The 144,179-nt window shown below is 37.1% G+C and overlaps 1 protein-coding gene across 2 annotated transcripts; it reads right to left on the reverse strand.

The window, feature by feature from the left end:
* Positions 1–14,100: 14,100 nt before the first annotated feature.
* On the reverse strand, positions 14,101–112,470 carry LOC131074037 (sec1 family domain-containing protein MIP3). 2 transcript variants are annotated; one of them, XM_058010585.2, is made up of 7 exons: positions 112,158–112,470; positions 99,590–99,733; positions 54,364–54,516; positions 36,319–36,858; positions 34,610–36,157; positions 34,446–34,514; positions 14,101–14,871 (listed from the first exon to the last, which is right to left on the reverse strand). In XM_058010585.2, exons 1-7 carry the CDS (start codon positions 112,203–112,205, stop codon positions 14,743–14,745), a joined length of 2,631 nt encoding a protein of 876 aa, XP_057866568.1. In that variant the 5' UTR covers positions 112,206–112,470; the 3' UTR covers positions 14,101–14,742. The 2 variants fall into 2 exon arrangements, with proteins under 2 accessions (XP_057866568.1, XP_057866569.1); XM_058010586.2 differs by lacking the exon at positions 112,158–112,470 and having other exon boundaries at positions 99,583–99,713.
* Between the last annotated feature and the right edge of the window lie 31,709 nt (positions 112,471–144,179).

The raw sequence follows: 144,179 nt of genomic DNA on the forward strand, positions 1-144,179 counted from the left end.
CATTCACTATCAAGCATAAGAAAGGACTGACAAATAAAGTTGCAAATGCTCTTAGTAGGAGATATTTAATCATTCAAGAAGTTCAATTGGATAGCATGGGGATTCACTCCATGAAGGACATGTACATGATGGTGATGAAGATTTCAATGAGGCATATGAAGTTTGCAAGGAAATGGGAAACATTTATCATACTGAGTTTTCTAAATTTATTTTGCAAGAAGGTCTATTATTTAAGGGGAGCCAACTTTGTGTTCCAAAGGGATCTATAAGGGAAAACATCATAAAAGAAAATCATTGTGGAAGTTTGGTTGGGTACTTTGGGGTAGATAAGACCCTTGAACTTGTTAGAAGATTCTACTTTTGGCCAAGGATGCCAACAAATGTCAGGAGGTATGTAGAGGGTTGTTTGATCTGTCAAAAGGCTAAAGGCAAAACACCTAATACAGGATTGTATAAACCTCTCCCAATCCCTACTAAACCATGGGATTCGGTGAGTATGGATTTTGTAATGGGACTCCCAAGGACTAAAGCAGAATATGACAGTATATATGTTGTTGTAGACAGATTTTCCAAAATGGCACATTTCTTGCCTTGTAAGACCGCAAATGACTCCTCTCACATTGCAGGTATATTATTTAAGGATATTTTCATACTCCATTGGCTGCCATTGTCCATTATCTCAGACAAGGACTCTAAATTCATAGGGCATTTTTAGAGAACTCTATGGAAAAGGCTAGGTGCAAACCTGTCATTCTCATTCACCTACCATCCTCAATCAGATGGTCAAAAAGAGGTAGTTAATATGTCTCTTGGTAATATGTTGAGGTGTTTGACAAAAAGAGTATGGAGCCACTTGGGATGTCATCTTGCCTCAAGAAGAGTTTTCATATATTCATTCAGTCAACAAGAGTACTAGTCTAACTCCTTTTCAGATTGTCTATGGAACACACCCAAGGGGTGTCTTGGAATTAAGAGATGTTAGAGATCTGGACAAGAGGAGTGCACAAGCAAAGGACTTTGGAGAGGGCATGAAAGATATCCATGAGCAAGTGAGAGCCAAACTGCAACATACCTCTAAGATATACAAACTAAATGCAGACAGGAAAAGAAGAGAGTTGCAATATCAAGTGGGGGATATGGTCATGATTCATCTTAAGAAAGAGTGATTTCCTCAAGAGAAGTATACTAAACTAATGATGAAGAAAATTTGGTCCTTTCAAGATCCTCAAGAAATGTGGCAACAATTCCTATCACATCGACTTACCCTCTAATATAGGTTTATCTCCTATCTTTAATGTTGCTGACATATATGCCTAAAAGAATGTTGTGCATGATGTTGGTGATGTAGGTCCTATTGATCCACCTACTCTTGATATGATGTCAGATGTCCTTTCTTGACCTACACCTGAGATTGAATACATTGCAGATAAAAGAGTTGACAAACATACAAGGAGACGGACATATTATGAATTCCTTCTCAAGTGGAAGGGCAAACCTCTAGAAGATGCCACATGGATGACCAAGGAGGCCATTAAGCTGACTGGAGCTACACTTTCTGACATACCAACTCAAGGGATGAGTTTTTTTGACATGGGGAGTATGGTGTAGGGAACCCAAGACATATCTCAAACTCTAGAAGATCACTAGGTTGTAGTAAGAGGTTAATAGGGTGTAATCTTGGTGTTGATCCTTTGGATCCACCTAATAATGTTTTTGGTCCAATTTGTAAGGCTAAGAGTCCCAAAGGTACCTTAAGACAACCTTGGGTCTCATTAGACCAATAGGACCTTAGAATAGGATGTCATAATTTTTTTCCATATTTTTAATAAAATAAATGACTTTAGAATAGATCCTAAACATGTTTGAAGATTGGGGGATGCAAATTGCCAAAAGTTGCAAAATTGTCAAAAATGTTGTCAACAACTTTTTGCAATACTGCTTCAAGAAGTTGCATTTTGCTTCTAACGGTCATAACCATTCAAAAGGTGGTTAGAGCCATTGGAAAGGGTCTATTTAATCATTTGAAACCTTCATGTTTAAGGGGGGAGAAGTGATTGGATGTTATTTTGGTAGAGAATTGAATGAGATGTACTAAATTTCCTAAGCAATTTTGTTTTTTTGAGATAGTACAGTACAATACAAATTGCCAGATCAAAACTCTAGGCATGGAATGATGGTAAATTGAATCATCTCTTATTTTCCTAGTTTTTGAATTCACTTGGTGACCTGAGTATTGGTTATGTCTTCTTTCTATTCTGACTAGTCTAGAACCCCTTAATTTCAGGGTTAGTGCAGAGATGGAACCCTAACTTATCTTTTCTGCAGTGGAATCTCATGGCCACTTGGAAAATGCAAGTTAGGGGAGTTTATAGTAAGACCCTTAAAGTCTCAAGACTAGAGGATTTTGTTTGTTGCTTCAACCACCAAGTCCTAGGCTAAATATCTCTATGTATTTAGCCAAGCGATGAGACCATTGTGTGAACAGTCAACCAAATAAGTAAGGTGACCGGTTTAATAGTGGATCCTTTTTATTTGGAGGTAGGATAGCCTAACCAAAGTTTTGCATTGGTTATATGCACCCATTCCTTGACACTTGCTTTGTTAACCAAGCCTAATTAGGCCTATTAGGTTTGTGAACATAGTAAGGGTTGGGGTATGCTGGAGTAGACTCAATTCCTACAACTTTGGGATCTTTTTAAAGTCTGAAAAGGGTATCCAAAACGGTGATTTGTTTGTCTAGTCCTTTGGAATTTTTGCAGGTTGTTGCCCATAAACTGGCTAAAGAGACCTACTAGGATCATCTAGCCTTATAAGGGTTCTTAGCCTTGTAGAAGTCACATAACCCAATTTGTGGTTGATTGTCCTTATATTAGTCATAAGTAAACTATCCCAATCATCAGATTGAGAATTTGTAGACCGGAGACTAGATTTCCATATTTTGATCAAAATTAAGTGTCCCTAAAGCCCAATCTTGGTTGGAGTTGTGTAAGGTCCCTATAATCTATGGAAGAAGTGTGGGGTGTGAAACACACTTAGGAAATCATTCCTTCCATCTAGGAAGCCATTGGACCACTTAAGAGTGATAAATCAATCTTCGGGTGTATAAACCAGGAAGTAGGCCCATTAGTACATTTCTTGTTGAGTACTCTACTTCAATCTTGCATACATTTAGCTTAATCTTGTGTTCATATAGATTAAATCCTTCATCTTGGTGTAGTCTAGTTACTGGTATTGCTTAGACAAATCTGAGAGCAATTCTTTACTCACATCTTTTAGAAGGCAATAGGTCGATTTGTTCTAGTTTTTATATTCATGATTATATTTGTCTAACCATGCATGCAATGACTTAATTGAAGTGTTGTGTCTTACAGCTTGCAGATACTTTATCCACTTTTCACACACACAGATAGAGCCAAATAGGTCCAAAGAAGTCTCTTCATTGGGATCATGGGCTATAAAGAGAACAGATCCCATGGTGCAGATGTTGGTTAATGAGTCGGTTGCCCTCAAAAGGCAAATAGGTCAAGGTGTATTCTCTTCACCTTGCAAAGAAGACATTCCAATGAGGTCATATCCAAATAATGCTCATAGTTATGAAGCTGAAAATCAAGACAAGCTTCCTTCAACACCAGAAGGGATTGCACTTGAGGCACCACCAACAAATGCAGCAGTGGAGGATTTTGAATTTGAACAAAGCAATTTTGCTGGTCTCTTCCAAGAAGAGGAGGAAGCGGACATAGTTGGCGATTCTCAAATCTAGTTTATGCAGTTCCAGAAAGATGATGAACAAAAAGAAAAGTCCATGTTGGATGCCATGAGGAATACACAAAAGAGGTTGAAGGCCACCTTTTCAAGGTGTTGATGGATGACAATCATGTCATGGGATGTGAAAAGATGGTTTATGAAGATAAAAATGAGGTTTATGTAATTTGGTTTGATAAATTGCCCTCTTTTATGGAGAAAGATGAAGAAATCCTACTCAAAGCAGCAACAACAGTTTTAGAACATAAAGACAATTCTATTTTGAAGTTTGGAAAGTTTGATGAGAGTTGTCATGAAGCAAATTTTAGCTCCTATTCAAAAGAGAAAAGAAGATATTGAAGAGGATACATTTTGGGATGAGATGGAACTATTTTGTTCAAGCTTTGATGTCAAACCAGTATCCCATAAGTTAGAATATCATGAGCCGCTTGAGAAAGATGAAAATCAAGAGTCTATTTTCCAAGATGAAGGTTTTGATATTTGTTCAAGTCATCAAGAAACTTCTATAGAAGAGTTTTTTTCAAGTCTTGTTGATGGTTCTCTCAAATCTGAAATTTGTGAACAACATACTGAGGAATGCAATGCAGTCATGTTTTCATTTGAGTCACATGAAGATCTTTTCATCCAGCATAAGGTTATGGTTGAAGAAGCAACTAATAAAGATGTAATCAGCAAGAAGAATTATGTTTTTGTCCCATCAAGAGGATGTCCAATCAGACATCTTGTTTGGTTGGAGGCTAATGGAAAGCTAGAGGTTTCACTTGTTCTTGTACATGAGCTTGAAGATGCACTTGAGGAAGAAGCCAAACATGCATTTTCAGCTAAGCAAGAGCAGTCTGGTTTCAAAAATATGATTTGCAGCAACATTATGTGTGATTCATTTCAAGAGGAAGGTGAATATATTCATCTTTTCCAAGGAGTTTTGCATCAAGTTCTGGTACATGTGTTCGTGCTTCAATTGGTTGTGGCTAATAATGATCATGCAAGGTACCATGAGTTGTTGAAGAAAGGCAATTATTTTGTTGAGACTGTGAATGGTTTCATTTGAAAGGTTTTCCTTATGGCTAGTTTAGGATAGGTAGGTTTCTATTTTCAAAAAGTGTAGTTGGACAAGTTAGTGTCTTGTTTACAGTTAGTTTTCTTTGTGTCAGTCATATCATTTGTCTTGTCGTTTGTGTCTTTGTTGCTTGAGTATGTATCCCAATCGATACCAAGGCACTTAGAATTTTGGATTCTACTTCCTTCAATCATTCCAACAATCAAAGAAAGTTCCCCAGCCAGATCCAATTGTTATCCTCATTTTTGGATTTTCAAAAATATGACAACCCCTACAATTTTTTGTCAAAAAATAAAAATTTTACTCTATGGCACACTTCTCGAGGTATAATTTTTCCCTGCCCCTGGACAAGACTAATCCTTAGTCCATCCTCAAACCACGTTTCAAATTTCATCACATTTCAAGTTCGTTTGCTATGTTTTTTCTTTAATTTTGGGTTTTTTCTGCTTGAGTGCAAGTGGGAGATTTTCCTTTGATTACAAGTTTTATTTTTAAGTTAAGTTATTTTTGTGACTTGTTAAAGGAATTTTATTTTCCCTTTACTAGTATTTTGTTGAGTTGTTTAAAACTTGTAAAGGGAGTTTTATTTCCCTTTTACATGTATTTTAAACTTTTAGTTTTCTCTCACAAACCCAATTTTGCCTTAATGCATGAAAAGTGAACATATTAAAACTTGCAAATGGGTTTTAGCAACCTGAATTCATATGTTCTTTGCAAATTTTAAACTTGTTCCCCTTCTCCAAGAACCTGACCAACTATTGAAGTTGAATTTGTTGAAGGATTCAATCATTTTTTGTGGAGAGATTTTAAGAGGAGGAAGGCGTTTTGAATCCTAAGCTATTTTCATGCATTTTGAAACTATTTTTGTGCCATATGGTAGTCATTTTTTCTTGTTCAAAGGCATTAAAATAGAAAACACGTATTTTTCAAATACCACAATTTACCTCTTGGAAGTGCCATGAATCCTCCTTCTCCTAAGTCATTTTGGCTTCTCTTACCTAGGTGTGGGGATTGGAAGCTTCATTTGATCGATTCTTCATGCATTTGTTGGGCGTTTTTGCTACATATGGAATTTTTGAAAAACGTGGCTAGGGTTTGAATCATCTTCTTTTGTCTATTTAAGAGATCCATTCTCTTCTTTCAAGGATTGCTTCTTGTTCTTGGGAGGTCATTTTTGTTGATCAAGGTATGTTTTCTTCTCTTGTTCTTGCTTTCATTTCTTGTTCTAGTTTGTTTCAGTTTCCTTGATCAAGTTGTATATATGTTAGTTTTCTTTTTCTCTTGCCTAAAATTGGTTTTGTGAGAGATTTTCCCCTTTGTTCCGAGTTTGCAAAGCAATTTGCAAATTACATTGTCTTACACAATTTTCCCTCTTTGCTTGCATTCAGGATTTAAAAACTTGTTTGCAAGTGATGAAAATAGTTGATCTACCCCTTTGGTTAAAAAATCTTAACCATCTTTTGTTGAGAATTCCAAGTTTCAAAGTTGGAAAAAAAGCTCATCCGTTCAAAATCGGGTTTCTAAAACTTGATTACAGGTTGAAAGTTCTTCCCATTTTCATAAAGATGATCTTCCTAAAATATTTTCATTTTCACTCATATTCATTGCCATCATCTGTACATACCATTCCCACCATTTCCTACGTGTCAAAATCTCATTTTTCACTCACTACTTCATTTTACTTCTTACAAGTATACTTGCATTTGGGTTTCAAAAGACCGATTGCACATTTATTCTTCCCCACTTGTATACTTGTAAAACGTTCCCCAAGATCCAAAATTGGTCCAAAAAGCACTCAAAAAACACTTGAAAATGAGTCTTAAAGGTCCAATTACAAGTGCAAACTTGTGTTTACCCATTACACATATGAAGTTGCATGTTCATCTCTCCACAATTGCAAGTTAATGCTCTTGTTTTTCCCACACATGTAATGCAGCTTCCAGAACCCGAAATTCACTTGTGAGCCCATTTTTGCATCAGTTTATTTCTTCCCTTGTCAGTTCGGTTTGCACACACAATCTACCAAATCAATGGATTAAGGCATGGGCTCTTATTTTGCAAGCATATTTCAAGATTGGAGGATGATACAAAGAAGAGATGCAACAACAATTCATGGTTGAGAGCATAAAATGCTTTCAAGATAGAGATGGTCATGACATGAAAAGTGGAAGGCAGCCCTTTCTCTCCTGAAAAGCCAGTACTACCCCAAGAAAGAAGATAAGGTTGAATTTCATTGGCCAAGGACACAAAGATCATTAAGGATGCAAATTCTCGTTCTGGTTCAAGATGTCTTCACTGATCCAAAATACTTCAAGTTCTAGCATCCTGAAGCAGCATGAAGATCATCACAAACAAAGGATGAAGTAGTTAGAATCGTGTCTTTAGACACATAGAATAGTTTTAATTATACATTTTTTATTTTGTTTTGACAAGTTACATGTAAAAAATAACTTTGTAATTGCAAGTTAACTCATCACTTGCACTTTTGTAATTACATGTAAAGCAACTACAAGTTGAGTTCAATTAGGACTGTAGTTGGAATAAGTCATGGTGGTTGAGAGAATTTCTCAAGTTAGTTGGGATCCTCCCACCTTTTTCTCAAGGCTCCTCTCCTATAAATACTTGAGGGGGTCTATTGTAATATATATTTTTTTGAAAGCAAGCAAAAACTCTGTCAAATTTGTAGCAAAGAAGAATTAGAGCTTTTATGTGTAAATTGAAGAATTGAAAGAAATAGAAGAAGATTGCTCAAGTTTTGAGTCTTTGTGCTACATTCTTAAGTTTGTGTACCATATTATCTTTCTTGCAAGTGTTTCTTAGAGAGCTTAATCGAATTTGATTTGCAGTCTTTTTGCTGCAAGTGTTTCTTAGAGAGCTTAATTGAATTTGATTTGCAGTCTTTGTGCTGCAAGTATTGGAGGTTAATATCAATTAGATTAAACATTCTTTTAGGAAGAGTTGTAAGACTTTGTGCTTACACTTGTTCTTGAAAGAGATTAGAAATAGATTTTGTGATAAGAAATAGTTGTGAGTCTTTGAGCTCATACTAGTTCTTATTTTTTTGTGTAAAAGAGAGTAAGATATTTCAGAGTTTGTGTTGCTATAATTTGTTCTTGATAATATTAGCATAGAAAAGGGTAGATAGGACTTCGTATATTCAAGTCTTTGAACTTGATATTGTTGTCTCGTTCCGAAGGAAGTGTTGGAAGTCTTTGAGCTTTCAGGAAACTCCATTTCCTTTCTCTCATCTTATTTCAAAAAGTTGTCATTTTTGTTCTAAGTTAACTTGCTATCACTTTTTATGTGAAGAGAAAAGGATATTGGCTTTCTTGAAGAAAGAAGAAAGACTGTTTTCTCGTCTTGTTTAGTTTTACATTAGATATAGATAGGGGGAGCCTTCCCTTAATTAGGAGAGTTTTACTCACACACTGTGGTTGAAGCCACAATTTTGTATATTTCCCCAAGCGTACAAAATTTTCAACCAACACACAGAAAATTGTGAAGTGAAATAGTAAATAAGTGGGTGCAAACTATGAGAAAATATGTGGAGGACTTATGCAAAAGAAAGAAATTTTAATTATGAAGTAAGCATAAGTTTTATTTTACACAAAAAAGTGAAATTGTTTCACTTAAAGGAGGAGTATTTTTTTACTGAAAGGTGAAAGCATTTCTTGAGAGGGCAACTAATGAGTATGATTTTTATAATCATAAGAGGAATTTATTTCAGAAGAATGTGAAGAGCTAGAAAAGAAGTAGATAAAAAACACATGTGAATATCAAAAGAGGCATAAAGAAAAGGGAATATAGGGGACACTTCACCAAGATAATCATTTTCATTTTAGAATGAAAAGTGCATTCACGAGCAGCAGGAAAGTGTAGATCAGTGGGCAATGCTTTTTCTGTTGCAGAGAGAGAAAGAGGGAAGGACAGATGTCCTCAGAAAATCAAACTTGGGAGGAAGACATGTGGCAGAAATTAGTTAAATCTGGAGTTTTCTCCTCTTCTATATATCCTTCTTCTTTCTCTTTTGTACAGGTTCTGAAATTTTGTATTGTCTCAAGGATGTAACTAGGAAAGTGTTTTATTCTAAGTCAGAATCAGTTTGCAGGTAGTAATTTTCTGAATATTAGCAAATGCCAATTAGTTTGGGCAGTCATGAGATGTTGTTTTGAGATTGTCTCCATATTGTATTTTCAAGTTTCATATGAATCTTAATATCAAGGATATGCAGATTTGTCATTACAGATTTACTGTAACTGTGTAAAATGTGTATGGGTTTCTTTCAAGGAAAGAACTAAGTTATGTATGCATGCTATTGTGAACTAAACAGTGCAGTAAAGGATTTGTGAGTAGAATTCCAGGATAATATGAGTAAATTCGTCAATGTAAGGCATTAACATATATTGAATCTACTAATGCGAGTCATTTTGCCAGTAAGAGGTTTATTGCAGTTATATTTTTTGGTTTCTTGGCCCATGGATAAGCACTAGTCTATTTAGAAGTAATTCAATGTCAGATACCATTTAAAATCAAATTCATCTTTCTTTTCCCCTTCCCTTTCTTGTTTTATAAGTTTCTTTTTCTCAATTGTTTACAAAGCATGAGGGATGTTGTATCTTAGAACAATCCATCTTCATTAAGCCTATAGGTAGTTTGTTGTCAAGAAGCTATTGTCAAATGCAGGCCCAGAAATAGGAACACCCTCCTGAGTACGATGGAGTTCGAAGTGAAGAAGGTTGTTAGAACCTTGTGCTATTGGAATTCCTTGTCCTTAGTATGTTGATAGTTTAGAGACCGCATTAAGAGGTTTTATCCCCTTCTTGGAATGCAGTGAAATCCTTAGGATTGAGGGTAGCAGGAAAAAACACCAACTTCTACTTCATCTTCGAGGATATAAAAGGAGGGAGAATTCATTTGAAGAAATCATCATGGAATGGGAAATACTTATCTTGTCCGAATTATTTATCATGTATTCAATTTAATAATATTTTGGAATGATAATTAATTAATATAATGTCGCTAATGTATATTATCACTCTTGTTATTATTCTTAATATGTGAATAATTATATTAAATTAGATCTCTTTAATACCTTGATCCAGCCAACCATCCCATTATGGGGTGAAGGAAGAAATACATGATAAGGAGGCAGCAATATTGACACCCCCCATCAAGTACGCCAACCCCTGGGTGGGGCCAAGAGGTTGAATGAATGGGTGTTCATTTTGTGCTCTTAGGTTTGATTCGAAAGGACATGATCTTGGCACCTTATACTCCGAGGGACTCCATAGTGTGGATTGGTTAGTAGGGAAAACCTATGAGTGAAACCCATCATGCTCTCAAAAGGATGAATAAGGAAACATGGATAGGGGTGTAGATACAAGCATCCCACTAGGTAGACCACCTCATGCTAGATGTCCAAGGTGCTTGCCACTTGGGGCCAAGAGGGTGAATTTCCACTCTTGGGCTTAGTGTGAAGATTGCTTCGGGTTGATCCTATTATGCTCCTTCATTCAAACTCTATTGTGATTAGACCTATCTAATGAATCATAATAATTATATGTATTTGTACTTATATGTTACTGACCCTAATGGGGAAATAATTGAGATTTATATAATGAATCAATATTGTTGTAGGACTTAAATTAAGATTTATCTTATTAAAAGTCATTTTTAATGGTAAAGTTATACCTCTAACGATCTTACATTCCTTATTTGAATGGAATGTATGATTTTAGGGCAAGATTTAGGGCAATCTTGAAAGGGGACATTACAATTGGTATTAGAGCCTTGATCCAGCTAGCTTGCAAGGTAAAGATAAACCAATGAATGCATTCTAGTCAATAAGAAGGACTAACAATACATGCATTTGTGTGTATGCTTTGTGTTTGCATATATCAATGTGTATGCTTCATGTTTTTTATGTGTATGTTTTGTGTTTGGTTCATACCTAATGTATTTCAAGTATGTCTACTCCATGTGTGCCTATGATTACTTATGCTAAACAATTATAAAAATGCTCAACATAAGATCTCTTGATGCTTATATTGTCAAACAAAAATAATAACAAGGCACTAGTCATAGGCTAATAGCCATGAAATCATGTAAAGAGCAGTCTCTAATAATACTACCATCCCCTAAGGCACACATTTCAATATAGGGGATCTATCACAACACCCAATAATCCCTACCCATGGGCATATATCATTGATTGATTGAGTACAAGATGATAAATTTTATGAATGACTAAACATCTCTCTCTCTCTCTCTCTCTCTCTCTCTCTCTCTCTCTCTCTCTCTCTCTCTCTCTCTCTCTCTCTCTCTCTCTCTCTCTCTCTCTCTCTCACACACACACACACACACACACACAATGAAAATCATACCATTTATCATAAATCTATCAGATGACCTCTCTCTCTCTCTCTCTCTCTCTCTCTCTCTCTCTCTCTCTCTCTCTCTCTCTATGAAAAACATACCATTTATCATAAATCTATCAAATGACTTGACTGTTGTAGTCTATTAAGTTTAATAATCCATCATGTACTTTAACCACCAAAACTTTTCTTGCTTGACACAAAACTATCATATGAACAACAATAATGACTATCATCTCTTTAATAGTATATCAAAACTAACAAATCAAAACATAGTCCTAAGAAGTTTACGATTTATGCTCAGTATTCGAACATGTCCTTAATAGATCAAAACTAGTATATCATATCTCCAAAGGTTGATTTCATTGTATCAAGGCCCATGGTGTATCAAATGACATCGATCTCAAATATAATATTTATATTTGAGATCTATCAAATGACTTGACTAATGTAGTCTATTAAGTTTAATAATCCATCATGTACTTTAACCACCAAAACTTTTCTTGCTTGACACAAAACTATCATATGAACAACAATAATGACTATCATCTCTTTAATAGTATATCAAAACTAACAAATCAAAACATAGTCCTAAGAAGTTTACGATTTATGCTCAGTATTCGAACATGTCCTTAATAGATCAAAACTAGTATATCATATCTCCAAAGGTTGATTTCATTGTATCAAGGCCCATGGTGTATCAAATGACATCGATCTCAAATATAATATTTATCTTCCGATGTGGTCTATGAACTTTTACATGGAAAACACCATAAACGTCTAAACTTATCACCTCAACAAGCACTTCATCTTGAATTATAGACAACTTTACATCAAGTATAGGGAAAGCAAGTATTATCCACTTATCAACTTATGTCTACAGTGAAAAAGTCATCCACATTGGAAGATTGTCCCTTAAAGCAATACAATCAAGAAAAACATCACATCTAAGGATATGTGCCATGTTTCTAATTCTCATCTTAATATGTGGAAAGACTAGCCCTCACTTCAACTCACAAAGACATCCAATGTGCAAACATATGGCCTTGATCCTTTTCTCTAGAAGACGAGAGAAAACTTGTCTTAATTTAAACCTTGTCAATTTCCAGCTATTGGTTATAACTCGCATTCAAACTAAAGGAGAAAACATATATGTCTTAATCTGAATCAAGAACTTATGATAATATCAAAGTAGTGCAACGAAAGTTGGATTACGAATTAGACTTCATAATCATTCAATCATTGCTTGAGGGCAAGCAATTTTGGGAAGGGCAAACAGTCATAAAAGACCACGATTCCTTATTAGTGAAGGTATATTAAAGAAGGTAGTGATTATCAAATAAAAGGTTGTGAGTATATTTTAAAGAGGCAACAATTAATCTAAAGTAGTGATTATGTTTAATACCAAAAGGCGGTGATTTACTAGAATAAGAGATAATTAAAATATAATTAGGTTTTGAATAGGAAGAGTTGTGACTCTTCAAAGAAGGTAAAAGGAGAGAATTCATTTGAAGCAATCATCATGGAATGGAAATACTTATCTTGTTGATTTAATTATCATGTATTCAATTTGATAATATTTGAGAATGATAAGTACTTAATATAATGCCTCTAATGTATATTATCAATCTTGCTATTATTCTTAACATATGCATGATTAATTATATTAATCTAGATCTCTTTATACCTTGATCCAGCCAACCATCCCATTATGGGGTGAAGAAAGAAATGCATGATAGGGAGGCTGCAGCACTAACACAGCCATCAAATATGTCAACCCCCGAGGTGGGGCCAAGAGGCCAAATGATTGGTTGTTCATTCTGTGCTCTTGGACTTGATTGGGAAGGACAAGGTCCTGACGCCTTATATGATTCTCCGAGAACTCCTTAGTGTGGGATGGTTGGTATGGAAAGCCTTTGACTGAAACCCATCATATTCTTAAGAGGATGAATAAGGAAACATTGATAGGGAGTGCATATACAAGCATCCCACTAGGTAGACCACCCCATGTTGGATTTCCAAGGTGCCTGCCACTTGGGACCGAGAAGGTGAATGTTTGCTCTTGGGTTTAGTGCGAAGATTGCTTCAAGATGATCCTATCACGCTCCTTCAATCAAAATCTATTGTGATTAGACCTATCTAACGAATTATGATAATTATATACATTTGTACTTATATTTGTGATAAAGGCATTTTAAATGGTAAAATTATACCTCTAACAATCTTACATTCCTTATTTGAATGAAATTTGTGATTTTAGGGCAAGATTTAGGGCAACCTCAAAAGAAGACATTACAGTGCAGGCTGGTCTCATATAATAGAGGTTATCTTCCTGTCTAAACACAGTTACATTCATAAGGTTCAATGTATCATTAACCTTGAATAGACATTTCCTTCTTTTCTCCAAAAATTACTGCCTTCAACTTTTTTATGACATGGAAATATTAATGTCCTTTGGAAGACCTTTACTTTTTTCAAGCATAACTATCTCCAACTTTTCTCTTTTATTAAAAAAGCAAAAACATTAGTGTTAGCGCTAAGTCCATGTCTTAGTTTGTAAACATGAGTTGTCTCCTTACAAGGATCTTTTACATGCTATGGTTGTCCTAAACCTGATAGAAGATATTGTGCATGGCCATAAATTCATAAAATTTGTCTTTACCTTCAACAGTTATGTTACGTGTTACTTATATGGTTCACTGTTTATGTTCAAATTCTTTCAGTCTCTTTGTTAGTGAGTTTTTGTATTGTTGGTAATTAAAAGACATTTAATGTTATCCGAATTGCAAACTGTTTTCTTAATGTCATAAGATGCCTGTTGGCAATGGCAAGATCTGATCAACCATTTTGATATCACAATGTTATCAGTGTAGTTCAAAATGTACAATATCCAAGATGGCAAAAAAATAAAGAGAAAATTGTGATTAACAGGCTGCTCTGGAATTGAATTTACAAATCCCTTTATAAAGGAACATTTTACAACATAAGGCCCATAACTATCAAATATCTGACATCTTTTCCAAAATCTTTGAACTGAAAAATGACAACAAAAAATGGTTTCATATTGTCAATACATCCCTTACATACAATTTGACATCATGGATTCCTGGTCCATCAGTTGTCTGATTTCATTTCAGTAATCAAGGTTACAGACCGAAACAAATGAGTAACCTCTCTTGTGCATGTGTGAATTTATGGAAACTAAGCCTTTCAAGGTGCTAGAAGGCAATAAATAATGATTGATCAAATTTATCAACCAACTTCCTCGAAAAAAAAACAATCTATGAATCTTTGCAAGAAATAATTAGGAAATTTTCTGAATTGTCATTGCTATATTTCACATCTTCAATGACTCTCATTGCCTCAGGTGAATTCAGACCAATGATGGTACAAGTATAACACCACATGATCTTTCTCAAAAACATTGATTGCGAATTGTACTGTCTTCTACATCCTGCCTGTCAACACATTACGAGCACCCTTTCCACTTTTTGAAGCAACATTTGTCAACAGACTGCAGTGGCATGTTAATTCAAAAATCCAGTCACCTCAAATGTGGCTATTTGATCCTAGTAGCAATTCGAACATGTCATTTGGGGTCAGAATTGTGGTACCACCAAAAAGCAATTCTAATCCATCTGCACCAGCTGATGATTGTGCTTCCCGTGCTTCACAAACCTGTTAGCAAACAAATACACGTTATAACAAAAATACATACAAGGAATGGCTACAAATCGCCGAACACAAGAGATAATACTACTTCAAATAATTTTGCAATGTCCCTTTTGCACCAAACTCTGACTTGCTCCTACGTTCACCATTTGGAAAAGCATTGATCTTGGGACTGTTCATTCTGCCATGTATTTTGTCCGTATGAATTGGTATTGGATTAATAAATTATAGTTCCCTTACAAGGCTTTTTGTACATTACACAATTCCACTTTCTAGATGAACATTAAATATCTGAGGCTCGATTCTTATGAAATTGTTTGGTTTAAGAAAGTGATTAGTTTTAGTTAAAATTATGATACTGATGACAGCAAAATCAATCATGACAATGGAATATTAGCTCCTGAACCAACTGAACCAAGCTTGGGGAACTCAAATATACATGTCCTGTTGTAATGAATTTTCACAGTTTGTCTCCTGGAATGCATGTCAATGCAGTTGAAAAATCATTTTAGATAGCATGGTAATGAAAATGCAAACTTGAATTGACAACGGACTAGGCAATAGTGTCAATTTCTTTGATAACAGAAACAAAGAATTGTATGATAACTAATCATAACCTCCATAACCAAGAGAGAAATCACTCTTGCTGAATAATTTATATCAAGCTGACTATTTAAGGGTTCTTATACTTTGGAATATCCAATCTCTTGATTCACATATTGGTAAGTCTATCACAATCCAATTACCATTATCTGAAAGCAATTTGGAATTGATGTCAAACTGCTGAGTCAAAAACCTGATACCCTCAAAAATTTTATACATATTTGGAAAACAATTGTTTGGTGTGAAATATATTTGCTTCCAATATTTCCAATTTTACCCTTTCTGGTGTATGCATTGATAAATAGATACTTAATTCACTGCCCTTGCCGGTGTTTTTTACAATTATGTCACTCCCTTCAAAACAATCCTCACTGTAGAGTAGGAATGAGTCATATAAGCCCCCAGTTCTCCGTTGTTTCAACCACTTGCCTCTTATACAGTCTGACTTATTACGTTTTTCACATCCATCTAACTTCATTGAGCATCAAGTGTCCAATAACCGCGACTTTGTTCATAAATTTCCAATTTTACCTTTCTGGTGCATCTACTCATAAATAGATACTTTGTTCACTACCCTTGCTGGTGTTTTTAACAATAATACCATTCCCTTGGAAATTCTCCTCACTGTAGAGTAGGGGTGAGCTATAAAAGCCCCCAGATCTCCATTTTTCAACCACTTGCCTCTTGTACATTCCAACCTCTTTGTTTGCATCTTTGCAACTTCACCGAGCATCGAGTGTCCACTGTTGAATAGTTGACTAATTGATTTCTTGTCAGTTTTGAGGAAACTTTTCATGCTTTAAGGTAAGAAAAGACAAAGAATTCTTGATGATTCCTTGCATCTAATTTTAAGTCCAACATTTTGTGTTTCCAATGGGTTTTATTCACAGTTGCATAAATTGTGCTAAAATAGCAAGAAATTGCTGCTCAGGTGTGTCAGTGATCTGATCTGAATTGGATCACCGTTGTTTCCTGATTTATGGCATGGCTTCCAAGGCAAAAAAGTTGCCAAATAAGTTAAGATTTTCTCAGAAATTTAGATTTATTTCCAATTTTTTTGGGATATCATTATTTAATCAGGCCAATATGTTTTCTATAAATCACTATTTTTTCACACTAGATCTCATTTTTTAGTTCAAAATTGGATTCTAACAAAGTACCATTGCTCAAGACTAGAACTGACATGCATTGGATCATATAATGCACACTCACAATTCAGCCACTCAACAAATATCCATTTCATTGAGTGATTTTCATTCATGGTCAGGGTTTCTTTTTTTCGTATTTTAATTAATTGTAACACTTAATGCTGAGTGTTTTTTATATTGGACTCCAATGCTCACAGTTTTTTACAAGGAACCCTGATGGTGAGGGTATTTAACATTAAACCATAAACCCTATAAAAAAATAATTAGTTAAGATAAGAGATTTTTTTAATTTTTGCCACATTCTACTACTAACCTTAATCCCAAACCCTTTCCATTTTGTTTGAAGTTAGGTTCAAAGATATTTTTATTTTTAATATGTACTAACCCTAACCCTAAAATCTATTTTCTTTTGGTTGAAATTTATGCTAGAGAATAGTTTAAAAATTTGAGTACTCTAAGCCAGCTATGGATTTCTAACCTAATTTTTTTGGCCCAAGGTTAGGGTTTATATTTTTTATGGCTTTACAAGTAACCTAATGGCATTTTTTCCTTTTTCACTGATTTCAAGCAATCATGTCATGTGAAAAGGATTCCTTACGGGCCTTTTGCAAACCTATCCCTTATTGAAACAAAGTCAAATGCAATATTTGTGGTGTTGAATGTCTTCAAATGGCATTTGGCAAAGGTGTAAATGATGTTAAGCCTTGCAAACACTACCCACAAATGTCACCCATCAAGCTTTGTTGGCTCTTCAAGCTTATATAGAAAACAAAACAAATAAGGCAAGGACAAGATTAGGGTTTATATTTTTTAAGGCTTTACAAGTAACCATAATGGCTTTTTTGCTTTTTCACTAATTTCAAGCAGTCTTGTCATGTGAAAAGGATTTTATATGGACCTATTGCAAACCCATCCCTAATTCAAACAAAGTTAAATGCAATTTTTGTGGTATTGAATGTCTTCAAATGTCATTTGGCAAAGGTGTCAATGCATGATGTTAAGCCTTGCAAACACTACCCACAAATGTCACCCATAAGCCTTTGTTGGTTCTTCAAGCTTATGCAGAAAACAAAACAAATAAGGCAAGGACAAGGTTAAGGTTTATATTTTTTAAGGCTTTAGTATTTACAGATAACCCTAATGGCTTTTATTGCTTTTTCACTGATTTCAAACAATCATGTCATGAGAAAGGGATTTTATATGGACATATTGCAAACCCATCCCTGATTCAAACAAAGTCAAATGCAATTTTTGTGGTGTTCAATTTCTTCAAATGGCATTTGGCAAAGGTGTCGATACATAATGCTCAGCCTTGCAAACACTACCCACAAATGTCACCCATCAGGCTTCACTGGCTTTTCAAGCTTATGCGAGAAACAAAACAAAAGCAAGGACAAGGTTATGCTTAATTGAGACATCAAAATGATGACTTTTCCCTAGCAAGGAAGAATGTCACATCCTGTTTTTATTTACTCATTATGGGCAAAAATTTTGATGTTTAAATAACTAGTTTAGTGTGCATATTTAATGTTTCGATATGATGTACTAAATGTGATTACACTATGCTTTAAATGTACTTATGATAGTATTTCATTGTTTTACAAAATATAGATAGTTTGAACTAATATTTTGTTGATCAAAATGTTTCATATAGGTTGTTAACTAATAATTGAAGAGCAATATGATGAAATCGATCATTTTCAGATATCATTTACAGTTGATATTTTAATTGTTATTGCTGGTTCATCATTATATATTTTGATATTGATACAAACTAACTAATGTTACTTGGCATGAGGTGGATACAAGTTAGACTTTTCTCATCTTGCGTGTCGAGGGAGGCAAATCATGACAATGGATAGTTATAACATATACTATGAGAATCCACTTGCACGAATATGCAGGTTGACTATATGTTGATGCATTGTATGACATGTAGGGATCTACTTGAGTGTCATCTCAAGCTTGTGTATGAAATCTTCGATTGCCTTCATATTGTTGCATGAAGTCTTTGTCTCACAAGGTTATTGTATCTAAATTTTGCATTGCTACAGCTAAAAATAATTAATATATGCTGACTTATGATATCATTATGGAGCCATAAACCTTTTGGAGGTATCACTTATTTATCTTCTCACAGGGTTAGTTAACGCTAAAGAGCTCATTAGATTATTTTACTAAACTATGACTTTGAAAATTGGGGATGTGAGTTCTGATTTGTGAATGTATTATATCTTAGAACATAAATCAAATTTATTTTATAGGGGATCATGGAATGTTATTCCACTATACACTAATAGTAAAGAAAAGCTAAAAAAAGGTATCAACATTTAGTTGAGCGTGGGAGTTTTCAAGAAGTTGTGGTTGTAGCTAGTAAGGCTGACCCCATTGCAGGAATTTCAGAGTTTTGACATCATTATATGCTTTGTCGGAATTGAGGGTATTAGTGTACATGTTCTAAAGTAAAAAACCGGGGTTTGGTATTCACCATAAAGCCCATGAGAGCATGACAGGTGCCAAAATGTGATCATTTTGCAATCTTTGGAAGGGGTTTGTATGGGTTTTGGGGAGAGTTTGAGGTCATTTTTTGGGGGAATTTTTTATTTGCAGCTATTGTAAAAAGAGGTGACTAGAACTAGGAAATATTTTGGCAGCTTCAATACAACTTTTTGGTGAGTTTTGTTCTAGGTATGTGATCAAAATCATTTTTATTATATTAAATTTCAATCGATATGGTTTATTTTAACATTAAGATGATGGCTGCATTCATCATTGGGACTTTTAGACTATTAAGAAAAAGGGGGAGTTCCTTTTAGGTGCATGCATTCATCAAATATCAAATAACCACTGAAATAAATAAAAAATTATGTTGTTGTAAAAATCTATATAAAGTGTAGTCAGAGTGTAAATGTTCACCAAAACTGTATGCCATCACCACATATCGTTGAGTTTATCAACTAGCAACTGATATTTGCTTATCTAACCTCAAATTGACCTCTATTGAGATTTAGAAACAGTTATAAAATTATTTTTGTGTTTCACAAAATGCCAACATTGCCAAGCATGTCCTACAACCTAAATTTGGAGTAAGTCAGGTTTATTTTCATATATGGGTCATTAGCATTCATATAAATGTGTGTGTATATACATACACACATATGCAGATATATATAGTATAACCATCTTGCATACGAGTGTTTGGAAGAGTTAACAAACATATGCAATAGTGTCTCACATGGTTTCAAAGAGTCATCAAGATATACACTCAAGATAATACAGGTCATAGCCAAATACCCAGATATAATAAGCTCATAGTTTAGTGATGTTCATATACAGTTTCCAGGTATACTTCAGTATTCAACCCTATAATTTTCCCACATATTTAACCATGTATGACAGTTTTAACATGCTACATGCTAGACTTCTACATACATATGACCTCACATCACTAAACTAAATGTACAAAAGAAAACCTTTATACATATCCCAATATGTACATACATTTAAAAAAATCCAACTGCTATTCACAGCATTGTTTATGAATAACCTAAAGAGTATAAAACCTTTTCATCATGCATATGTGTCTCTATGAATTATATATATAGTTCAAAGCTGAAATTAACATATCTAGGATTATGTTTGCACAGCCCCAAAATGGCAATCAACCTTATATATGACTATTTCTCTGAAACATGAAAGGAAACTCTATTGAATAGCCCTATTTAAAACTATAGTTTCACTATAAAGGCACATTGAATGTACTTACCCATCTGTGTTAACAAAAAGACTGTATTTAATACTATTAGTTTCTCATTCAAGGGTAGGATATGGTAGGAGTTTGGGAGATATTATGTTTATTGGAAAACTTGTCTTATAAATTGTACCTTACATTTTTACAATTATTTTATGATCATTTTGATGAGACAAGCAAAAAATACTAGTTTTGCGAATAGATGTCCCACATTTCTATATGATCAAAATACAACATACAGTTATTATTAAACACTTTGGCTAAAGTGATGCTATAGCTGTATGCATTATCAGATCATTGTATTCTCAAGATTGCATGGTGGTCAAAAGTCATCAATAGTTGAAGGGTATCTAGGGTCTGCATGACTGACTAGATGTGATAATGATTGTAATTACATACCCTTGTTTCTTGACTTTGGTGCTGATGTGTTTTTTATGACCTCATGCAACACATAATAAAATACTAAGTATTATATCCTCTCTTGAACAAAGACCTCTCAGATGCTAAACTATATGATCAAACGAGACGACTTTAAGGTTCTGACAGTCAGGTCTTGACTTTATATTGTGGATAGACTTGGTAAAATTGATGTGATTTTGCTGGAATCACAAGGGAACTTATGTTTACAAACCACAACTAGAACATATTTTCAGCTAAAGAGATACAAGATCTCAGATCTGATTTTTCACCCTTTAGGTCTGTTCCAGTAGTTTTCTTCTGCAACCTATGTTCGCTGATGGAAATCACCATAAAATCAGGTATGAATTGCTTCTAATTCGCACCTAGGGTTTTTTTAAATCATCCAAACTCTCCCTCTTCAGTTCAGTCAGGCCTGCACCTTCTTATTTTTTGCCTAGGTCTGCCTCCAATTCACTCTGCTCCTCAATTTTGTGTTGGAATAGATTTCACTTTTAAATGAAGGATTAAATCCACCTTTATGATGCAACCTTCAGACTTAAGTTTGCACTCTCAACACTAGGTCAGCTTAGGGCATTAAGTAGAGCGGGTTTGTCTTCATTTTAAAATTCCAAATTCAGATCACTTTAGACCCCTTTCCCAGGTCGGCCATGTTGCTTTGATATCTTCTATTTGAATTTTCGAATTTTCATAGTCTTTTATCAGGTCGGCCTTAATCACTTCCCATGTTTGCATTTGAAGGGCTCTTTATATAAGGTGAGGCGCTTCGCACTTCCAAGTAGACTTGTGCACTGATTATTCATTTATCTCTGCCCTGCAAATCCTGCCCCACTACCAAATTTTCATGGATTTTTCAATGTCATGGAGAAACTTTACCATCTCATCCAATTTTCATGGATTTCTTCATGTCATGGACAAATTTTGGGAGGTCAAGGAATTTGAGCACTCAACAAGGTTGTGGGTTCCTTGAGGTCAAGGAATTTGAGAAATGACATCAAGGATTCCTTGAGGTCAAGGAATTTGAGCACTCAAGGATGACTTTGCTCATTTTATTCAAGATCACTTCTTTCTTAAAATCATTGTTTTCACCAAGTAAAAGGTAGTTGTTGCAAGATTGATTGGAAGTAATTTCTCCTTGTTAAAATCATTTTAAGCATCTCCAAACTTATCCAATTCACCAAACTGGATTGATCATCACACCACTTCACTAAAGTCGTGGATTCCTTGAGGTCAAGGAATTTGAGCACTCAAGGACAAATCACACTCCTCCCTTCAAGTCTTGGGTTTTGGGGAGTGATGGATAAATCTTTACATTTGATCATGAAGTCTTGGATAGATTATTCATTTCAGCTCTCACCTAGCTTGATGGAAAAAATTGATAAGGTAGCTCCTACTCAACCTAGCTCTCAAGACTTCCAAGTTGTGGATTCCTTGGAGTCAAGGAATTTGAGCACTCAAGACACTCAAGTCGTGAATTCCTTGGGGTCAAGTTATTTGAGCACTCAAGGAACTTTCCTTTCATCCACACTTGAAAATTTCTTTGACATCCATTCTTCATCCACCTAGGTCTTGATCGATTCTTTCTTCCTCATCCAATCCTTGAAGTGCTCTACTTGCTTGAGAGTTGCTCATCATACATAAAACATATCTCATGACTTAGCCTATGGGTTACATTGTGAATGACCTGTCAATGAAGCTCTTTACTTTTATCCAACACTTAAGCACAAAAGATGAGCGAGCTCTAAGCTATCCTCAAGGAAGATCGAATTGATGCTAGACTGCTTGAGACTCCAAAGATTGCTCCACTTTGGACTAGCAAAACCAAACCCTTTCATAAGCAAAAAAGGCTAAACACTCAAATTATTGCCTAGCTGGACAACTAGGCTAAAACAACTACGCTACCACGCTACCAAGCAAAAAGTTGGGGGTCCCCATTTGCAATGGGGCGATATATGAAAATGTCACAACATTTGGTTATGATGCTACTCTAGATTTCATTATCTACGAAATCTCATTGAAAGGTCGGGCCACTTCTAGTAGGAAGGCAAACAAGGGACCGCTTGGCCCATGGTTAGAGGTAAAGTACTTGAATGATGCTCTCCCTCCTTATAGCTGTCAAAGAGACCATATTGCTTGCACTTGACAAGATGAATAAGATAGTGAATCTTACTATATTGTATAAAATTGAATGACTTGTATGGAGAAGTCTTGCTTGCATGTACATTATAGGGGAGCAATCCTGATATTGTATTTTATTGCATTCTTTTCATCCTCAAACCTGAAAAATATTGATCCATACAAAAAATTAAATGTACAGTAAGTTTTCTTTTTTATCTAAGTTAAAAACCTTCACAGTTTAGTTTCTGCATTTTTTTAATTACCCATACCTTTGGATGAAAATTTTTAAATAGTTATATTCTTTCAGTTAGATTCTTTATTTTCTAAAATATTAATTGTGTTTATTAGTTTTAATATAGAAGCTCTTTACATATTTTTTTGTTTCACTTTGTCTCTATGCAATTCATTTGACATGAAACAAAAGAAATGTGTTTTTTTTCCTATCTCTATGAATTTTTGGCATTTTATAATTTCCCAATTAACAGAATGACAATTATACTTTTAATTTGCCAAGCCAATCTTGAAGCCAATTAATGCTAATATGGTTATATTTTCTCATGCAACATGTTCTCATATGTGGATGACTACATCTCACCATCCTTCCAACTCAGCTTACTAGTATGCAATGAGTACATCTCAAAATAGATGGTATAATACTAAATAAATCCTTTGTGTATTCAGAAGACACTGTCGCCTAGTGATTGTATTGGATTAACCTCGACAAAATGTTTTGTGATATGATTCACACTAATAATGATGAAAAGCAAAGTTTTATGAATCAAAATCAACTCAGGACCCCAAAAGTTTGAGGGACAGCAATGATAAGTTGCACAAGCTAATTGATGTGAGAAAAACCCAACGATACAGGGGATAATTTTATTTTGGAATGAATGAAAAGATAAAGAAGAAATGAAAAAAAGGGGACGACTGGCCATTGTCGAACATTGTGTCTCGAGGATGGCCAGCCATCCCCTTGGCATTTCTGAAACATCCCCTCCAATCGAAGACGTCCCCTAAATAAAAAGGACATTTCGGGGATGCCTTGGAAACATCCTCAAGGCGTCCCCCATCCCCTGAATGTCCATGGGACGGGGAAAGGGGCCAAAATGTAGGGGATGCATTGTTGGGATGGGGACAAGGGCCAAAATGCAGGGGATGCCTCCCCATGTACCACTCCTAAAATATCTACTACTAGTAATTCCTCAATTTTTAATGGTACTTTTTGTAGTTTACAAATTGACCTCCCTTCTACTATCCTTCTTTTTTGGATAAAAGTTGAGTATTTTATATGAATATAGATGGAGGAAAATACATTCAGCTAGCTTATAAGCTAGCCAAACCAGAGGCTGGCAGTTATTTGAGTATATATAAGATGAGCATGTTGGCATGATTGGCATAACTGATGCTGATGAAGAATGATGACTGAACCGGTGAAGGACTGTTTGTGATGACATTGTGATGAAGAGATTGAGATTGCATGATTGGATGACTTTGATCAGTTATTTGTGTTGTCATTGATGGCAACTGATGTTTACTATGTTGTATTTTGTCATCTAAGTCTTTTTGGTCTACCGGAAAGTGCTTACCAGTAAAGAAACAGTGAACTGAGAATTGGGACCTTAACCGGTAAACGAGGAGACGTTTTGATTGATTCCGGAGATTGGTGATGATTGAAGTGTTGCGGTTTGGAATGTGAGTTTGTAGCACTGTAATATGTATCTCACCAGAACCACATCATGTTTTGATTACTGGAAGTCATGTTTATGATTTCTGATTTATTTTCGCTAGGGCTTAAGAAGGGTTTAAGGACCGGTAAAGAATTCTCTTAACCGGTAATGATTTTTGCTTTGGCGGTGATCTACATCAAGTTCATATGTTGGTGATAACGTGGCACAACCCGCGTGAAGTGTTTGAATTATGTTTTGGCGCAATCAAGATGGAATTTCTTGGGAATGTGCAAAGTGCTTAGCGGAAGGAGCTAAGGGTTTGACTTTGTATTAGATCAAGTTGTTATGATGAGTTACGATCACTCAACGGTTGATATTGATTTGTAATTGATTGTAATGATCCATATGATGATTTGTAATGAGTTGCAAAGATCTGTGATGATCTATGTTGTAAGTCTTAGGGTTTTGTAACCGACTAAGTCGAAAAGGTTATTTAGGTCGGTACAGTTGATGTTTGTTGTGTCGGTGGTTTTGAGAGGAGTGTGAAGCCGAACCAGAGTGTGAGAGATCTGCTAGAGTGTTGCAGATTTGGAGTAGAATTGGATCTGATCAAGCAAGCAGTTAAGTGCTATACCCAGATCATTCACTGTTGTTCCCTAACAGTTGCAGCAGCTAAAATCCCTTAACCGGGTAGGTCCTAACAGGCCTTACATTGTAAATCCCTTAACCGGGTAGCTCAACATCTAAGTGTTAAATCCTCTTGTGAGGTTGATCCTAATAGGCCAAAGCTCTTAACAGAGCTCATCATCTAAATCCCTTAACCGGGTGACTCCTAACATGGTTTGCTCCTAACAGGGCATCATTGTAAGCTTCTAACCGGGCTTGGCTCCTAACAAGGCGCATTCTAAAAGAGTGCACAATATTTGTGGGTACCAATTCCCACCGTGGTTTTTCCCTATTTGGGTTTCCACATGAAAAACATGGTGTTCATATGGTGAATGTTTTTATGTGTTGTTATGTTTCATTTTCAGTTTATGCATGTTTATGAACACTTAATGTGCAGACTTGATAAATCAATTTAACAGTTGGTTATCAGTGATTACCGGTACTGGTAAAGAGTTTATTACTAGTTTATGATTGATTGAATGAAGTTTATAAGTTCATATTTTAAGTTTGAAATTATTGTTAATACTGATTCACCCCCCCTCTCAGTATTAACCGGATCCTCTAAGATTAACATAGCATTCAGTCCTTTGAACCAAAACCCTTCTCTGAACAACAAAATCACAAACAAAGAGCTGTTGGAAAATTAATACTATTGACAAATCTACCAATGTGTAAACTCTATACATTCTTCAATCTAGACCTATTATGAACGTCAAAATGCAAATTCAAGTGTATCGATCTCTTTCCCCGATGCACATTACAATTAATGATACAATATCAAACCCAAAAACATTTTCAATAAGTATGGGGTCAATTAAAACTTTATTCTACTATGGGACTCCATGCAAGCTTACCAATTGTAGAGCACCCTCTATTCAATCCAATAGTTGTTCTTGAGGGGTCCATTTGGTGGCAATGGCACATCAAGCATTTAGGTCAACAAACAGGCACCTTTCAACCAATTGCATAAGCTTAAATTGCACTGGAGTTGACAACCCAAGTACCTTTTCTTTTGGTTCATCTGGGTTGTTCAATTGATTTATGGCTGGCCTCAACAATCAATTTCTTCATGGGTCATAAAGCAAGAATTTCAAGTGTCTAAGCCTGTGCTGTTAGAATTCAAGGTTTTGCCTCAGCTAACTATACTATATTTTTATTACTCACCATAATGCTAAGGATCCTAATAAATTCCCCAAAAATTCATGATTAAGGAGGCCTGTTCCCCAAGTTTATTGCCCAATTGCTCAAGTTTTCTTCAAGGCTACTTATGGCTCTAACCAAGAAAATGTAAATTCTGGTAATCTTTAGAATAGGAAAGGTACATTGAAAGTGACTCCTTATGCTTTTGGAGGGAATTTTTAGATTGCCTAATGGGTTGGTTGGGTTGTTAGAACTCTTATTTGTAGAAGTTGATGATACAACCACAGGAGCCAAGATTCAACTGCAAGCAAAACAACTATCACACAAAAGAGATCAAGGAAAGATAATATGCTCTATAACAACCAAAGAATTATATATTATTGCACAATTGATTGATTGGAAATACACAATTACAATGAATGAATGAATCCTTATAAAAGGATAAATGAAACATTAGATGCAAAACCCTAATACTAAAATTAGGAGAACTAGAGAAAAAGAACGAGGAGCTAAATTAAGCTCAGCTACATCATGAACAAAAGCTAGAAAAGTAAACTCTAGATAACAAAAATCACCTAAGTTCAACTTAAGTGAAAAAGTAATTAAAGGAGCCTATTAATTAAATACTTAAATAATTGTCCTAGTTACTCCAACTCTTAAGATTAACTTAAGGATAAGCTAAAGAGCTAATGATGAATGCAAAATGCATACATGAATGAGTCCTGGCAACTAGGTCTGATCAGGTACTCTTTTACAAACCAATGCAACTCTCACAAACAGAGAAAACTAGAAAAACCTTGTGGGAGAAAAGTCCTCCAAAAGAGAGAAAATGAAACAACTGTACTAGAGAAAGAAGGAAAGGAGGACTCAATGTGACCCCCTAAGGACTGCTTCTATCACAATAGTACAATGAATATGCCCCCCCCCTACAAGAGAAAAACAAGGATAGGAATCCCCCCAATGAAGAAGTAGCTCCTATGCCAATGACTAACACCTGGAGACAGAGCAGGATCCACTACCTACAAACAACATTTCTCCCCTTTAGAAGAAACCAACCCACTAGAGATAATAAAAGCCACTCCCATACACAAGATGATGTAGGAATCCAAATCCAAATATATGACAATGTCTCTGAAAACTGCTCGTGTCACCAAGTCCTCAAATGATGAAGATGCCACAAGCCAATCAGGTACATGCCCAATCACAATAAAAGGTGACAAACAAAGAACCAATGGAAACTGATTTTGAACAAGCTTCAGAGACAAACATGATGTGACAATAGTTGTGCTGTGACTATCATCAAATAGGAGAGATAAACCCTCAAATGTGTCCTCCAAATCTGAAATGCGAGACTCCACAAACAATGAAGCAATGTTTGTCAAATAGGAACCACAATCAAGAAGACAAATAGATGAATTATCCTACTTAACAAGAATAAGAGTCAATGAAGGTACAACAACTACCATGTGCAAAAATGTGTGATTATCTACTAAAAAACAAAGACACACATTCAATGGAAAATTATATCAAGAAATCATAAAAATACGTAAAATCATCAAACCGCCTCTTGATGTCGTCCCATTTGTTGGAATTATGCCTCTAATTCACTTGACCTTTGTTCATACTGATCGGGTTAACTCTGGCCGATGAAACAGTGTGAAGAAAATCTGTGAACTCTATCGGTATAACCTTTGCCGATGAACTCGACATATCGGAGCTCGGAGTAGCAGGTTTGAAGTCATCCCAATGACCCGACGAAGTCGTCTTCGGTCATCGGGGTAGCATCGGTTATTGGATGGGCGAAAGGATAAAAGACTTGCAGTTTAGATCCTGATCCAACGGTCATCGCTTTACCGCTATGAAAAGATGCACGTATGTTATTTCCTGCGACTTGGCGATCATGGTGGGGCCCGACATAAGTGAGCGGTCCAGGCGAGATAAGGGTCGTGCAGATTGGAGATGATCGAAAGGCGATCAAGGTTGATCCAACGGTGGTCGTTATGTCGCGATGGGAAACTGCTCATTAGTATATTCCTCGCGACATGGCGACCAAGTGGTGGGACCCAGCAGGAGAGCGGCTAAGGCGAATTAAAGGTCGAGTAGATCGAAATGATCGGACGGCGATCGCAGAAGATCCGACGGTGGTAGCTAGGTCACGATGGGAAATTGCTCGTGAGACTTTCCATCGCGACGCAGTGACAAAGTAGAATTCTAGGCGAATAGTGAGGCCATGCTAAGATGTCAGAGCAAGGACCCCAGAACCAATCAGGGGTTGCCATGTGGCGGAGCGCAAAGAGAAAGATCGGACGTTCAGGATAGCTGATTGTTTGTCTTGCCGATACTCGATGGAATCACCTTCAACGTTCGGGTCTGTCATCGGCCATCGGAGATGTAGTTTTAAAGCTACTTCGATACTTGATAGAGTTGACTTGTCTAAGCCGGTGTATTTGAATACGAACCGGTTTGATTCCTGGATGCATGTGGGATAATTGTTTTCTCACGAATGCAGACCGATGCAGACAGTTAGATGTCTAACCGATTGGTGCTAACTGACAGTTGAACGGTCGACATGAAAATGTATATGAAGCCAAGAGGAGACTCGAACATGGCTGTTGTTCTAATGATAAGCCGTATACTGTGGTGTGTAGCCGAAGTGATCAGAGTGAACATTTGTGCTGTGATAACAGACTTTATTGTAAAGTTTCTTTGCTGAGAATAAAGTGATCTTGTTGTCGGTGGTGGGTTTTTTCCCGAAAGGGTTTCCCACGTAAATTCATGGTGTTTATCTCTATGTATGTTTGAATTCTAACATTGTCTTTGTTTCGTATATGCTAATCTTAGTATTATGTAAAGTTATAAAACACAATAGTCTTGTTTCCCCTGCAAATTGACATTAGGGAAGTGTTTTTCTGCACTGTGCTTTCCTTACACCATTGTCCTCTATCCTCAAGGGCCTTGTGGATCTATGGATTGGCTCTCAACAGCATGATCAACAAGATGACTACTTGAAAAACGAGTAGCTATATGACACTAAAAGATAAATGCAAAAACATGATGCTAGATTGTTATGAAAGCTATGCCAAAATGCTTGATAACTCAATTAAGTTGCTAATATGCTATTTGAGAATACAAAATGACACAGTATGCCTAGGATGCAAGATTAAGGGGGTTCATGAATAAAATTTGATGCTATTTATAAACTTTCCAAGACAAGAGGTGAGGTGGCAAGAATCAATGGTTGAGATCTGATTTGGAGAAATGGATGGTGGAAGAATGAGGAAGTTGGAGAGAATCAGGAAGATATGACACTTGTCATCCTAGAGAGGACAAGTGGCATAGAAGGATCTTAAGAAGGCCACACATGTCCCTTAAGAGGGCAAGTGGCATGAAGGAAGTAGACATGTGGCAAGAATGCCATGTGTCCTCAAGAGAGGATAACCAACTCATAGGAGGTTAGGATAGAATTAGTTAGAGGAGAGGAGGTTAGGTTAACCTATGGTTAGATAGAGGTTGAGTTGGAGGGAGGTTGGAAGATGGTTAGAAGTAGGAGACATGTGATTTAATTTAAATTTAAAAATTCAAATTAAATGAGAGACAAATGTGAGATTAATTTGAATTAAAAATTCAAATTAAAAGAGGAGAATAATTAAATGGAACAAATTAATTAAACTTGTCCATTTAATTGAGAAATGAGGAAAATGAGTTAGAAAGGAATGAATTTAAGAAAATGAACCATATAAATAAATTGAAAAGACTTACAAATTCATTAATTAAATACCTTTTATTTAATTAATTCTCCAGACCGCATTTTTAGTGTATACATTTTGCCCCTCTTTGAAGCGATGTTGGAACAATGTCAGTTCAAAGAAAAATTCGCTTGATGCCCCAGACGTTCTAGATACTGATAAAAATTTCAATCGTTGCCCCAGGCTTCAACAATCGTGGTATTTAATTAGTTCTTTAGACCACATTTTTAGTGTATACAACTGCCTCTACAAGTGGAAAAGGAGCAACTTTAGGTTTTAATGCTCTCAAGCAAGAGTTGAAAAGCATTATGAGAGAAATTAGGACACAATTCATGCCCATGCTGATTGCTCCCACAATATTTACATCTACAACTCTTATACATGATTCACTCAAGATAATCTCCAAAATGGTACAAAAACAAAAACCCTTAGTACAAACAGAGACCCGATTTGCATGTATTCCAAGAAAGGAACACAAAAAGACAAGATTGAGATCTCTAAGTACCTAATGAATATTCTGAAAAAGAGGACCTGAGATATAGATAAAGGACTCTAAGAGCAATCCGAAGATATCTAGTTTTTGGAAAATGGAGTCTAGATGTGCAAAATATGTCCTCGGAAGCTCAAAACTGAAGGCTAGCTTTGGAGGTTTGGTATCGAAAATTGGTGCAGGGTCTAACAAAACTACCTATAGATTCAAATCAGCGCCAGAACCAACTTTCCAACAATATCTCATTTGCAAAACACAGAGTTTATATGCGCAAGTTATACCTATGCTCCAAAAAGGCTTGTAAAGGGAACATGGGGCTAAAAACCTCAGCCCCTGGTAATATGGCAGGCCATTAGGTGCTGATGGAAGCAAGGGAATATTTTGAGCTATTAGAATATGCTTGTTCAAACAAAATATTCTCCTACCTTAAAAAGTACCCTTGGAATATGCCTTTGCATGTATTAAAAAAATATTTTTTAAGGGAAGGTATAGTAAAACTAGAAAAGCATATAAGTCAAAAAGGCATGTGAATAAGGCTGAATAAGGTACGATGGGCAGCCTGAAGTGATTTTTGCATGAGCTGAAAAACCACGCATGTCCTTTTTGGTATTTTTAAAGCTTTTTGAATAAAACAAAATTTTGCAAACCTTTATTTTTTTTTAAAAAGAATTCATGAAATAAATTGCCTTTGTGATTTTTTACTAGCACTGAAAATAAATTTGCAGACCTGCATAATATTGGAAGATGGTACAGCCAGGTACAATGTATGAACTGTACGGATTTGTCTTGGGAACTGTGCCTCCCAAAAAAATACCCAAAATTGTGACCTACAAATTTGATGATTTGACAAGCAATCATAGGGTTTTTGGGCCTTCTAAGCATGATGGTGACCTCCGTTTTGTGCCAAAGTGCCCATATTTTTCAGCTACCCCCAAATTTTGCCTCAATTTTTGTGCCCTCAGCCAGATTGACCCAAAATTTCAACTGCTCAGATTTTAATGAAACAACTGTGGATCTTAGGGTTTTTGAATAATGCAAATGAAAAGAGAACTGAAAGTACTGAGAGGGGGGGGGATGAATCAGTACTTTAGTTGAGTAAACAATAATACTCAATAGCTGAAAAATGTAAACACAGAAACAAGGACACAAATTTTTATCATGTGGAAAACCCGAAAACCACAGTACATTAAATCCAAATGAAGGCTTCAACCTTGTTTACAACTCTTTTCTCAATAAGGCGCCAACCCTTTTCACGAATAAGGCACCAACCTTTACATACAAGAATCTTTAAATTGAAAAATAATACAACTCATTGATGGTTGTTAATTTTCTCAGTTAAGCACATGTGAACATACCAGACCATAACGATTTTCAATCAAAACAAACACACTCTACACGTAGACTCCTCAGACTGTCACATCACATCAACACATAGTTTTTTAAAGAAAGACTCTCTCAGGCCCAATACTCCAGAAGGCTCACTGAAACAACAAACAGAATATATATTCCACTTTTTCAAAATAAAGATTCGCTGCATAATTTGTCACTCAGCTTTACAATATCACCATCCAATCTGAAAATTTGTTGGTCGCTACCTATACTTGGATTGTACCTTGCAACTCTCAACTAAGTATTATATTACACACTGTATCTTCTAGTTAAAAAAATAATAATTAATATTGAACTATGCAAAATCATCCCACTGACCAGCCTTCTCAATTGCAAGTGGATTCACAGGCTAAATACAGAAATATTGGTGGCGGAGCTATCAGATGTTTATTTACACTATGAGCAGGGCCTTGGATGAAAAGTTCAAACCAAGCATTGCTTTTTCATGCAGGAAACTGTAATATGGTACTCTAAACAAAAACTAGGATGACTAATGATGCCAACTTTAGTATTCTCCAGCAAATTCCTCTTAATCAATGCAATCAAGCATGATGTATCACTCTCCTGTATGCAAACAATCTTAATTCATTAAAAAAAAAAAAAAAAAAACTGTCCATGTGAGATCTGATGGACCTGAAATGTAACTTCCAACACAGAACATTCAACATGAGCCCCTTGCAGCAAGCACATTCAACAAACCTGAGAATATAATCTTCACCCCCTTGCAGAAAGCAATCAAAAGATCCCATCTGTAACTAAAGATCAGCGGGGTAAAATATTGATCTCTTGCAGCAAGAAAAAAAGACCGGTAAGAAAAACACATCTGTAAGCTTGTAATTAAAATTGAGAAGGATAATTCTGGAGAATGCAAACAAAGATTCAATTCTTAAATTCATTCTCAGCAGACATGGACCAAAATCTCCCTTTCATTTTTTCTTGATACGACAACAGTTCCTCCTCTCTTATTTAAATGCTTTCTACTGCTCTAAATGTATATTGAAAGGGCCAACTGATCCTCGCCAGAAAATATAACCACGAATTCCAAAATTAACTACCCTTGTTTTAAACTTAAAAAGAGACCTGTTAATATGGGGAGACACGCTCCCCCAAAATGGTCGAATCAACTTAGATTGACAAGAACTCAGCCAAAAAAAATACAATTTCCCAGAGATTCTGTAGATGGAGGAGGATTAGGGTCTGCCTAGTGGTGTTGTGGTTATTTCAAAATGATGACACTTTCTCGGAGTTGTCCATGCCATATATGGTGAATCCTTGTGCTTTAATTTATCTTATGCGATTTTGGAAGCATTGTTGTTATTTATGTATCAGATATTAAAACTATATAGGCATGTTTTGGTTTGACAACCAGATATGTTCCAACATGCAACCGGTTTTCAATATTGTTTCTCTGAGTTTCCGGAACAAGGGTGCAGGAAGACTAAAATGCAAAAGTAAAATTGCCAATATGCAAAATGCAAATGGTTAAATCATAAAATGCAAATGGCTAGGGTTTTTGGGTGTTTACAAGTGTATCTTTAATTTAGAGACCATATGGACACTATACTTCAATTAGCTTAGGCATTTTATCTTTTTTTTTTTAAATTTAATTTCTTTTGACAGGAGAGGGTCAAACTGGCATCCTCAGGAACTTGGAAATGGCAGGAAAAATGGGTGGGTATACAAAAAAAAGGTAAAATTTCTGGCAGAAAGGAGACATTCTGCTCCCAACCCCATGTCTCCAAAATATCCCAGAAGGGGGGGCATGTATCTAGGCTCAAGGACGCATCCTCAAGTACATTGGTTTTTAGTTGTAACAATATATGTTTCTCTAAATTAAAAGATATAATTTAGAAAGGAAATTCCTAAATTGCCCTTTTAGCTACTACCTGGGCTATTGAGTTGGACCAATTATTTAATATCTAGAATGCTCACGCTCAACAAAGTCCACTTTATTGTACTTAAAAAAGTATTAGGCAATTAGATCAAAGTATCTTCCAAATTGAGCATTCCTAAATTAAAAGATATAATAGAGAAAGGAAATTCCTAAATTGCCCTTAGCTACTACCTGGGCTATTGAGTTGGACCAATTATTTAATATCTAAAATGCTCACGCTCAACAAAGCCCACTTTATTGTACATAAAAAAGTATTAGGCAATTAGATCAAAGTATCTTCCAAATTGAGCATGCAAGAGAACAAATAAATATTATTAGCACCCACGTCAACAAACAGATATAAACTGGTGAGATACAATGGAACCTAGCTTCCAAGGAATTCTCCCATGACAATTTACGTACATGTTAATATGTATTAACATTTTGAGAGTCATATCTCCCATCTAAAAGATCCAAACAGAGAAAGACACACTTTGCTGCACCTCTGCAAGCATTCCATGAAAACTATCGTTTGTGGAACAATATAGAATAGAAATATCTGACAAACTTACCTCCAAAGCATTGAACCCTCCAACGACGAAGACAAAAAGTAAATTTTGGTCACCCAGTCTTGGCTTGGCCTGAAAAGTTAATATCCTCCTTCAGTATCTTAAAATTTATGGTCAAACCCAAATAGATAATGCATCAACAGAAAATAGAAGAATATAATACCTACCTGCCCAAGACCAAATCTACCAAAACCACTTTTGAAAAGCCGCCCCACTGTAGAAGAATGATACTCTAATCCAGGAATATCCATTTTCCCAAAGACCATGGATAATATTTTGAAAATTAATCCTCTGTTAGTTGATGAAGTAGGACCAAGAAAATCATCCAAATTTGACTGCCTGTCTTTGAATGGTAAACAGCTTCTTGCTTTTGACGCTTTGTGGAGAACCCTAAAAACATTATCCAACCTATCACGCAATTCCAACTTAAGCTGCAACTCTCCATACTCTTGCTCTCTTTCTTCCACTTCATCCTCCTCCCAGCTACCCCACTGGTCATCAAAATCAATAGAACTATGATCTTCAGTATCACGGGACTGACCTTGTTCAGCTTCAGTGGGATTCTTCAACTGTAACTTTTGCCAATGCGATTCTAATGCCCCCTCTAAACCATGGAGGAAACCAATATCAACACCTGGAGACCACTCAAGAATTGCATCTACGATTGCTTCTTTTAATGAATGTTCTTCCTCCCAAGAAAATGGACCTTCAGACCTAGAACTTCCAAAACTTTCTCCAGCCAAGGAATAGCCAACTATTGCAAGAATAAGAGCATCTCTCATTGAAAGAAGACCAGCAGGCGGTTGATGACCTTTACCTTGATTTTGGGTCCTCCACAGAACACTCTGATTAATAAGGTCCTGAATTTGACCAGAGAGACTTTGGCTCGTATCTCCAGCACTTAGCATCAATATTCTCTCTGCACTTGCAAAAGCCTCCCAACGTGTACTCCATGGCTCACTTAGGGCTGCTTCAGCAGCTTTTGCTAGTTGAATGATACCTCTATTTCTCATAATCATCGCTGGGTTTGTGGCTAATGCATTGACCATTGTACGTAGCTCAGATGCTGTGACACCACCAAGGCGATTTCTAATACTAACTTTCTCTTGACGGAGTGCTTCCTGGAGCCATTTCTTTATCAATAATGCTCCATCTTTTGTGTGCTTATCAAGTAATGCCTCTAGACAGTGCAAACCTTGGTGATTCCTGAAAGAGGAAAGTGTCCCATACATTGGATCTAAGTGGTGGAAACTTTTCTCCAAAATAAGCTCTCTATTCTTCTCATTGTTTGCACCTTGAGTTCCCAAACCAAAAGTTCCATCCCAACCTGACATAAATGCAACCAGCCCTTCATGAGAGAAATGGTCTCCATTGCTCATAGGATTGCCAGGTTTGTAAATCATCTCTAAAGGAACTTTAAAATCAACTGAAGATCTCTGCAAGCCAGAGGCCCGAGCTGTATTTGGAACTGTATCGTGTGAAGGTGGAGAAAATACACTTCTATCCCTTCTGGGCAAAGATGAGAACATGCGATCAACAAGTGAATCGCCATGACAACATGGTGTAATAAGATCAAGTGAGCGATCTATAAGCAGCAGCCCAGTAGATCGTTTAGTACGCCCTCCCACATCATATAGGCTTGATAGATCTGTCATAGCTTTTCCAATGGTATGAGACACTGGACCCAGAGTAAAAATGTCCATTTTCAGATCCATCTGCACAGTTGTACATAACAAAAATTATTATGGATGATGTCTGTGATTAAATTACAACTTTAGCAAATGATTGTCTAATGGAAAAGAGATATTCAATATCAAATATCATTTAAATGAGTTTGAATTTTGAATGATAAATTGGTCACAAAAATGAGCATGACCTGACCAGCCAAATGATGAAGAAAGTGTGCAATAAGAGTTGCTCCTGGTGGAATGTCATCTCCATCAGAAGTCAATCCAATACTAACGGGAGGCAACCCTGGACTCAAAGAATTGTCAGACTTGTCAGAGATAAAAGCTTCTGCAACTGCACTTTCTGAAGGCAAAACAAAGACTTTTGATGACAGCGGACAAAAGATCATGGGAAAGTGCTTCACTGATACTTGTAACTTTTTCCAATCTTCCTCCTTCATACTGATAGGACTTGAATTATGTAAGCTCATTCTATCAGAACTGGCTTCAAGATCAAAGAGTACATCTTTGCTTGAAGTTGTCTCTAGCCAATCCTCATTCTCCATGGTATTACTTTTTTTAGAAACTTGTGGAGTTTGCACTGATCTTTCAAAATCTTCTGTATCCCCAGATCCTTTGGGAATGTTAGACTTCAATACAAGTTCGTGGTAATCCTGAAGGAGCAAGGATTCATATTCTTGAAAAGCATCAGGACCCAGGGGAGCATCAACATATGCAGAATGTGCATTCTGCAATAAAGTCATGAGTGTATTAGTAGTAAATCAAGTATAAATACTTAAAATGGTTTCATAACCATTACCTAGTAAAAGGTCAATGGTCAATTAGAGATATGCACCCATTCATTCATCTTTTCGGCAGCAAGAAAATTGATGATATTTTCAGACTGCGTCATAAGGTATACAGATAGAAACATAAAGAGTGCAAAAAAGTCCTACTTAGCAATATACAAAATCAACAAACATTCACATCAAAAGATTTCAATTTTGCAGTGAACTGGATTCCACATTTGTATTTTCCAGCATATGCTATAGTCTTCAGTTTTTCTAATTACAAAATACAATCCCATTCTCCTTAATCAAACTTCCTTTGAAATAGACCATTCTGCAACACTTTCAAATGAGAATTCAAAACTTGGAATAGATAATATAATGTATCTATAGACAAGGGTATAAGTTTTATAGCCATACATTATGCTTGCAACCACCTATCTTACACATACATGCATGAATGCATAATAATTTCACCATCCCTTTTAATCACACAAATCTCTTTGACAATGAACTTCATTGTGATTTAATAGCCTAACCATTAATCTCTCCTTTGCTTATATCTCATTTTTCTCTTTTCAATATAGAGAAACTCAAACCTTTGAAAAAATCTTGGAAATCAAACTATAAAAAGAATTTATTTTAATGAAACATACCTTTGGGCATAGAATCTTCCAAAACAACACTAAAATCTTGCATCCAAGGGTCCCATTAGTAGTTCCAATGGTATTCCTCAACAGAGTCACCATTTATGTTAACATTAACTTTTTATGCAGCCCATTAGCAATAAAGGGATGCTTCAATATGTGAATCTCCATAAGAAACTTGATTTGGATGTAATCAATTATCAAACCCTATTGTGCAAAGTGAACATGCATGAGTACTCTAAAACTTACAATCATTCCCCATTGTGACATCACATGTACTGATCCAAACATGCACGAGTATTCTAAACCTTACAATCATTCCCCATTGTGACATCACATGTACTAATCTGAACAATTACCTAAACACCCAGTACACACATTAGAGTTCGTACTAGATTGGAGAGGCCTAGGAATTGTGTAGTCGTGGACAAACTGTAGAGAATATGTGATCAACCTATTAGAACAATATAAATAGACAGAAGGCATCAATATCCTTAAAAAATTACTATTCAGTTAATTTAACTTCATATTCCCAAAGCAACACTCATGACAGAAGAGATATCATGAGTATCATTCCCAAGACAACACACGTGATAAATAAACTAAAAGATAGTAGCAACATTGTTCCCAAAACTCATGCTTTAATTGAAAATTTGAAAGGCAGCAACAAATCAAAGACATCGAATGCTATAAGTTATAACAGATAAGTCAAAGGAAAATAAAAAGATTTAGGTTAAACATGAGGTTGCCCCTTACTACATATGTCATAGAAGGATTGGGTGGTTAAACTTATGACCTGACTTGTCCTAATTGCCACTTGAATCCTAATCATTATAATTAAGCCATTGATATGGTGGGTAATTATATCAAAAAACACATACTCTAGGCCACATAATAATGCCACGAAAAAGGTAGGATGGAATTATTACAATGGTTTTCTCATACTCATACCCACGATTATAATATGTCATAGCTGCCAAAAAGGTTGGCTAGAAATATTACAATAACTTTATCATAACCTTAGCCCTGCATGACCATTGTATATTAAAATCTCCAATGTGGGCTGATATTACACTACATATGGCCACCTAACATCACCAAAACAGGCAACTTTGAGTGAATGTTATGTAATTTGACAGTGGGCTAATCTAATCAAATAGGCCAATTGTTATATCACTGTCACATATAAACATATTACAAACTAAGGACTTAATGAGAATCAACTTACAATCAAGGATACCTAGTGGGAACACATCCTAAGGCCTTTCTCGAGCATCCCTATCTCTATGCTATTTTTCGTAGGCTGGGAGGGCCAGTAAACATCCCATAGTTGCCCCTAAAATTTGAAATAAAGGAGAAATGTCCCTGAAATATCAAAAAATTCAAGAAATATATCAAGAACATCTTACACATCTTCATGAGCATCAATTTCGAAAGAAATTTTCCTATCAAATATCTCTATTCAACAAATAGGCAATTCAAAGAACTTGTTGCTGGTAGATATAGAAAATATTAAGCTATATAGATGACAATAGAACTTATTGGAAGAGAAAAGTAGTTTTCTTTGCTTGTTTAGAGCAAGTATTTGTCTACATTGGAGAATTTGTGTTTATAATGGATTCCTTAACTAGAAGAAAAATCTCTAAGATATAATCACATAATTAAATTCCTTGCAAAATATCATCAATAGTTATTTTTCAATCCATCAAAAAATCCTCTATTTGGACCTTCAAATCAGCACTCAAAGTTTCAGGGCTATAGGTGATGGAACGAGTGGAGAGAGGTGGTCAAATTGGGAGTATTATGCAGACTGCTAGCAGATGTGACAGAAAGAGATGGGAAACAAGGTATTGAACACAAGATTTGTGCAGCTTTGTCAGCTCTTCTAAAAGTGTTATGTAACTACCTGGTATAAAAAATAAATATGCAATACCTACATGTTGAATATAGAAAAAGATTATAAAAATTGATAAGTACTATCAAGTTTGAATGAATAGGGTGATTGATTATGTATATACGGATCAAAGGTGGCATTCAATAGGATGTAACCTAACAAGGTGAGAATTAACCTCTTGGTAATAATGATTAATAACTAGTTAATGTCTATTAGGTATATAACCTATCCTCACTAGTTGGAAAGCCTTTGACCTCAAAGCGCAAGTAGAATATAATAACCAATAAGACTCGAAACAAATTTCAAGGATTACAAAAAAATGGAATTGAGATCAATCTTGATGGGAATTTAGTACCATTTCAAACTAATAGCTAAATTATGCTTATTGGCATACATAAGCCTAATTCATTTTGTCTCAGATTACATTTGGAATTTGTGGAAGTGTGATGTTCTAATTAGACTAATTACAAGGGTTGATGAGAGCAAGGTTGGTAATAAAGTTTTGTTTGAGGTTTCTTAATCTATTGCAGATTGATACTCAATGTTTTTGTTCACTGTCACATTTCCTCAACTATTAGATTTCAGAGTCATATAATCAACTTGAATTTCTTTCTCTTGAAATAAAAGTGGAAACAGCATTAGTATAAAACACATTCAATTCAATTTTTTATATAAATTATGTTCTTTATGACATCGATGCATTACCAACTTGGATATCTTTATCTTTTGAATTCAAATTCATAATTATTTTGGAACCAATCATTTTTTATCGTTGTCTACATGAAAACACCTTCTTTGATTTGAGTCAAGGAACTTGGTTAGGCAGACATTTGGTATGATTTCTTAAACAATTTTTCCCAAATAATTTTCAGATTTTATGATATTGCTATCAGGATTCAACTATGTAGTTTTTGAGTCAAACTCATCGACCCATGTTTCATGAGTAGTGGTTCACAAGAACCCAACTCTCATGATCCACTTAGCACTCATTGCATCTAGGTGATGCTCACAGAGGTGAAGCATTGGGTCTTCCCAAGAGGTCACCCATCCCAATACTACTCCAACTCAAGCGCACTTAAGCAAGGAGTTTCCTCCAAGGTTAAACCCACTTAGCTTCCAACCCCATTTGCAAAACCTTCAGCAAGTGTTGTGCCTTATGAACCATTCATTATAGAGCCCCTTGCAAATGGTTGAACTCAACTATATGATTTCACTCTTGGAGAATGATAGCCTAGTGTATGAATTGAGATGGGCAGTACTCATTCATGTTTTAAGTTTACTAGTTTGGAGGATGTTGTGGGGCTGATCGTGCCCTTTGTGTAGCCAATCGCTCTTTTTGGCGATGGAGTGTATAGTAGGGTGCATGATAATTGGGTGACAGCTCCCCCCGTCCATGGCATGGTGCATTGGGATGTTTCCCATTTGGTCTAGATCTTGCTGGTTATGTTGGGCAATTTGTTGTGATTGTCTTTCCTATGTGACTTTGTTGTTGTGATTGTCTTTCCTATGTGACTTTGTTGTTGTGTTGGTAGTATGCTAGTTGTTATTGGATTTTAGGTTTTTTGTGTTAAATAGTGTTAATGTTTTAGCAACACAGAAATCTGAAACAAGATACACAGAATTTATCCTGGGAAAACCCTCCACTTGAGGGTGAAAAAACTAGCCCACTCAAAAATGAACTTTATTATATCTCTGAAAATGAATACAACTGATGATAGTTTCAGATTACTATCAATCACAATATGATAAGTTTGATTCTCTACAAATCAATCATGACAATGAAGTCAAATGATATATCTCAGAAGACTGAAAACTCTGAACACAGAAAACATAAAATATAACTGATCTGTCAAACTACACATGCACAATATTCTCAACTCGCACTCAAAATTAGAAGCCACCAATATATCTATCAATCTGCTGAATAGGAAGAAGACCACGAAACTGAAGGAGCAGTGAATCAAAGAAACGGGGCTCGGACTCAGCAAGGCTGAATCGGACTCGGACTCGGGACTTGGAGTCAGACTTGGCTTCAGACTCGGCTGGACTCGGGAAAGTGAAAAACTCAAGAAATTTAGAGATTTTTAAAGATTTAAAACTTGTTTCAGGCACCCTTTATTGAATACACCTTAAAGACACAATAACATCATCAAACTCGGCTCATTTGATTACATACACAAGTATACATCAATCACATAAGCATAAACACAAATTGTCGCTGAAGGAAATAACAAACATAGATATATAAATATGGAATAAAAAATCTATGTCATCATATGATCATCATCAAATGTTTCATACAAATACCAAAGGTAAATACAACTACAAGCCCATGGCTCAGAGGAGCCTGCACGGCAACACCCTCCGGCCCCGGCCCCCTGCGAAGGCATCTAAGGTAGGTCCTGGATGATTCGACAGCCATAGCCGCTCCCCGTGACACCATGCCATGCTCACCAACATCAGGAACATCCGTGTCACTATCTGCCTCTGAATCTCATGTCTGTGCTCGTGCTCTCTGCTCCTCCTCTGCCATGGCTACAGTCTCAGCCTCTATATCTACATGGTCGATCCAATCAGTGTCAAACTTGGAGGTTAAATTTTCCCTACTTCTATCGATGCAGTTTCCCCCCATATTTTTCGATGGGGGCTTGGGGGCAACGCCCCCAAGGTGGGGTCAAGGGGCAGCCGGGTGTTATTTTTCTATTGGCTGACATGTTGTAACCCTAATTTTTCTCATTCTCAGGCGGAGGTTGTAGTGAACAAAGACGAGACCATTCATTTTTAAAAAACTTTTTAAAATGTTTTTTTTTTGTCATTTTACTTAACCCAGGCAGTAGCCGAGTTTGGGGCTTGGGACTCGCCGAGTTGGCGAGTTTGAGCCAAACTCGCCAAACTCAGCGAGTCTGGCGAGTTTGCTCGCCAGACTCAGACGAGTCCGAGTCCAAGTCCCAGAGACTCGGCGAGCATGACTCGGACTCAGACTCGCCAAGTTTAGGCGATTCATGGCGATTCCCATTTCTTTGCAATGAATATAAAGAATCGAATTACAAAATGAAGAGACTCCGCGATGAAGGGGAAGAGTCACCGACAAAGGAATGAAGAGACTCCACTGTGGAGAGGAATAGTCACCGACAAAGACATGAGGAGACTCCATGGTGGAGAGGAAGAGTCACCGACAGCTACAAAGATAATTCACCGAAATCCTCATAACCATCTCACCGATAGCAAACAATAACTAAAGTCACAAATTAAATGAAGGACAATGAAGATATTCTATCGCAGCTATAAATTCAACACTTGCTCTTAGCAAGAGCGAGATCTTCATGTCATCATCTCATGATAGATACATACAACTGCAATCAAAGAAAGTCAACAGAGTCTCATCATAGATTTTATTCAATAAAGTTGTTATCTCATCATAACAATATTCACCATAGCTACTCCTAAAGGGTGAATGAAAACAGAAATAAAAATCATAGTCATACACATGACTTCCACCATAGCTACTCCCAGAGGGTGGATCAAGGGATTTCACCTCGAACTTCTCTCGCAGAGAAGAACTCATTAATCAAGGGATTTCACCTCGAACTTCTCTCACAGAGAAGAACTCATTAATCAAGGGATTTCACCTCGAACTTATCTCGCAGAGAAGAACTCATTAACAAGGGATTGCACCTCAAACTTCTCCCTCACAGAGAAGAACTCATTAATCAAGGGATTTCACCTCGAACTTCTCTATCACAGAGAAAAATGCTTTAACCAAATCTTCATGACAACATAGCTCCCTCTGAAGCTGAAATGTCATGCTTCCTCTGAAGCTGAAATCAATCTTCTAACCTCCTTGTCCATGGTCACTTCTAACGATATGTCAAACTCCCTCTGAATGTTGATTCTTCCTCTGCGAAGAAATGCAAGCAATCTTCCTTACTTGAATGCAATCTCTGATTCGTCCTTTTATAATTTTGCTCAGCAATGGAATTTCCATTCACTTGGATTGATCACACAGAAGCACCTAGTGATAATCTGATGGCTATGTGGCCTTTGGCCCTTGCCATTACTCATCATCTATCCACAATATCTGCCCCATGCATAGCTTAAGCATCATCTGAAGAACTGTCTTTAATACCATCCACAGCAAAGTGATGGACCAACCACATAAATGCGACAGAAATCCACCTGTAGCAAGGTGTGCCAGAATGCTAAGCTGCAATGCCCATCCTAGGACAAAAGCACAGGATCTACCTTCAAGTGGTTAGGCTCTATAGGAGGAACCCGCTCTAATACCATGTTAATGTTTTAGTAACACAGAAATCTAAAACAAGATACACAGAATTTATCCTGGGAAAACCCTCCACTTGAGGGTGAAAAACCCAACCCATTATATCTCTAAAAATGAATACAACTAATGATAGTTTCAGATTACTATCAATCACAATAAAATAAGTTTGATTCTCTACAAATCAATCATGACGATGAAGTCAAATGATACATCTCATAAGACTAAAAACTCTGAACACAGAAAACATAAAATATAACTGATCTATCAAACTACACATGCACAATATTCTCAACTCGCTCTCAAAATGAGAAGCCACCAATATATCTATCAATCTGCTTAAGAGGAAGAAGACCACGAAACTGAAGGAATGGTGAATATAAAGAATCGAATTACAAAATGAAGAGACTCCACGATGAAGGGGAAGAGTCACCGACAAAGGAATGAAGAGACTCCACGGTGGAGAGGAATAGTCACTGACAGAGACATGAAGAGACTCCACGGTGGAGAGGAAGAGTCGCCGACAGCTACAAAGATAATTCACCGAAATCCTCATAACCATCTCACTGACAGCAAACAATAACTGAAGTCACAAATTAAATAAAGGACGATGAAGATCTTATATCGCAGCTATAAATTCAACAAATAGGTTGGTTTTTACTGCTCTATCTTTTTGTTGGGTTGATGTTTATATACGCTGTTGATTATAATGTTCTAGTGCCAATAATGGGAGGGGCACTGTATATAGAATCCCACAAATTGTCTTAAAAAAATTATCACTTTTTATCTAACCCTTTTTTAGGTCTTCTTATTTCTCTTAGAGTACTTTAAGCCTTTAATTAGTTAACATGCCTAATTATGTAATTAATTAAGATAACTAAACAATTAGTTAAGAAGAACTTTCTCTTTGATAAAGGGTTATATCCTTTGACATATACACCTTTTTCCATATAAAGACATTCACCCCAATTTTTTTTCTTTCTTTTTTCTCTCTCTTTTATTTCCTTTTATTCCCAAATTCAAGTTTAAAAGTTGTGTACGATTAAGAATTCAATTGTTTATCCATTATTTTATTTTATTTTTTATGTTGCTTTTAATATTATTTTGGTTCCTTTCATAATTTGTATTTTATTCGTTCTAAATTATTTTTTCAAAGAATTATTTTCTTAAAGATAATTTAATAATTCATTTTCTAATTTGTGATTCGGCTTTTTTATTTCTTCATTTTTTTTCTAATATTCACGTGTATAACTAAAGCTTTTGATTTTAGTGATTTTGTTAGTTTTTTTGGAAATATATTTTTTTTAAACATTCCATCTATATTGTTTTTAAAAAAAAGTGAAACAATTACCACAAGCCTTAAAATGGTTGTTCTTAGTAATCCACTCAAAACTTGATAAAAAAATGCCAACAATCAATCTCACATCCAAAAGTCACATAAAGAAATTCTTGATACCACATGTTATGTATCTACCTGGTACATACAAAAAAATTATCTAATATCTGCATTTTGAATGTTGACTAAAAAGAAGGTAATAGATAGGTATATGTGAATGAGCAGGGTGATGGCTTATCTACATATGGATCTAGAGGGTCATTCAATAGGGCATGTCACAATAATGTGAGGCCATATCTTTTGGTAATAATGATTAATAACCAATCAAGATTTATATAATAATGTAATGCATCGATTGCATGCACAAGACCTACCCGGATTGGCAAAGGAAGGTACAAGTTTGGTCCACGCCTTGGAAATTTCCAAGGAAAGGGGCTCAAAGGGATCTAATAACATGGATATGTGATGACATGTCAAACTATGGTGAGGACACAAGGCAGCAAACAGCCTTAGTGATTGTTAGATGAACCTCACTTAGTGGCTAAGATGGCAATAGCACTCGTATGTCAGTAGGGTGTGTAACATGGCACTTTCATACATGTTTGTATGGTTGATATCTGGGGGCACAGCAATCCCTTGTGGTGACATTTGGCAGTTTGTAAAATGACATGGAAAGTTGTGCAACCAACAATTGTTGTATTTACCTAATGGGTAGACAGGCTGACACATGGTTGAGTGTCATTGGACCACTTTTTTGGATACTTATAGCATATCCATGTCAATGAATTCCAAAAAATCAAATTTTGATAAGTGGCACTCAAAGAAAAGGACACTTGGCAGCAAGAGGTCTTCCACTACCAAAGTTCAAATTTTATTTCATTTTTACCAAAATCTTATTTGCTTTTGGCATTTTGTGTCCACCCACAATTCAAACTTCAAACAACCATATTGCCATAACACAAACTGTGTTTGACTTCATTTCCATAGCATTGGAAAAAGCTTTCTCTAAGTTTTATGAAATAATAGTTAGTTTCATGGTTTCGGAAACATCCAAAATGAGGTACACTTCAGAGTTTAAGAGATGGATAGCCTATTAAACAAATGCTCCATGGCCACAACTATAAGGAACCAAACAAGTCCATATAAACCAGTGTTCCACAGTTGTTGGAGATGGGGGGACAAAGGGCCTAAGTTTGGGGACAACGGGGGACGGCAGTGGGAGGGGGTGGCGGAGTTGTGGTGCTGATATAGTTATACATATACTTATAGTACTTGAAAAACTAGTTGCGAAAAGATGTATAACAGTATAAGAATTACATTTCAAATGAGACTATAGGAAATTAGTAAAATTATAAAATAGCAAAATTTGAAATACTAAACCTAAATACAAAGATTTCCAAGTTTTTCCTCCTCTTCAGCTAGCTGGTAAAAAAAATCAGAATTAGAAATGTGAGTGAAATCAGTAGTTTTAGTGGTTTTGTATTGCATTGGGGGAAGGGGTGGGGCCCACGTCAAATTAGGGATACCCCCCAACCCCCAAAATCGCTCAAAATTAAAAAAAGATAAAAATTTCAATTACTTTTTGACATGTTCAAACGGAGACTCCTGCAAGTCTCCCTGCCCCTCGAGATGTTTGGGAGTCTCCCAAGGAGTTTTGGAAACGCTTGGGAGTCTCCCAAGGAATCTTGGAGACGCCTAGGAGTCTCCCAAGGAGTTTTGGAAACGCTTGGGAGTCTCCCAAGGAATCTTGGAGACGCCTAGGAGTCTCCCAAGGAGTTTTTAAGGATTCTTGGAGAAGCCGAGACACGGAGCACCTGTGGCGGTGGCGGGACGGTGGGAGACATCAAGACGTGGAGCACCTATGGCGGCGGGAGATGCCACATCCCCGTCTCACTATCCTGAAAACATAGGTCTGGGGGGGGGAATGTGTTTCCATGGAACATTGATATAAACTCTCTTGAGGTGTGTAAGCCTTTCTCCCCATGTGTAATATCTGTCTGTTGTGTTTGGCCAGTGTGATTATCTCCATAGCATGGTGGGGTCGACCTATGGGTTCCACATGGTCGGGTGGCATGGTAACCACCATTGGGGACCAAAGGCTTTGGCATTAGAGTCAACATCAGACTCTCTCTTCTTACCTTAACTTTCATGTTTTACAGTTCTTTCAATTCATATAATGTATAATTCAAGGACCTTTTGTCCTATGCTACATAATTTGTAATATGTATATTGGGCCCTCCTTATGAAGGGATTGCACTCGAATATTAATGGAATTGACTAGAGTATTTTACGTGTCTCACTATTGGTGCCGAGCACAAAGTACTCGCATTCCTTCATTCTTATTGTATGATGCAAATTGGTTAAAATGGATATAGGAATCTTTCTTTGGGAAATGAATCTTGTTTTGTTTGAATCTTCTTGGAGGGTATGGTAGACCCTTCATGTTGTTATCATGGACTCTAGTGCCTTGCCATTTTGAGTTGTGTTGTGACATTTTTGGGCTTGTTTGAGGCCATTTGGGACGTCTCTTGTTTTGGTGTTGTGGTGTCATTAGGATGCTTTTAAGCTTGTCCTTTCTTAGGGTAGGAGTTTAGGAGGTGGGTGAGATCATTGGGTATTTCCCCATCCTCTCTTTTCGTGCGTCGATGGCGTCTAGTGTCCAAGGAAGCTATTACGCTTTTTCCTTCCCTACGTCTTTTGGTGTTTTCGTGTTCTTGGGACTTCTTGGGTACCTTTGGTTTTGTCCAACACGTTCATGATGTCCTCATGACTGATCCTTGACTTTGGATCGCTCACTGGTCAAGAGAGATGCATGTCTAGAAGACAACAATGCGAGTCGCAGTCCTCATGGACACTAGCGTGCACAAAGGACTCCAATATGCCGCACTAGTGTCCCTCTAGTGCACTAGTGTCCTTGGTGGGTACCCTAGTCCACCTAGGGCGCCAATGTCCCCACTTGTTCATCAACGGACCTTTTGGGCCCACTGCTATCATATGCATACGAAGATTAGGGCATTATAAATACCAATCGCAACTTTAAATAATAGAATATGAGCAACTAAGTAAGTAAATGGGGGGTCAGACTCAAAATAACAAATAATAAAGAAAATTGATTGTAAATGTTTAAGGGCCAACCTAAAGCAAGAATTTAAGAAATTAGCTATTAATTAGTCTCCCCAAACAGCGATCATAAAGGGGCACAATGAAGAGCAGCCTCTAAAAAGGAAGGGCAGCAATTGAAAACAATGTCTTTTGAAAACTAAAGGACATGACCTTTCCTAAAGGGGCAATTGAAAATTAAAAAAATGGAAACGAAAGGCTGCACCATTTTATCTAATGGGTGGATGTATGCTAAGAATACAACACATCAACTTTTTAGTGGCTTTAGGGGGTCAACTAGTCTTTTTAAAAATAGTTAATGCCTCCAGTGATATAAAAAAAGTGGAGACCTTGTGAAACATGTTGGTTGAGATGGTGATGGAGGTGGAAGGGGAAAATGTCATTCAAATAGTAACCAACAATGCAGCTACATGTGGCAGCCAATAGACTTCTGGAGGTGATGCACCCAGCATTGTTTTGGAGCCCTTGTGTTGCGCACTGCCTGGACCTACTTTTTGAGGACATAAGGAAACTAAGTTGAGTGAAGAATGTGGTTGAAGATGCAAAGGATATCACAAAGTACATCTACAACATACACAAGTCTTAAATCTTATGAGAGAGCACACTAATGGCAAAGATCTTGTGTGATTAGAAGTCAATCGCTTTGTCACTAATTTCCTCATCCTGCAAAGTATATTAGCTACAATGACCAATCGTCACCACACACTTGTTAGCAAAAAGTGATTAGAGTCCTAATTGCAGGAAGGTCGATGCAAAGAGGGCCATAAAGACCATTTTCTATGATAGACTTTTCCAAATTCATGGAGGATATCATCAATATAAGTTTTCAAAGTCTGATTTCAATTTATTTTTTTATATTCTAATATTACAATTTGCTGATTTTATAAAATTTTGATATTTAGGTGTCAGAACTGTTGGTTAGGGTTCTAAATTTGGTGGATGGAAGTCAAAACTCCATGGGGTATCCATGTAAGGCCATGGATAAGGGCAAAGAGGCAATTCAGCATTTGTATGGGTTGAATACGACCAAATATGAACCCATATTGCACATTGTTGATTACAAGTGGAACCAACAACTCCACCAACATGTTGTTGCCTACTATCTCAACCCCCAAGTTAGTCTTATTTCTTGACCTCAACACATGTATTGAGAGATTGGTTGATGATGAGAACCTTCAAGACTACATACTTGATAGTACATAGTTATAAGAAGGTGAAAGGGGCATTATTTTCTTCAAATTTTTGCATTCGCAGGACAACCACTCTGCAATCAGGTAGGAAAACATGTATGTTTGATTTTAATTTACGATTTATTTTAATTTTAAGTTCACTAAAATGTTTACTAAATTATAAATGAGAAATGTTATCTATCAAGTCCCCTTTTTCCATAATCTATGCTATAGTCTGAAACGCACATTTCCTATTTGCATTGTTCCCCCTTATCTAAATTTGTGTACAAGTTCTTCCCTTCATTACCCATGCATCTGCTTAAGATTCCTAAAAAAATTTAGGATGCATGACCAGTTTTCTATGCAAGTGTAAGCCATCGAAGTTATAAATTTTCCCTTCCCAAGATGACTTTCCTCCCAAATCCACTTTCTTCTATACTTTTGTCAAGGTTTCAGACTTCCCCATTCAAGCATACCTCACAACCATTCCTAGGCTTCATTCCCTTTATCTATCAAGCAATCAAACTTGTCCATCCCATCATACCTCTCCACTAAATCCCACCCTATCATCGAAGAATCAAACTTCCTCTCACCAACATGCCACCCTTCTAAAACCATAACACTAACTTGTGGCACAAGTCACATATATCCCTAACACCCCAACTTTGGCATTCCCAACATTCTCACTGCTCATCTCTCCTACCTCCTTGCACAATTGAACAAGGATTCATGCATAGGGTGATGATGCTTCTTCTAGAAGGATTTCTACAAGCACAAAATTATCATTTAATATTGAGTACGTGGCTCCAAATGTACCCCCAATTGTGCAAACAATTAAGACAACTTTGGCTGACATTAATAAGGTAGATAGGTTTCAGACCCTAAGAGACCCTCATAATTACTGTCAAGGACAATGACAAATCACGGGTGACATTTCTTTATGCCTCCCAAACACATTTCCACATATGTAAGGGCCATTCCAAGTTTAAACACCCTTTATAGGGGTATAATAGGGCGAAAGGAAAGAGAGAAGATGGAAGCCATTGTTGCAAGTTTTGACACCCTTTCTTGGAGCATAATAGGGCAAAAGGAAAGAGAGAAGATCATTATGCAAAAGAAAAACCACAACAAACCCTAACCCAAAATCACAATGAACACTCTTATTTAGGCATTCAGATCTGAGGACAAAAACCCTTAGGTTTTATTAACGACCTAAGGATGGAAACCTCTTTGGCCAAAGGACAAGCTCACCCCTTTGAACTTCATGGTCACAAATCTCACATGCTTCAAGTTTACACACCATCACAATGGTTGTAAGTGTAAGCCTTCATGTTCTAGTTGATAATGGCTGACGTAGCAGCTTGATATAATGTTTAACACGCCCTTTGATCCAATAGATGTTTTGCAATGTCCTATGCATTTGCGAACCTGATTATTGCGGGTTAACCATTGCAAGCTTGGACAATTTATGCCATTGTATCTGCTATTGTTACAGCATTTTTGTAAATTGTTTGCACACTTGTGTAATGGAAGGGAAATCTCTACGATGTGTTATCAATTCTTGGACCGATATGTAGATTGGGGATTCTTTGTTAATGCCAAATTCGTGTTTTGAAATTTGAGTATAGTTAGTTAGAACAAAATTGTTCTCCTGAGGTGGCCAGCCTTAAAGCACACACACTAAGCAACATATCAAGCCTAGAGAATATTAGTCAATTTTGAGTGTTTAACACTTTTAAGCCTGGAAGTATATTCTTACTGTGACTACATACATTAAGCAACATATTAAGCCTATAAAATGTCAGTCAACTCTGAGTGTTTAACACTTTTAAGCCTAGAAGTGTAAGCTTAGTGTGTGTAGTTTAAGCCATTCAGTTTCCCATCTGTGCCAAAAAAACAACACATTTCCTTGAGGTTTTGGGGACGGCCAAACACCATCAATTCATTCATGCTTCCCTTCCTTCAAATCTGACCTACATAGCAGCCCATCCTTCACAATTTAATGCGGTCTATGAGGCCATGCGAGCATATCACTCCACATACCAAAATTTGGCAAGAAAACCAAGTTTTGACATGGCACACCTCCTTTGATCTTCACAAACAGCTTCTCGGCCATGGCGAAACAATTTCCCTCCATAGAAGCAACTGGAAGCTACTTGTTCTACACCAGGGTCAAAGAACTTCAACTTTGCTAACCACACTTATTGAACATGATTTAAATAAAGATCAACCTAGTTGAGCAATCGTTACTTTGAACGGGATATAATGGTCAATTGTTAACTAACAACAATTTTAATATGATCACCCTGACTCCCAAGCCACACAAATTCACATTAGAGGATAAGACAAAATAAGAGATAATAATACTATTATCATACTCAAACTTACTTTAATAATTAATGATAATAATAAATGCTTTATCAATGTTATGATATGCATATTTGAAATTTCTCTATGTTTTTAAAAATTCCCATATTCTTTTAACAGTCATCGTTTGTTGTCCCCTAAAAATGGCCTACAATTACCCCCATACTGAAAACACATCCCCTCCCAACCCCATCCCCAAAACTTGGTGGAACATAGGGACAAATCATATATTATGCAATATGTCATCTATTTTTGAGCCAACAAATAAGATTAGGGTTCATTGTTATTTTTGCCAATGTAGAGGAATTTTTTGGGGTTCAATAGTTTCTAGTAAAATCAATTAGTATTTGTCATATTAGAGTAAAATATTGTAGTCTAAAGCACATTTTGGACTTGTTAATGATGTTGTGCAAATATTGATATAATTTAGGGTTTTATAAGGTTTTGGTCTTGATATTTAAACCCAAATTTTAAATTGTCAAAATATTTGCCATTAATTTAGCTCAGGACATTACATTATCCTTGCAGATTTGTGGTGGGAATTGTTGAACATTTTGTCATTGATGTCAAAGGATATTTGTCATGGTTTCTAAACAGAGAATTGGAATGAAATGCTGAGCTGCCTACTTGTCTGCTTGAGCTCCTTGCTAGTCTACTTGAGCTACTTGGTTGGCTGCTTGAGCTCCTTGCTAGTCTACTTGAGCTACTTGGTTGGCTGCTTGAGCTGGTTGCTTGCTTGCTTGAGCTAGTTGGATGTTTGGTTGAGCTTCTTGGGTGTCTACTTCAATTGCTTGTCTGTGTGCTTCAGCTACCTATCTGTCTGGTTAAGCAGCCTGTGTGTGTGGTCTAGCTGCTTGTGTGTCTACTTCACCCGGCTGCCTGTCTACCTCGGTTACTTGTCTGCATCAGCTAGCTACTTGTTTGCTGACTTGTGACAAGTCAGATCATGTGCCACACTTTTGGTTGAAAATTATCGATTCTTATGGAATCGTATTTATGTATGGTTTCAATTGAGTTTGACGAATCGTATTTTTATGAGCAATACCTTTTACCTCAACACTTGTTGAGCAGAATGATTTATAACGTCTTTCTGAACAGAGATGTTTTCTGAAATTTTTGTCAGCCTCATATCATTGAGATGCTCTGTTTGGTTTGTTGTGGTGTCAAAGCTTTGATTGGTGGAGTTTTATTCTAATTAAAGCTGTTGTTTTCATTGTGTGGAGTATCGTGGCCATAATGAAACCGTTTTCTGTGTACAGGTCAGGTGCTTAATTCTATACGGGCATGTGCTTAATTCTGTTCAGATTATATTTATGAAGAGCTGTTTTTTATGAAGGAGGCTGTGCCATGTTTTTTTGTCATCGCAGGTTTTTTTAATGTAGATACAAAGTTGAAAATGATTTTTGAAAAAAGAGCTCTGCAAATAATTCAAAATAGGATACCGTTCTATATAAAAAAACATATGAGCCTCATCTCGGAAAAAGATAAGGGAAAAAGAGTGCTGTCATGTTGTAATGGAGGTGTGCTCAGTTAGTGTTTTATCTATAGATGGGTATATTGAGTGACTTTTGGTGAAAGTTTGTGGGAAGTTTGGCAGCTTGTGTCAAAGCAATTTTTATCTTTCTATTAGTACTGATTGCTGTTGTGTGATTTGAAGGACTGTGTCAACCTAATTATAGTGTTCAACATCTTGCTCATGGTGTGGAGTCTATGTTAAGAGATACTTAATGGAGCTGTGTGTGTGGTTTAAGAGTATGTTACTGAGTTGGTGCTTAGACTGAGGTTGGTGCCTTAGCTGATCGGAGTTGGTGCTTTGAGGAGAGTTAGTGCTCTTTATGTACATTGGGTTGGTGCCCATTTGTGTTAATGAAAGCTATTGTGTATCATGGCTTTTTACTCAAAAGGGTTTTCCACAAGAAATTTGGTGTTTGCATCTTTATGGTTGCTCTCTTTATGTTATATTGATACATGATTAATCAAGATTTCTTTCCCACTCTTATCACAAAAATGTTTGGTATTAGCAAACAAAGTGTTCTGGCATTGGTCGTGAACTCTCAATGTGAACATAATGTTTTTAACTAGCAAGAGAAGCATAAGACACAATAAATGTAGTTGAGGTGGTAAGCATATGTCCAAATTCAACACAAGATCTTGTTCAGAACTTCATGGTGCACAGAATGAGCTATTATTGCAAAAATAAGGCAGACTGGTAGTCATAACAATAAAGAATGAAATGCATGCTAAACATTCCTAGAGTAAAACATTAAAATAAAGTGCTATAATGCTGTCAAACTATCTAAAATGGTTGTGGAAGGAAAAGCACAATCTATTATACTGTACCACAAGTGATGAATGTACTTGATTGATGCTGTAAACAAAAGAGCATTGAATTATTTGACAGGAAGAAAATGTGGGGCTTATTTCCAAAAAGCAGAAAGGAGATAAATGACATAAGGATGATAGGATTCCTTTCATATACCGCTACATTATTTACTATGTGAAATATGCAGCTCTCAACCTCTTTTATGTGCATCGATATAGATAAATGAATATCTCTGCGTGCACTTCCCAATATTTACATTAATCATTCAAGTCAAAAAAGAAAATCATGCTTACAGTAGCCAGCAAAATTCATTTAGTAGCTGAACCAGACATACCTCTGAAATTGATGTGAATATGGTGCAGTGTTGGATAGAACGATGCATGTCCAAGCAGCGTAGAATGTACCGATGTGTGTCACTTAAAAGACGTGATGTCATGACCACCATCTTCCGAACAGGTTCTTTGGGCATACTGTGCCAGTCAGCAGCCTAAAATCAAGATAAATGTGAAATCTTATAAATAGTATCATACAAGTCTAACTGTCTGAGATTGAAACCAATTTAAAGCATATAAATTTTAAAATCGTACCATACCAGTCAACTCCCTAAAATTCAGATCAGTTTCAAACATTAAAATTCTGTTTAAGAATAGAAAGTAATTAAATAGTCTAGCAGTAAAGTAGTTGAGAAATATTATGGGATTGAATTCAGAAAGACCCGACAGAAATTTTGCATGGCAAAATATTATACTGAACAAAAGACTACAAACAAACACACTTGTCTCCATATACAATGTGCCCATGGTAATGACAAGCTCTTCACAAAATTATAGTTGAAATTCAACAATAGTTAATAGTATGACTAAAACTGAAAGTTTAAAGAAGAAGATAAGAGATGATTATAATAAATGGAGGCAACAATTTTTCAGACTAGAGAGATAAACTATCTGCTGAAAGAGAGGTAAAAAATCTCAGAGAAACTCCTTACAATTGCTTCCTTGGTAAAGTTATGTTTGAAGCCAACATTCTTCACTTTCAAGGAGTTGTCTACAAACAACCTAATGGTGTTTCCATGGGATCATTTTGTTCCCTTGTAGTTGCCAATCTTTTCATGGAGCATTTTAAAGAAACCATCTTAAACTCCTTCTCTTTCAAACCTAGATTGTGGAAGTACGACAACAACAATGCCAACCTTTGCTAGCAACACAATCTAAACAAGCTTGACTAATTCCATTCCGACTTAAACAACATTACTCAAAGCATCAAGTTCATGAAAGAATTTGAGCGTGATAACGGACTCCCCTTCCTTCACATTATTCTCTTTTGTAAACCTCATGGTTCTCTTTCCTATCAACTATCAAACTAATAGAGAAGCCACACACATAGACCTTTACCTTCTCACATCTTCTCACCACCATCCAGCCCAAAAAGTAGGAATCCTTAGTGTAAGATTTGGCTATGAAGGTAGCCACCCAAGATATAGAAGCCTCATGGAAAGCAAAAGAACAAGAGAGAAACAATGTGACAATAATAAACTGTATTTTCATCAATGATGCAATACAATGGATCAACTGAATTCAACTAGAATAATAGTACATAGGAGACCCCTTGGTTAAATAGGTCAAGGTGAGAACATAGGAGTGCATAAGATTATGACAAGCATCGTAATCTTAAGACATGATAACCAAAGTAAAAACCTATCATCCCACCTTAAGTGGAAAAATGATAGAATGATAACAACACTAAAGGTGGATCACCCACGTAAGGTGGAAAAGTGCAACCACAAAAGGTGGATGAGATAATGTGATAAAACCACTAAAGGTGGAGACACCACATAAAGTGGAGAACGATAACATACTAACACCACCTAAAGGGAGATGCTCCTAAAAGCTCCTATGTGGTCCCTAAGTAAGCTTAAGTGACATGTAATTAGGACCTAGGTGAGGAAAAACCAAGGTACAACACCTTAATTACACCAACACTTAGAATTCTTGCCACTAGAGCTTTTTGTATTTGGGATAAGGAACACATTGCCAAGAAATTGCTCATCTAAAGCATTAAAACAAGTCTAAACACATTTATAGAGCATAATAAGACAAAAATCTTAGTACCTCTCCCAAAAACAAGTTTCCTCGAATATCAAATAACATAGTAGTTGCATTAAGCATGATCACACTAGAAAATCTTTCAACACTAAACATCACATTTGCTTAGAGGGCACCCAAGTCTTGGCTAAAGAAGAAAAATTATTTACAAGAGAGTTGAAAGAGGCAATTGAAATTCACAAACACTCACTCAAACTCAACCGAGATGATAGATGGAGTTTGAATTTCTGGTGGCATCAACTATTAACCTCTCTCAAAGGAAGGCCTGTTTGATACTCCTTGACTTTCGCTCTCTTCTTACACCTCACCTAGTGCAGGCCATCTCTCTTCTTAACCTTTTTTCTCATCTCCATCTTGTGTCACTGTCCCTTCTCACCAAAGCCATTTTAATTCTGGCCTCTTCTCACCTCCTTTCTCTTTCTTTTGTCCTCTCTCACTATTGACTCCACCACCTCTAGCTTCTCTCTCAATTCTGCATTTTCCTTCTTTTCCTCGTTCCCTTTCCTAAAAAGGTTAGTCCATTCATTAGTTGCTTCTCCTTCTAGATTTTTATTGTTGTTCTTTTTTTGGTTGTCATTTTAGTTCTAATCTTATTTATCTTATTTATTGGTAATATTATGATTTTCAAGATTACATTTTTTATTTTGAGGATACTAATTTCATTATTATTTTTTTGGTTTTTTCTTTTTTAATCTTGTAAATTTTATTATTGTTTTGGCATTTTCTTATTAATTTTTTTAGCATCATTAGTATTTTTGTATTCTTATATCATTCCTTTATTTGTTTTCTCCTTATCTTTGTTGGCATATTTGTCATTGATGTCTACTTGCACACCCAGTTTGGGTTGGCAATGCTTGCAGTTTCTAATACGCATTTTGATATCTGTAGATTCACAACAACATTACCAATGTCAACGCAGATATATAAGAAGTAACAGGACAAACTGAACAGAGAACAGAATGGTGTTGATGAGAATACAGAATTCAATATCATTACCATTATTTTGTTGTTATTTATCATGCCATACCTGGAACAATTGAACATAGGATCTAGTGTCCTTGCAGCAACATGACATCCTTAAAATGAATATGTTTATAATGACAGATTGTATTGAAGAAATTTGGTATGGAAGTTAGAAATCGGTTCATAACTGTCTTCAAACAACACCTAACTAATACTCCAATCCCTGCGAACTTATTCATATGTTCTTGGCAAGCATTTAATATATATGTTTTGTCATAATTAGTGGGTAACGGAAGTCTGAATCTTGAGATAGTTACTAAGACAGTTTTAACTTGCACCCTTGTTTTATATATGCCTTTGAGGGAGTTCGATGGCAGTTGGTGTGTATGTGCAAATTATGTGTTAGAGCAATAAAATTGTAGAAAAGTTATAATTCTGTAAGATTGAACTTGTTGTACAAGGAATGTTGTGACACAGTTTTGAAGATGGCTAGTGTGCGTGCACTATATTGGTGACTTTCACAAAAGTCTTTACAGAATAAATGGGAGGCATAGCACAGGTATGAAGGATGTTGTCATCTTGCCCACCGAAAAGAACAAGAAATGTTGAAGCTTACATCGTTTGTAGAAGATAATAAGCACGAGAGACAATAAGCATGATAAATTTGATAATGAACAAAGTGATGTGCACGATCCAGAAAAGCTTGCAGAAGGATTCGTTGACAGTAATTTCTGAAGTAAAGATTGCAGGTCTCAGGTGATAAGGTTTTGTCAGATATAACTGTGCCTTTTTGTTTAAGACTGTATTTCATGTGTATCTTTCATTTTCAGAACTAGAATATTTTCAGATCGGTTCAAGTTGGTTGATATAAATCAGAATATTGCTAGAGCTCTGAGAAAACATTTACAGGATAAGCAGCGATCTGTAGATTGTTTGCAGATCTTCACATTGATTTCCAATTTTGTTACAGAGCTTTTATTCTTGCAGAAATACAGAGACGATTGGCATTGAGTGTTATTTCTTATTTTTCCAGTGCATCTCTCTTCTGTTTTAATTGCTTCAAATTGTCATAGTTAGTGTATCTGATTTGAATTTGAACATTCTATGTAACTGGACTGTTTCAGAGGTTGATTCTTGAGTTTGTGCTCAAGTCTTTGTATTTTAAAATTGAAAGAGTTGGTGCCCTTAGAATAGGGGTTTGGTGACTCCTTAGGGTTGGTGCCGTTAAACATTGTAATTGAAGTTTAAACTGTGAGGCTGGATTAGGACAGTCAATCCTAGCAGCATTTCTCACCGTGGTTTCCCCATCTTGGGTTTCCACGTAATCTTTTGTGCATCGGATTCTTTGTATGGTGTATCTTTCAGATTTCAGTTTGGTGTTTTCATTTCAGAATTAAGTTTATAAGCTTTGAATAAGTTTTACAAAAGGATTAATTGGATAAGAATTTAAAGTTCTATTTACTACTGATTCACCCCCCCCTCCTCTTAGTGGTAAACCTATGTTCAACAATCTTATTTTGCATATTAATCTTAATATTAATATCTCTTCCTTATTCATTTTTATTATTTTGTTTAGGTTTCCTATTATACTATTTCTTTTTAATATGTTCCTTTCTTATTATTTCTAGGTCATGTTTTTTCACATTATATTTTATCTAAGTCATCGGGTTCGTCAATATTGGCCTCCTGACACGGACCAAGTCCACACGGGTCCAGGTTCACGCTGAGTTCGCCCTAGGTCCGGCCAAGGTTCACGCCAAGGTCCTGTTGACATGTATTTTGTACACAATCATACACAGAATAAAATACCCAAAGGCATCTTATCCTCTCTTGAATAAAGTTTCCGAATGCTGAAGATATCGCGAAAAGGATCAATCGGAGAAACTTCAAGGTTCTTGTATGTAGGGTCTCTACGTGTGGATAAGCTCTTTGTGGTATGATGTGATTTGTTGGAATCACAAGGGGACTTACATTTGATGATTGAACTTCTGATCTGCTTTGCTGGAACACAGGCTCTTACTAGCTTAGATTTGAAAAAATGGAAAAAGGATAAGGGCGAAGAGAGGATCTAATCCTAATACTAAGAATGTAGGAGCAATGATTGATCTTTGATGAAACTCTAACTAGGTCTTGTTTTGACATCGCAGGACCATCTCCACAAGGCTAGTGCGATCTTCGAAGGGAAGCTTTATGATGTTCAAATCATCACTGCAGGCATAGACACCATCAGGTTGATGCATATCAATGAAGAAGCGACAATTGAAGTTAAGCTTAAGCTGAACGATTCCAGTTGACTACACAAGGCAAGTCTGCAATCAACAAACTGCTAGTAGTATGGATATGCGAATTTCACCATCAATCAAGCATATTTCTTCCACTCATCTAATAACATGAAATCAAATATGAGAAGTATAAAGACCATGCAAATTGTCGAATCGACCCATAAATTTCACCATTTCTTCAATGAAGTTACAAGTCTTTTACAACAACATCTTGGCAACAATCTTTGCCTTCTCTCTCTACTCTACTCTAATTACTATTCTATCAACTAGCTAACTACTCTCTATTTGCTAACTGCTTTCAACTATTTCTATATTATCTCTCTCTAACTCTTTACAAAATGAAATGCCAGGGCTTATATAGTGCCCTCAATACAATTCGATGGCTTAGATCAATTCGAGATCAATGGCCAAGATTCAACAATGAAAACCCTAATTAGGGTTTGTTACAACCATTACATAACTTTTAATGCTTGACCAATGATAAAATTGTATTGCTTGGACACATGTCCTCTCTAGAAAAATCGACCAATGGATAGCCGGGGTAGGTACATCAGAGTTTGTGCCACCTTCCATGAGTTAGGTACATTGAATCTGGACATGCTAAGGTGGACCACACTGATTGGAGAAGTGATGACTAGGATGCCACCTCGTCTGACACTTGCAACTTGGTAAATATTCAACTTGATGTTGTTGAGAAGCTAGCTTTAATTAATTCATCTGGAACTATCTGCTTCTTCAACGAACCCTTGTTCTAACTTCTTGTGTCCTTGATGTGCAAGATGATGATGTACCTCGCCTTGGAATGCTGGATTGGAAGAGGTCGCCCTTGATGACGTTAGTCCAAAGAAGGTCGTCCTTGCCGATGCTAGACTGGATGAGATCGCCTTTTGTCCTTGCTTGATCGTCTCGGAGGAGACCGTCCTTGATCTGGCTTGATTTTCCTTGATGAGATCTCCATTTGATGCCTACACAACATTTCAAAATTAGTAACATGATTTTGCAATAAATAACTAGATTAGAGATTAAATTTAGGAAACTTCATAATAAGTCCTTGAGTTATCATTTCCTAAATGACGATTGAGCTATTACAATTCAAAATTTCAAAATTTCAAAATTTAAGACTATGACGATCAAAATTCAAAACTAAAACAAGGGATCACATCGCCATACCTTACTTGAGAGCTAACTCTAAAATACAAAATGAAGAAAATCGCATAGGCAAAAATTAATGTTTGAAACTTTCAACGTGATCTCCTTCAAATGAACGATCCTCTTTAGCAATTCGCCACCTTTGGGGGGGGGTCTTCAATGTCTTTGGCAAGTTCGCTCAATTTGAAACTAAGTTCGTACTTTGCTTTGAATGGAAATTTGCTCCACTTCTCCTTTATGAAATTCGCTCCTCTTTGTCTTCTCAAAATCGCATATGAATGAAGGTGAAATGATGATTTGAAAATGAAATTATCACCCTCCCTTTATAGGCGCTTACCCTTACGACTACCTCAAGGCCGACTTTGCAAAATAAGGCAATTTTAAAACAAATTTTAAATAAAAACCAAGGCCGACTTTATAAAAATAAATCCAAGCGCTCCAATTTTTCATTTAAAATAATAATTAATTAATTAATGCCTTCGTTTTTTAATTAATTCGATTTTTTAAATAGGCAAAATTAATTAATTAAATGCTCATGCGTGATTTTTTAAATGCCATTTAATTGAATTTTTAAATTTATCGATTTTTCTAGCATTTAATAAAGTTTAAAAATTGTTTTAGCGCCAAAATTGGAAGAGGTAAGGGCACAAACCATTATCGCCCTGGTCCCTGACTGAGGGACAGGAGCGAATTATCCTTTTAGTCTTGATTCTTTTGCCTTTGACTTTCAAAACCTCCATCTTCACGTTGAAACTGGCATGTTTGCTGGGAATTTCAAACTTGATTAACTTGATTTTGTGGATGAGTCCCTTTTGTGACTAATATCGCCCTGGTCCCTTGGTGAGGGACAGGAGCGAACTTTGTGTTTTCTCCTTGACCTTTGTTTCTACGATCACCAAATTTCATCATGAGGAAGAAACAACGTTAGCCTTTCGTTCCATGCTTGTTTCACTTGTCTTTAACAAGGCATTTTGATGCTTGAAGGATTATCGCCCTGGTCCCTTGGTGAGGGGCAGGAGCGAACCCTATTTTCTAGCCAAAATTCTTCGTTCTTAACCTTAACTTCTCGTTTGTCACCTTCAAAATGGTATCTTCGATCTTGTGTACCTTGGCTTTGACGTGATCTTGAAGGATAATGAGTGATTTTGTGAAAATCGCCCTGGTCCTTGCCTGGAGGACAGGAGCGTTTTTATCTCCTTGTTCAAATTGATCACCATTTGACGTTTAACTTCCTCGTATACCATCTTCTCAAGAACACTTTGATCCTTTGCAATCTTGCACGACCTCGGCTTAGTGTGATTTTTGGATGAACTGGCCAATATGGTAAATATCGCCCTGGTCCCTGACTGAGGGACAGGAGCGAACTTGAAGTTATAGTGCAATTCTTTCATCATTGGCGACCTTTGATACTTCATTCTTCGTCGAGACACCTCAAAACGTCCTTGCCACCTTACATCTTGACTTGGAGTGGTTTGAACTTGAGTGGAAGGCATAATAACAAACATTTCGCCCTGGTCCCTGGCTGAGGGACAGGAGCGAACTTGCATTTTCAAGCTCAACTACACTTTGCCAACTTCCAAATTTATCTTCAACGGTCTCGTAGTGCCCCATTTCATTCATCTTTGGCCTGGAGTTCGTTCAAACTTGGCGAGAAATTGACCTAAGGCAAAAATCGCTCTGGTCCCTGACTGAGGGACAGGAGCGCCTAGGCCAATTTGAGTCCCCTGTTGATGTTTTGTAATCTTCAATTTGTCTTCAACGGGTTCATTTCATCCTCCTTTCTTGCTTCAAACTCGAAACTTGCTTAATCTTCACCCAAATTTTGCCCTATGAGGAATTTCGCTCTAGTCCCTGGGAGAGGGACGGGAGCTACACTGAATTTCGCCCTGGTCCCCGACTGAGGGACAGGAGCGATTTTTTCATTTTGGTCCAATTTTCTTCACGAAGGCACTTTCAAATTATATTCAACTGATGAAGCATATCTCCTTTGATCTCCTCAAATCATCAAATTGTTCAAATCCTGCAAGGACAAGGCAATGTTTGATTTTGAGCTCCGGTCCTTCACTGAGGGACAGGAGCGATTTTTGCTCCTGGCACATTTCCATGCTTGTGAAATTCTTCAAATTATATTCAACGGAAAGATCATGCCTCCCTTTATCACTTCCAATTTGAAATTTGCCTTGATCCTGTAGAGACGGTAAAATTTTGAGAAACGAGCTCCGATCCTTCACTGAGGGACAAGAGCGATTTTGCTCCTACAGGCCAAAATATCAAGATTTCATGAGTTTAATCACTTCATAAGGCAAAAACAAGTCATTTCCAATGCCCGGGATCAAATATCAAAATTTTCAAAATTTGGTCAAAATCACTCAATTGGACAAAATTCACAATTCCCTTATCAACACTTAGACAAATTTATTCAAAATTCCAATTGAAAATGGACCAACTCACTTAGCCTCTGGTGAATTTTCTTTATTCAAAATTGCATCCTACGAGAGGAAGCTCAAAAAGCTCTCAAGACTGACTGGATTTTGGCCTGAAAAGATCAAAAGGGGAACCCTAAGGCTTGACCCTAATCCAGACAACTGACAAACTACCAAAACCCTAAAAAGCAAAGCGAAAAGCGAGCAAAAAACGAGCAAAAAGAGGGGGTCCCCATTTAAATGGGGCGATGTGTGAAATGGCCACAACATCTGGCGACACCACTGAGAAATGTTGAAAAACATTTGGGAATCAATCTTTCTAGAAGAAAGCTCAGAAAACCTCCTTCAACAAAACCAGGAGTTAAGAAACACTTACAAGAAGAGACCATCATATTGAGACAAAGTATCAAGTCCACAGTTACCCATGTGTGTGCAAATGCGTTAATTCCCCTCAACAAGACAATCATGATCTTCAGGTTCCCCTGTGATAAGCTATGTAGTTTGCCTAGACTCCAAAAGCATCCTGGATAGAGCCTCGCTGCCAGTCAGACGTCCATAGTCCCGACGAGGTTATCACCGCAAGCTCACGAACATTGCTCCATTGCCAGCCAGGCGTCTATAGCCCCGATGGAGTTGCTCGTAAATTCCCTTTAGCCAATTTGATATTTCCTTTTAGCTCATCTTCTTTCTTTTTTTTTTTTTTTCTTTTCTCATTTTCATCTTTTCTTTTGATACTGCTTTTTAGTCCCGTCAATTCTTTGGCTCGTGAGTAGTGAAGCTCACTAGGGTTTGAGGATTGCGGTGGCGCTGAAGTCAGACTTAAGATTTTTCACTGATCACAGCTTCGCCTGGAAACCATAATGACTCAGAGATTATAAGTGTGTAAAGATATAATAACTGGAGGACAAAATACGTGAGTTCAATAAGGTAATCTTACTTCAATGCAAATACGTCCTGACTCAAAGCTTTATTAAAAGAAAACTCCCTTTGTAATTCTAAAAGACCTCATGATTTTCCAAATGCAACCAACAACCTAGCGGGAAGTCAGAGCGTTACATAACAAAATCACCCAATTCAAATGGATACCCCTCAGGACAAAACAACTAACCTAAAACAAAACACCTAAACTAAGAACGAAAACAAAACAAAAGGCAAACCAAAATGAACGAAAAGCAAACAAACGAGAAAAAACAACGAAAGCAAACTAAACTAATTATGTACAATGGAAGGCCTGGGCATTTCAGGACTAGAAATAATGTTTGAGATACCTCCCATTGACAGGCAACGAGATGTCTTCTCCAGTTAAAGTCTGCAACCTAAATGCATTTTCTCCCAATATCTCTGAAATTTGATAAGGGCCTTTCCAAAGCTTATCAAACTTATCATGTTCTCCTCGTTTCTCGTGTGCTTTGTCCCAATACAGGACGAGATCTGAGATTCGGAATGCCTTGACTCTAGCTTGCCGATCGAACCATCTTTTCACCACTCCTTGGTGTTTTGCAAAAGTTTCTAATGCTTGATCTCTCTTTTCTTCCAGATTCATTAACTGCGTCAATCGGGCTTGCACAGCATCAGTGTCTTCCATGTACTCCTGAATAAATCTCAAAGTCGGGATCCTGAGTTGCATGGGGAAGACTGGGTCTTGACCATAAACCAGAAAATAAGGTGAAATGCCTAATGCGTTTTTGGTTCTGATTCTGTCCGCCCATAAGGCGAATCTCAATTGGGTATGCCATTCTCTCGGACTTCTTTCTAGCAATTTCTTGATAACGCTGAGTAAATTCTTGTTGGTTGACTCAGCTAACCCATTACCTTGAGGATAATAATTTGATGAAAACTTGAGGGTTATTCCATATTCAAAAGCCCAATTCGAGAATCTCAATGATGTGAATGCCAAGCCGTTGTCGCAAACCAACGCATAAGGGCATCCAAACCTTGTGATTATGTTTTCCTCCAAGAATTTGAGTACAACTTCAGTGGTGCAAACTTTAAGTGCTTGTGCCTCTGACCATCTGGTACAATAATCTGTAGCTATGATGATGTACTTATGTTGCGCCGAGGATGCGGGGTTGATGACACCAATAAAATCCATTCCCCATTTGGCAAATGGTCTGGCTTCAATCACTGGATTCAGTGGCATGGCAGGATTCCTTTCTCTAAAAGCTGCAACTTGGCATGTGTGGCAAGTCCTAATATGATTAAATGTATCTTTGAAAAGTGTAGGCCAGTAATATCCCGCCCTTAGGATCTGGTGAGCTGTAGCGAGGTTGGCTCCATGTCCGGTTCCAAACTTAGAATGGAAATGTTCAATTATCTGTCTAGCTTCATCTTTGCCAACACACCTCAAATATACTCCTTCATGATTTCTGCGATATAGGACAGATCCTTGAAGCATGTAATGTTGACACTTCATTCTTAGTGCTCTCTTCTGTGTGGGTGTCATGCGAGTAGGACATCTGTGATTAAGTAAGTATGTCACAATATCTTTGTACCATTCATCAAGTGTGACGTCCTCTAGTTCATAAATTTGCTGGACTAATCCTGGTCCATCAATTGCCAATGTCTGCGCCAAAGCTTGTCCTCGAACAAGTTTCATGGGCTGGATTTCAATATCAAATTCTTGGATAATGGCGACCCACTTACCTCTTCTTTCTCCTAATTCATTTTGCATAAGGAGGGTCTTGACGGCTGCATCAGGCACTATTGCATAAATCTTGGCCCTCAGGAGGTAATGTCTAAATTTCTTAACGGCCCTTACCAATGCGTATGCTTGCTTTTCAATGTTGGGATATCTGAGTTCTGCATCTTTCAACGGGGTGCTCATGAATGCAATAGGATTTTCATCCCTTTCTTCACTTCTCTGGGTGAGAATAGCGGCACAAGTGTAGTCAGAAGCGAAGGAATATAGATAGAAGGGCTTGAGATAATCAGGACTGATCAATACTGGTGCTTCTGTGATTGCCTTCTTAATTTCCTCAAACGCCTTTTTGGCTTGTGGAGACCATTCAATCTTTGCGTCCTTCTTCAACATCTCATTCAAAGGTCTGACAATCTCGGCAAATCCGGTAATGAACTTTCGGACAAAGTTGATCTTGCCAAAAAATGACTTGAGTTCCTTCTTGCTAGCCGGCAAATTGATAGTGGATATAGCTTTCACTCTTTCAGGATCGATGGATATTCCTCTTTCTGAAATGACATGTCCTAAAAGCTTTCCTTCTGTTACTCCAAATATACATTTCTTTGGATTGAGGGAGACACCGTATCTTCTACACCTTTGGAAGACTCTTCTTAAGTCATCCACATGATCTTCTCTTTGCCTAGAGAAAACTGTGATGTCATCCATATATATAACAATACATTTACCAATTAAGTCCCTGAAAGCGATATCCATAGCTCTCTGGAATGTGGCCCCGGCATTTATAAGTCCAAAAGGCATTCTCTTGTATGCAAATGTTCCCCATTTGGTGGTGAAAGCAGTCTTTAGTCGATCTTCAGGTTCGACTAGAACTTGGTTATATCCTGAATATCCATCTAGAAAGGACATCATCTGCGACCCGTTGACAATCTGCAACACTTCATCTAGTGATGGTAGCGGATAATTATCTTTCTCTGATGCTCGGTTGAGATTTCTGAAATCAACACACAATCTGATCTCTCCATTTTTCTTTCTGACAGGTACCAGGTTGGCGACCCACGTCGAATGTCTCACTGGGAAGATGATCTTAGCTGAGAGCAGCTTCTTTACTTCTTGGTATATCAGGGGTTCCAATAAAGGATTAACTGGTCTTTGTCTCTGCCTGAATGGCTTGCTTCCTGGCTTCAACGGGATTGTGTGGGTGATAATCGCAGTGTCATAGGTCTTGAGATCTTCATAACTCCATGCAATGACATCTGGGAAATCTCTCATGTTTTTCAGGATTCCATTTCTTTCAGTTGCAGTACAGGACTTTCCGATAAACACATTCTTAGCTTGTATATCATCACCTAGATTGATTGTGTCGCACGTGTGTCCTTCCATGTTGTGGTTCTTTTTTTCTTTCAGCTTGTCAAGATCAAAAATTCTTTCTAATTCTACCATTCCTTTTGGAATAGTGTTTGTCTTTAAATTCAAGACACCTTCGGCATCAAATTCTGCTTCTCCCACTTCTTCTTCATCAATGATCTGGGCTATGAAGACATCTGTGTTGGTTAAGAAATCCAGGATGTGCTTGTCGTCTTCGAAAACTTGAAAATTGGTGATGTTATCTGGGACCGAAGGTACTGATACTAACTCAACTGTGAACTTCTTCAATCCTTCAATTGCCAATGGTATCAATGAACTGGCGGCTTGTGCAAGGGAATTGGCCACTTGATTCTGATGTCTGTATATAGAATTGATATTGAAAGCTTCAAAACTTTCAATGAGATCCCAGACTCGATTTCTGTATCTGGTCAATCTTTTGTCATGGCAAACATACTGCTTCCTAATTTGCCTTATAGCTATTTCTGAGTCTCCATATACTTGTAGTATTTTCGCCCCCTTTTTGATGGCTAATAATAGTCCGTGAATCAAGGATTCATATTCAGCTACATTGTTAGTGCAAGGAAATTGTAATCTGTGAGCGGCGAGGTAAGTTTCTCCTGTTGGACTAATTAATTCGAAACCGGCTCCAGATCCTTGTTTAGACTTAGATCCATCGAACCTTAATGTCCATATTGCGTTTTCTTGATTTTCCGACTCTGGGCCTTCCTGACTTTCAGTTGATGTATCGGATAAGGTTTCATCTTCCACAGAACTCTTGGTCTCTGAATCTTGAATTTCTTCCATGATTAATGTCTGCGGGGCTCTTTTGTATACTTGTTCTAATGTTGTCTGACATAAAGCACAAGATAGTTCTGAATGGACGGCATTGTGAATTCTACACCAATTTGGAAGAAGAAAATCCCGGACAGATGCTAAGTTGCCAAGTTGCACACTTTGTTGTATGTTTCTATGTACGAACCTCCTGAAATTTTCAAACATTCCTTCATCTTCTTGGTCAGATCCTTGATCACTTTCAATGACAATTTTTGTAGACTCTATCACCTCTTGCTGGCTATCTTCATTTTGTATGTTTTGTATCATCAGAATTTCTTCCACTTTAGGCTTGTATGTCCCCAGGTCGGATTCTAAAAACAAGACTTCATTGTCTTCCCCGTATTCAGTTATCATCAATCTCAACCTTGGAGTGCTATCGATCTTGATTTGATTCGGGACTCCTCTCCATGGTAACCACATGTGTGCGAAATCAGTCGATACATATCCATTCAATTTTTGCAACCAATCTCGACTCAGAAGCATCCCATATGAATCAGGAATATCCACGACTAATATGTCTATGAAGTTCTGGACTCTCGGGTCTGCGGCCAATTGCATATGAATATTGTTCAACTCGCGCATGACTGGAACTTCTGTCTTGTCTAGCTGAGTGACCTTTCTCTTGGTAGGAGCGGGAGTTATTCCTAGTCTTTGACAGACGGCCAGGGGCATCACGTTACTGGAAGCTCCTAAATCATAAAGGCAATTGTGTAGTAATTTCCCTAAGATTCTAACTGATAGCAAGAACGGGGCCGGTTCATCTTTTCCTTGGGAAGGGACTGAAGAATCCCCATTGTGTTCTTGATGTTTTACTTCATTGATTTTTGGATGATCGTCCTTTATCAGACTCTCTTCTTTTGAGTGATCGGCTTTGTTTGTGGATTTTCCTTTCTTGACCACATCCTTCTTAATCGCGACTTCCTTTTCTGGAAGAGTCTAGCTAGTGGCGAGGCCTTCTTTGACAGTAGATTGAGTTTTCTTAGTCTCGCCCCTTTTGAGTAATACCTTTCCTTCCAACATATCTTCCTTTTTGGCTGGGAAGGTTATGGTCTGGACCATGCATTCATTTTGTTCGGATTGTCCTTGATCATCGGCTTCCTCTTGGGTCACATTGATGGTAGCTCGAGTCCTGTTGGTTGAGTCCTGAACATTTGACCTTACTGTACTAGACTCACTTAGGCCATTGATCACTGCATCTTTGATTTCTGAAACTTTGAGCAACTCGTAGAGTGGTAGACTTACTTTGACTTTCTTAAGTTCATCCAACACCAATGCGGCCAATCTTTTCATTTCATTGCCCACGGGGGGTACAATATTCCTCTGTCTGTATTCTTGTGTGTTCTGCGGATACTCTGGATTATTGCTGGCTTGGGGATCCGGCGGAGTAGAGAAATTGTTTGGAGGGATCGATGTAGTTAGAGGTTCTTGATTCCTTTGATTTCTATGATAGACTCTTTGGTTCATACCTCCCGAAGATTGGTGAAACACCTCTTTTATTCCTTCTACTAAGACACTGTTGTTCAATGGTGGAAAATAATACTCTGAATCTTCTATAGGTCCATTTGCAGATGCAAGTGGGAACTGGGATCCTGGTGGTACCATTGGTCCATTGGCAGATTCTGGTGGAAATCTCCCATTTTGTGCTTGACTAATTTCTTCTTGTGAATACTTGCAGCTTTCAACAATCATGGCTTGACCGTACTGCGTAGTTGGGACCATTTCGTATCCTGTTGTGGGCGGATTTTCAGGTGGATCAGTGCTGCGCATCTCTTGTTGGAAAATGTCGGCCGCGATCTTGAATTCAGGACACTGTAACTCAGAATGTTGGTTCGTATTGTGGAGTCTGCACCAACTAGATAAGGCTGCTTCTGCTAGAAACACTTTGCTGGTAGAAGGATTTTCTTGATTCTGCGAATTTGGTGGGTTATCTAGTGGCGTCACCACATTTCCATTATTGGGAGCCGTATTCCATGGTCTCCTCTGGAAGCCTTGGTTATTATTTCCTTGATAATTGTTTCTGAAACCTTGATTGTTGTTTCCTTGGAAATTTTGATTATTCACATGTTGACCATGGTTGATCCTTTGCATGCTTTGTAGTTGATTATTCTGGTTCCTCAGGTGAGTCACCTCGGTTGATAGCTTCTTGACTTGTTCAATCAACTCTTTCATTTCGTCCTTTTCTTCTTGTGTCCTTGACGAACTTGTGGCATTTTGCAGGTACACAGGTTGTGCTGGTGGAGCTTGAGAAATTGGAACTCCAGGGTGAAGGACCAACTGATTTGCCGGCTGTACGCTCGGATAAGTTGCTTGCGGAATTGGATTCATGACTGGAGTCTGGTTGGCCAACGCCGTACCAACTGCCTGCATCTGGTTCGGTGCTGCGACAGGTCCCATGTGTAGTAGCGGTCCAGTGATACTCTGTCCCATGTGCTTACTAACTTCAATAGCCTTTGCATACGCTGCATTTAGATCATTCGGGGTCGGATGCGTCCTTACAAACATAGCAGTGAGATGATCTAAAGCTCCATGGTAAATTTCCCTTGGATCCGCAATGAGATAAGGATGCCGTAGCATCGTTTATGCGCGGTGAAACCTGTTGTTGAAAGAAGTGATGGGCTCATGTTCTCTCCTTCGGACTTCAACAAATTGTCTATATAACTCAGCTGGTGTAGTCGGTATACCAAATTTGGCAATAAATGCATCTTTCATCGCGTCCCAAGTCCTGATTGACCCTGTAGGCAAGTGAATGAACCAAAAGTATGCCTCTTCTCCCAATGAGTAGGGAAAAAGCCTACATGCTACATCTCCATATTCAATTTGTCTATTACGAAGAAGGTCCTCAAACATCTTGATATGATCTTCTGCTGTGCGATGGAAATCACTGACATTGAACTTGAAACAGAAATGCTCTGGATTTTTTGGCATATCATGATAAACTGCAAATTCCAACGATGATGGATTGTTGATTAGCCAAGTTGCACCATTAAGTACATGAGGAGGAGGAGGAGGAGGCGGAGCCCGTTGAGCCATCGTACTCTTTGAAGCTTGAAAGTTTGAAACTGAACTTGATGAACTAGCTTGGCCCTTCGTTTGAGAAATTGCCTGGATACTTGATTGGATCGCCGCTTGTACTTGTTCTTGAAGAACTTGTGATGACTCAGGAGATTCCTCCAATCTTAGTTCGAATTCTTTGGGAGTGTCCTCTCTTTTAACTCGCTTTGCCTTTGAAATAAACTGAAGTTCACTTAGATTCTTGATGCCTGGTGTCGACCTCAATAACCTTTGATGTTTCTCGGGCGAGAAAGAACCAATGCGATCCAGCGTGAAGTCTTGCGAAGATTATTGTGGGTTCCTTTGGTTGCGAAGTTCTCTAGCTACGACCCTTTGATGTTCTTCGGCTCTATCTTCTTCTTGTTCCAAGATGATTCTTACTCTGTTATACCCAACTTCACTTCTCCTTACGTTCCACGCCTCTTGATTCAATCCTGAAACGATATCCTCTTGAGTGTTGCCTATCTGCGAATTTGGTTGCAATACTTGATTCAATCCCTCATGTGGCAACACCATCGTGATTCATGATCATGTTTCCAATGTATTCTTCAAAAATTTTGGACTTCGGATACTCAGGCCCTCCTTCTAGCGCCAATTCTGTTGACGTGTATTTTGTACACAATCATACACAAAATAAAATACCCAAAGGCATCTTATCCTCTCTTGAATAAAGTTTCCGAATGCTGAAGATATCGCGAAAAGGATCAATCGGAGAAACTTCAAGGTTCTTGTATGTAGGGTCTCTACGTGTGGATAAGCTCTTTGTGGTATGATGTGATTTGCTGGAATCACAAGGGGACTTACATTTGATGATTGAACTTTTGATCTGCTTTGCTGGAACACAGGCTCTTACTAGCTTAGATTTGAAAAAATGGAAAAAGGATAAGAGCGAAGAGAGGATCTAATCCTAATACTAAGAATGTAGGAGCAATGATTGATCTTTGATGAAACTCTAACTAGGTCTTGTTTTGACATCGCAGGACCATCTCCACAAGGCTAGTGCGATCTTCGAAGGGAAGCTTTATGATGTTCAAATCATCACTGCAGGCATAGACACCATCAGGTTGATGCATATCAATGAAGAAGCGACAATTGAAGTTAAGCTTAAGCTGAACGATTCCAGTTGACTACACAAGGCAAGTCTGCAATCAACAAACTGCTAGTAGTATGGATATGCGAATTTCACCATCAATCAAGCATATTTCTTCCACTCATCTAATAACATGAAATCAAATATGAGAAGTATAAAGACCATGCAAATTGTCGAATCGACCCATAAATTTCACCATTTCTTCAATGAAGTTACAAGTCTTTTACAACAACATCTTGGCAACAATCTTTGCCTTCTCTCTCTACTCTACTCTAATTACTATTCTATCAACTAGCTAACTACTCTCTATTTGCTAACTGCTTTCAACTATTTCTATATTATCTCTCTCTAACTCTTTACAAAATGAAATGCCAGGGCTTATATAGTGCCCTCAATACAATTTGATGGCTTAGATCAATTCGAGATCAATGGCCAAGATTCAACAATGAAAACCCTAATTAGGGTTTGTTACAACCATTACATAACTTTTAATGCTTGACCAATGATAAAATTGTATTGCTTGGACACATGTCCTCTCTAGAAAAATCGACCAATGGATAGCCGGGGTAGGTACATCAGAGTTTGTGCCACCTTCCATGAGTTAGGTACATTGAATCTGGACATGCTAAGGTGGACCACACTCATTCAAGAAGTGATGACTAGGATGCCACCTCGTCTGACACTTGCAACTTGGTAAATATTCAACTTGATGTTGTTGAGAAGCTAGCTTTAATTAATTCATCTGGAACTATCTGCTTCTTCAACGAACCCTTGTTCTAACTTCTTGTGTCCTTGATGTGCAAGATGATGATGTACCTCGCCTTGGAACGCTAGATTGGAAGAGGTCGCCCTTGATGACGTTGGTCCAAAGAAGGTCGTCCTTGCCGATGCTAGACTGGATGAGATCGCCTTTTGTCCTTGCTTGATCGTCCCGGAGGAGACCGTCCTTGATCTGGCTTGATTTTCCTTGATGAGATCTCCATTTGATGCCTACACAACATTTCAAAATTAGTAGCATGATTTTGCAATGAATAACTAGATTAGAGATTAAATTTAGGAAACTTCATAATAAGTCCTTGAGTTATCATTTCCTAAATGACGATTGAGCTATTACAATTCAAAATTTCAAAATTTCAAAATTTAAGACTATGACGATCAAAATTCAAAACTAAAACAAGGGATCACATCGCCATACCTTACTTGAGAGCTAACTCTAAAATACAAAATGAAGAAAATCGCTTAGGCAAAAATTAATGTTTGAAACTTTCAACGTGATCTCCTTCAAATGAACGATCCTCTTTAGCAATTCGCCACCTTTGGGGGGGGGTCTTCAATGTCTTTGGCAAGTTCGCTCAATTTGAAACTAAGTTCGTACTTTGCTTTGAATGGAAATTTGCTCCACTTCTCCTTTATGAAATTCGCTCCTCTTTGTCTTCTCAAAATCGCATATGAATGAAGGTGAAATGATGATTTGAAAATGAAATTATCACCCTCCCTTTATAGGCGCTTACCCTTACGACTACCTCAAGGCCGACTTTGCAAAATAAGGCAATTTTAAAACAAATTTTAAATAAAAACCGAGGCCGACTTTATAAAAATAAATCCAAGCACTCCAATTTTTCATTTAAAATAATAATTAATTAATTAATGCCTTCGTTTTTTAATTAATTCGATTTTTTAAATAGGCAAAATTAATTAATTAAATGCTCATGCGTAATTTTTTAAATGCCATTTAATTGAATTTTTAAATTTATCGATTTTTCTAGCATTTAATAAAGTTTAAAAATTGTTTTAGCGCCAAAATTGGAAGAGGTAAGGGCACAAACCATTATCGCCCTGGTCCCTGACTGAGGGACAGGAGCGAATTATCCTTTTAGTCTTGATTCTTTTGCCTTTGACTTTCAAAACCTCCATCTTCACATTGAAACTGGCATGTTTGCTGGGAATTTCAAACTTGATTAACTTGATTTTGTGGATGAGTCCCTTTTGTGACTAATATCCCCCTGGTCCCTTAGTGAGGGACAGGAGCGAACTTTGTGTTTTCTCCTTGACCTTTGTTTCTACGATCACCAAATTTCATCATGAGGAAGAAACAACGTTAGCCTTTCGTTCCATGCTTGTTTCACTTGTCTTTAACAAGGCATTTTGATGCTTGAAGGATTATCGCCCTGGTCCCTTGGTGAGGGGCAGGAGCGAACCCTATGTTCTAGCCAAAATTCTTCGTTCTTAACCTTAACTTCTCGTTTGTCACCTTCAAAATGGTATCTTCGATCTTGTGTACCTTGGCTTTGACGTGATCTTGAAGGATAATGAGTGATTTTGTGAAAATCGCCCTGGTCCTTGCCTGAAGGACAGGAGCGTTTTTATCTCCTTGTTCAAATTGATCACCATTTGACGTTTAACTTCCTCGTATACCATCTTCTCAAGAACACTTTGATCCTTTGCAATCTTGCATGACCTCGGCTTAGTGTGATTTTTGGATGAACTGGCCAATATGGTAAATATCGCCCTGGTCCCTGACTGAGGGACAGGAGCGAACTTGAAGTTATAGTGCAATTCTTTCATCATTGGCGACCTTTGATACTTCATTCTTCGTCGAGACACCTCAAAACGTCCTTGCCACCTTACATCTTGACTTGGAGTGGTTTGAACTTGAGTGGAAGGCATAATAACAAACATTTCGCCCTGGTCCCTAGCTGAGGGACAGGAGCGAACTTGCATTTTCAAGCTCAACTACACTTTGCCAACTTCCAAATTTATCTTCAACGGTCTCGTAGTGCCCCATTTCATTCATCTTTGGCCTGGAGTTCATTCAAACTTGGCGAGAAATTGACCTAAGGCAAAAATCGCTCTGGTCCCTGACTGAGGGATAGGAGCGCCTAGGCCAATTTGAGTCCCCTGTTGATGTTTTGTAATCTTCAATTTGTCTTCAACGGGTTCATTTCATCCTCCTTTCTTGCTTCAAACTCGAAACTTGCTTAATCTTCACCCAAATTTTGCCCTATGAGGAATTTCGCTCTGGTCCCTGGGAGAGGGACGGGAGCTACACTGAATTTCGCCCTGGTCCCTGACTGAGGGACAGGAGCGATTTTTTCATTTTGGTCCAATTTTCTTCACGAAGGCACTTTCAAATTATATTCAACTGATGAAGCATATCTCCTTTGATCTCCTCAAATCATCAAATTGTTCAAATCCTGCAAGGACAAGGCAATGTTTGATTTTGAGCTCCGGTCCTTCACTGAGGGACAGGAGCGATTTTTGCTCCTGGCACATTTCCATGCTTGTGAAATTCTTCAAATTATATTCAACGGAAAGATCATGCCTCCCTTTATCACTTCCAATTCAAAATTTGCCTTGATCCTGTAGAGACGGTAAAATTTTGAGAAACGAGCTCCGGTCCTTCACTGAGGGACAGGAGCTATTTTGCTCCTACAGGCCAAAATATCAAGATTTCATGAGTTTAATCACTTCATAAGGCAAAAACAAGTCATTTCCAATGCCCGAGATCAAATATCAAAATTTTCAAAATTTGGTCAAAATCACTCAATTGGACAAAATTCACAATTCCCTTATCAACACTTAGACAAATTTATTCAAAATTCCAATTGAAAATGGACCAACTCACTTAGCCTCTGGCGAATTTTCTTTATTCAAAATTGCATCCTACGAGAGGAAGCTCAAAAAGCTCTCAAGACTGACTGGATTTTGGCCTGAAAAGATCAAAAGGGGAACCCTAAGGCTTGACCCTAATCCAGACAACTGACAAACTACCAAAACCCTAAAAAGCAAAGCGAAAAGCGAGCAAAAAACGAGCAAAAAGAGGGGGTCCCCATTTAAATGGGGCGATGTGTGAAATGGTCACAACAGGTCCCTGGGATGAACCCTGGCCGGACCTAGGCAAACCCAGGCGAGGAGCTAGGCCAAGTCACCATAAAGTGACTTTAAACATTAAAAAATTAAATTTTTTTTGCCTTTGTTGACCAAAAAACCCTAATCCACCCCTTGCTAAATACATTTGAGACCCAAAACAACTTCATTTGCTCATCTATTCTCTCTTGCTAAATGTGTGTGTGTGTGTGCGCGTGTGTAGAGACGAACCCAACCCACAAACCCAAAAGGCAAAAAAAAAATTCACAAACCCACGAACCGGGTTCGCGTCGTCAAACCCGCTCTTGAACCCGAACCAGTAACTTAGTATTTTATCCTATGGACATAATAACCTTTTCTTATCTTATGCTTCTCTTTAAGTCTTTAACAAGTACTTTTCTCATTTTCAATCTTTTAATCATAATCCTCTCATTTCCCACACTCTTTCTCCTCCCCTTTCTTCCATCCAATATTTAGAGTCTTTGTTTGCAATCCATGTTACTTTTTCTTCATACCAATGATGGATCACTTGAAATGATAATTCGTTGTTGTAATTAATTAAGGAGAGGAATACTCCTTATACAGAAAATTACATTATAGAGTTTGTAAAAAGAAAACAAACTATGAAAATAAAAACTACCTAAACAACTAAAAAGAACTATATGACCATTATAGCAACAATACAATATTACTTTAATACCCTCCCTTAATGATCATTCTATTAACTACCTGTTGTGACCATTTCACACATCGCCCCATCGCAAATGGGGACCCCCTCTTTTTTGCTTGTTTTTCGTTCGTTTTCGCTTTCGTTTTTAGGATTTTGTTAGTCGGTTAGTTGTCTGGATTTAGGGTCAACCCCTAGGGTTTTTAATTTCTGTCTTTTCAGGCCAAAATCCAGTCGTTTTTGAGAGCTTTCGAGCTTCCTTTTCTAGGATGCTAATTTTGAATGCAATAAATTCGCCAGAATGGTTTAATGTTCAATTGGAATGTTGATGCAGAGCTTAAATTTGTCTAAGTGTTGAAAGTGAAATGTGTATTTTTGTCTGATTGAATATTTTTGACCAAATTTTGACCTTTATGATTTTTGATCCTAGGCATTTGAAATGATTTGTTTTCGCCTTGTGAAGTGTTTAAATGTGAAAAATCATGTTATTTTGGCCTGTAGGAGCAAATTCGCTCCTGTCCCTCAGTGAAGGACGGGAGCTCGTTTTCAAATATCTCACTATTCCTGCAGAGTTCAGATGAATTACGAATTGTAAGTAATGGAGAAAGGCGAGATCTTTCCATTGAATATAAATTGAAGATTTTCATGAACACAGAAATGCCTCCAAGAGCAAAATCGCTCCTGTCCCTCAGTGAAGGACCAGAGCTACAAATCAAATTTTGCCTTGTCCTTGCAAGATTTTGACGACTTGACGATTCGAAGAGGTCCAAGGGAAGATGTTTTATCAAATGAATATAATTTGAAGTGCAAATACGAAGGAGAATGGTCCAGAATGCAAAGTTCGCTCCTGTCCCTCAGGAAGGGACCAGAGCGAAGTACCTTATAGCTCCTGTCCCTCTCCCAGGGACCAGAGCGATGTCCTTCATTGGGCAAAATCCAGGCAAAAATCAAGACAAGTTTACGTTCAAAGGCAAGGAAAAGTGTGAGATTTGATATTTGGTAGGATTCGTAATCCAAACCACTAGCTTCTTGCTGATTGTAGGAAAGCCTTGCGTGGTCGATTGGAGAAAACTTTGAGTCCTTTAACCTTCAACCATTATTGTGTCTTGGATATGTACCTTCGTAGTAGTGTCCTTGATCTTTGATGCATTGAATACCATTATATTACCTTAGAAGATCGCACTAATTTCAATTGAGTTGTTATCTTATGGCAAAATTGAAGTTGGTTGAATCTTACCAAGTCTCGTCCATACTAAGTCATTCATAGGGTTAGGCTAGATTAGACCTCTTTTAAACCCTATCCTTTTGCTTTTTTTTTTGAAAGTTCCTTTTTAGTTTAGTAAAATCTTCGAGCTTTAGAATGCGTAAGACCCCTTGGAGGAAACAGCAAATCACATCATACCACTAAAAAAGCTTGTCCACACGTAGAGACCCTACTAAAAGAACCTTGGAGCCTACCTAACTGATCCTTTTTGCAGATCTTCAGCAGTTAGAGACTATTTTCTCAAGAGAGGATAAGATGCCTATTGGTATTTTATTCTGTGTATGATTGTGTATAAAATACACGTCAACAGAATTGGCGCTAGAAGGAGGGCTTAGTTTCCGAAAGTTCGAAGTCCGAGGATTTTGAAAAGAGAAAATAAATTGCAAAAACATGATCATGAAGTACGATGGTGTTGCCACATGAAGGATTGAATCAAGTGATACAACCAAATTTGCAAGTAGGCAATACCCAAGAAGACATCATTTCCGAATTGAATCAAGTAGCTTGGAACGCAAGGAAAAGTCAAGTTGAGTATAACAGAGTCAGAGTTATTTTGGAACAAGAGGAAGATAGAGCCGAAGAACATCGAAGGGTCATAGCTAGAGATCTTCGCAATCAAAGGAACCCACAATAATCCTTACAAGACTTCACGCTGGATCGCATTGGTTCTTTCTCGCCCGAGAAACATCAAAGGTTGTTGAGGTCCACACCAGGCGTCAAGAATCTAAGTGAACTCCAATTTACTTCCAAGGCAAAGCGAGCTAAAAGAGAAGACACTCCCAAAGAGTTCGAACTAAGGTTGGAAGGATCTCCTGAGTCATCACAAGTTCTTCAAGAACAAGTTCAAGCGGCGATCCAATCTAGTATCCAAGCAATCTCTCAAACAAAGAGCTAAGCTAGTTCATCAAGTTCAACTTCAAAGAGAACAATGGCTCAACGTGTTCCACCTCCTCCTCCTCCTCCTCATATACTTAATGGTGCGACGTGGCTAGTCAACAATCCATCACCGTTGGAATTTGCAGTTTACCATGATATGCCGAAGAATCCAGAACACTTTTGTTCCAAGTTCAATGTCAGTGATTTCCATCGCACGGCAAAGGATCACATCAAGATGTTCGAAGACCTTCTTCGTAACAGACAAATTGAATATGGGGATGTGGCATGTAGGCTTTTTCCCTACTCATTGGGAGAAGAGGCATACTTTTGGTTTATTCACTTGCCTACAGGGTCCATCAGGACTTGGGACGCGATGAAAGACGCATTCATTGCTAAATTTGGCATCCCAACTACACCAGCGAAGTTATACAGACAATTTGTTGAGGTTCGAAGGAGAGAGCATGAACCTATTACTTCCTTCAATAACAGATTTCACCGAGCATACACAATGCTACGTCCTCCTTATCTTATTGCAGATCCAAGGGAGATTTACTATGGAGCCTTAGATCATCTCACAGCTATGTTCGTAAGGACGCATCCGACTCCGAATGATCTAAATGCGGCCTATGCTAAGGCCATTGAAGTGAGTAAGCACATGGGTCAAAACATCACTGGACCACTACTACATATGGGACCTGTCGCAGCACCGAACCAGATGCAGGCAGTTGGCACGGCCTTAGCCAACCAAACTCCAGTCTTGAATCCAATCCCGCAAGCAACCTATCCAAGCGTACAACCGGCAAATCAATTGGTCCTTCACCCAGGAGCTCCAATTTCTCAAGCTCCACCTGCGCAACCTGTGTACCTGCAAAATGCCACAAATTCATCAAGGACACAAGAAGAAAAGGATGAAATGAAAGAGTTGATCGAACAAGTCAAGAAATTATCAACTGAGGTCACTCACTTGAGGAATCAGAATAATCAACTCCAAAGTATGCAAAGGATCAATCACAATCAAAATTTCCAAGGAAACAATAATCAAGGATTTAGAAATAATTATCAAGGGAATAACAATCCAGGCTTCCAGAGAAGACCATGGAATACAGCTCCAAACAATGGAAATGTGGTGACGACTCTAGACAATCCACCAAATGCGCAAAGTCAAGAGAACCCCTCTTCAAGCAAAGTGTTTTTAGCCGAAGCAGCCTTGTCCAGTTGGTGCAGACTCCACAACACGAATCAACATTCCGAGTTGCAGTGTCCTGAGTTCAAGATTGCGGCTGACATTTTCCAACAAGAGATGCGTACCACTAATCCACCTGAAAATCCTCCCACCACAGGGTACGAAATTGTTCCAACCACGCAGTATGGTCAAGCCATGATCGTTGAAACCTGCAGATATTCACAAGAAGAAATTAGTCAAGTGCAAAATGGGAGATTTCCTCCAGAGTTAGCCAATGGACCGATGGTACCACCAGGATCTCAGTTTCTGCCAGCGTCTGCAAATGGACCTGTAGAAGATTCAGAATACTATTTTCCACCATTAAACGACAGTGTCCTAGTAGAAGGAATAAAAGAAGTGTTTCATCAATCATCAGGAGGAGTGAACCAAAGAGTATATCACAGGAATCAGAGGAATCCTGAACCGTTAACAACGTCGATTCCTCCAAATAATTTCTCAACTCCGCCGGATCCCCAAGCTAGCAATGTTCCAGAATATCCACAGAACACCCAAGAATATAGACAAAGGAATATTGCATCTCCCGCAGGTGATGAAATGAAAAGATTGGCCGCCTTGGTATTGGATGAACTCAAGAAAGTCAAGGTGAGTCTACCACTCTATGAGTTGCTAAAGGTGTCAGAAATTAAAGATGCGGTGATCAATAGCCTAAGTGAGCCTAGTACAACAAGGTCAAATGTTCAAGCCACTATCAATATGACTCAAGAGGAAGGCGATTCCCAAGGACAATCCGAACAAAATGAATGCATGGTTCAAACCATAACCTTCCCAGCTAAAAAAGAAGATATGTTGGAAGGAAAAGTATTACTCAAAAGAGGCGAGACCAAGAAGACTCAGCCTACAGTTAAAGAGAACCTCACCACTAACCTGGTTCTTCCAGAAAAGGAAGTCGCAATCAAGAAAGATGTGATTAAGAAAGGAAAATCTACAAGCAAAGCCAGTCACTCGAAAGAGGAGAATCCAGCAAAAGACGATCATTCAAAGATTAATCAAGTCAAACATCAAGAATTAAGTGAGGAAACCTCAATCCCTTCTCAAGGAAAGGACGAACCGGCCCCGTTCTTGCTCTCGGTCAGAATATTTGGAAAGCTATTACACAATTGCCTTTATGATTCCGGAGCCTCAAGTAACGTCATGCCCCTAGCTGTTTGTCAAAGACTTGGAATAACTCCCGCTCCTACCAAGAGAAAGGTCACTCAGCTTGACAAAACAGAAGTTCCAGTCATGGGAGAATTGAACAACATTCACATGCAATTGGCCGCGGATCCAAGAGTCCAGAATTTTATAGATATTTCAGTAGTGGATATTCCAGATTCATATGGAATGCTCCTGAGTCGAGATTGGTCCCGAAAATTAAACGGATATGTATCGACCGATTTCGCACACATGTGGCTACCATGGAGAGGAGTCCCGAACCAGATCAAGATTGATAGCACCCCAAGGTTGAGGTTGATGATAACTGAATATGGGGAAGACAATGAAGTCCTATTTTTAGAGTCCGACCTAGGAACGTACAAGCCCAAAGTGGAGGAGATCTTGATGATACAAAATGTACAAGATGAAGATACCCAGCAAGAAGTCATAGAATCGACAGAGATGGTTATTGAAAGCGATCAAGGATCCGATCAAGAGGATGAAGGGATGTTTGAAAATTTCAGAAGGTTCGTACAAAGAAATATCAAGCAAAGTGTGCAACTTGGCAACCTAACACCCGTCCGAGATTTGCTTCTTCCGAATTGGTGTAGAATTCACAATGCCGTCCACTCAGAATTATCTTGTGCTTTATGCCAAACCACATTGGAGCAAGTATATAAAAGAGTTCCACAAACACTGATTGTGGAAGAAATTCAAGATTCAGAGAATGAGAGCTCTACAGAGACCGAGAGTTCTATGGAAGATGAAGTTTTATCCGACACATCAAATGAAAGTCATGAAAGTCCAGAGATAGAAAATCAAGAAAATCAAATATGGACATTAAGGTTCGACGGATCTAAGTCCAAACAAGGATCTGGAGCTGGATATGAATTGATTAGTCCAAAAGGAGAAACCTACCTTGCCGCTCACAAATTGCAGTTCCCTTGCACCAACAACGTAGCTGAATCTGAATCCTTGATTCATGGATTACTATTAGCTATCCAAAAGGGGGCAAAGATACTGCAAGTATATGGAGACTCAGAAATTGCAATAAGGCAAATCAAGAAGCAGTATGTTTGCCATGACAAAAGATTGACTAAGTACAGAAATCGTGTCTGGGATCTCATTGAAAGTTTTGAAGCTTTCAATATCAATTCAATTTATAGACATCAGAATCAAGTGGCCAATTCACTTGCACAGGCCGCTAGTTCGTTAATACCATTGGCAATGGAAGGATTAAAGAAGTTTACAATCGAGTTAATATCAGTTCCTTCAGTCCCAGACAACATTACCAATTTTCAAGTTTTTGAGGATGACAAGCACATTCTAGACTTCCTAACCAACACAGACGTCTTCTTAACACAGATCATAGATGAAGATGAAGTGGGTGACGCTGAGTTCGATGCTGAAGGAGTCCTGAACTTAAAGACAAACACTATTCCAAAAGGAATGGTGGAATTAGAAAGGATTTTTGATCCTGACAAGCTGAAAGAAAAGAAAAATCACAATGTAGAAGGAAATATGTGTGATGCAATCAATCTAGGTGATGAAACACAAGTTAAGAATGTTTTCATTGGAAAGTCTTGCACAGCGACTGAAAGAGATGGAATCCTGAAGAACATGAGAGACTTCCCATATGTCATCGCATGGAGCTACGAAGATCTTAAGACCTACGACACTGCAATTATCACTCACACAATCCCGTTGAAGCCAGGAAGCAAGCCATTTAGGCAAAGGCAAAGACCCGTCAACCCTTTGTTGGAACCACTGATATACCAAGAAGTGAAGAAGTTACTCACAGCTAAAATCATCTTCCCAGTAAGACACTCGACGTGGGTCGCCAACCTGGTACCTGTTAGAAAGAAAAATGGAGAGATCAGATTGTGTGTTAATTTTAGAAATCTCAACAGAGCGTCAGAGAAAGATAACTATCCGCTCCCATCATTAGATGAAGTATTGCAGATCGTCAATGGATCGCAGATGATGTCCTTTCTGGATGGATATTCAGGATACAATCAAGTCCTAGTCGAACCTGAAGATCGACTGAAGACTGCTTTCACCACCAAATGGGGAACATTTGCTTATAAGAGAATGCCTTTTGGACTCATAAACGCTGGGGCCACATTCCAGAGAGCTATGGATATCGCTTTCAGAGATTTAATTGGTAAATGCATTATTATATACATGGATGACATCACGGTTTTTTCTAGACAAAGAGGAGATCATGTGGACGACTTAAGAAGAGTCTTCCAAAGATGCAAAAGATACGGTGTCTCCCTCAATCCCAAGAAATGCATATTTGGAGTCACAGAAGGAAAGCTTTTAGGACATGTCATTTCAGAAAAGGGAATATCTATTGATCCTGAAAGAGTGAAGGCCATATCCACTATCAATTTGCCAGCAAGCAAAAAAGAACTTAAGTCATTTTTCGGCAAGATCAACTTCGTCCGAAAGTTCATTACCGGATTTGCCGAGATTGTCAGACCATTGAATGAAATGTTAAAGAAAGATGCAAAGGTCGAATGGACTCCACAAGCCAAAAGGGCATTTGAAGAAATAAAGACTGCAATTTCAGAAGCGCCAGTTTTGATTAGTCCAGATTATCTCAAGCCTTTCTATTTATATTCTTTCGCTTCTGATTATACTTGCGCCGCCATTCTCACCCAGAGAAGTGAAGAGAGGGACGAGAATCCAATTGCCTTCATGAGTACCCGTTGAAGGATGCAGAACTCAGATATCCAAATGTTGAAAAGCAAGCATATGCCCTAGTAAAGGCAGTGAAGAAATTCAGACATTACCTTTTGAGAGCCAAGATTTATGCAATAGTGCCCGATGCAGCAGTCAAGACTCTTCTCATGCAAAATGAATTAGGAGAAAGAAGAGGAAAGTGGGTCGCCATTATCCAAGAATTTGATATTGAGATACAACCCATGAAACTTGTCCGAGGACAAGCTTTGGCGCAGACATTGGCAATTGATGGACCAGGATTAGTCCAACGAGTTTATGAATTAGAAGATGTCACACATGATGAATGGTACAAAGATATTGTGACATATTTGCTTAATCACAGATGTCCTGCTCATATGACGCCTACACAAAAGAGAGCACTAAGATTAAAGTGTCAACATTACATGCTTCAAGGATCTGTTTTATATCGCAAAAACTATGAAGGAGTATACCTGAGATGTGTTGGCAAAGATGAAGCAAAACAAATAATTGAACATTTCCATTCCAAGTTTGGAACTGGACATGGAGCCAACCTCGCCACAGCTCACCAGACCCTAAGAGCAGGATATTATTGGCCTACGCTTTTTAAAGATACATTCAATCATATCAAGACTTGCCACACATGTCAAGTCGCAGCTTTTAGAGAAAGAAATCCTGCCATGCCACTGAATCTAGTGATTGAAGCCAGACCATTTGCCAAATGGGGAATGGATTTTATTGGTGTTATCAACCCCGCATCCTCAGCACAACACAGGTACATCATTACAGCTACAGATTATTGTACCAGATGGTCAGAGGCACAAGCACTTAAAGTTTGTTCTACCGAAGTTGTAATCAAGTTTCTAGAGGAGAACATAATCACAAGGTTTGGATGTCCTTATGCGTTGGTTTGTGACAATGGATCGGCATTCACATCATTGAGGTTCTCAAATTGGGCTTTTGAGTACGGAATAACCCTCAAGTTTTCATCAAATTATTATCCTCAGGGTAATGGGTTAGCAGAATCCACCAATAAAAATTTGCTCAATGTTATCAAGAAATTATTAGAGAGAAGTCCAAGAGAATGGCACACCCAGTTGAGATTTGCTTTATGGGCAGATAGAATCAGAACAAAGAACGCATTAGGCATTTCGCCTTATTTTCTAGTTTATGGTCAAGACCCAGTCTTCCCCATGCAACTCAGGATTCCGACTTTGAGATTCATTCAGGAGTACATGGAAGACACTGATGCAGTGCAGGCCAGATTGACACAGTTGATGAACCTAGAAGAAAAGAGGGATCAAGCATTAGAGAACTTTGCTAAACACCAAGGAGTGGTGAAGAGATGGTTTGATCGACAAGCAAGAGTCAAGGCATTCCGAATTTCAGATCTCGTCCTATATTGGGACAAAGCACATGAGAAAAGAGGAGAACATGATAAGTTTGATAAGCTTTGGAAAGGCCCTTATCAAATTTCAGAAATATTGGGAGAAAACGCATTTAGGTTGCAGACTTTAACTGGAGAAGACATCCCGTTGCCTGTCAATGGGAGATATCTCAAACATTATTTCCAGTCCTAAAATGCCAAGGCCTTCCCTTGTACATAGTTAGTTTAGTTTGCTTTTCGTTGTTTTTCGTTTGTTTGTTTTTGTTTCTCGTTTTGTTTCCCTTTTGTTTTGTTTTTGTTTTTTTAGTTTAGGTGTTTTTGTTTTAGGTTAGTTGTTTTGTCCTGAGGGGTATCCATTTGACATTGGGTGATTTTGTTATGTAACGCTCTGACTTCCCGCTAAGTTGTTGGTTGCATTTGGAGAACCATGAAGTCTTTTGGAACAACAAAGAGGGTGTCTTTTAATAAAGCTTTGAGTCAGGACGTATTTGCATTGAAGTAGATTAGCTTATTGAACTCACGTATTTTGTCCTCCAGTTATTATATTTTCACATACTTATAATCTCCGAGTCATTATGGTTTACAGGCGAAGCTGTGATCAGTGAAAAATCTAAAGTCTAGCTTCAGCGCCACCGCAATCCTCAAACCCTAGTGAGTTTCACTACTCACAAGCCAAAGAATCGACGGAACTGAAAAGCAGTATCAAAAGAAAAGATGAAAAAATGAGAAAAATCAAAAAAAAAAAAAATGAGCTAAAAGGAAATATCAAAATTGGCTAAAGGGAATTTACGAGTAACTCCATCGGGGCTATAAACGCCTGACTGGCAATGGAGCAATGTTCGTGAGCTTGCGGCGATAACCTTGTCGGGACTATGGACGTCTGACTGGCAGCAAGGCTCTATCCAGGATGCTTTTGGAGTTTAGACGAACTACGTAGCTTATCACAGGGGAACCTGAAGATCATGATTGTCTTGTTGAGGGGAATTAACGCAATTGCACACACATAGGTAACTGTGGACTTGATACTTTGTCTCAATATGATGGTCTCTTCTTGTAAGTGTTTCTTAACTCCTGGTTTTGTTGAGGGAGGTTTTCTGAGTTTTCCTTTAGAAAGATTGATTCCCAAATGTTTTGCAACATTTCTCAGTGGTGTCGCCAGATGTTGTGACCATTTCACACATCGCCCCATCGCAAATGGGGACCCCCTCTTTTTTGCTTGTTTTTCATTCGTTTTCGCTTTCGTTTTTAGGATTTTGTTAGTCGGTTAGTTGTCTGGATTTAGGGTCAACCCCTAGGGTTTTTAATTTCTGTCTTTTCAGGCCAAAATCCAGTCGTTTTTGAGAGCTTTCGAGCTTCCTTTTCTAGGATGCTAATTTTGAATGCAATAAATTCACCAGAATGGTTTAATGTTCAATTGGAATGTTGATGCAGAGCTTAAATTTGTCTAAGTGTTGAAAGTGAAATGTGTATTTTTGTTTGATTGAATATTTTTGACCAAATTTTGACCTTTATGATTTTTGATCCTAGGCATTTGAAATGATTTATTTTCGCCTTGTGAAGTGTTTAAATGTGAAAAATCATGTTATTTTGGCCTGTAGGAGCAAATTCGCTCCTGTCCCTCAGTGAAGGACGGGAGCTCGTTTTCAAATATCTCACTATTCCTGCAGAGTTCAGATGAATTACGAATTGTAAGTAATGGAGAAAGGCGAGATCTTTCCATTGAATATAAATTGAAGATTTTCATGAACACAGAAATGCCTCCAAGAGCAAAATCGCTCCTGTCCCTCAATGAAGGACCGGAGCTACAAATCAAATTTTGCCTTGTCCTTGCAAGATTTTGACGACTTGACGATTCGAAGAGGTCCAAGGGAAGATGTTTTATCAAATGAATATAATTTGAAGTGCAAATACGAAGGAGAATGGTCCAGAATGCAAAGTTCGCTCCTGTCCCTCAGGAAGGGACCAGAGCGAAGTACCTTATAGCTCCTGTCCCTCTCCCAGGGACCAGAGCGATGTCCTTCATTGGGCAAAATCCAGGCAAAAATCAAGACAAGTTTACGTTCAAAGGCAAGGAAAAGTGTGAGATTTGATATTTGGTAGGATTCGTAATCCAAACCACTAGCTTCTTGCTGATTGTAGGAAAGCCTTGCGTGGTCGACTGGAGAAAACTTTGAGTCCTTTAACCTTCAACCATTATTGTGTCTTGGATATGTACCTTCGTAGTAGTGTCCTTGATCTTTGATGCATTGAATACCATTATATTACCTTAGAAGATCGCACTAATTTCAATTGAGTTGTTATCTTATGGCAAAATTGAAGTTGGTTGAATCTTACCAAGTCTCGTCCATACTAAGTCATTCATAGGGTTAGGCTAGATTAGACCTCTTTTAAACCCTATCCTTTTGCTTTTTTTTTTGAAAGTTCCTTTTTAGTTTAGTAAAATCTTCGAGCTTTAGAATGCGTAAGACCCCTTGGAGGAAACAGCAAATCACATCATACCACTAAAAAAGCTTGTCCACACGTAGAGACCCTACTAAAAGAACCTTGGAGCCTACCTAACTGATCCTTTTTGCAGATCTTCAGCAGTTAGAGACTATTTTCTCAAGAGAGGATAAGATGCCTATTGGTATTTTATTCTGTGTATGATTGTGTATAAAATACATGTCAACACTACCCTACATAAAACTTGACATAATCTGCAGGTCATTTGGCCATGGAAGTATAGAAGGATGCCCCCTTCTCTTTAGAACACTCTACGACATGAGCCTGCTACTGAGACCCTCCCCGGTTCTGCAGAACTTTTAAATATGACTTGTTTTACCACAATCCTTCCAACCTGATGTTGAGTAATAAAGCCATTCCTCCCTTACACTAAGATCAGCTTCTCAAAAAACTTCAAAGTTTTGAAAGAACATGATTTTGTCCCAAAAAATTGTCAAAAACTTTTGCACAAGAACAACATTCACTCTTGAAACCCTAAGTGAGACCCAAAACAAGGTGCAAGAAACCACGATTTTTGTGGAAAAATCATCAAACCCTTGATGCAATGCTGAAATCACACACCTTCGTTTTCGTTAATAGAACTATAAAAACCCAAAAAAACAGCAACAACCTTCATAATTTTATGCAAAAAAAAATCAGAAAACCCTTCATCAAAGAAAGAACCCAAGATTTTTGAAATCGTGTGAAAAAATCACTCAAAAAACGAAAAACCCATGACCATGATTTTTGTTAAAAAAAATCAGTAAAAAACTTGACAGATTTTTCACAGGAAAAACTTGAAACCCCATTCGTTCCAAAACCCGCCATGATTTTTTTGTTTAAAAACAAATCAAAAGAAAAAAAATTTCAAGAAACCCTCTTTTTTCTATTAGAAAAATGATTCAAAAAAAAATTGGAAAAAATTTCAAGTAGAAGCCATGAAATTTTTATCACAAAAAAATTTGCCAAAAAATCTTAGAGCAACCTTTGCTTTGATAACATGAAATGATAATTCATTGTTGTAATTAATTAAGGAGAAAAATACTCCTTATATAGAAAATAACATTACGGAGTTTCTGAAACAAAAAACGAACTACGAAAATAGAAACTTCCCAAACAACTAAAAAGAACTAAATGGCCATTATAACTTTAATATCACTGAGTGTGCTCTGAAGTGTTGATGTAGAATAAATCCTATATAATTAATTCCATAAATCTCACTCAAATCTCATATTGAAAATAGTAATCTAAACTACCAAAAAAACCATCACCAAATTGTTAAAATTAATTAGAATCAAGAGACTTCTTGAGTTTGAACACTAGGTACTTGCTTCTCTCAGAGGAATGACAATACATTGTAGACATGCTATTTCTAATTCAATCCCATTAACCTGTAAATAATAATAAAACTTTTATTGAATTATATTTCTAACCATATAATCTCTACCATGGTGACAGGCAAGCTTTGAACGAGGAAACCTAATGATTTAGAGAAAATTTCAGCTTACAGGTGCCTACTTGTGAGCCAAAGGAATTAATTGCCTAATTTGTATGATAAATTTGTGTTCTCTCTATCAACTTTCATTAAACAAACTGTTGTGCCTTGCACACACTTCCTGTGTCCGACAGGGACCCCCCTCGTTCGCGTGGTTTGCCTCGTGGAGGTCTTGAATAAGTCTTGTTAGTCTAGTAGAGAGAGAGAAAAAAGTGAGGTCCTAGAGTATGGCAAGAATTAGACCTAAACATGCCCATAGAATTGATCCAAGAGCTTGAGCATTGCCACAGAAGGCCAAGTCTTCAAAAAACCAAAGAAGTAACCAGATCAACGCCTTAGGGCGTTAAAGGAGCAACATCTAAAGCACGACTCCAGATTTCGTAAAGAGATGTAGAATGATGAAATTCATTGTTGCCACAGTATTTGAGAGGTGTATTGAAGCCAAAGCTTAAAACCTAGAGCCAAATTTGGCCTTGTCTAACAAACTTGAAACATTTTTCTTTCATACGCCTACCTTGCATAGCCCAGCATTGCTCTAAGATGGCAAAATGGTTAAAAAGAAGTAGAGAAATATAAAGCTCGATCCTTTGAGGGAAAAGGACACAAGGGTAAATCATAAGTCATATTTTGTTTCTTTTGGCCTTAGTAAAGCCGAGAAAAATGCCAAAAAGGGTTAAGTTATTTTAAGAGGTTGTAAGATAAAATCAAGTTTGGCATTAGCATGCGATATCGCCTAAGAATACCCTGAAATTTTCAAAGAGAAAGCACTTAAGGGGTCAAAATGCAAAAATAAAATAAGACAAAACACAAGTTCGGCGTTTTATAAGGTGATGTGTTTTTTTTTATCGTTTTGATTTTGCCTTGAAAAGTACTGAAATGGTGTTGTCATCAAAGTTTTAAGTGAAAATAACGAAGTTTGGTCTTTTAAAGAAAAATGAACAAAGGGCGAAAGGCAATTCATTCTATTTCAAAGCTCTTTCCATACCCGCCAAAATCACCAAACTTGCATCAAGCAACAAAACAAATAATTAAGTTTGGGCTTTTTCGACCCTTGTTAAAACCACTAAAAACATCGAAATGGTGTCATCGTTAAACATTTTAAGTGGAAAAGTAACGCCATGAAGTTCGGTCTTTTTTTAAGCAAAATGAAAAAGGACAAAGTAATATCGTGCTCTTCTAAACCTCATAAAAATACTGAAAGGGGTACGATTTTTAAGTGATCAAACCAAAGAAATAAAGTTCGGCAAAATTAAGATGTCGCTCTTTTCCTGTTTTTGCTCTTCACATCCCTGAAGAAAATACCAAAACGGGTTACATTTTAGCATTTAAAAGGGGAGTTCTAGCAAAATCGGCGAAAACATTTTAAAGAAAAAAGAGGCAACGTAAACCTTCTATCGCCAAAATAAACCTTGAAATCCCCCAACATCGCTATTAAACAAATACAATCGAAGTTTGAAAAAACAAAACAAGTGCATTTGAAAGAGAAGGCAGACACGAGGCAAGGAGGCTCCAAAACACGGCTTATGTCATGGCATTCCAAATCGCATCTTAAAAACAAAAAGTGAAAGAAGCATTTTAAAGAGAAAAAATAGCATTCCAATCAAAACGATGATGGGAGCATTCAAAACGTGAAGGGCATTCAAGTGGTCACAGGCGTACATGACAAGAACCGCTCCAACAAGCTTCATTTTTCATAAAAGTTTCCAGCATTGGCCAGCAAAATACTCCAATATTCCCAAGTATGTTCTTATAGTTGTGTTATCAAGCCAATGTGAGGTTTTGTGTTTAAAACTTGTAATAAAATCTTGCAACTAAAACTAGGGTTAACTAGACATGCACTTGTAGTTCACATGTTTTAAAGATTCATTCAGGAATTAACCCAGAATAAACCCTAGGTCAACTAAACACTATCAGCCTTAAAACAAAAATTTAAAAAACTTACCGGCACAAAATTCAGGATTAACAACATGAAGAGTAAAATGAAACTTGTTCCCAACAGGCTTGCTAATACTGAAAATTTTCCCAAACTTTGCCAAAATGGTCTTAAATAGCACAAATGCACATCAAATTCTATTTTCAAAAACTTTGCATAAGCTTTGAGGTATAAAACAACAACTAAATGCTACTATTAGTCAATTTAAAATTCAAATCTGCCCTTATGCCGTTGTGAAATTTTAATCTGAATCAATTCATCATTTTACTAACAATTATCTACTAACGCCATCTTGGGCACAGCTAACCCCTGTTTATTCATTTGAAAATCCCATCGTAATTCATGTCTTGGTGTGCAAGGTAGATGCCTCCTAAGGTGGTCGATTCTTCCAAGGAACCTGAAGCGCCAAGCACCTCTCAAACGTCCAAAGTTGAGAATCCCTGAAAGTTGGACAAGACGAAGTATGAATTTCAAGGAGTGTTGCGGGATTCCAAGGCTCTGAGTAGATGGGAGAATGTATAGGAGATACTAATTTCAGGCACACTGACATCCAACAATTCAAAGATAGGATGTATGGCCAAGAACCAAACTGGAGAGCTCAAAGGATGGTAGAGAGTGGGATAGCATAGGCCGCTGGTTTTCCACAAGCTATCCAGAACTGTGAGGTGATCGTAGAGTGCGCCAAGGACTATAGGCCAGCAGCGAGGGTAGTGTTCGTCAATGAGATGGTGATTGCAGATTCCACTCCTAAAGCCCTTACAGAGGTCTTTGGCATTCATGTTCATGAGGATGCAGTTGTTGTTGTACAAATGGATGAAGCACAGGCCATTTATGATTGGAATCTTATTAAATACAAGAACAAAATGAATGACAATTGGTTAAGGGAAAGAAGGCACCACGACTCCAAAATCCTTAAGAAAACCTACAGAAGCGAGTTTAACGAAGAATATGGGGATATGGTCACCCTCCTCAGCCTCCCACTCAGTTTGCAGAACTGCAGTAATGACACTCCTTGGTCCTACGACTTATACCCTCTTCCTATTGTTGTCAAATTGACTTGTATCCAATTTGAGTATGAAATAAGTGTGTGCTTGCAATGATGTGTGAGTGTGTTTAACTGCCTGATCAACTGCCTCCAAGAATAGTGTGGACCTCATAATCCTACATGATTGTGTGGTAGATGATCATCGCTGGGGCCAATTAGATCATTGGTGGCATTCATTGGAGAGTGTGCAAGGCTCTTCTAGCTCTATTGTGTAGTTGTACATTTCCATTGTTGCATTATTGAAGAAGTTGTGAATTGGGATCTTTGCAATCCTTGTATGAGTTGTATTGTGAACTTTTGATCCATCTTTGTAATTGATTATCATCCATCCATGTTTGGGATGTGAGCTAGTGTAAACATGTACTTATTGTCATTTGAGTTGAAATTGCATCTTGCTCTTAAACAAAAATCTCATATGCTGTATATTTTTTATTTATGTTGTTTGGGTTTAATTTGCACTCATGATGGAAATTAACTTATTGATCATGCTTTGATTTGTATTGAGATGATGGGAATATGTTGAATTCACTAGTAGTCTCCTTTCACTCTATGTCTATTGATTTAGAAGTCATGCTTGTTCACATGTTTTCCATGTCACATTGTGAAGAAAAGGATGTTGTATGTGAGTAGTAGTATTTGTGTAAAATTAAAATATATACTTTGTGAATTTTACACATGGTATATTGTACCATAGACAACACTTAAGGTGTTGATGTTATGGCTTATTGTAGATTAGGTTATTTTGGCTGGGCTAGGCTTGTCAATGTATTGGTCTTTGGCCTTTTAGCTCTTATTTGTGTTTTGGTTGATGGAATCTTGGTCCTAGAGGTTAAATGTGTTTTTAGACATCTTGAGAATCTCTTTGCTATCTTACATGTCAATCTTGGAGTTAAATGGGACCCCACTGGGTTGATTTTTCTATTCCCCTACTCAATTCGCTTGTTTCACCAAAAATGGGTGAACATCCCAAAACGGGTAAATGCAATGCCCTTCCATCAACTTTGTTTGGTGTCATAAGTCATGCCTTGTGAGGAATCAGTTTATTTCTTGGTAGACTAGATTGAGATGTGAATCACCCTTTTGTGCAACCTCCTAATTAGGCATTCCTTGTGGTTTGAATGACATTTCCACATTCTTTTGGATGCATGCTTGTCTCTTGGTTTGTATTCTAAGATGAACTGATGCTTGGGTTTCCTTGGACTAGGAAACAGAGGTTTGTTCTCAATCCATTATTCCCTATTCACAACAGATGGGATTAGTGGTCTAGTACCCTATCACCATTGTAAGAGTAAACTCTACCCTCTTGTATAGTCACCGTGATGATGTCATCGCATGACAAGAGTAAGACTTCAAGTTGTCCAGTCATGCTTTGTGCATGATAATGTGTTCCATAAGTGTCACTGTGTTGTGCTGCAGCAACTCTAGTGTCATGTCCCTTTTCCTGCCAATAATCTTGCTATTATTATCATTTAAAATAGTGTTTTTCGATACTAATATTATATATAAATGAATATATAATACTAATAAAGGTGGCACCAAATTTGGGTCCATGTGACCAATCCATGAGGGGGTATAATTACAAGTTTCATTCGTCATTTTGGGCATGGATTTTTTTATGAATTTCTTTACTTCTCGAGACTTGAGCAAACAAATCAAGGATGAAAACATTGATCACTGATTTACAAAGGTGAGGACGAAATCCCAAATCTCTTCTTGACAAATCTACACAAGGTTTGCAGGTGGACTGAAATCAAAGTTTGGTTCAACTTGCAGGCTTAAGCGATAAGAAGTTTCCAGCAAACTAAGATCATTGGTGGTTATCCAACCATTATAGGACATCTATTGCAGGTCTGTACCAGTCCAAGGGCAAATTAGGGCATAACTCAGTGTTTCAGGTTGGTTGAAGACAATTGCAAAGCAAATCTATGTCAACTTTGAATGCTGGCAGGAATCGCATGGGTATCTAGACATTATCCTTGGTCGCTAGATACTAATCATCAACAATTCCAAGGAGGAAATTCAACAAGGCAGCAATCCCATACATCACAGCTCCATATCCAGTACTGTCGCAACCTCACAGCAAAACAATGCATTCATAGCTCTTACGATCTGAGTTGGAAAAGCCAGCAACACAAATACTTATCAGGCAGTCGCAACATACAGCCAATCAATTGTTTGCAGGTCTGTGGATGTTGTATTCACTGATTCAACATTTCAGGTGCAGATCATATATAAATATATATGGGGCTGTATATTTGTCATGAAACAATCAAATAATTGTTACATTTTCTGCTGATAAACTTTTCAGTAGATTATACAACCTATGTTATTGATAATAATGATCATTGATGAAAGCATACTGAAGCTGTTCCTTTTCTCAGATTTGAAAAATTACTGTTTCATTTGAAGCATTATGGCAGTTAGATTTGGTTCCATTGTTTATTCCTAAGCAGAAAATACAAAAAAATTCAAAAGAAATCAAAACATCCAATTTGTGTTGCAATGTTGATTTTCCCAGGTTTTATTGGATGTATTTTAATGTATATATCTGATCCAATCTGATACTTGCATTCTTGGAATGCTATGTGTTCTCAAATTGAATAACATTATACCATATATATTCCTTTGGAGAGCCATGTCCTTGAACGGACATGTCTCTCCTTTAATTATAATAATTTAATCAATATTATAATGTTTCATCAATCAATTATTAATTTAGAATAATATAATAGATTAATATTGAATATTAAATTTTATATGATTAATAATAATATAATAATATAACATAATAATATATTATTATTAATCGACATATATTATATGTATTCTAAATGATCATTCGACTAAAGCTACAAACATTAACACTCCCTCTTAGCTAGGGAGGATGATCAGACATAATGTGTAGTGATCTCCCATGTCAACACTTATGGCCCTCACCATAGCTACACAAAACATAATTAACACTCCCTCTTAGCTAGGGAAGATAAAATCAATGCAAATGCATTAAGTCTAGATTAATTATGGAATAGAGAAAATATTATCTCACTATGATATCAGGAAGTATGGTATAAACAAGAATATCAAGGCACATGATATTCACCATAACTCAAAAATATCATCACAGGGGACCATAGTCTCAAGGTGTGAATTTGCCTCCGTCAGCGATTCTATTCACAAGCTCTTGCGTGGATTGCCTCTGTCGGCGATTCTATCCATAAGCTCTTGTGTGGATTGCCTCAGTCGGCGATTCTATCCACAAGCTCTTACGCGGATTGCCTCAGTCGGCGATTCTATCCATGAGCTCTCACATGGATTGCCTCAGTCGGCGATTCTATCCATGAGCTCTCACGTGGATTGCCTTAGTCGGCGATTCTATCCACAAGCTCTTACATGGATTGCCTCAGTCGGCGATTCTATCCACAAGCTCTTACATGGATTGCCTCAGTCGGCGATTCTATCCACAAGCTCTTACATGGATTGCCTCAGTCGGCGATTCTATCCATGAGCTCTCACGTGGATTGCCTCTATCGGCGATTCTATCCACAAGCTCTCATGTGGATTGCCTCTATCGGCGATTCTATCCACAAGCTCAAGTTATTGTAAGACCATCACCTTCCAATAACCTCAAAAATACAAGTGGAAATCATTTGGAAGTCGTCACTTCCTTATGATTTACACAAGGCCCATAAGGCATTAAATGATTTCATTAGTATAATAATCAATTGAATCAAGTTTTACCTCATAAGTGTTTCACCTTCAATAGTGAAAATCCCTCTCAATCACTATGATCGAAATTGTCACAAGTTGACTGAACCATCTGCTCCCTCTGAAGCTCAAGTTCTTGTATCAACCTCTTGTCCTCTTTTGAAATGTCAGACTCCCTCTGCATCTAGTCTCAATCATCAATTCGTTTATAAGCATCAATTTATTTCTCCCTTTAATTCAATTTTATTGTGCTTTCGTCCTTAAGTTTAAAACATTTCCTTTCATAAGGTGAGCCCATATAATAAATATCACGCATGAATCATCCCTCATCATAATTCCCTTTGAATGATGTAGAACATTTTCATAATTTTGATCAACACTTTCATTATGATCTGCCACACACAATTGTTAATAACTTTTGCAATTTACCAAATTTATCCAATCTCTTCGGTGAGATGTTATAAAATCTAATTACAAACATTTCCTCCAAGTTATAGCAAGATCCAACGGTTAAAACAAAAGTTATGACATTTTTCCCAAAACTGCTAACCCTAGGTAGGGTTTCAAGTGACCTGCACCAAAGTCGTTATATCTTGCACAAAACTGAATCAAATTTGATGAGATAAACATATTTGAAAACTAGAAACACAGATCTTTCCATCCATATATTATAGTCCTCATTTTGAGGCCAACCAAGGGCCGTACAATGGCATATTTCAGACTGAAAATTCTTAAAAAAAACTGAATTCTCCAACCCTCTCCAACCTCCAAATTAAACTTCACAGGCCTAAGCTCTGATACCATGTTGATTTTCCCAGGTTTTATTGGATGTATTTTAATGTATATATCTGATTCAATCTGATACTTGCATTCTTGGAATTCTATGTGTTCTCAAATTGAATAACATTATACTATATATATTCCTTTGGAGAGGCATGTCCTTCCTTTGGAGAGGCATGTCCTTGAACGGACATGTCTCTCCTTTAATTATAATAATTTAATCAATATTATAATGTTTCATCAATCAATTATTAATTTAGAATAATATAATAGATTAATATTGAATATTAAATTTTATATGATTAATAATAATATAATAATATAACATAATAATATATTATTATTAATCAACATATATTATATGTATTCTAAATGATCATTCGACTGAAGCTACAAACATTAACATGCAATAAATAGAAATGCAAGAAAGTTTGTCCGTCCATTTGTTCACCACTAATGTCTTGGATGAAAGATTGGACATTACATTATCTCTGTTGAATGCCATTCCTTTAATGATCATGTCTTCAGCTGAAGTAGGAGGTCTATAGGGTACCACTATGGTATTTATCAACCCCAAGAGTATTCCATTTCTTGATGTTTTTACAGCAAAGGTTGGATGATACGCTCCCTCTGAACAATGCAACCCTTACATTTGCGATTCATTCAATTGCTGAGCCTCACTAACTGCCTGTGTTTATCTGCAGCTTCAACTCAAAACTTTTTGTCTCTCTAGATAGCAATATACAAGGAAAACATGCAAGAAAATAAAGAAGCTGCCACCAAGACCATAGGTATGAATTTGCATATCAGCACAATTCCAAAAAAAGAGAAGTGGCATATAACGCATGTAAAGAACTTATTCAAATGTGGATTAACAAGGAGTGTCCATCCTGCCATATGTTTCATAAATTGTTTTTATATTAGATGATGCTTAATTACTGGAAAAAAAGACCTAAAATGCTTAATGAACAGTTTCAAAGCCTTTAACTTATTTTTTGCCAAGCCTGGAAAGACAATAATGATAAAAAGAAATAGAAAAGAGACCAGTCTTTTCCTGAAAGAAGGGCAAAACCAACCCAGTATGTAATCATACAGACATGAACATAGAATAGAAATCAGTGCAAATACTTGGATGTAGAAAGATGCATTTGAAAAATTTCAAATTATGGAGCTCAAAGTTAGATCAAGGCCTATGTTCTTGAAAGAAAAGCAGATTACAAGCTCATAGGGATTAAAATCAAGCAATAGCAATTTTTTTGTTAGGATTTGAATACAAATTGTGGTCATTGGTAAGCACATAGAGCACCTGTTCAATTTTCTGAATTCATGAGAGGATCCCATCAGAAAGAAGAATAACCAAAAATGTGTACAAATTTTTCATGCCCTGATAAGTTTGTAGAGCATTGGTTCAATTTTCTGAATTCACAAGAGAATCCTATCAGAAAGGAGAATAACCAAAAGAATATATGAATTCTTCACACCTTGATAAGCATGTAGAGCACCAGTTTAATATGCTGAATTTATGACAATCCTATCAGAAATGAAAATAATCAAAAGAATGTAATTGTTCTGAATACCTTCAGTCAAAAGGAAAATAGGTGTAGTTAGTCATAGTGTGTTATGCCCTAAGAGTAAAGATGACCGATTAAAGAAGAGGAATAACATCCTGCTTGGGTATCCTTTTGAGGGTCTAGTGAATAGTTGAAAAGACCAGGCGCTCAAAACTCTAGTGATTTAAATTTGTCAGTTGCAATTTATATACATGGGAGGATGGCATGCAACCATGCAGCAAATCCAAAAGCTTCGAAGCGAAAACTTGCAAGGCCATTGTTGAATGAGATTCAATAAGTGTTCCAAGACATCTTTTATAAGCATTTTATTCAAGAACAACAATATATCTTTGATAATCTTGCTCAAGATTTTTGTAATGTTAACTTCCATACTTTCATGTATAATAGCATTTTTGCAAAAAATTAAACACAAAATAATAGAGATTCAAAATCTCGTGAAATAAGAAAACACAACATATTGAATTCTTGCTCATGATTTTTGTAATGTTAACTTCCGTACTTTCATGTATAATAGCATTTTTGCAAAAAATTAAACACAAAATAATAGAGATTCAAAATCTCGTGAAATAAGAAAACACAACATATTGAATTCTTTCCATGCAAATATCCTGTAGCATGTGTAAGTTCATATAGAATTTTCAATTTAGGTTCAACTAATGTTAAAGAAATAGTTAGTCAACCTTGATCCACTCTCAACAAAAACGAAGTCTTTTAAGCATACAGACAGAGAAAACAGAAGTGTTCTTTTTTCAGTTTAGAGGGTTTTTGCTACTATGTTTTTATGGATGCCTCATAAAATTAGTTTCTACTAAGCTTCATAATCCAGGAAACACCAAATGACTACGGGATTTGGCCAAATTTATTTCCTTCATTGCTAAGTCAGGGATAAAGTAAAATTTACCATTCACTTAATTTTGTAGTGTTTGTGATTCTGTATGTTCATAGCTCTGCTTTTGACAAGAGGTATTTTTCAGAGTGTTTCAAATTATGTTGATTTATTAAGATTTAACTACATAGTTGTTGAGTCAAATTCATTGATCCATATTTCATGAGTAAGTAGTTCACATAACCCATCTCTCATGAATGCTCCACTTAGTACTCATTGCATCAAGGTGATGCTCACAAGGGTGAAGCACTAGGAATTCATTAGATTACCCATTACAGTATTAGTACAAATCAAGTATGCTTAACCATGGAATATCCCCCAAGATAAAGCCCTCTTTGCTTGATATCCTATCCACAAAACCTTCAGCAAGTATTGTGCCTTTTGAACAATTCATTGTGAAGCCCCCTTAGCTAATCAAATGACAGGTATGAGGTATTTTTTGCAGTGTATCAAATTATATCTGCAGCTAAAATGTGCAAATGAGAAAATCAATTTTTAAATTAATTACCAATTATATACCACAAAAATGAAATTGTGAACAATTTACCAAAAAAGCATTCATCAATATAGCCATTGAACTGGAAAATAAAATTATTGAAGCAAAAGGTGAGGTTCATGCCGCATACAACATTGAGAGGCAGTGCCTGTTCCAGGCTGCAAACAACCCTAGCTCCAAGCTCCAAGAGCACAGGAAGCCCACCAACAAATTGAAATGCCTCAGCAGAACCAGCATCCAAGTAAAGAACAGCATCCACCAGATCATCAGGGACCTGCAGATACAAAGCAGAAATCCCTGAGAGAACATTTTTCCACGCAGTAATATTAAACATCCCTTCAGCTTATTCACCCTCAGATTACTCACGTCTTCTAATTAGACACTTTTCTACTCACTTCTAACTATACACTTTTGTTGCAAACAAGTGCTCTCCAGAAACCAACATTCTTTTTTATCAACACTGATCTTTTACTGTAGAACCTAATTATTTTAGAAGATTTTGTAGCATGCCCATTCCAGCGAATATGAGCAAAAAACATTTGAGATTGTATTTTCATTTAAAGATTTCAGTGGACAGTGGTATAAACATTTCATAAGATATGTTATATTCCAAACGTGTGACTAAGAACAATTTAAGGCACAATTAGAGTAGCTGCACAAGTTCTCACTTAAAAGACATGAAAAAAAAAATTCTACTCTAACAGGAGCTTATATAAAACACTCTTCACTAAAATAGAAGCAGCAGAGTCATGAATTACTATAAATCCAAGTTAGCAATTCAGATTTGGATACACCACCAATATGGCAAAAAAATTGGTACTGGGTACATTTTAGGTATGTCTGTTTATATATATAAAATCAGAAATATTTAAATTTTAATGAATTTAAAAATACTAAAAGTTAATTAAATTTAAAAATATTAAAATCAAGTAAATTTAAATGTTTTAGAACTTATAACTAAGTATATTAAACTTTGGAGTGCCAATATGAGCACATAATGTTCAAACCTCATGGCATCTTTATGTTTCAAATTTAGAGGACTGACAGCATGTGCGAAGGAGCAAAGATTGGAGTGTGGCATGGTGAGCAAAAAGCAGGTGAACAACGCAGGCAAAGGATAAAATGGATTTTGTGAGCATAATGGTGGTCAATCAGGTGTTGTTCGGGACTTGCACATGTCACCTGGGCATGGTTTTGACCCTCTCAACCTAGCATATGGTTCGCCAAGAGATTCCCTTCCTTCTGCCTCCAATGTGCCTAGGACTTCCATCCATGCAAACAACTCCCAATCTTCTTCATTTATCTTGGCAACCTATTAGAACAGCACAAACCTTCACCATGAATGAAATGCATTTTGAAGAGAGAAAAACAACCCTAATTCCTCTCCAAATAAGACAACTCAATTTGTGGATAATAGGCAATAGCAATGATATGGCCCACGATTCTAGACTGGATCCTATTCCCTCCCTCTATTCACCTAGTAAAATGTTGTTTCCTTGGGTGATACAGAAGTGCTGCTAGCTGAGGATTCCATCAATTTTCACATCTCGGATGACAGTGGCAATGTTGCTTCAGCCGATGTTGGGAACTGTTATCACAAAAGCTCGCACCCTTGCTGAGCTATCAACTCAGCAACCTTGTGAAACATGGAAACAACCCCGAAGTGTGGGACCTTGCGCAAGGGTTTTGAATCTCCGGAAAAGGCCGGCTTCCTTCTCAAGCCAGGTGCAGGTGTTGAACCAATTCAACACTTCAAAACTAACTCCTAGGCCTATCCTAAAAAATTGCAGAGGTAAAGGGAAGAGAGAAATGCTTAAAACAAAAGGAGGTGATGCACCAAGAAGAGATTGTTTCTCTCCCTACCCGAAATGACACAAAGAATCAATTGAAACACCCAGGAGATGCACAAACTTCAGTTGTATGAGTGACCCCGATGCATGTAGGGGGTTGAGTCTCCGGAAAAGGCCGACTTCCTTCTCAAGCCAGGTGCAGGTGTTGAACCAATTCAACACTTCAAAACTAACTCCTAGGCCTATCCTAAAAAATTGCTGAGGTAAAGGGAAGAGAGAAATGCTTAAAACAAAAGGAGGTGATGCACCAAGAAGAGATTGTTTCTCTCTCTACCCGAAATGACACAAAGAATCTATTGAAACACCCAGGAGATGCACAAACTTCAGTTGTATGAGTGACCCCGATGCATGTATGGAGGTTAGAATTCGTTGAATGTCAAGAGGGGAGAAGGTTTCCCATGAGTCACACTCAGAAATAAATTTTAACACAATATATATGAGAGAAGAACCACAAAACATACACCTATGATGAAGGTAAGAAGCATGCACAGCATACATAAGTTGAAAGAAGGCAAGAATGGTAATTTCAATTAATTATAAGGCCAATGGCCAACTTACAATTGCAAAATACAGAATAATACAAGAGAAGTGGGAGAGCATAGAATAGCTCAAGCCAACAAGGAGAGAACCCTTTACAATGAGGCATAACAGCCTTTTATACTTTTTCAAACAGCTGCATCCAAGTAGGAAACCCTAACCATCATGGTCGAATTCATCCAAAAAGCATGTTTTTTCAAGGGTTCAATCATGCAGAAGGGGATGGGCTTATCACAAAAAGTCAAGCCAGCCCATACTTGACCATAAAAGCTCTTCAAATATGCATTTATGACCCCTACAAAATTCCCTGACAGGCCTGCAAACCTCATTAAATGCGCTCCTGTAGCTCATGGAAAGGTGTACAAGTCACAAAAGTTGGTGGAGCATTTAGGGCCTTGAGTGTTGATCACGCTGTCTGGAAGTGTTGCAAGCTAGATGGAGTTTAGAAGACTTCGAAGACATGGGTCACCGAAGTTGGGGAAATTGGAGACATGGGTCACTGAAGTTGGGGAAAACTTATGAACTTGGGAACCTGGGGGTTCCGGAGTTTCGGGGTTGAAAACTTAGGAACTTGGGAACCTGGGGGTTCCGGAGTTCCGGGGTTGAGGAATAAGGAACTTGGGAACCTTGACCCACAGAGAACCTAGCTACCTGGGCAAGACCCAGGCAGACCCAGGAGAACCAAGGCCCGTGGGTTCCCAAAAACGGGGCCCACAGGTCATAAAAACACAAAAACAATTTTAAAAAAACCTTTTTTAATATTTTTTTAACATCTAAACCCTAATTTTGCCCCTTACGATGCATAAAATGCATCAAAACATATATATAATTTTGATGTTTGAACATATATATAATATATGTATACATATTGTAACTAGGAAAATGGAATACATCAAAGCAATAAATATTAGCTAACCACAAAGCCAAATTGCAATGAAATAAAATCCTATTACAATCAATAGAAGAATTGAAAATAAGACATTCAAAATAAATGAAAAATCATCACCAATGTCTCTTTCAATTGACCTCCATTGTCCTTCTTTCTCCTTCAAATTATCTTGTTTGTGGATCTCACCTACAAGTGCAAGAGCAAAGTATGAAAGCAAGCAAGATGACAAGATGAAAATTGCAGCATAAGGATACTAGAAGCGTGGTTGATTGATTGAAAATGTGATTGATTCCTCTTTTCATTGAAGAAAATCATCCAATTTATAGACAAATTGGAGAGAGGACAAGATTAGCATGAAGAGATTTGAAAGGAAATTCAAATCAAGAATGGCAAAATTATGACAAATGTGTGACACTTTCTATGCAAGGTGTATGACAAATTATGACAAGTTGCTATTCAAAATGCATGACAAATTATGACAAATTAAGGCAAGTGGAAGCATAAACATAGGAGAAATAAGAGGACGAGGAATTAGGGGAAATATTAGAAAAATTAAAGAAAATAGGAGAAATAGAAATTAGGAATTAGGAGAAATTAGCAACTTAGAAAATTGAGGAAAAAGATGAAATAGAAATTAGGTGAATTAATTAATAGGTTTTCATCCATTAATTAATTCATGAAAGAGACCTAGGACTAAATAAATAGATTTATTTAACCCACAAAGAAGAAGAAAAGGATTAAATGAACAAATCATAAAACCCTAGAAATAAGAGGACAAGGAATTAGGTCAAGACAACAAGAAATTAATGTAGGTTCGATCATGATTCTGATTGGCAAAGGACCAATGTTGATAAATGATTGAGATTGGTTGACAAAAATCAATGACAAATTGACCAAGATTGACAAGGACATCAAATTGATAGGCGCCAATTGACGAGGAACAATGACTAATCGATCCAAATTGACATGATTGAAAAGGACAAGGATCGATGACGAATCGATCGCAAAATGACAAGATTGACAAGAACAAGGATCGATGACGAATCGATCGCAAAATGACGAGATTGACAAGGACAAAGATCGACCAAAATCATGACTGAAGATTGCTATCGACAAGACCTAATTCGAAAGCGAGAAAAATGAGGAATGCAGAAGAAGGACTCGATGCTCGCAAATGATAAAGACCAAGTGGGCAACATAGAAGAAATGTTAATGCGACACAAGAACCCTAAAATAAGGCAGTGCGCAAATGTTAAAGTATGACTCCACAAGCGTTGACCATTTTTAGATGTCTACACATATATATATAAAATTAAAATATATATATGTGTGTACGGACGTACCCGTACCAAAAAAAAAAAATTGTAGAATCCACGAATCCGTACCCAAATCGATAATATATATATATATATCAGTGACTTAGGATATTTCCATAGTCTACTTTGGAATTGACAAAACTGGGAATTGAAATCTTGTTGAAAGTTGTCATTGATGTCAACGTCAGTTTGAAGTAAATCCTTTTCCAATAAGGATAGGCTGGCTACATCTGCAAATATTGGCGTCCAAATCAGAAGTCAAAACACATTAAATGAATAAATTTATATTTTCTTATGCTGGCCGACCCCCTATCCATCTTGGCGCCCATTTTCATATGTCAAAAATAGATAAAATATGTTTTATACTATGGGCAGACCTTCCCAAGTGTGGTACCCACTTTTGTAGCATTTAAAATCAAAATAAAAATATTCAGAAGAGGGCTGATCCCTTAGAGATGAGTGCCCATCTTGGGCAAGCAAAAAAATTAAAATTAAAATAAATTGTTACTATTTTGGGCCTACCTCCTTGAAGAGTTGCCTCTCTTAGGTAAAGAGGTGTTTTTGGAAGGTATAAATAGAGGTTGTTTTGACAGATAGAGGTAAGCAATTCATTAATATCATTTGTGTAAAGAGCAGAATCAAAACGTATTTAAGTGGAGATTTTTGAAGACATATGAGCAGATTTATCAAAGCTTTATGATGGAATCTATGAAGTAATTTTAGGAGATTATATAAGCAGATTTTGGTGAAGTAGTGAGCAGATTTTTGAAGGTGATTCAGGGCAGATCCAAGAAGAAGTAACATATAAATTATTTAATTGTTTATTAGGAGGTTGGTCCCTTCTGATTGAGGAGATTAGGAGGTTGGTGTCTCTCATTGAAACAGATTGGTGTTTCTTGCTGGGTTAGTGCCCAATTGTAGGGGATTGGTGCCTCCTATAGGTTGGTGTCTACTAAAGAAGCTATGTTAATAAAGTAGGTTGGTGCCTACAAGAAGATCTATATAAGCAATATTTTGCCGTGGTTTTCTCCCACAGCAATATTTTGCCGTGGTTTTCTCCCACAAGGGTTTCCACATAAATCAGGTGTTTTCCTTGTGTTCCATATTTCTAGATCTTGCATGTGTTATATTGTTGTGGATGATTAAATATTGAAGTATTAATGTTGTGGTTAATTAAGTTTTGAAAAAGAGAAAGTTTGATTTTAAGAGGGTAGATATGCTTGCCTCTAAACCTCATGTATTTAAGTGTCATTGGTTCATACATAGTGGCAGCCTAACTTTCTATTTTCTACTTATGAATTGCAGGTTGGCTACTTCATTGAAGCCCATTATAGCAAGCCTTGTGTAGAAAAACAGGCCTGTGCCAATGAAAGAAATGAAGTTTGAAGAGACTTGCATGAAAGCTTTTCCCACTGCAGTCATTATCACTAGAGGAGAAATGCTAACTAAAATATCTGGAATTATCAAATGGTTCTCCTTCTTTCACCCTTCTCTTCCTAGGAACTCTGTTTAGCCAGTTATGTATTTATTTTCATGCTTGAAAGGATGTAACAAATCTTGGCCAGGGAAAAAATTATGAGCCCTCAGCTATAGTCATAAGTTAGATGTTACTGTCCAGATTTCAAGTCTGCATTGGATATACCCTATATTATTTCTAAATGTTAAAGTATGCATTTTAAGAATGCAAAATTGATCCATAATCTAGGGGGGCAAATGAATTTACAATTTTCAAACTCCTCTATACACCTTTGCAACCATAGACTAAAACTAACAATAGAACGAGTGTCCACCCACTTCCAGACATGGGAATCCTTTGATCACTTGGAATATATATTACAAGCATTATATAGAATACAAGGCATAATTGAACGCCCAAAGTCAAGAAAACAAAGACAAAAATCTCCTTATTGCTTCCTCTTCTTGCAAGTTGTATTCAAGTGAAACCATCACTTTACATTAACCAAAAAACCCCTTTAATTGCAAAACCAGCTCTTTCAACTAGGGGTTGGTTTCAAAACCCCCCCAACATTGCAAAACCACCCAGGCGATTTCAAAATCACCACCAATTTTCACTCTTCAATCTTCTAGAAGGCATAACTTGTGCATATGAGCTTGAAACAAGGTGTTGTTTGTTATCCTCGTTTTTTAATTTTCCAAAATGTGACAACCCCTACAAATTTTTGCTTAAAATGTGTCGTTTTTGTCTCCAAGGCATGTTTTATGAGGTGCAAAACTCACATTTGTTAGTGTCAAATCATCGGGGTTTGTCTTTGCCATCGTTCTCCAGGTTTTGGTAAGTTTTGGCCTTCATTTTCCTAGCTTTCTATGCAATTTCGGGTTTCAGAACAGTAACTGCAAGTTGGAGATTTTACTCTAAGGCATGTGTTCCGAGGCAAAATTCTTGCTTCTTTCTGAACTAGACTAATCTTCGATTCATCCTTGATCCACGTTTCAAATTTCATCATGTTCTGAGTTCGTTTGCTTGGTCTTTTCTTCAAAATCGGGTTTTATTCTCTGGACTGCGAGTGGGAAATTTTCCTTCTTTTGCAAGTTAAGAGATCCTTTGTAGTTGTAGGGGTTTTTTCAAGCAATTACAAGTAAAAGTTTATTAAAGATGTGTAGCTTGTAATTTGCTTTTTCTTTTCCATTTTCCCCTTTTGCTTTGTAGGAACTTTTTGGTCAAATAACAAGTAAATTTAAAAATTCAAGTTTATGAAAACTTGTAAGTTCTTTAAAAAGTTCCTACTTTCTTTATTGTGAGCTTGTAATAGGGATTTTAAAACCCAATTGCAAGTGTTTTAAGTTCTTTTTGATGTGCTCTTGCTTCTCCAAAACCTGATTTTGCAAGATTGAAGGAAAAGTAAGTTTTTTTAAAACTTGTAAGAGGGTTTTCAAAACCCGATTGCAACTCTTTTTCTAAGTTCTTGTGCCCCTTTACCTGCTATCGAATCTGCAAAACCCGACCACATTTTCCTTCAAAGGGAACGATTTGTGTTGGTTTTTTCCTTCAAAGGGAACAAATTGTGTTGGTTTAGAAGCAGCGATTTCTAGTGTTTTTCTCTTGAATCAATTCTCATAAGAGTGGCACCTTGAATGCATGCTCACGTGGGGATTTTTGGCTCCTATTTTTGCTGTTTTAAGCCCCACGTTTTAAGCGCTTTGACCACATATTCCGCCATTGCTGTGATCCGTTTTGCATCCAACCTTCAATGTGAAGTATTTGGTGCCAAGTGGGTTTCTTCTTCCAAGCTGTTTTTTTTGTGCTTTGGGTTGAATGCCAAACAGTTTTACTTGGTGGCTTCTTCATCTATTTATAGAGCATTTTGGTTCATCCCAAGCTCATTTATTCTTGTCTAGGGTATTTGATCAAGCAAGATTTCGGATTTCTATATGATCTTCCCAAGTTGTTTTTCTCTTTGAATACAACTTATGAATTTGCAAAGTTTTTCCCATTGTATTTCAAGTTAAATTTGTCTCTCATACCAATCATGGCCTATCAGAGATGTCTATGTGCATTCCCAATAAGAAAAACTTGTGTTCTTCCCTTCAAGTAAATTTGCATTTTACTTGTAATCAGGATTTTGAAACCCGATTACAAGTGCAAGTTGTAGTGTTCTCTTACTTGCAATTAGCCTTCCAGAACCCCAAATTGGTCCAAAATGCACTCAAAAACACTTGAAAATGAGTCTTAAAAGGCCCAATCGGGATTTTGAAACCCGATTACAAGTGCAAGTTGTAGTGTTCTCTTACTTGCAGTCAGCCTTCCAGAACCCCAAATTGGTCCAAAATGCACTCAAAAACACTTGAAAATGAGTCTTAAAAGGCCCAATTACAAGTGCAAACTTGTAGTTACCCATTACACATATGAAGTTGCATGTTTGTTCTGCACAATTGCAAGTTAATGCTCTTGTTTTTCCACACCTGTAATGTAGTCCTCAAAACCCGAAATTAACTTGTGAGCCCATTTTTGCATCAATTTATCCCTTCCCTTGTCAATCTTGTTTGCACACATGACCTACCAAATCAATTAATTAAGGTGTGGACCTTATTTTGCAAGCAGATTCCAAGATTGGAGAAGAACAACATGACGGAGCCACACAAGGAGATGGATAAGTGATATGAATGATTGAGAGTATGGAATGCTTTCAAGACAGAGATAGGCTTCTTACTTCAGCCTTGCAAAGATCTTCCCTCCTGAAAAGCCAGTACTACCCCAAGCAAGAAAATAAAATTGAAGTTCATTGATTAAAGGCACAAAGACTATCAAGGGTGCAAGTTCTTGTTCCAGTTCAAGATGTCATTTACCTCGATCACAGAATGTCTTGTAGCAGCATGAAGATCATCACAGACAAAGGATAATGTAGTTAGAGTCGTGTCTTCGGACACATAAAATAGTTTCAATTTTGCATTTGTAATTTTGTTTTGACAAATTACATATAAAAAAACAAGTTTTGTAATTGCAAGTGTCACTTTCACTTGCACTTTTGTAAAATGTAATTACATGTAAGGCAACTACAAGTTGAGTTAGATTAGGACTGTAGTTCAAATAAGTCATGGTAGTTGAGAGAATTTCTCAAGTTAGTTGGATCCTCCCACCTTTTTCTCAAGGTTCCTCTCCTATAAATACTTGAGGGGGTCTATTGTAGTCTAGATCTCTTGGCAATGCAACAAGACTCTATCAATTTGTATGTACACTCTAAGACTTTGAGCTTAGTTGTAAATCAGATTGCAATCAATTAAAAGAGGCAAATTGCTTTCAAACTTTGTGTTGATTCGAGGTGTTATGTGACGACATTTTTTGGAGATTGATTGTGAGTTTTGAAGTGTTATACAAGAGGGATTCAAGCTCAATCTTGCAGACTTTGAGCTGCTTATTGCGTTTGGAGTTTTAGATTGGTTTTAAGATTTGATGTTGCAGAATTTGAGCTGCTTGTCACATTTGAAACTATTGTAGGACGCTCAAACAAAGGGGTAACTTGCAGATTTTATGCTGCTTTTATTTTCTATGTTTGTGCATAAGAGGCACATCATGTAGTTAGACTTTAAGCTGCTACATACTATGCTTAGTTACCAAAAAATCATCTAAAAAGGTTGATAGGAGAGTAGATAGTTGAAGGCTTTGAGATTTCTTTCTGTTTTCCCGTCCCGGAGAAGCAACGGAGGACTTTGTGCCTTTATGAAAAATTTGCTTCTTTATTTAGTTTACTTCATTAATCATTTGTGCTTTCAGCTGTGATTCTTTTTTGAAAGAAGAGAAAAGAATGTGTGTCTTTTCTGAAATAAGACAACAAGACAGAGTTTCACCCACATTTAGAATAGATTTAGAGTTAGAGTTTAATTTTGAATTGTTGAAGTAGAAAGCAAAGGGGGAGCCTTCCCAAAATTAGCAGAGTTTTTATACTCACACACTGTGGCTAAAACCACAGTTTTGCACATCTTCCCAGGTGTACAAAATTTTCAACCGACATTGTTTTTTTAAAATCTCACACCATTTCAAGAGTAACCCAAATATGCAAACACATTCCATTTTTAACTTATCTTCACATTTATGTTGCCCCCAATGGTCCAAATGTCTCATTCATCTGATGTTTTGGATCAAAAGGGTGCATCAAAAACGTGTTGTTGAGTATTTTATTGATTTCTCTCCATTCCTGAATATTTCTGGTGTTGGGTACAGTCAACTAAATCTGTCATTATATTATCCACATAAGGACCAGTTACCAAAGGTTGTGATGCAAAGCTGATGGTTGGCAAATGACATTCCACATTCTCCTTCTAAAAAATGATTACTCTCACTTCAACTGTCAACAGACCCTGGTCAATTGACGCCACTGCAGTTCTACACTTTTTCATAATTAGTTTAAATGTTACTTGTTGTAATTGGAACTCTGTACACTTCCATATCATCATCATTGTTTGTGAATCCAAAATATTGCACAAAGTGAAAGGGATATTTGTCAATAACATCTTTGAAACAAAATTTATAATGACTGAATTCTAGCTCAGATTTCCAGTGACAACAATAGCAGAAGATGTACAAAGTTTCCAGGTTCTATAGCCTCCATGGAGGAATGCCAGGCAAATCCTCTGTTTTACGGCTGACTTCATTTACATTCCTGACCAAAAAAGTCAATTGAACAATAGGGAGCTTCTTTGTTATCTAATTACTATTATCATTTGGATGAAGAAATCCCTTATAAGCTTGCATCAACTTTTGTTGCCTTGAATTCGCCAAAGCACAATTACTGATCTTGTTAGGGTCCTCTAATAATTCTGTAAACAGACTTCAACAGGACCTGCGAAATGATTACTTTCCAGATTACCCTACTATACCATAAAATATGCTAAATAAATCAAATTCATAAGATAAATAAACCTATGGTTATCCTAAAAAATGAAATGGTTCGAATTTAAAAGTAAGGACTAAAGTTTGAACTCCACTGATCAGTCAAATATTCAGATATTTCCAAAACATGAAGAATTTAAATAAATTTAGTTCATAACTACAAAAAAAAATTAAAATTGAATAACTTGAGTCCTTGATAGCATTCACCATTCAAGTTAGGAAAAATGCAGAGTTCTTAGTAAAGAACAAAGAGTCTCAATTGAGACCAATGCAAGCAAGCAAACAATTCAACAACAGCAAACTTGACATTGAAAAACATGCTGTCCAAATGATACATTTTAATCCTTTTCTAAAAGTCAGATTAAATAGACCTCATCCGAGCTGTGATGACATAAACCATGAAAGCTGCATGAAAAAATGTATCGTCCAGTGTCTACTGATCCATAACAGGAAAGTCATTATAAGAAGATTCTTATAGAACCAAAGCCCTGATACAAAAGTAAAGACATAAAAACCTAAATTGGGTAAACTGCACAGAACTATTGGGCAGGCAACATAAACTTTGTGCTTGGGACACAAGTTAGTTTCACCACAGTAAACCATGATAACATTTAAATTTTTGTTTTCCCGTCAAAACTGGCTTGTTCAGAACTCCCACTTTAAATATTGGATTCAGATCTCTCATGGTGTATCCCTCACTATGGCTTTTGCTTCACAATATAACAGTGCCAGTATGTCTTCTACATACCTTTATAAAAAATCATTGCCTTCTATGTTGCTTGTTTCTATTACCATGTAGTTTGGTCATGTCACCTTAATCCACAGAAATGTAGTTTAAGAAACAAGTTGCTTCAATTGATATGCTTAGAAAAACTCATGGCAATTTGAAAACATGAGTAGATCAACAACTACCCATACAATCTCCAATGCCTATTCTATCTAGCATTCTCCATTCATAGATATAATTTGAATCCATGAGTATCTGAAAACAGAAAAATTGTTAGGTGGTGTGAGCTCAAGTTGTAAATCAACAAGCTTTCCAAGCAATAATCCAAAGTTCAAATCCCAAAAAAACATGTTAAAGTGAAAATTTGAAGTATTCCTGCATCCAGTACCAGGTAGGTTTACCTCAAAAGACAAGACTAGAGGCAAGAACTAGGCAAATTTGAAGTAACAGATACCCTTTGCTAATGGAATCTAAGCGAAAAAGTATGGTCAAGCCTTCTATAAAAGAAAGCAGTTTAGCAAAAGATAGGACACACTTCCTTTTTCTAAAGTTCTCACTATTATAGTAGCTGAATTCTTCTAGAAGATCATAATTTTAGTTAAGTTAGTCAATTAAGTATTGTTAATCTTTTTTCACAGTTGTTTCTCTGCAGATCAAGATTCATTTAGAATTCAATCTGACTACAAGAGAGAATGTATGCAAAAGTTTTCTTTCAAAAACCCTACGCTTATAATCCATTAGTGGATGATTCGGGTAATGCTGATGACAAAGGGCTGGTTCATTTCTCACCACCACTTTTATTAGAAATTTAAATGTTGGCTTGGGTTTATAATTCAATTCGTGTCAACACCAAATCGCATTTCGCTTCCAATAGTGCATAACATACGGTTTTCCATTGACGCAAGAAAAACCCATTTCACCAGATACATTAGCCAACCATAGATCTCAAATTATCAATATTGATTTCAAGCGTGGAACATTAAGTAGCAATCCGAAGAATAAACACAGCGGTAATAAAAGAAAATAAAAGCACCTGGTTAAGGGCTCGAAGACATGAATTGATCAGGTCCACTCCAGCCATGCCTGGTTAAGTACGTCTAATTTTGAAGACAACTTTCTTAGGATTTCACTGTTGTCGTCACAATCTATCCATTCCCATTCAGTACAAACCAGGGGAGAGAGCAATTTGCCTCGAAAACTTGTTATACGGCATATTTACCTGCATATATATTCTTCTTCCAATTGGATTGGTGGAAGTAAAATCCCATTCGGCATTAAAGTTCAGACACCGTCAAATTATGGAATCCCTTCGAGACTCGGGAAATTGACTAACCTTCGATGAGCGGAAATAAATTAAACCACTTACATTAAATATTTAAATTAAAGAATTCAATCGTTAATACTAGCAATCCACCTTGGTGTGAAATGGGTATGTCGAGTTAAATATTTAAATTAAAGAAGTCAATCATTTACAAACAATTAATAGTAGCAATCCATCTTGGTGTGAAATGGGAATGTGGAAGAGGTGTGGAAGGTCAATTAGGGAGGAATTTGGTACATTGTTGTCTATGTTGTACATGAGTTCAATTGCTATAATGAAATATATGGGTAAAGAGAGGGAGACATATCAGGTAGAACTTGTGTAATGTCTCTTTCATTTATTTTTCTATATTGCATACTGCTTGATGTGGTCTTGGCATGGTGTCGGTGGTTGTGTCATTTGTAGATTGGATGTGGATTATTTTTGTGGTGTTTTGATCTTGTTTTAAATGCTTCATTATTGCAGTTTGTGACTTTGAGTGTTTATTATATGTTATATTTTGGTAAATGTTTTGTGATTGTTCAGGACTGGTGATGTGTTGGATTGCTTCATGGTGATCTTGGTTATGTTGTTGCATTGAGATGTGTTGTTGTGAGAACTATTGCATAGTTGATTTGGATAATTGACTTATGGGGTTGTTGTTATAGTGTGATATAGAAACCTAAGGTGCTTTGATGACTAAGATAGATTAATGTCGTGATTCAAAATTACTATATGTGAGATGTTGATATAAATGTTGATTTGATTAATTATTAGAATGAAATAAGTGATGCTAACTTTAGCAGTTGATTAAAAGTAATAAATCATATTTTATGTTATTTTATTTGTTTAAGGAATTAAAATGTTTATAGTTTTGATTAATGATAGTCATGTTAGATCTAGTAGTTCGGTATTTTCAACTTGATTATGTTATATTGGTTTGATAAGATATCGTGTTACTAATGATGCTATATGTGACTTTGATTAGGAAATAATTATGTGTGTATTTCAGTTATATTATCTTATATATGTATATGCATAGGTATTTGTTGTGTTTTGGTCGATGCATGCATAGAGCATTGACTTCACCTGGCTCAATAAGTCTGAGTGTGTCCATATCCTCGACAATGGTTACAAGAGATAGCACATAAGCCATTAATGTTACCTAACCCTAGCCATAGTTCCTAATTTGGACAATTTGTCTAATTATATGTGATTACACCTTCGGTTGCCTTTTTGGTAAAGTCCAACTACCCTAATGCATATTTGTGTAAGACTCATAAAGATTGTTTGTGCATAGTCAATGAATTGTAAATTGTCATCTTTTAATATGCATATATTAATGATATTTTAATTTTGTGAACTAATTTAATATTTAATTGTGAAATATGTGTTATGAATATTTGTTTTAATTGCTATTTGCCCAATTTGCCATATGGGTGGTTATTGGGGTTAAATTTGGACTTCTAGAGGATTTTAATTTAATTTTTGAAGTTATTTAATGTTGATATGACTTTTAATTGTTTAATGGTTATTTGATGCTTTTGAAATATTTTTATGGGACTTATTTACATTTATTTTATTATGAATTTCATTGGGGAAAGTTTATGAATGTGGGAATTAAATTTTTATTTAATTATTTATTCATTTGCTTATTTTATTTGCAAAAAGTTAATTGAGTTTTATATTGGAAGAGTGTTGATTTTTTACATAGTATTATTGTTCAGATTTTTGGAGCTCTCAAAAAAGTCCTACATTTGGATTTTGGATTGGTGAATATGGGAGTTTTTCGTGATGGAATTTTGTGGGTAATGGCTCGTTGGAATTGTTTTAAGAAATGGTTCTTGTTGCATTGTTGCCATGCCCTTGTTTTTGGTATGTAGAATTTGGTCTTTGTTTGAATTTTTTGGCAATTCGAGAGGTAGGAAATTCAACTTATCTTCCATTCCTCCATCTTATTGTTTAAAATTTGTTGCAAATGATTAGTTTGATCAAATAGAGCATACTTTCTTTTGAAATCAAATCATTTCATGGCTTAATTTAAAAGATCTCAATTTTTATTTGAAGCCCTTGTTTTGTGAAACAAGATGCTACCCAATTTTGTGTAGAGTTAATGTTCGGTATATTTTATTTTGGAATTGTGTTGTTGTGCATTTTTCCTTAAATGGGTCCCTTTTTGTTTTTGATTTCAGGCTTTATGTGTATCTAGAGGTCCATCAATGGTAGATAGCCTCCATGACTAGTTTTGGTCTCAATTTGGGAATTATTAAAAAGTGGATTTTGATTGTTTTGAGATGTGATTCTATTGTGGAATAATGATATTATATATGTAAACTTTGATATGGGATCGATTGGGATCCATTCTCTTAGTGTTTGGCCATTTGGTCAATTGGTTATATTTGATGATTTTTTGGCTCAAATTGATGAAAAAATTTAGTTTTGTAAATTGGAATCTTTGTCATTGGTTTAATATTTTATATTTCATTGAGCCTAGGGTAGGTAATAAGGCCAATGATGAGAGTGGTTTCCAATGGGGGTCAGGGCACAAAGGTGTTGTTAGGTTGACTCATTGGGCATTTTAGTAATCAATTAAAAACTAATGACATGTTAATAAAATGAACCAAGATAAAGTGGATGCCCCTGTCATGCCTTGAGCCCTTCTACAAACTAAGGATGAGTTGGGAAGGTTTGGCCATCCATGGGGCATTGATTCAACATGATCAAATCTCCTTGTCTATATGAGAGGATACTCATTTTCACGTGACCCATCCCTTCATGCTACATGATGACACTCCTTGGTCTTGTTCTCTGTGTACCTAGCCTTGTAGATATGAGTAGTACCCAAAAGATGATGTGCCTTCCATATTGATAGTTTTTCACTTTGGATTCATGTTGCTTCCCTATATGTGGGTCATGGTGCTATGAGATGCTTGAGATGTTGGTCGGTGAGTTGATTTATACTTGATGACTTGTTCCTCCTTGTTGGGTGCATCCTTACTTGTATGTGAGTTAATGAATTGTATTGAGTTTGTTTCTCATTATACTCTTACCTTGATGTTGCATTATGATTCTTGTTGGTTCAAATATTCATGTTGAGTGCATATTCCATGCTTGGCTTTGTGATAGCCTACTAGTTCCACTTGTATGTTGGTATGACTATTTGGGTCATGTGACTATATCTATGAGCATGGTGGGGTGGACCTAAGGATTCCACATGGTGAAGTGGAATTGTAAACCACCATTAGGGACCAATGGATTTGGCTCATGATAGGATTGGAGAGTTCTTCCACCTTCCTCAACACTATATCTTCTTTATTATCCCATTCTGGCAAGAATGTAATCATTATATATTATAATTTAGCATTATAGATTGTTAATGATATGTATATGGAACACTCCTTTAGGAGATCAATGTAATTGGATATAATTGTATCATATGGATATGGATTAGTGTTGTCTTATGTGCTCTAGTGTTGGAATCAGGCACAAGTTAGGATCTTGTATGTTCATCATTTCTTTATGCATTATGGATATGTTATAGGAACACTTCTATTGTACTCTAAAAATGAATGTACAGGTAGTTGGTTTAGTTGTGGAGATCAATTTAGTCATCTCATATCATGGGCATGAGTCCTTGACCAAGTTAGTGTGAGTTTTAATGGATCGGAGTCATTTTAAACTAAATCGAGACTCCTCGTAGGGTGTCTTGAGCTATCTCTATTGAACACAAGATATCACTAAGAGGGAGGGTGAATCAGTGGTATTAAACAATTTAAAACAATGTGTGCAACTAGTAGGATAATGAAAGCACTAACAAGCAATCACACACAGCAGCACATCACATAACATCGGATATACGAGGAAAACCCAATGTGGGAAAAACCTTGATGAGAAATGTTGTTGGAGATCTACTGCTCCAATCCAGCCTCACAGTGAAATAATAATTTTACAATGTTTATGGCACCAACCCAAGGAGCACCAACCCCTGAAATGAGCACCCACTCAGTGAAATACAATGAGATATAAAATCAATACAATGATAAACACTTGGTTACAAATGAGTTTTGTAGCACCTGGAAACTATTCACTGTTGGCTATACTCTTATCTATCACACTGCTTCTTCTTATCTATCGGTCTTCTGTTCTTACTTTTTGAACCCTCTACAACTCAGTTTTAGCCTCGTCGGATCTTCTCTAAAACTCACTCTACTCTCCTTCACTCTCTGTTTCTCTCTTACTGGTTCAGATACTATCGGTTTAATAGATTGTTAACCTCTGTAATAGTTTACTGGTTACCTTAACCCTTGTCGTTTAAACCTTCCTTACTGGTTCTTCTCCAACACTCAGTCGCTTCAATATTTTCTATCTCACTCAAACTGATCAATTCTTGCCTCACTGAGATTCTTTTGTATCATCTATCTCTCATCAAGCATCACATGATCAACATATATATATTGTAGATAGGAATTTGGGAATCATCAAAGCAATAAGGAATTAAACTAGCTCAATCACGAAAACTAAATTGCAATGACAAATCCTAAAAACATTCAATAGAGACATGAAAACAAGACATTCAAATCAAATGCAAACCATCACAAACGTGAATGTCTCCTCCAGAATTCTCCATTGTCCTTCTTTCTCCTTCAAATTGCTTTGTTTGTAGATCTCACCTACAAATGCAAAGGTATAGCATGAAAGCAAGATTGACAAGACGAGATGATAGCATAAGGATACTAGAAGCGTGATTGATTGATCGGGGGGGCTGATTGAAGAAATTCATCCAATTTATAGATAAATTGGAGAAAAGACAAGATTAGCATGAAGAGATTTGAAAGGAAATTTCAAATCAAGAATGACAAATATGACAAATTATGGCAAAATTGACACTTTCTATGCAAGATTGATTGATTGACAAATTATGACAAAAATTAACAAAATTGCTATGCAAAATTGATTGATTGACAAATTATGACAAATTATGACAAGATTGCTATGTCATTCCCATGAAATTAGGGGAAATATTAGAAAAATAGGAGAAAATAGAAAATTAGATGAATTGGAAATTAGGAAATTAGAAATTGATGAAAATTAGGTAAATTAATTAATAATTTTTCATTCATTAATTAATTTACAAAAAGAGAGAGGAATTAATTAGCCAATTAAATAAATATTTAATTGTGACAAGAAGACTTAGGATAAATAAATAAATTATTTAACCTAAAGGGAAAATGACAAACAAGATTAAATGAATAAATCATAAAACCTTAGAAGATGAATTAGAAACGCAAGGACGACAATTAGGTCTTGACAAAAGATAATTGATGTTGATTCAATCATGATTCTGATTGACAAAGGACCAATACTGATAAATGATTTGATTGATAAATGTGCCAATTGACGAGGAACAATGACTAATTGATCCAAATTGACATGATTGAGAAGGACGACGATTGATGACAAATCGATCACAAAATGACAAGATTGAAAATGACAACGATCGATGACAAATTGATCACAAAATGACAAGATTGAAAATGACAACGATCGATGACAAATCGATCGCAAAATGACAAGATTGACAAGAGGACAAAACCCTAATTCTATCATCAATTAGGATTGACGATGTCCAAAATGAAATCGAATTGACGATGTCAAAATATGCCAAATGAGCACGCACATTGATGCAACAGGATAAGATTGACCAAAATCATGACTGAAGATTATTATCGACAAGACCAAATTGGAAAGTGAGACAAATGAAGAATGCAGAAGAAGGACTCGATGCTCGCAAATGATAAAGACCAAGTGCGCAACATAGAAGAAATGTTAATGCGACGCGAAAACCCTAAAATAAGGCAATGCCCCAATGTTAAAGTATGATATATATATAACTTCACACACTTAGGGTTTTCTTCACCAACCTCGATCCATATCGAATCAAATCAAATCTTTCTTGAATCAACAACCTGCAATAGTACATCAAAAAGCTTTGTCCTCTTTTTATTCTTCCTATGAACGTTTACTATATTTAGCAAATTGGACTTTGTTCATTAGTCTTGATTTGTCGATCACAATAAATGATCTAGCAGTTTCCTTCTCCAGATCATCAAGAGGATCAAATATCTTGCTTTGATGATAATGTCAAAGATAAAATATTTGCCCTTAGATCTGCTTTGAGCCGCAATCCTCTGCAACTGATCCATATTTTTTGCAGTCGACATTTAATACGGACTTAGTCGGTAACTACCTCATCGACACACCATTCACCTACCACATTATCTTGCTTCGATGATAATGTCAAAGAATAAAAACTTTGCCCTTAGATCTGCTTTGAGCCGCATCCTCTGCAACTGATCCATGTTTTCCGTAGTCGGCATTTAATATGGACTTAGTTGGCAACTACCTCACCGACCCACCATTCACCTACCACTGCACGTTTGCCACCTAGAGTCCACGTGACATCTCTATTAGCATCCAACTCACTTGATTGTGTCGGTTCAACTTTGATCATCGACCGAACATGCTACCGATATACACTAGTCGGTTAACCTTCATATCATGCACTTCTTTGTTATGTCGGTTAGGTTATGTTATATCAGACTGCACTTACTAGGTTTGCTTGCTTACCAATTGACAGACTTATTGATTGACATCCCATAATACCGATTGACATCAACATGCCAACAATCTTCAATGTCGGTAACAATATCTTGCATACCGGTTAACATACTTACTGGTTGACATCAATGACAATACAATGCCAACAATCTCCTCCTTTGGCATTGATGTCAACACCCATAGTATTGAGTTAACCTCCACAACATAGGCTCACAATATGCACTACCTCGAACTGCGACAATCTCCCCCTTTGGCATTGATGTCAACACCCATATTATCGGGTTAACCTCCACAACCCGGGCTCACAATATGCACTACCTTGAACTGTGAACTTTCTCCCCCTTTGCCAATAATGACAAAGGGCTAGGACAACTTGCTGAGGTCTTCCCCTTTGTAGGTAATTCATGAACTACTATATTTTATCTCTCAGTAGGCCAGACTACTTTTCCCGTTCACCTTGCGGTCCAATTTGTGATTTTTATTAAGTACAAATTGAATAGACACTGAAAAAACAACCATAAACACGGACTGATGAGTACATTCTTCCCTAGTGAAGTTACTCTCTTGATCAAGTTGATTGTGACTTTGGTAGATAGACAAATTGAATAGACAACGTTCCAAAGTCCCAAACCTGATTTCCTTTTTTATACCAAAAATTATTCCAGTCTTGTGAATTGAAGAGATAACTGACACAAATATGAAAATCACAAATAATTTGGGGATGCGCTCTCTCCCCCTGAGTACAACATAAGGTCCAAGAACCATAGATCTCCATACACATTTAAGTGTATAAAGATGGTGAGAAAACTCCTAAGTTGTGTCTTAGATATTCAAATGTGTTTACCAATAAAGGTTTTGTAAAGATATCAACACCTTGTTCATTTGTAGGAACATATTGTATCTTCATTTCTTGCTTTGCAACCTTCTCTCTGAGAAAGTGGTGTTTGATACCAATGTGCTTTGTCTTTGAGTGCATAACCGAATTCTTTGAAATGTTGATGGCACTTGAGTTATCACACTGGATTGAAATAGGGTCAGATATTTCTATCTGAATGTCTTTGAGAGTCTTCTTCATCCATAACACCTAAGAACAACATGTAGCAGCAACAATGTATTATGCCTCGGCAGTAGATAAGAAGACTAAATCATGTTTCTTGTTGTGCCATGAAATTAACTGATCACCTAAAAAGAATGCACCATTGCTTGTGCTTTTTCGGTCATCAATACAGCCTGCCCAATCAGCATCAGTGTAGGCCTGTAAAGTGAAATCTTTGTTTTGGATACCATAAGCCATAATTAAGTGTTCCTTGTAGGTACCTGAAGATTTTTATAACTGCATTCTCATGTGACTGTTTAGGTGTAGCTTGAAATCTTGCCACCATACATACTGCCAACACTATATCCGGTCTTGAGGCAGAAAGGTATAACAAACTACCAATCATGGATCTATACAAGGTCTGATCCACTTTTGGTGACTCATCAACCTTTCTCAACTTGCATCCGGTCACCATGGGGGTACTTATCGGTTTGTTGTCTTCCATCTGAAACTTCTTCAACATATCTCTGACATACTTGGTTTGAGATAAATATTCCTTTATCTTTCTATGAAATTTGTAAACCAAGAAAATATGACAGCTCTCCAAGCATTGACATCTCAAACTATGATTTCATCTTATCAACAAACTCTTTACACAAGATATCCTTGTTGCCTCCAAATATTATATCATCCACATATACAACAACAATAATCAAGTGATTTCCATATGCTTTTATGTATAGATTACTATATGCACTTCCTTTTCTGAAACCTTGCTCCTTAAGATACTTATCCAACCTTGAATGCCATGCTCTTGGAGCCTGCTTTAAACCATACAATGATTTCTTCAACCGACATACAAAATTTTCATCATCATGCAACATAAAACCTTTTGGTTGTTCTATGTAGACTTCTTCTTCCAAATTACCATTTAAGAAAGCAGACTTGATGTCCATTTGATATACCTTGTATCCTTTGAAGGTAGAGAATGCTAAGAGCATTATAATATCCTCAAGTCTTGCAATCAGTGCAATTTTTTCTTCAAAATCAATTCCTTGTACTTGAGAAAATCCTTTTCACACTAACCTTGCTTTATGCCTGACAATCTTACCTTCTTCATTCATCTTGTTTTGGTAGACCCATTTAGTACCTATGACATTCTTATATGTTGGTCTAGAAACTAATTCCCAAGTCTTTTTCTTTTCAATTTGTTGCTTCTCTTCTTCCATTGCATCCATCCATTTCTCACTTTTGTTGGCCTCATTGGATGTTTTGGGTTCCATTTTAGTCATGAGGTAGAAATTCACTTGTTCATTGTTCTAGGCAAGTCTTCTTCTTGTCTGTACATTGTCACTTTTATTTCCTATAATCTGCTCTTCCGGGTGATTTTTCTGCATATATCTATTAGGGGTCTTGTTGGGTGCTTCTCCTGGTTCATTTATTGACTGAACTTCATCTTCATCACATGAATCATCATACTGGTTTACATGTGCTTGTTTGCCTTTATGCAAATCTTCATCAACTCTTACATGCACACTTTCAATGCCTCTTCTCAGTCTTTTATTGTAGCATTTGTAAGCTTTGTTGTTAGTAGAGTGACCCAAGAAGATGCCTCCATCACTTTTACAATCAAAACCACCTAAACTATCTTTGTTTCTCTTGATGGAGCATTTACTTCCAAACACTTTGAAATATTTAACTAATGGCTTTCGGTCATACCACAGTTAAACTCGGTTCAATGTATATACAACAATATGTATTGCTTCCTTATAGTACATATCTAGTATGTTTGCCTCATTCAACATAGTTCTTTCCATCTCCTTGACAATCCGGTTTTCCCTTTCTACAACACCATTTTGTTGTGGTGTTCTTGGGGTTGAATATTGTCTTCTGATTCCATGCCTCTCACAATAGTCTACAAACTCATTTGATGTGAACTCACCACCCTGGTCTGATCTCAGACACTTCAACTGGCATCCACTTTCCTTCTCAACCATCTTCCAGAATATTTTGAACCTCTCATATGCTTGTGATTTGTCATGTAGGAAAGTGACCCATGTCATTCTTGAGAAATCATCAATGAACAACATGAAGTATCTCTCACCAGCTAAAGCTCTTGTTCTGGTTGGACCACACAGAACTGTATGCACAAGTTCTAAGGGCCTTGAGGTATTATGTTCTTTGATCTTGAAGGTTACCTTAGGTTGCTTTCCTCTTAAACATTCATCACAAAAAGTACTTGTCGGTTTGATAATTGGTGGTATATGTCTCACATAACCTTTCTTGCTCACCTTAACCAGATTATCAAAGTTTATATGGCCTAATCATCTATGCCACAGCCAGCTCTCATCTACTTGACCCATCATGCATTGGGACTCAAAGAATTCCTTCAGATTGTACACATTTACATCTGTCCTTTTTCCTTTTGCAACAATCTGTCTAGTACTATCCTTCCTTATCTGACAACGGGTAGAGTTAAATGTGAATTTATATCCTTTATCACACATCTGACTTGCACTTAGAAAATTATGCTTTAGTCCTTCCACATAGTATACATCATGTGCTTTTAATTTGCCATCTATGTTAAGGGTTCTTTTTCCTTTTATCTTGATGGAAGAGTTGTCTACAAACCTCACTAAACCTCCATTCCAATCATCAAACTTGATGAGCTTCTTTTTGTCTCTGGTCATGTGATTGAAACATCCACTATCTACAATCCATAAATTTCTTCTTTTTGTATGCAAGGCAATTTGCACAATCAGACTTGATTCTGTTTTATTCTTATCATTTTCAACCCAAACTGGGTTGGCTTCCTTCTTCTTGTCAGTTGCAATTTTTTGCTTCGATTTTGCTTTCGGTTTCTGATCTGGTACTGTCTTCTTTTGCTTAGAAGTCCCGAGTTTTCAATGTTTTGCAATGTGGCCAACATTTTGATAATGATAGCATTTCACATTGACATTGAATGATGAATTTTAAAAACTATTGTAGGATATCGACTGACTTCTCCTACATTCATAACTCTTATGACCAAACCATTACATTGATAACAAGTGACATTCATCTCCCGTAGTGCAGCAAACGAATTTCTACTTTCAAAACAAGTAGGGAGCTTACGCAACAAACTACAATCAGCAATTCTATGACCAAACTTACTATACTCGTAACAGTAACCATGGAATTTGGGTACATACCAATCTTATTGCATTGGATCAGCAAACCTTTGTCTCATCAAATGTTTTCCTCTCATGCAATTGACTTTAGTGAACCCCTCTTCATCAATCTTGAACTTGCCTTTATGGTTTTCATTCCGGTACAAAGAGTGAACCTTCCGGTTCTAAGTATTTTGATTCACAGGCAGATTTCTTGTAGCTTCAGCATAGGTTTTCTTCTTGGTAGCTTTGTTGACAGTAAAGGTTTGTTTTTCTTTACTCTCACTTGAAGATGTAAATTGTATTTCCTTGTTGGATGTGTCTTTTCTATTTTAACTTTGTCCTTCTTCAAAACCTAAAACCTATGGTATCTTTTGAGTGCTTATGATTACTCAATATTTTGTCCAAGGCTTCAGTGCTACCCTCATACTTTCTCCTCATCTTCAACCCATCCTTGCTCTTTTCAAGCTCCTTTATGAGCCTTACAATTTCTTCTTCGAAATTCTTATACTCCTTCTCTTTCCTCATCAAATCGGAGTATTTAACTTCACATATCCTCTTGGCCTCTTCCAACTAGAGTTTCAAATCATAAATTGTTTTCTTGGACTCATCCAGGGATTGCCTCAAATGGTCTTGTTCTTCAGCAGAAACACACTTAACCTTCTTGAGATCTCTTCTTGTTTTACTCAACTTCTCAAGAGCACTTATGAGCCCACTTTCCAGGTCCACTTCAGCTTCAATGTCTTCATCTTCATTATCTTCATCAACCGGTTCATCTAGTGCCATAAAGAGATTGGTTTTTCTTTCATCCTCACAATAGTCATTTTCTGAGGAACTTTCTTCATATGTGGCATCATCTTCAAAAGTATACAGGTTGTTCTTCTTCTGGTAGCTTCTTCTATCTTGTCGGTAGGCATTCTTCTTTTTATCCTTACTCGAAGGTCTGTTGGTGCTTTGTTGCTCCTCTCTAGCATTCTCACTATAGGAACATTTTGAAGCAAATTGTCCTATTTTACCACAATTAAAACATCTGAGAGGTAATTTTCCTTTGTACTTACCGGATCCTCTTTTAAGATTCCTTACAAAGTTTGCTACTACTGTGTGTCCGAGTCTTCACTAGATTCTCCATGATTAATTTCTTCCTTACCATTTTTGATGGAGTTGAAAGCAACCTCTTTCTTTGAAGTTCCTTCACTAGTTGTTCTCATCTTATAAGCGGTTAGAGACCCAAATAACTCCTCCATTGAAAAAGTTTTCAGATCCTTCTTAACATATGGATCTATAGGAGGATTATTAGGGACAATATATCCATTGTTCATAGACATCCAAACATCAAAACCTAGGGATGACAAATAGGTTTCCATTCTTTTTCTCCAGAAGGCATAGTTGGTACCATCAATCATGGGAGCTTTGGAGGAGGAGGACTCATTCCTTGTCGTTGTGTTATTAAAACATAATCTACCCAAGCTAAAGAAAGCTTCGACAAATAAGGAACCTAATAATCTAATACCAATTGTAGAACAAAAGATATCACTAAGACTGGGGGTGAATCAATGATATTAAACAATTTCAAACAATGTGTGCAACTGGTGGGATAATGAAAGCACTAACAAGCAATCACACACAAGAGCACATCACATAACATCGGATATATGAGGAAAACCCAATGTAGGAAAAACCTCGGTGAGAAATGTTGTTGGAGATCTACTACTCCAATCCAACCTCATAGTGAAATAACAGTTTTACAATGTTTAGGGCACCAACCCCTAGCAATTTATGGGCACCTACCCAAAGGAGCACCAACCCCTATTCTATTATGAGAATCAACTCAAGGAGCACCAATCCCTGAAACGAGCACCCACATAGTGAAATACAATGAGATATAAAATCAATACAATGATAAACACTTGGTTACAAATGAGTTTTGTAACACCTGGAAACTATTCACTCTATCAATTATACTCTTATCTGTCACATTGCTTCTTCTTATCTATCGGTATTTTGTTCTTACTTTCTAAACCCTCTACAACTTAGTTTCAGCCTTGTCAGATCTTCTCTGAAACTCACTCTGCTCTCCTTCACTCTTAGTTGCTCTCTTACTGGTTTAGATATTGTCCATTTAACAGACTATTAACCTATGTAACAGTTTATCAGTTACCTTAACCCTTGCCAGCTAAACCTTCCTTACCGGTTCTTCTCCAACACTCAGTTGCTTCAATATTTTCTCTCACTCAAACTGATCAACTCTTGCCTCGTAGAGATTTACTATATCATGAACCTCTCATCAAGCATCACATGATCAACATACTTAAGTTTTTGATCTGCATATATATATATATATATATATATATATATATATATATATATATATATATATATATATATATATATATATATATATATATATATATATATATATATATATATATATATATATATATATATATATATATATATTGAATCGAATCTCATCTTTCTTGATTCTACAACCTGCAATAGTACAACAAAAAGCTTTGTCCTCTTTTTATTCTTCCTATGAACGTTTACTATATTTAGAAAACTAGACTCTGTTCATCAGTCTTGTTTGTCGATCACAATAAATGATTTAGCAGTTTCCTTCTCTAGATCATCAAGATGATCAAATATCTTGCTTCAATGATAATGTCAAAGAATAAAATCTATGTCCTTTGATCTGCTTTGAGCCGCAATCCTCTGCAACTGATCCATTTTTTTTGCAGTTGACATTTACTACGGACTTAGTCGGCAACTACCTCACCGACGCTCCATTCTTCTACCACTACACTTTTGCCACCTGGAGTCCACATGACATTTCTGTCAGCATCCAGCTCACTTGATTGTGTCGGTTCAACTTTGGTCACCGACCAAACATGCTATCGATATACACTAACTGATTTACCTTCATATCGTGGAATTCTCTATTCTATCGGTTAGGTCATGTTATATCAGACTGCACTTACTACGTTTTCTTGCTTACCAATTGACAGACTTACTGGTTGACATCTCATACCAGTTGACATCAACATGCCAACAATCTCCAATACTGATAACAATATCTTGCATACCAGTTAACATACTTACCAGTCGACATCAATGACAATACAATGCCAGCATTCCTAAGTATCATGAAGTCATTTTTTGTAAATTTTGGGTAGAGTGAGAATGTTTTGAGTTTACCAATTCTCATCTAGCCTTGTAGGCGTCCTCTGGTGACTTGGAGACATCATTCTTGTCTCAATTTTTTACCTTTGTAATCAATTATCTTGATTCAAGTTCCATGTGGGTATTTTAACTTCACTAGAGGATTCAAGGTGTCCAAGAGATCAAACTATCCAACTAGGAAGCTCACTAGTCAGGACAGATGTGTGCCTTAAAGGGTGATAGTATGAGTTCACCAGTCTGTAGAATGTTGACGCAATTTAAGGACCAATGTGTAGGCCAAAGACACATGTGCACCATGCTAGTGTACTTGAAATATGCTAGTGTCCTTTCTAGTTGTTTAATTCTAGGGCAAGAACCTAGGGTTGGACATTCGGTCTAGAGTTGATTCTAGGAGTTGAGAGTATCACTTTGACCTTGTTTCGGATGCATTACAAAGGTAGTGACATCAGAAAACACTTGGAGGTATCTTGACCTGGTTAAGAGTGAATGTGATTGTTGATGGGGGCATCCAATTGTGATTAGGGTTTCGTCAGAGCTCATTGATGACCTAGGACCTTGCAAATGGTCTTATTTGTTGATTCGAGCCTTGAAACTTTGGGGATGGTCTTGTGTGATCCTAAAAACCTTAACAACCATGTCTTATGGTTTGAGAGACCTTTACCTTTGTTTGGTTGAAGTTTTATGCGTTTAGTCTTCCACTTGTGCAGTGTGAATTATCAACAAGTTGACCTAATCTTGAGGTTTAAGCCTAATACTTTTTTGATATGTGTATGTTTACACTTGAGTAATTAAAAAAAAATCACGTATTCTATGTGTATTTTGGTATTATCCTCTAGGGTTCCTTTGAAGGGAGTTACAACTTGTTTACATGGAGGATTTATGGTAAGTGTGTGTTTGTGCACTTTAATATGCTTAATATCTTTGAAATATAATATCATCCTGTAGCATCGTAAATTTCACAGCTTTAATTAGAGTTTCAAATTTCACTCTCTCTTAGCAATGATTTTAGTATTTCCCATTACTCTATGAACTATAGGACCTCTATTGTGATTAATTAATATTTAATTTAATATTATGAGTCTTATTCCACTTTAATACATCATCAAACTCTTATTTGGGCCCTTATTTCTAGGTGCACCCTTTACCTTTTATTATCTTGATTTATCATACATCCTGCCCCATTTTAAATCTCAAAACATGTTTTCCTTACCTAAACATTATATATTGTCACACAAACTTAATATGGGCACTAGAACCATATTATCTCACATTCTTGAAAAGTTAGGCTAAAAGTGTCAATGCTAGGTTGATAAATGCCACAAAGTCTCGTGCTTTCTCCCTCAAATTTTGGGAGGATAATAAGATGGTCCTATCCTATTCAAATATAACTCCATGAGAAAATATGTTGTATACTGTAAAGCGGAAAATCGCGGTCGAACCCTAGTTGGTCTCCCCTCTTCCAACTCCGAGGAGAGAGAAGGGAGGTTCGCTAGGATTCGATGGTTTTCACTTAGGGGAGAGACTTTACATTCAAAAGAGGGGTTGAAACTCATAAGATCCAATCCCACACAATGTAAGGTTGGATGCTAAATGAATTTCAAGGGTTAGGAAAGCAAGGCTACCCTCTTTTGTAAAGAATGTTGTTAAGGAAATTAAGCTAAGCATGCATAGAAAGTCATAAAGATTCGCTTATAAACTAAGTTCGGGTTATAGGATGAAGCTGCGGACCTGGAATTAGTAGTAGAATGTCGATACGGCGCTGTCCTGCAAATTTGAGCAAAAGTTGTCGAGACGATGGCGCCCGGCGCCACGGTCCTCCGAAAAATCCGCGAAACGAAGGGGGATCTGTTCGTCTCTGCACAAGGATTCCAGATCTTCAATTTCAGCTGCGTACCTGCAACCTACACACAGAAAAGCGAAGACGATTGGGGGGTTAGGGATTGGGGGTTTGCCTTTAGGTCAAACCCCGGTTTTGGAATTAACCAAGAAATGAGCAAGCGCTGTAAATGTAAATGACTGTAAAACAAGTACTAATACCTTGTTCTAAGGATGTTGGTATCCTTATGTGCGAAGGTTTAGATGTTGTATGTTGTATGTTGTAGCATGTAGTATATGATCTCCTCTTCAATGGTTGAATCCTTCTCTTGAATGCAAAACTTAGCCTTGAATGGAGACTTGAAATGATCAATTGCTTGAAAGAATGCTTGAATGCTTGAATGCTTGAGTATAATTTCCACGCTTTGTACACATATCCTATTCATGCCAAATGAGAGAGAAAAATGTAGTTTATATACTTGTCATTTAGGGCTGATAGACTGATTTTCCCGACCTTAGGCCGACTAGGAAATGTAATTTCCAAATTGCAAACAAAAAGACCCGAGCCCCTTAGGAGACCGGGCCCAAAATAGGACCCAGGGAGCAGGGCGCTGGGCGCCATGGTCCTGGGGACCAAGGCGCTGGGCGCCCTGGTCCTGAAGGACCAGGGCGCTGGGCGCTCTAGTCCCACCTCCCGGGACAGCAGGGTGCAAGGAGGTTCAGGCTAGGGTGCTTGAAAAATGCAGTTTTCAGTGTCGCGAGCAAGTTTTGGGGTCTCCATTCAGGTTGCATGTTGCGTCGCCATCGTGAAGACCGAAATGTAGTCGAAATTGCAAGTGTCGCAATTTTAGGACGCTACATTTAGCCCCCACTTTAGCGGGAGTATGTATGCTCATACTTCCGGTAAAGTACAAGGAAACAACATTGAAAGACTTTCACCACGTCAAGGAGGCAAGATACACCAAGCCCCCAGTGGACTAAGGATCTTACGACTTCGATTGACAAAGTAAAAGGGAAGATCACGAGGGAGAACCATGACTGTCAGTAGTAAGATTCCCTCACTATGAGTCATGCAAGAAAGATATCAAAAATTTTCAAGGCAAGGTTAAATTTACCAAGAAATTTTCAAGTATCTTGAAAAGATATGAACGAGATGTATGCCCCCCTACGTTAAAGCGATCGCACACGCCTCACTGGGGGTGATTGTTTTAACGTAGTGATACACATAAGAAATGAGAAAGGAGCACGTTATTGCAAGGATTTAGCCCCCAAGTGTGAGATAAACCCAAGGATAATAGACACAAAACACAAAGCACAAGGTGACTTCGCTTTCCTCGGGGTCAGTATGCTGTATGATAATTCATGTATATATATCATATGTATGTATGCATAATTGTTCTTCATTCCCCAATCAAGGAAGGTCACCTAGAAGAAGGGAACACATGTGTCTTTTGAGTCAACATGAGAGAGATCAAGAGATCTCAATGCTTTGCATCGTCCTCAAGTAGACAACACCAAGGACAACAAATAGAAGAATGAGAATAACATATAGAAGAAGTAACACAAGAGAGGAGCAGAGAATCTGCTATGCTAATGTAACTAGTCTAGCATGTCATCTACCCCCCGATCTTGCTGATCAATGTTTCGGGAAGGCAGGGAACACGCCAGAGGAGGACCATCCAACATAGCAGATGGAGCTATCACAAGATCCAAACAAGGGCTATGTTCATGTTCCGAGCCACATTGTTCTTGTCTAGGAGCTAGGATAAGTGCTTTAGAAAATTCATTAGATAAATGGTTATCAACATCAACAAGTTCATATTCACTATCAGAAGCAAGAGGAGTAACATTTTCATCTATATCGTCATCAAGATTTATAAAAATAGGATCTTTAACTCGCACAGGATCAAGATCATCATGCATCTTATGTTTAGGAGATTTAGGCTCAATGTCCGGCTGAGGAGAAAATGGAATAATGCTTGTTGAAGGTGTTTTTGGAGATTGCAAAGTTTGAGAAGCAGCTGCCTGAGCTCTAAGACGACGCTTTCGTCGGCGTTCACATGCAGAATGATTTCGTCTAGTCTTAGTAGGAAGTGGAGAAGATTGAGGAGGGGGAATGTTCTCATCCTTAGCACTTGGGTGTTTAGGTTGTGGTCTCTTAGGCTGGATAATAGGAGAAGAAGAAGGTCTCTTCTCTCTATAAAAAGAAGGAGGAGGAACTGCTCCATATACGGGAAGAATATTTGGTTTAGGGAGAAGACCAAGTCCATCATGATGAGGAGGTATAGGTCTACTCTTAGGAAGTTTATTAGGCATAGACATAGTCACATCCATAGGGATGGGTTGGGAATCTTCTTGAGGAAAGACATTAGTTTTATCTTTCAAAGGAAGAACTTCCTTCTCAAGAATGATAGGAATGTCAAGTTTAGGTGTTCTAAGTTCACTTAGAGATAAGATCATATCTGTTTTCCACTTTTGATAAGATTTGAAAAGATGATCACTTCGCGGAGGAAGAGATTGGAATTGTTTAGGCCAAAAGTAATCTATAGGAACACTAGAAGTTCTTTCAGCTGGTTTAAAGAGACTATGATTGACAGTAACAACTTCACCATTATGGGGAAATTTCAAACACTTGTGAATAGGAGAAGCAATAGCTTTCATGGAAGATAGCCAAGGATAGCCAAGCTTCACACGAAATTGTTCGAAAGATGGAATAATAGCAAAGTTCACATCAAGAGATTTGTTATGGATTTCAATAGGCAATGTAATAGAGCCAATTGCGGGAGAAGAAAATGCATCAAATAATTTCACAATCACATCTGTTTTGTCATAGATCACTTGATTCAATTGCAAAGTAAAAAGAAATTCTTCAGTAATAACATTAATCATGCACGAAGGATCAATAAGCACTCCACGGCAAGGTGTATTCTTAACTTTTGCAACTATGTATAAAGGACCATCAGGTGCCCTAATGGTTTCACTGGAATCAAATGTGATGGAAGGTTCTTCAGGAATTTCTTGCTGCTCTACAAAGTTAATCACATTCGGAGTCATAGACACAAGACCATCAAATGAGAGAGAGGAATCATTAGCCTCAATTGCATTAGAGGTATGAGAAGGCAATGGATCAGTGAAAATCTGAAGATTTTGATTAGGAGGAGCTACAGATGTGTTGCCTTTATCATTCACTCCAGAAACAGAGATAGTATTATTATCAATCAAATCTTGAATTTTACCCTTTAAAGAAAAACATTTTTCAGTATCATGCCCAGGCTGACGATGAAATTGACAAAAAGCTTTGTTATCAAAATAAGGTGAAGTAATCTTTGCAGGATCAATTTGTCTTATAGGAGGAAGAGTAAGCACATTTTGTTCCAATAACTTATTCATAATACTATGCAATGATTCATTCAAAGGAGTATACTTTCTTTCTTTCTTGAAAAATTTAGAAATAGGAGGCACACCTGATGCTGCATTCACATTGTTGTTGATGATGTTTTCATTGAATTTGATGGAATCTCTGTTTGGTTTAAACTTTCCAAATGGTTGTTGACTGCTATCACCCTTATCACTCGGAGCCATAGGATGTGATTGTTCCATTTGACTCACAGTCAGTTGATAATTGTGAAGAGTGGCACACAATTGTTGGAAAGAAGTAGACTTTACATTCAAAAGAGGGGTTGAAACTCATAAGATCCAATCCCACACAATGTAAGGTTGGATGCTAAATGAATTTCAAGGGTTAGGAAAGCAAGGCTACCCTCTTTTGTAAAGAATGTTGTTAAGGAAATTAAGCTAAGCATGCATAGAAAGTCATAAAGATTCGCTTATAAACTAAGTTCGGGTTATAGGATGAAGCTGCGGACCTGGAATTAGTAGTAGAATGTCGATACGGCGCTGTCCTGCAAATTTGAGCAAAAGTTGTCGGGACGATGGCGCCCGGTGCCACGGTCCTCCGGAAAATCCGCGAAACGAAGGGGGATCTGTTCGTCTCTGCACAAGGATTCCAGATCTTCAATTTCAGCTGCGTACCTGCAACCTACACACAGAAAAGCGAAGACGATTGGGGGGTTAGGGATTGGGGGTTTGCCTTTAGGTCAAACCCCGGTTTTGGAATTAACCAAGAAATGAGCAAGAGCTGTAAATGTAAATGGCTGTAAAACAAGTACTAATACCTTGTTCTAAGGATGTTGGTATCCTTATGTGCGAAGGTTTAGATGTTGTATGTTGTATGTTGTAGCATGTAGTATATGATCTCCTCTTCAATGGTTGAATCCTTCTCTTGAATGCAACACTTAGCCTTGAATGGAGACTTGAAATGATCAATTGCTTGAAAGAATGCTTGAATGCTTGAATGCTTGAGTATAATTTCCACGCTTTGTACACATATCCTCTTCATGCCAAATGAGAGAGAAAAATGTAGTTTATATACTTGTCATTTAGGGCTGATAGACTGATTTTCCCGACCTTAGGCCGACCAGGAAATGTAATTTCCAAATTGCAAACAAAAAGACCCAAGCCCCTTAGGAGACCGGGCCCAAAATAGGACCCAGGGAGCAGGGCGCTGGGCGCCATGGTCCTGGGGACCAAGGCGCTGGGCGCCCTGGTCCTGAAGGACCAGGGCGCTGGGCGCTCTAGTCCCACCTCCCGGGACAGCAGGGTGCAAGGAGGTTCAGGCCAGGGTGCTTGAAAAATGCAGTTTTCAATGTCGCGAGCAAGTTTTGGGGTCTCCATTCAGGTTGCGTGTTGCGTCGCCATCGTGAAGACCGAAATGCAGTCGAAATTGCAAGTGTCGCAATTTTAGGACGCTACATATACAATGGAATTAGATATCAAAATATTGTAAAACCTAATAAGATTCAACCACACAAAACCTAGTTCTACAATGAATCCACCATACACCAATGAAGAACCTAAAAAATGCAACCAACAAATATGAAAGACTATACCATCACATGCTCGTTAGGGTTTGATCTCCATTGTTTTCTATCTCCATTGATCTTGCTTGATATTATGGTTTCTCTCAAATTTTTATCGTGCACAAGAGCTCAATAGAGAATGGATTGTGATTATGTATGCAATTTAACAAATTGTGGGTGCTTGATTGAATGATTGTGATGTTGAAGGATAGGAAAAGGATCCTCTTTTATAGAGAACACCCTAGAAATGGAGGGCTAGGATTAACAAGTGGATGGATAAATGGTCGACTAAGATTAGAGGTTAGGTATAGAAAATAGAAAAATATTAGAGAGGTGGTTAAAGGTAAATTAAGAGACGAATGGCAAGTGTCATGGAGGAAAAAGCTAATAAATTAATTAAATAAATAAAGATTTATTTAATTAATAGAAGAGGTGGGGCCAATTAAATAAATAAAATATTTATTTAATTTAGGGGAAGGAATTTAAATAAATAAAAATATTTATTTAAATGGGGATAGGCTAGAATAGGATTAATGAATTAATTAGAAAAATTAAAAATCTATTTAATTAATAGAAGGTTTAGGATAAAATAATTAAATAAATAAAGGCTAGGACAATTTTGGGTGTCTACATTTTGCCTCTCTTTGAGACAATGTAGCTTGTCACATTTTTTCAAAGAAAATTAAAGCATTGGTACGATAAGCTGCCCTTCACGAGGAAGATGACATGCCCCCTCAAGTGATTAGATGAAAAAATTTCAAAAACTTCAAACAATCTCTCGAAAGTAAAATGGCTAGAAAAGGGTAACAAGGTGAAAAGGTGGGTGAAAAATGTTGAAGATGAGTGAGAACAAAGTCTCGGGAGATCATGATGACTATGGAGAGTCACCATGAGTAGATAAGGTTAGTACCCCTATAAATAGGAGTTTTGAAGAAGGACCACCTCACTTGCATCCATCACTTACATTGTTCACAATGCAAAGCAAAGGAGAGGTTAAGAGCACAGTAGCAGAGCCATGGCAGAGAGATTCCACCAATTTGGACGTGTCTGATGGCATGAGCGACCCGAGGAGTATGGAGAGCCAGTATGTACCCTATCATACTTTTGGTTTCATACATTTAATGCATCACAAATAGGGCTAGTTTACATTTTGCCAAAATCACGACAGTTAGCAAAATGTCAAAACTGCATCTACATTCATTGTTAGCGTGTCTAGGTTGCATGGTAGCACATCTATGTTTTTAGCACATATAGGGTTTGAGAAATTGTGTCTATGGTTTGGAAAACTGCATTTTTTGTCAAAACGTGTGTTTAGGTTCAATGCTAGCACAACTATGATAAATGCCATCATGTTTATAATTAAAGTGTGTTTGTGGCATTGATAAGTGTGTTTATGGTTTCTTAGTGCATTTGTGATAAACATAAGTGTGTATAAGTCAAAAGTGCATTTTTACACTATAAAATTGCATATAGGGATTTTTAGTGCATTTGTGATAAACATAAGCGCATTTGTGGTCCCAATAAAGGCAAAACAAGCTATTGATTTGATAAACAAGAATGACCAATAGGATAAGCCACCAGATTGATGAAATTTGGCATGTGCCCTAACAAGATAGGTTGCAAAGAAACTAATAAAGCTGGAAGTCATAAGATAGAGCTACTAAAGCTCAGGTAAAGCTAACAAGATTTTGATGCTAGTGTAATTGCACTTGTGATTGTAGGTTGATTTATCCCCATTGGATTCGTGCAAGAGATTCCCACGAACCTAGAGATTAAGACCACAGTTGACGAAAATGATCATGTGACCCTATCAATGTTGGAGTTATGGCCTGCTACCTTCATGCCTGATATTTGGATAAATCTTGACTTGCTATCTACATTGGTTGAGCAGTGGTACAACACAAATTGCACCTTCCACATGTGTACTAGGGAGATATTTTCATACTAGAGGATGTCTACTACATACTGCGCATTTCCATCCATGGAGATATGGTGGTTTGTTTGACTTAGAGGGTGGGGATATTGATGCTCTGCGCCACATATTCGATTGCTAGGATTCAGAGGTCTCTGACAATCATATAAGTTAGGATGAGATGTATGAGGTGGGGTTGATCATATCAACTCAAGAAACAACCATCAAAGGAGTAGTCAATGGCTATATCTTTCTGGACCGCATGATACATAGGATGTCCATTAGTTGGGGTCAATTCATGGATATGATGAATTCACATGAGACTCGGTTTTCTTGGGAGCCATGCATGTTGGCTCACTTATACCATTATCTACATCAGTTTGTCTACCCTGACGATTATGAGATATCTGCAGGTGTCACACTACTTCAAATATGTGCCTTCAAGCATATTCCAGTAATGAGGCCAGTGTTCTATAGAGGACATGGGGCTAGATAGCCCTATGTGCATATGTATAGTATAATCATTTCCCAGCCTCGACTCGAGAGGATGGAGTATTGGTGGAGAGTGATAGATGATATAGATATAGTCATATGGAGGTCGTACTTAGATTGTGAGCCTTGGGAGGAGGAGGATGTAGAGCTCCCATGTTATTTTCAGACTAGGTGTTTAATTGGGAGGACACCATATATCGTAAAGAGACACTTCCTTGACAAGGTATCTAGATAGTTTGGTAGGATATAGGGACAACCTCTAGGATTTGCAGAGTTTGCATGGACCAGATGGGAAATACCTTGATGGGGACCATGCATATCATATGAGGTTGTCATTGTGGAGTTCCAAGCTCTGACTCCTTTGATGTGGGATTTGAGTCTTGATGTAGCAGATGTAGGGATGATTACCGACTATGAGGCATACTTTAGAGCATATCCATTTCCATGCTTGACAAGTATTGGAGAGATGATGTCAACATTGGAAGATTACACAAATAGAGAGAGACCTGTCAGATGGCGTACGAGGAGAGGGAGAGGCATAAATTTAGAGGGGGATGGAGGGAGAGGTGGATGACCACCTAGGCCACGACAGAGGAGAGGAGGGAGGATATAGGTCCTAGGTGTATAGGGGCCACCACTATAAGCACAAAGACATGATACATAGGTACAAGGACATATACTCAATTGCATGCACCTTGCCAATCTAAGGGAGGGGGGATAGGCTATAGGACATGGATGGGATTGGGAGGGCCATTACAAGCAACCCAAGGGAGGAGATGGATGTGGTTGGGATGAGCAAGCTGATTTTGGGGCCATAAGAGACTAGACATGGATTTTGGAGGACCAGGTAGGATAGATCGCATTGCTCGGAGAATAGGTTGAGACAATTACGATTGAGAGGGATGCAGTGATTGTGAGATACGGTAGGGAAGAGGAAACCATAGAGAGTGCCCAACCCATGAGTTAGAGCAATGTTTCCTTAGGGATGGATTATGTCTACATGGCCATGCATGACATAACATACTAGTGGAACCTATATGAGTCCATTGTGCCAACTAGCCAGAGAGCAGGTAGTTTTGCAATTATGTCCAAAGCGAGGAGCCGATGACGATGGCAAAGGTCAGATAGCGTAGGATTCATGGGGCCTCCTAGAGTGGAGATAGCGAGAGGCTTAGTAGAGGTAGGTCCCTCAAGAGCTTAACTTCCTCACAAACCATTAGGGTCAGAGGGTGGAAGTTCTTCATAGCTCCATTCAAATCCATTTTTGTACCAGTACTTCATTTTTGTATGATGATATATACACATACAGGTGATTTTGTAGCCATTTTAGAGATACTGACATCATTGTATCATGAAACTTATTATTATTTTTTAAATACATGAGATGAGACCTATTCTTGGTGACTATATGCTTTTGTGATGATGTATGTTGATATTGATGTGTACTTATGATGTTGTGATGCTTCTTATATACATGTTCATGATTCTATATGTATGTGATGTTCTAACATGATGATGTAGTTATTCTATGTGATGTAATATGCTTATACAATCATGTTTATGCACTTACTATGATAAGATGCATCCTATGATGCAACTATGATGTATGCTTATAGATGCATGATGTCATTATGACCTATGCGATGATGTTTATGTGAAGCAATAATGTAGATGCCTATGATGTACTAATTTATGATATGATAATGTATATGCCCCTAGCATGACTATTTTGTATGTCCTAGATTATTATGAATCTATGATGTTGTTATGGTATGGACACATGTATGTACAATGATTATGTACTATTGCAATAAATGCAAGATGCATGTGTATGAGATTTTGATGATATGTAAGACTAACTATGTGGTGATGCAAGATGCATGCAATATTTATTTTTGTTGTGTCATTATACCCAGTCAGGTGATGTATGGCTACATGAGATAAGGGAGAAGATGAAGGGATAAATTAATGGAAGGTAGAAGATATGGAGGTGAAATGAGCTTCTTGTGTGTTTATCATCATTCAGCTTATTATGGCAAATGTTTGGTGACCATCCAAATATAGGTTCAACCTAGATATTAATTGTATCATTTGCATGGAGATCATATAGTAACAAAAAAGGAACCTAGACTCATATTGTCCTCATATTCTTAGAGGAGCCATAGTGTTACTAAGAGACCATCCACAAGTAGCAAAATAGGCACCCATGCCCCATCTCAATCACTCTAGTCCATAGACAACCTTAAGAAGCATAGGAAACATGATACCAATAGAAACTAAAATCTTCAGGTCATAAGTGTATCTTGACACATAGTTAACATGTTTGATCTGGTCACAATGTTGTCATCCTAATAAAGGACAAATAGTGTTAAGGAACCTACTTGGGTCAAAGTCTTTCAAAAGATTGATTTGTTGAAAGCCTAATACTACTTGTGTCTCATCCTAAACTAACTTACTCCATAAAATTGATATTTTATTGCAGAGAAGAGGAAAAATTTCATTGCGGATTAGTGGTGCAAATGATATTTTTATTGTAGACTATGTGCAGAAAGAAAAAAGGTTTGAAAAGGTAATTCTTCTCACAACATGCATTGCCAGTAGGTTTAGGATATGACCCTAGTTATAGATAGCACCTAATTTATTATGGGTGAAAGAGGATGGGTGAAAGGATTTATTATGGATGACAAAAACCCTAGGTAGATCAACAACAAGCCATTATGGGAATGAATACATTTTATTATGGATTGGAGGGTTGTGAGTGTGTAAAAAGTGAAAAGATGATGCTAAGTCCTAAAGGAGGGAGTAGAAAAAGTCCCTACACATGGTGTTGGTAACCTGGTACTTGCCCGAGGTACCACCAAAATGGTTTTCATGGTTAGATGAATATGTTCCTTTTTTTTTTCCTTTTTTTAATTTTTTTTGTGTCACAAGATGGTTGTTTGCTAGGTTTTCACCAAAGTGACAATTTTTTTTCATTTTTATATTTTTTTGTATTTTTTTTATTTTTTCAATTTTTTTTTTTAATTTTTCGCTAGGATTCTCTAAAAAGCTATGTGTAAAACCTTCGAAGGTGCATGATGTTGATATGATCATGCAATGGTTCTCCTTTTGGAATTGATAATTGATATGCACCTAAGCCATTGACTATTGTGATGACATAAGCCCCAAGCCAATTTGGTTCAAACTTACCCCTTTTTTCTCTATCTTGTTGATTTTTAGGGTTTTTTCTTAAGACCAAGTTACCTACTTCAAATATTTATTATTTTATCTTATGATTGTAACTGTAGCTCATGCATTTTTTATATGCTTTTAGGTGATTGAATGCATTTTGTTAAATCCTTCAAGCGATTCCAAATCCTTCAAGCGGGAGACCCTGTAATCCTCATCATTGATAAGATCATGTAAGGAGACCCATAAAGATGGTAACTCAACCTCAATGGGAAAGCTGGTTTCGACACCATGGATGAGTGAATAGGGGTAGCTCTAGTAGGGGTGCAAACACTTGTGCAATAAGTCCATAGTGCGGTATAAATTTGGATGTGCCAGTTGTGACCAACATCATCGATTGTCTTCTTTAGGAATCTGAGAATGGTTTTGTTTGATACCTTAGCTTGACCATTACCTTGGGGGTAGTATGGAGTGGAGAGGCGATGTTAGATATGGAATCGGTCACAAAGCGCATGAACATCTTGATTTTTTAAGGGATGCCAATTGTTTGTGATGGTGAGAAGAGGAACACCATATCAACAAATGATGTAATTGAGGATATAAGTTTCAATCTGCTTACCAGTGACTTGGGTAAGGGGGATGACCTCAATCCACTTTGTGAAATACTTAGTGGCTATGATAACGAATTTATGGTCATTATATGATGGAGGGTGAATCTTGGTGATGAGATTGAGTCCCCACTAACAAAAGGGTCATGGCATGGAAATCAGTTGAAGTTCTTGTGTTGGCGCATGCATTAGATCTCCATGAATCTAACACTACTTGCATTTCTTGACAAACTAATATGCTCTTTTTCCATTGTGGGCTAGTAGTAACCAATCCTCATAAGTTTCTTGGCTAAGGTTGGACCACTAGAGTGAGCCCCACATATACCCTCGTGGACTTCACACAATGCAATTTGAGCTTCCTCACACTCTAAACATCTAAGAAGAGTACCATTGATACCCCATTGGTAAAGGGTGTTGGCAATGATGGCATGATGGGAAGTTTGGTAGATGAAAGTATGGCATTGGTTGTTGGAAAGGTTAAGTAGAAGGGTGTTATCACAAAGGTAGGTGAAAATATCACTATACCAAGGAGAATTGGGACCAATAACACATATTAATTCAGATGAAGTGATATCATATGCAAGGACCAAAATATTATCCACCAAGAACTCATAGTCGGTTTTATTTTTTGGCATGTCAATCAAGGAGGCAATGGTAGCCATGGTATCTATAACTCAGTTGTTTTCTCTCAGTATCTACTCAAAGACTATCTCTGTGAAGTACTTATTGAAGTCATCCACCACTTTCTTGTAAGGAATTAGTTTCTCATATTTGCTTTGATAGCCATCATTTTTTTGATTAATCACGAGTTGAGAGTCACCAAAAACATGAAGTTCTTGGATCTTCCACTAAATTGCAATCCTTAAAACTATGGTTAATTCCTTATATTTTGCAATGTTATTTTTACAAGGGAAAGATAATAGATATGATTTAAGAATAGAATCCCCTTGAGGTGTGCTGAAGAGTATGCCTACTCCCGCTCTATGTTGTGTAAAGGATCCATCAAAATAAAGTTGTCATAATTTTGACTTTGTCACTATGAAGATGGATTCATTTGGAAATTCTGATACGAGAGGAGAGTCATCAATTATTGGTGCATCTACAAGTTTTATTTGCAATGACATGTCCTTAGATAGCCTTTTTGTCAACATACTCAATGTCAAAGTTACTTAACATCATTACCCACTTAGCCATCCTGCATGTGAGAGAGTTGCCTCAAGTGTTGAGTAGATACTTTAGTGGATCAATTCTTGCTATGAGCTGTGTTTTATGAGTTAGCATGTAATGTAGCAATTTTTGTGAAGCAAAAAATATGGCAAGATACACATGCTCATTTGGAATGTAATTAAGCTCATATCCTACTAAAAAGCAACCGATGTAGTAGATGGCTTGTTCTTTTCCTTCATGGTCCCATTGTGGCAAAAGTGCCCCTAGTGTGTGTTGTCGCTGATATGTAGAGTAAAAATGGTTTTTCTTGAATTGGTGGCATGAGCACTGGTGTATTCAAGAGATGGTCTTTGAGTAATTAAAAATCTTGTTGGCATTTGTCATCCCACTTAAATTTGATATTCTTCTGAAGAAAATGTTGAAATGGATGACATTTATCTGTGAGTTGCGCTATGAATCTACAAATTGATTGGAGCTTTTCTTGCAATGATATTATTTGAATGATGTTCTTAAGAGGAGGCATTTCTATAATTTCTTTGAATTTAGCTGGATCTACTTCAATACCTTGTTGCGATACCATCTATCCTAAGAGTTTTCTGAAGGTCACTCTAAATACACATTTCTTAGGATTTAATTTGATTTTGTAGTTTTCCAAAAAATCAAAGACCACTTATAGAACATCTAGATGTCCTTCTCTTGTAATTTATTTGCCTAAAGGTCATCAACGTAGTCCTCCATGGTAATATGCATGATGTCATGAAAATTGTTGTCATGACTCTTTGATATGTGGCACCTGCGTTCTTCAATCCAAAGGGTATGACATTCCAACAAAAAGTACCCCATGAACATGCAAATGTTGTATTGTGTTGGTCTTCAAGTTCTATCTTGATTTATTTTATTTGGAGCATCCATCCATAAGCGACAACATTTCATGGCCTCCTGTGATATCAACAATTAAATATATGTTTGGTAATGGGAAGTCATCCTTTGGATAAGCTTTGTTGATGTCTCTAAAATTAGTACATATCCTTATGTTTCCATTTAGTTTGCTAACATGTACAATATTAGAAATCCATTCAAGGTAGTCAATTGGTTAGATGAAGCCAAAATCTAATAACTTTTCAAGGTCAACTTTCACTAGTGATGCCACCTATGGATGCATCTTTTACAACTTGTTTAAATGGTTTGGTAGATGGAGTTATTGTCAAATTGTGCATAAACAAGTCAGGATCTAGTCCAAGCATATCTGCATTCGACCATGCAAAATTTATTTGTCTTTCTTTGAAAAACCTTGTGAACTTTGGTCGTTCAATTTCTATCAATGATTGAGCAAGGAAAATGTTTTGTGATACCTCTTTAGTCCCAATGTTTTTTTATGGTCTCTTCAATCAACATAGATGACTTCTCCTAATATGAGTTCATAAGGAGAGTGTCAAACCTTCCATTATATAGTACCTCAGAGAGGTATTCACCATCCAATGCATCCTTTCTTTTTACTTTTTTGAGGTTAGAAAGCACTGCAATGCCGTTTTCGCTAAAAGATCCATCATTTGTTTTTATTTTAATATTTTTATGACTGGAAGGTTTGGCACCCTTGCCAAAGTACTCCATGTTGTTAAGTTCAATGGTCTATGTGGGTCTATCCTACTTTATTGCTTTATTATCCACAAAAGGCAGATTGTTTTTTATACCAATGTATTGTTGGCATGATTGGCATAACTGATACAGATGAGGTGATGCAATTATAGATTGATGACTTTACCGGTAGAGGATAGAAGACTATTTGTGATGAAGAGATTGATATTTTGTGATTAGATGACTTGATGAGTTATTTGTATTGTCATTGATGGTAACTGATGTTAAATGATGTCAACTGATGATTGGTTTGTCATCTAAGTGATTCAGTCTACTAGAGATAGGGTTTATTGACAATATACATAAGTTTGTGAAATAGGACTTTAATCGATATATGCAGAGATATTTTACTTGAAGCGGATGATTGGTGATGATTGATGATTTGTGGTTTGGAATATAAGCTTTTATATGGTAATGAGTATTTGACCGGAATTGCATCTTGTGATGACTATCAGAAGGCATGTTTCTAATTTCTGATGAAGTTTTTCCAGGGTTTAAGAAGGGTTTTAGAACTAGTGATGAAATCATCAAATCGGTAATGATTTTTGGTATGGCAATGATCGACATCTAGTCTAGATGTTGATGATAATGCGACACAAACTACTTGAAGTGTTTGAAAGATGTTTTGGCACGTTTACAGAGAAGATTTCTTGGGAATGTGCAAAGTGCTTAGTGGAATGAGCTAAGGGTTTGACTTTGTACTAGATCGAATTGTTGTGATGACTTATGATCTTTCAACGATTGATATTGATTTACAATTGATTGTAATGATGCATATGATGATATGTAATGAGTTGTAAAGATCTGTGATGATCTATGATGTAATTTAGGGTTTAGTGGCTGACCTAGTTGTAAAGGTTATTTATGTTAGTGCAATTGATGTTTTGAAGTATTGATGATCTTAGAGAAGAGTGTGAAGCCGTACTAGAGAAGAGTGAGATCTGCTTGAGAGTTGCAGATAGCAAAGCATAACTGGATCTGATTTAGCAAGATGAGAAGTGCAAGTAATAGATCACTTTTTCATTATTGTTCTCTAACAATTACAACAGAGTAAATCCCTTAACCGGGTAGGTCTTGACAAAACTTAATCTCGTAAATCCCCTAACAGGGCAGCTCTAAAAAAGAGTGGTAAATCCTCTAACAAGGTTGATCCTAACAGGTCATTAAGATCCTAACCGGGCTGCACATCCAGATCCCTTAACCAGGTGACTCCTAATAGGGTCTGCTCCTAACAGGGTGTATTGTAAGCTCCTAACGGGGAATACTTCAAAAGAATACAAATCTTTGTGGGTACTAACTCCCACTGTGGTTTTTCCCTATTTGGGTTTCCACGTCAAAAATATGATGTTCATGTGTAGAACGATTTTCATGTGATGTTATTGATTATCTTAGTTTATTCATTATGTTTTAATACACCAGTTATAGCAGTTTATTAGAGATTTATCAGTGATTACCGGTACTATTTTATGAGTTGGCATAAGTGGTAAATGAAGGTTGATTTGTTGTAAGTTTGATTTGAGTTTAAAGTTTCAAATTGGTGTTAATACTGATTCACCCACCCCCCTCAGTATTAATTGGATCCTCATAGGATTAACAATGTGTATTAGATCTTTGGTCCTTTGTGTGTAGAAAGCCTAACCGCTTGAGGGAAAGATTCTGAGGAAGTCAAGATGATGAAGAAAGAGGGTACCAAGTTCAACAAGGATAACTATGAGATCTAGAAAGATAGAATTAAGATCTACACCAAAGGTCTTGGTGCACAATATTGGAAGCAAGTTGAAACAAAATATGTTGCTCCTACTACTACTCCATTGACACTAGATGAACTCAAAGAGAAGCAAGATAACATGCAAGCCTTAGAAGCTATTGTTGGTACTTTATCTGATTCAGAATATATTGATGTTCAAGGATTGGAAACTGTGGGTGAGGTTTGGGAAAAGTTAGATATAATCTATGGAGGAGATGAGAATGTATAAAGAGCAAACTAGAAAAGCTTGAGAGGAAAGTTCAATGACATGAGAATGGTTGAAGGAGAAAATATTGCATAGTATGGTCA

This window comes from Cryptomeria japonica, chromosome 4, assembly GCF_030272615.1.
Source record: "Cryptomeria japonica chromosome 4, Sugi_1.0, whole genome shotgun sequence".
Classification (NCBI taxonomy): domain Eukaryota; kingdom Viridiplantae; phylum Streptophyta; class Pinopsida; order Cupressales; family Cupressaceae; genus Cryptomeria; species Cryptomeria japonica.

What these genes read in the sequence shown, in the direction of transcription:
- LOC131074037 (XM_058010585.2), bottom strand. Translation starts at nt 112,205, where the DNA reads ATGGCTGGAGTGGACCTGATCAATTCATGTCTTCGAGCCCTTAACCAG. An exon ending in GTCTTCGAGCCCTTAACCAG is followed by an intron (nt 99,734 to 112,157) that starts GTGCTTTTATTT and finishes TTGTATCTGCAG; the next exon opens with GTCCCTGATGATCTGGTGGA. An exon ending in AGGCACTGCCTCTCAATGTT is followed by an intron (nt 54,517 to 99,589) that starts GTATGCGGCATG and finishes TCTTGATTTTAG; the next exon opens with GCTGCTGACTGGCACAGTAT.